This window comes from Oryx dammah, unplaced genomic scaffold, assembly GCF_014754425.2.
Source record: "Oryx dammah isolate SB20612 unplaced genomic scaffold, SCBI_Odam_1.1 HiC_scaffold_5, whole genome shotgun sequence".
NCBI classification, from domain to species: domain Eukaryota; kingdom Metazoa; phylum Chordata; class Mammalia; order Artiodactyla; family Bovidae; genus Oryx; species Oryx dammah.
This window is the reverse complement of record NW_024070189.1, coordinates 99,531,145-99,671,056: the sequence shown is the minus strand read 5'-3', so window position 1 is coordinate 99,671,056 and position 139,912 is coordinate 99,531,145. Positions and strand designations below refer to the sequence as shown.

Genomic DNA, 139,912 nt, shown 5'->3' with positions numbered 1-139,912 from the left:
GGGTCACAGGGAGTGATGTGTGTTGGAGTCCAGCTGGGGGCTCTGGGTCAAAGGCCAAGTTTTTGGAGGCTAAGGAGGCTTGGTAAGCATCCCTGGGGAAGACCAACTTGCAGGCACTGCCCCAGGCTGCTGGGCTCCCCTTTAGGTGCTGCTGGGTGAGCCACCAGGAGGCAGGAGATGCCTCCGAGTCACAGGCCTGGGAGCCATCAGCTAGGTCCACCTCAGAAGGGGCTCCCAAGGGAGCGACCCGCCTGGGGTCGGGGGTGGCTTGTTGGACTTGTGTGTATGTGGATTTCTGGCAGGCCTGGGCCAAGGCTGCCTGGGTCCCCCCAGCATTGGCTTGGATGAAGGTGGGTGTGCCATTCCACTTTCTGCAAGAACCACATGTCCATTGCCTGTTCTACCATTCTGCTGTGGTGTAGGCCAGTCCCAGGCTTCTCCCTACTGTGTGGGCCTTGCAAGTTGAGTCGTGTTGGGGAGGTTCCTGGGGGTCCAGCCTTAGACCTGAAGCAGCTGTCCAGGCAGACTGGCCTAGTCACATGGGGACAGCTGGGCACCAAGGCTGCCTGCTCTGTGGGGTTACTGACATCCCTCGTGTTTGACCCAGATCATACCATCGGACCTCCTGAAGAACTTTTAAAAAGGACATAAGTCCAGACCCCACATAGGCCCAAATGTATCTGTACTTCTTAAAGTTTCTTAATGAAGGCTGTTTTTCCTGACACACAGTGGTATCAAACAACCAGGATTGAGTTCATGGCTCCGTAGAGCCCTGTTTTACAGTGAGTGCAATGAACACAATGAGCTCAGCTGGTGAAGAATCCACCTGCAGTGCAGGAGAGCCCGGTTTGATTCCTGGGTTGGGAAGTTCCCCTGGAGAAGGAATTTATCCATTCTAGTATTCTTGCTTGGAGAATTCTCACGGACAGAGGAGCTCGGTGGGCTGTAGTCCATGGGGTTGCTGAGTCAGACACAATTGAGCCACTAAGCTCAGCACAGTGAGCAGAGGGCCCAAGGTGCCGGGGGCTGAGCTGTTGTGAGACCTCCCTGGCTGGGCTCAGGGCCTGTGACCTCCACACCAGACTGGCTGATAAGCTCCTTGTTCCTTCTCTTAGGTCACCTTCGTGAAGCCCCCTCCCCGCTTATGATACATTCCCCCCAGATGCCACAGTTCCAGAGCCTGACCCACCAGTCGCCACCCCAGCAAAATGTCCAGCCTAAGAAGCAGGTAAAGGGCAGGGCTGGGCATCAGCCCCCAGGGGTGGGGGCGGGTGGGGCCAGAGGTGGCTGTCTGCCTCACCGGCTCCCATGCCTGTGCTGTCCCAGGAGCTCCGAGCGGCCTCCGTGGTCCAGCCCCAGCCCCTGGTGGTGGTGAAGGAGGAGAAGATCCACTCACCTATCATCCGCAGTGAGCCCTTCAGCCCCTCACTGCGGCCGGAGCCCCCCAAGCACCCGGAGAGCATCAAGGCCCCTGTCCACTTGCCCCAGCGTGAGTGCCCTCTCCAACCCCGGCAGAGGTTGAGGGCCTCCGGCCTGCACTGGGTGTGAGCTTTGTGTGGGCTGGTCAGCCGTGCCCTGCTAAGGTGGGTAGGGCCCAGGCCCACGGGCTGTTTGTGTTCCAGGGCCTGAGATGAAGCCTGTGGATGTCGGGAGGCCTGTCATTCGGCCCCCTGAGCAGAATGCACCCCCACCAGGGGCCCCAGACAAGGACAAACAGAAACAGGAGCCGAAGACGCCAGTTGCACCCAAAAAGGTGGGAACAGTTGGAGCCGCGAACGCTCCTCACTCCCACCCTCCCAGGGCTCCCGGGGAGCTGCCTCAGTGGGCGCATCCTCAGACTGCTGCCCTCTCAAGGAGTCTAGGCACAGCAGAGTGTCTCACCAGCCCTGTGGTCTGTCTGTCTCACAGGACCTAAAAATCAAGAACATGGGCTCCTGGGCAAGCCTGGTGCAGAAGCATCCCACCACCCCATCCTCCACAGCAAAGTCCTCAAGCGACAGCTTCGAGCAGTTCCGCCGTGCAGCCCGGGAGAAGGAGGAGCGTGAGAAGGCCTTGAAGGCGCAGGCTGAGCACGCAGAGAAGGAGAAGGAGCGGCTGCGGCAGGAGCGCATGAGGTGGGCACGGGATCTGGATGGGGCGTGGGGCTTCCTGGGCTCAAACCCGTCCCCATGCGGACACTGACACGGAGCCCTGCCCTGCTCAGGAGCCGGGAGGATGAGGATGCACTGGAGCAGGCCCGGCGAGCCCATGAGGAGGCACGGCGGCGCCAGGAACAGCAGCAGCAGCAGCGCCAGGAACAGCAGCAGCAGCAGCAGCAACAGGCAGCTGCCGTAGCTGCCGCCGCCGCCCCTCAGGCCCGGAGCTCCCAGCCCCAGTCCATGCTGGACCAGCAGAGAGAGCTGGCCCGGAAGCAGGAGCAGGAGCGAAGGCGCCGGGAAGCGGTGAGCCGGCGGGGGGGCGCTCTGCTGGGCACCGCTGGGAAGAGATCCAACCCTGGGGGAGTTGAGAAAGGGGACCCCGAGGTCCAGGAGGTGGTGGGGTGCAAGCAGAGCCGTTGGGCAGGAACTCGGAGCCGAGCTCTCCTTGTTTGTGCTGTGCTGGCCCTCTGGGCCTCCACGGTGCTCAGGCCCTATTCGGGAAGTGCTGCAGTGTGGGCTTGTGGGGAGAGCCGTTGCTGGAGGGCAGGGCGGGGATTCTGGGAGCAAGGGCAGGGCACTGAATTTCACTTCCTCCCACCCTCCTCTCCCCTCCAGATGGCAGCTACCATTGACATGAATTTCCAGAGTGATCTGTTGTCAATATTTGAAGAAAATCTTTTCTGAGAGCACCTGGGTGACTTCTGACTTTGATTTCCTGGCAAAACGTTGACTCTCCATAGTGTTAGGGGCAGCAGTGGAGGCAGTAGCAGCGGCGAGGGGGTGTCTCCAGGCCTGGCTTTCCTGCATGCTGTGCCTGGGGCAGGCCTGGTGGGCAGCTGAGGATCGCAGAGCCTATCTGCCTTACAGCCAGCCGGATGTCCTGCCACCCCGACAGGACATCGGCACAGGGCACTCCTCGCCATGAGCAAGTGCCGGCTAGACCCAAGCCCCGAGTCCCCGCGTGTGGGGCAGAGGCCCTTCTCTCTGCCAAATGTCTACACAGTATACACAGGACATCGTTGCTGCCGCCACCGTGACTGGTTTACTGTCCCCAAGAGCGTGACGTTCGTGACGTCCTGCCCGCCGGGAGTCCTTTCCCACACCCCAGCTGCCGCTGCCCACACCCAGGAGACCAGGGCAGGCTTGCAAGAGCTGGAGGTGGCAAGGGCGCTGGCCCACCCCCTTGCTGGCACTGACTTTGCCTTGAACAGACCCCACCCCTCCCTTCCCCTCCCCCCACAAGCCTTTAATTGAGAGCCGCTCTCTGTAAGTGTTCGCTTGTGCAAAAGGGAATAGTGCCGTGGAGGTGTGTGTGTGTCCATGGCAATCTGGAGCGAGGTGACTGTCACACGCGTGTGTGTGGGCCGGCCTTGCCTGGCGAGTGAGGCCACCAACCAAAGTCAGTTCCTTCCCACCTGTGTTTCTGGTTTTGTTTTGTTTTGTTTTTTTCTATATATATATTTTTTGTTGGATTCTATTTTATTTTTAATTCTCTCTTCTCCTCCAGACACAATGGCACTGCTTATCTCTGAAATGGTGTGATCGTCTTCTCATTGAGCGGCGGCTGCCACCGCGCTGTGGGTAGTGTGTGACCGTGGCTGTACTGTGTAGTGAAACATAGTTGGCATATCTTTGTTTGAAGTTTGTTGGTGACTCCACCAAACTGGTGTAAAAAAAACTCAAAAAAAAAAAAAAAAACCCACACACACAAAAAATACAAAACATACAAAACACACAAAAAAAACCTGCCTATATTTTACTCAGTTTCAAACTTTTACTAGTCTATTTTTAATTATAAAACCAGAAAACTGCATTTTCTTATCCTTTTTTCCTTCCCCCATTTGTTGGCTTCTTTTTTATTTTTAACATAAAATCTGTTGGGGGTGTTTGTTTTTTTTTTTTTGAGTTTTTTTTTTTTTTAAACCAGGAGAGGAAGGGCCAGGGGATGAGGCGGGTGCAAGGGGCCATAGGCCACAGACTGAGGCAGAGACTCCCTGCCCGGTGCTTGGCCCTACCAACCGGCTGCCCCTTCCCAACTTTTTTTTTAATTTTATAATTGGAGCCCTTGGTGAGGTTACGCGTGCCATGAGAACCCACTCTACACCATGACGCTGGCGCCTCAGTGTTGGCCAAACTCTGGAGTCATTGACTGGTTTGACTTTCATACGGTGAATATGCATTTGGTCTGTACTGATCATGGAATAAACACATCTCTCTTTTTTAATGCTGGCGTCTCCCTGATATTTCTTTGTGAACCACCTGCTATTGCCTAGGCTAAGTCTCCCCCCCAACACACACACACACACACACACACACACACACCACCTCGGTATAAGAACTATCGCATGGGACCACCTGGCCTGTCTCTGGGCAGGAGCTGCCCCCTCTAGACTGAAGCTGTTAACTGGGAGCCCAGGTACCCCTTCTCCCTGTGGACTCAAAGTTGGTGACATGCTCCAGCAGAACCTGGCCAAACTCCAGACAGTATTCTTTCCCTTTGCCCTTCCTCCATCCTGATCTACTCACCCAAAGGACTTGAGCCACGTCTCCCACCTTGCCTGCCTCTGCCGAACTCCTTTCATTTAAGCTCAGGGTTAACAAGATACTTAGATAATGTACATCCCCCCCCAGATAGGATCCTCACCCCACTCCTCCCCCAAGCCTGCCGGGTGGACACCCTGCTGGGCCTGCCTGTGCACCCATCTGTACACACATGCCCCAGCCACAGGGCAAGGGCAGTACTCAAGAGCAGCCCCCAGGATGTAAGACGAAAGTTTATCACTTAACACGTATGCAAAGACACAGTGGTTTAAACATTTCCAGCACTGTTTATTAACCCACATTCTCCTTTTTTTCAAGCAGAAAGGCCCTGTATCTTGGGTTTGGGATCTGCCAAACGTCCCAACTGATGGTATATGTAGTTCAGGCATTCAGCCAGAGACCTGCCCCACTCCTCCCCCCTCCCCTCTCCCACAGCACTTCCTTATAAACAAACCACTGTGCTGGTTCAAGTGTGACTTATATTTTGGTTCCATGGGGTTTCTTCCTTCTCATCCCACTCTCATTTTTTGTTCCGTGTTTTGTTCAGAAACTTCCCCAGGCCAATTCTGTTTAGCTGGAGAAACGGTTTTGTCTGCACCTTCCTTCTAAAGATTTAACTCTGCCATGGCCCTCTCCACACCTCCTTGAAGGGTGTTTCTCTAACTGGGTTGTAATTAGAACTTGGATCTACTATTTAATTTCTCTGGCCACTTCCCAACCCCTCCCACAGTACTAGAAATCTTAGTTCTATACAAGAGTAAGAGGTGTGTACGAGCCCATACTGTACTGTATGCACGGATCGCTTGGCCAATAATTATGTCAGTGAATCTGAGACTTGTATTAAACACTTTAGACATTTGTAGAAGGGAATTCGTAGACTTTTCACTTATATACTAAAAGTTTTTTTTTTTTTTTTTGTGCAGTTCTCATTGCAAAAATAAACATTTGTACTGAATATAAAATTATCATCCTGTGACTACTGCTGTCTCTTTGTCTAAGGGTAGAGCTTGGGGATGGCTCTGGGTAGGGGGAATGTAGGAGTCAGTGTTCTGCAGAAAGGAGATCCACAAACACCCCCCAGCCATGGCTGGTGTGTGCAGCAGCCAGGTTAGAGGCCTCAGGAGGAGGGATTCCTGGATCAAGTGATTGGAAAATTGATTTGATGGAAAATGTAAGTGAAACCAAAGCCACGATACAGGCTAATTGTACAAGAAAAGGTAGGTGATAAATGCGAGGTGAACAAATGTTTGTATAGTATACACAATGTAATCAGATCTCTGTTGGGCTTTGAGATGAACTGTTTACTGAAGCTGCTGCTGCTAAGTCACTTTAGTTGTGTCCGACTCTGTGTGACCCCATAGATGACAGCCCACCAGGCTCCCCCGTCCCTGGGATTCTCCAGGCAAGAACACTAGAGTGGGTTGCCATTTCCTTCTCCAATGCATGAAAGTGAAAAGTGAAAGTGAAGTTGCTCAGTCCAACTCTTCAAGACCTCATGGACTGCAGCCTATCAGGCTCCTCCGCAGAACTGCCGAAACCATGATTTCCCTTAAATAGGCACCTATGTGGTAATATCACCAAGACAAGGAATGGACCTATCTGGACACTGATTGACCTTAAGTATAAAAGAAAAAAAACAGGTGTATAAATGTTTTACATGAGAAACCAGGAAACTACACTGGTTTGACACGTCCTCACAGCTCCGACATGCCTGTTCATGCCTACACCATCCCCAGCCCTCCTCTACTGGCTGCTGCTTTAAAGTTTGCCCTTCCTTCCCCAAATTTGGATTTTTATTACAGATCTAAAGGTCTCTCAGTTTTATACTGATTAAATCACTACTGCAGTATTTGATTAAAAAACAAATAGGGACCTATGAACTTAATATGGTCCCAGGACAAAGCAGCTTTGACAATACAAAGGCAAGGTTAACTGGTAGATGTAAGGGAAGATTTGATGATGATGTTCAGTAGCTAAGTCGTGTCCGACTCTTGTGACCCTGGGGACTGTAGCCCACCAGGCTACTCTGTCCATGGGATTTCCCAGGCAAGAACATTGGAGTGGGTTGCCATTTCCTTCTCCAGGGGATCTTCCCGACCCAGGGGTCAAACTTGCATCTCCTGCGTTGGCAGGCGGATTTTACCACTAAGTCACCACGAAAGCCCTTGTAAGGGAAGATGAGAGGTGACAAAAGGGTAAAGTTAAAGGGAACCAGTAGGAAAACTTTAACATGGATATGGCTCCTGCAGTGGTGGTGACAACGATAGTCACTGCCCCAGATTGGTAATCAAAAAAAACCACATAAACATATTTAGAGATAGCTATTAATAAATGCCGAAAATCATCCCAAAGGCTGCCTCTGGTTGGAGGAAGAGGTGGAGCCCAAGACTGCTATTTTTCTCAAGTCCTTGATTGCTGTTGAGTCAGCTGTTAGGCAAATGACTTAATACTCGAATTTCAGGCTCTTGGTTTATAATACAGGAGGGTGATAGTATCTACACTTAATAGGATTATTATCAGGGTTAAGTAACGAGTAACTTTGAAATGTTTAGGATCTTGGGAGGAAGATTGCAAAACTGGAGGAGGAAGAAGCTACCCTGCCGGGCTTCTCGTCCAACCCTGCTCTGTTTCCTCTTTTGACCAGAGCCCCAGTGATTCGACCAGTCTGGTTCTCCAGCGCCCGGGCCGGGCCTGCCCTCTAAGGAGTTAAGCTCCGGTCTTCACTGGCTGAGTCCCGGTCTCAACAACTGCGGATTGGCTCCGGGACTGTAGCCTGCACGTCAATAACCGCCGCTATCCAATCACAGGCGTGCAGGGGCGGGCCAACGGATCCGCTGGACCAACTGGAGCCGGCGCGGGGTCTGGGCCGCTGGACCACCGTTGGAACCAGAGCTTAGTGTAGGTGCTGCCAGGTCCCTCGGAGTCAGACTGAGGGGAGGGTCGCGCGCTCCAGGGAGGGGAGCTCCTGGGAGATGAGGGTAGCGGCAGAAGCTTCCGAGGCCTCCTTGGGCCGCGGCGACAGCCCGCGATTCCCTCCTAACCTTCGCCATGGCACTGCTTATTTCCCTTCTTCCGCTTCCGGGCCCGCCTGACCCGCCATATTAGGTTCCGACTGTCACCGAAACCATCCAGACCCTGCCTCGGGCCTTCTCCGCCCAACTTAGACCCCGCCTTCTTGGGCTCCATCCTCATTCCCAGCCTCCTAAGCCGCGCCCCTAGCCCATATTCTTAGGCCTAGTTGGGGCCCACCTTTCCAGCTAGTAGGCCGCACTTACCCTGCATTGCCCCGCCCCTTTGCCTCAGACCCCGCCCATTTCACCCACAGCGCCTCCTGTCTTCGGTTCATGCAGGACCCCAGTCTCCCTCTAGACTTTAGACCCCGATCACCCAGCCAACTCCGTCGACCTACTAGACCTCCGCCCCTTAAGACTCGCCTAAGCCTTTCTAGATATCTCCCACAGCCCGAGTCTTTAGCATCCCTTCTCCCCAAGGCTCCACCCCAACCACCTGAGTCTGGTCCTCGCAGCCTCCTCCCCCGCACCTCGAGCCTTGCTCCCTGCCACTGTCGCGCCCAGGTGTTTATCTAGCACTTGGTTGAGTTGTAAGCCATGGCAGTTTCGGTCTGAGCCGCCCGCCTCTTCTCTCGGTGCGTTCGGCAAACCCCGACGACACGGAGGGGCTCCAGACCAAAGGCGGCGGGCTCGCCAGCCCAGATCCCGCCTCGCTGCTGCAGCCCGCGCCCCTCGCCCATACCCCAGACCGCAACGCGGTAGTCCCGGGACGCGGAGAGATGCCCGAGCTGGTGGTGACGGCGCTACTGGCGCCCTCGCGCCTCACTCTGAAGCTGCTTCGTGCCTTTATGTGGAGCCTCGTGTTCTCGGCGGCGCTGGTGGCTGCAGCTGTCTATGGTTGCATCGCGCTCACGCACGTGATGTGTCGGCCGCGACGCGGCTTTTGCGGGCGCCCCCGGCACACCCCACCGGTCTGCTTGAGCGACCCCTCGCTGGGAGAGCACTGCTTCCTGATTCTCAGGGTGAGCATGATGGGGGGGTGGGGCGGGAGGAGGCGCCGTCACCGGGCTTTCGAGGGTCAAGGATCCTGGAAGGCCGGCCCGTGTTGGACCGGTGCGGAGTGGCAAATGGTTGAATCCAAGTCTGAGTACGCATGTGACCTGGGAGAAGGGAGGTGTTCAGGCCCGGGGCAGAGGGGTTTCCCAGGTCTCAGACTGTGCCCTCCCCCAGAGCTCGGGCCTGCGCCTGCACTATGTCTCCGCTGGACGCGGCCAAGGGCCCCTCATGCTGTTTCTGCATGGCTTCCCTGAGAACTGGTATGTCGGAGGCCCAGGGTCCTGGGACGCACAGGACCGGATGCGGGAGGGAGGGGTGGGGTGGGGAGGGACGGGGCGGGGCGGGGGGTTAGGGTGGGGCGGGAGGTGTGGAGCTTGGACCACTAGAGCACTGAGGAGGCGGAGACAAGGGCTGGGTATACTGGGAGCCGCTAAGGCAAAGCATATCGGGCCTAGACGGGGTGCTGGAGGACAGGGGTCCACACGGAGATAGATGGAGACAGGAGGCCCTGAAGGGATGGGACGAAGAAATATCCATGTTGAGGTTGCCCAGAATCCAGGGCGCAGCTGACCTGCTGTGGTTCCCCATCTTGCCTTCTGTGAAGTCCTGGGCAGGAAAGTGGGGGTCACCCCAGGGTCCCTGCTGGGTGTCATGCAGAGGTGCTGCCCTGGTACCCTGACTCAACCTCCCTCCCTGGCCCGCCTAACAGGTTCTCCTGGCGCTACCAGCTCCGGGAGTTTCAGAGCCGTTTCCACGTGGTGGCTGTGGACCTGCGGGGATACGGCTCCTCCGATGCGCCAAAGGATGTGGATTGTTACACCATGGACCTGCTGATGGCAGATATCCAGGATGTCATTCTGGGCCTGGGTAGGGAGGTGCCCCCATCCCAGCCCTGGCCCCCCTCACCCCTTCCTCACCTCTACCTGCCTCACCTCTACCTGACATCTCACTTAAACAGGTTCCTCTTACCTCCCTGCCAGGTTATTCCAAGTGTATCCTCGTGGCCCATGACTGGGGTGCACTCCTAGCCTGGAATTTCTCCATCTACTACCCATCCCTGGTGGAGCGAATGGTAGTGGTCAGTGCTGCCCCCATGTCAGTGTACCAAGGTGTGTCGGGGAGTCCTGGATGCTGGTGTGTACTTGTGTGAAGGGGTGTGTATGTCTGTGTCAGCACTGCTGTGTCTGTCCATCCTAGTCACCACTCTAGGGGCTGGGGGCACAGCGGTAAACCTGGGTCCCTTCCCCCATGGTGTTCTCAATCTATCATCCATGATGGTACACCTAGGAGTAATCCACATTTTTGTGAGCACTTACAGGTTACAATTGCTTTTTTTCCCCCCAAGATCTACTATTTATTTATTTTTGGCTGTGATGGGTCTTCGTTTCTGCACATGGGCTTTCTCTAGTTGCAGTGAGCAAGGACTACTCTTTGTTGTGGTGCACAGGCTTCCCGTTGTGGTGGCTTTTCTTGTTGCAGAGCATGGGTTCTAGGTGTGTGGGCTTCAGTTGTTGTGACATGTGGGCTCAATAGTTGTGGCTCCCAGGCTCTGGAGCACAGGCTCAGTAGCTGTGGTCCACAGGCTTTGTTATTCCACAGCATGTGAGATCTTCCCAGACCAGGAATTGAACCCATGTCCCCCTGCATTGCAGGGTGCATTCTTAACCACTAGACCACCAGGAAAGACCCTACAATTGCTTTGACAAGGAGCCTGCATAGAGTAACCTACACAAGCCTCCTGGGCTTCTGAAAATGTTATTATCCCATGGTCCAGTTAGGGAAACAGAAGCAACTACAAAATAACATTTAAGGTGTCATTTCTCTGGCCACCCAGTGTCCATCACATCACCTAATTTTAAATCCCAGAATGGTAGTCAGAGCTGTATTATCTCTCTTTCTTTTTTTGTTGTTTCTTATCTGTCTCCGTCTCCAGCTTCCTGAGGGCAAGAGAGTTTTGTCTGTTCCATTCACTGCTATATCTCCAGAGTCTAGAACAGGGTCAGTAGGTGGTCAATAAATGTTAGCTGAATGAGGCAGGAGAAACGCATTCAGACATGGCAGGGGGAGCACGCCAGTGGCTCAGGGAGCTCCTGGGGACTGTGGAGGAAAGTGCCCCCATTCTGTGGGTACAGCGGCCACTTAGGAGGGAGGCAGGCTGGGGCCCTGGCCGAGAGGACCACTGAGAGTCCCCACAGGCTCGGGCAGGCAGCTGTGGTGTTCCTGAGTCTTGGCATATCTGTGTGCATGGTCTGGGTCTGGGTCAAGTGCAGAGGTGTGGGGCCCGCAGAAACCCAGGCCTCACACCTGCCTCCCTCTCCCTACCCTAGACTACTCTTTGCACCACATCGGCCAGTTCTTCCGTTCCAACTACATGTTCCTATTCCAGCTTCCCTGGCTGCCTGAGAAGCTGCTATCCATGTCTGACTTCCAGGTGTAGTAGGGTGAAGGCCCAGGGCTGGGTGGAGGGTCGTGGGTTGGGACTGAAGCCAGCGTGCTGTTGTATGCCCAGATCCTGAAGACCACCCTCACCCACCGCAAGAGGGGCATCCCACAGTTGACCCCCAGCGAACTTGAAGCCTTCCTTTATGACTTCTCACAGCCTGGTGGCCTCACCGGGCCCCTCAACTACTATCGAAACATCTTCAGGTGAGGACCCAGGGCCTGACAGGCTCAGGAGAGTTGTGGGCATGGGGGTGAGGGTGGGGCAGCCATCCTTCTGCCTGTCTGTCTGTCTGTCTTGATCATAGGACCTTCCCCCTGGAGCCCCAGGAGCTGGCCACACCCACACTGCTGCTGTGGGGGGAGAAGGACCCCTATTTTGAGCAAGGGCTGGTAGAGGCCATCAGCAGCCGTTTTGTGCCAGGCCGGCTCGAAGCCCACATCCTGCCAGGCATGGGGCACTGGATCCCCCAGACCAACCCTGTGGAAATGCACCAGTATATGTGGGCCTTCTTGCAAGACCTGCTGGACTGATGGCCCTAGCTCACTGGCTTGCATGCACCCAGGAGTTCTCACACTGGCTTGCATGCTCCCAGGTTGTATATATACGGATGGACTCTTGATGCACACGGATGGAACTCCTAGACTGCACACAAGTGCTTCTGTGGATACCCTCAGGCACACCACCCTCATATGCTCACATACGGGCAGGCATATTATGCACGTGTGAGCAAGCACTTTGACCCCTGGGAACCAGGTATGCCTCTCTGTGGAGCTAGATACTGAGTGTCCTACTTCTCTCCTCCATGAGGCCCCACCCTTCTTGCCAAAGTCAAAGCCCAGAGCTGCGTTGACCATGAACTATGACCTTTCTGTCCCTGGCTTCCACCACCAGTCTGGAGTCCTCAGCTAAATGCTGCTCTGTCCAATACAGTACTTGTAGCCACGTCTGGCTACTTCCATTTAAATGCAAGTTAATTAAAATTAAATACTATGAAAAATTCAGTTCCTCACTCACACAGGCAGATGGAGGTCTGAACTCCTCTCCAGCCAGCCCTGGATAAACTCCCATGATCTCCCTCTCGGTCATGACTCCTGGCCTTGTGAGGTCAAATTCTACCACCCCAGCCTGGGAAAGATCCCTGGGATCTCTGTCTCAGATCTATGGGAAAACAGCTCTTGGCTCTGTTAGGATAAGTAAGATTGTGGACTCAGCACAGGAAGGGACCAGCTCCCTGAATAGCCATCTGGGGTGTCGGGCCTGCCTCCCCAGTTCCTGGACTCTTCTGTTCCAAATTAACCAGAGTTTCTGCTGATTCTTCATGAGGACTCCTGGCTCCAGCCTCCGAGTGAAGATCATACATGTCGAAGGTGAACCATCCAGCCCCAGGCTGGTCACAGCATTAACTTTTATCTCCCTAGCCTTGTCCTGGCCTCTGGGAACACTGTTATGACTTGCAGCAGTGTGATGAGTCAGTCTGAGGGTCTCAGAAATAATACCTTTCTCTTATCTCTGGGGGCTTCTCTGGTGGCTCAGATGGTAAAGAATCTGCCTGCAATGCAGGAGACCCGGATTTGATCCCTGGTTGGAGATGATCATCTGGAGAAGGGCATGGCAACCCACTCCAGTGTTTTTGCCTGGAGAATCCCCTGGACAGAGAGCCTGGTGGGTTACAGTCTATGGGGTCAGAAAGACTTGGACATGACTGAGCGACTAACACTTTTTACTTTTTCACTTTTATCTCCGGGATGGGCCTGCCTAGCCAAAGCCTGCCTGCTGGTTACCCCGCTCTGTCCTCCTTTGTCCCCTGCATAAAAATCCTTTCACTCATCCTATGTGTCAGGAGCTGTTCTAGGCCCAGAGGATACAGTGTATTCAAGGACACAGGCCCCCTTCTGGAGTTAACAGAGAAGAGGCAGAAAGAGCAACGTGGGTGTGTGACCGGTCCCAGGAAAGGTTTTCGTTTCAGGGAGTGGGAAGCAGTAACAGGAAGGTCAGAGGCTGGGATAAGCTTGGGCTACTGGAGTAGCAAACAGTGTGGAGATTAGTGCCTGCTAGGGTAGAGCGAGGGGGCAGGCGCGAGGAAGAGGCCACAGCCAGACCGCCAGGGGCTTCAAAGAGTTCGGATCTGATTCTCAAGGGGAGCCAGGGAGGGTTTTCAGCAGGGGAGGGACATGGTTTGCATTTTGAGAAGCTCCCTGTGGCGGCTGAACTTCTCACGCAAGAGTGAGAGCGAGGAGACAGGCCCAGAGCTGCGCACAGCCTCAGAACCAGATGGTCTGTTAGCCCCGATCTGAGCCAGGACCCCCAGATCCCACCCATCCCGCCTCCCCGCCTCTACTCTTCCTCGCCGCAGTCGAGGGGCCAGGAAGATGGACGAGAGGAAGAGGGCGCCCGGGACCTCAGCTAAGGTTTAGGACGAGGAAGCCTGGGTGCAAGATGAAGACGGTGTATCGCGGGGGCGGGGGGCGGGCAGGGATGGCGGTGGGTCTGGTGACCGTTGCTAGGGTGACGGGGAAAGGGCTGATGGTTAACCGGAACGGGTAGAGGTTGTCTGGGTGACCGGAGGGGCCCAGGAGAAGGCTGACGAGAGGCCTCGAACAGTTGCCAGGACGACGGGGGGGCGGGGGTGTCCGCTGACGGTTGTCAGGGTAACGAGAAGGCGCCGTCTTACGCCTCCGCGGCTGCTGGCCGGCGAAAGGCGGTTTGGTGGGGAGAGGGGAGAGGCGATCGCGTTGATTGAGCAGAGTCCTGGCAAGTGAGCCAATAGCAACTAGCGGCTCGGCCAAAACCCGCCTCTCTCAGCCTGAGCCAATCCAGGAGCGTCTTTCTTAGAGCTGAGGAGGAGCCGACACCCGGAGGTTTTGGACTCTGACTGAGGCCCCTCCCAGACACCGCGTCACCCTCTTCCTGCTCCGGGCTCCCGTCTCCAGATCACGTTCCATCGTTTACTCACTTATCACTGACTTATTCATTCGCTCACCCACTCATGTACGTGTCCTTGCTACCAACTGTAATCCGTGGCCCCGCACCAGTGGACGGACAAGGGAGATAAAGCTGCGCAGACTTTCCCAGCCCTATGTGGTCAGGCCCGAGTGGAATGAGGGACTAGGGGCGAGAGGATGGGATGGGCACCTACCTGGAGGAGGCGGCCTTAGAGCTGAATCCTGCTAGAATGTGCTCCAATCCACAGAAACCTCCCGTGCACAGGTCATTTAGCATTTCTGTGGGACTGGGAGGAAGGTTTGGGATGGGAAGAGGTGGGAATGCAAAATGCTTTTAACACGAGGCCAGGAGCCACATCTCCAGTATGACCGGGGCCGCAGGGAAGGGTCCCAGACAGATCTGCATGTCTGGAATATTACTTGGGAGCTAGTAAGGGGGCAGGACCAGAGGGGGAAGACTGAAAGTGGGGAGGCCTGGAAGAAGAATGGGTGTGGTCCAGGCAATAGAGGATGAAGTCCAGGCACTTGAAGGAGGAGTCGAATCCCAGGAAAGACCAGAAGCACGTTTGGGGCATATTCAACCTGAGGGAGCGGGACCCCTGGGGCAGGAACCTGGAAGCATCTAATAGGTTAAAGATAATCCAGCACGCATCTGTGTTTGGTGAGGCAAAAGGGCACTGAAGCTGGGAGAGAGAATGAAGCCTCCCCAGAACAGAGTGGAGAACAAACAAGACTTGGGAGTCCCCAGCATCTAAGAGACAGGCAAAGGAGGAGGGGTTAGGATTAGGCAGCAGAGGAAGTAGGCAAGGGTGATGCCCCAGAAATGGTGGGGGAGGAGGTCAAGGAAGAGAGGCATACATAGCCCATGGTATCAAAAGCTACTGAGAGATTTGGAGGATTGAGGCATGCAGACTGTGAGGGAGGAAACCTGAGAATTCAGGCTGAGGACAGTGGACTTGGATGTTCTGAATGCAGTTGAGTGGAGATGGGAGGGAAGAGGGGGGACCCCAGTTGGGAGCCCGGAGGGAACAACTAACATTCAACTGGGGCAGTCTGAGACAGGTTTGCTACAGAGACCATATACAGTGGGCAGGGTTTGGGGAAACCAACAGGGGTTAGTGCAGCAAACCCCAGTGAGCACCCCTGAAGAGCCATGACCACTTCCGGATCCCCCTGCCTGGGAAGGGGGAAGGAAGGATGTTAGCAGAGCCCAGAGAGAGGTGTTCAGTCACTAAGTCGTGTCTGACTATTTGTGACCCCATGGACTGCAGCACATCTGGCTCTCTGTCCTTCACTATCTCTGGTGTTTGCTCAGATTCGTGTCTGTTGAGTTGGTGATGCTATCTAACCATCTCACCCTCTGTTGCCCCCTTGTTTCCCAGGGGACAGGGTCTTTCCCAGCATCAGGGTCTTTTCCAATGAGTCAGCTTTTCACATCAGGTGGCCAAAGTACTGGAGATTCAGCTTCAGCATCAGTCCTTCCAATGAATATTCAGGATTGATTTCCTTTAGGACTGACTGGTTTGATCTCCTTGCTGTCTAAGTGACTCTCAAGAGTCTTCTCCACACCACAGTTCAAAAGCATCAATTCTTCGGCACTCCCTCTCACATCCATACGTGACTACTGGAAAAACCATAGCTTTGACTATATAGACTTTTGTTGACCAAATGATGTCTCTGCTCTTTAATACCCTGTGGATTGTATGGACAGGACCTTTGGTCAAGCGATACAGTCAGCTGAAGTGGTGACCCTACCAGGAAAGATACAGGCGAATTAATATCCTGTTTCCTCCTCCTCCCTCCCCCTATCCCCTGCCCCACCACTTCATCGTCTGCCAGTGCCTCCTATTGACCAAACCCACTTGGAAGCCAGAGGACAAGGATGTCCATTGATACAGTCTGTAGAGGTCAGCCTCTTGGGGCGTAGAGCAGAATGGAGAAGGGGAAGAATGGATTAAGCAGTGGGGAGAGATGCAGGGGAGAGAGACAAGAGCTCAGGGAAGGGGTGTGCCTGTGAAATGAGCGTTTGCTGCAGGTTTCAGTTTATCATAGAATCCCTGGTGGCTCAGATGGTTAAGAATCCGCCTTCAATGATGAGACTCGGGAGATGTGGGTTTGATCCCTGGGTCAAGAAGATCCCCTGGAGCAGAAAATGGCAACCTACTCTAGTATCCTTGCCTGGAGAATCCCATGGACAAAGGAGCCTGGCAGGCTACAGTCCATAGGGTCTCAAGGATTCGGGTATGACTGAGCAATTAACACTTCACTTTGTCACAGAAGAGACCTCAGCCTATGGCCAAGGAAAGAGGTAAAGTGAGGGGCAATGCTCCCCTTCTCTGAAGCAAGAGGAAAAGTTTGTGTGTGGGGGACAAGTGCCACACCTGCGGGAAAGAAGGAAGACAACTTTCAGGAACTTGGGCGGCAAGGAAGTAATAAAGGGTGTCAGAGTGTCTTGCAGGTGATGCTAGTGGTAAAGAACCTGCTTGTCAACGTAGGAGACGGAAGAGATACAGGTTTGATCCCTGGGTAGGGAAGATCCCCCGGAGGAGAGCATGGCAACCCATTCCAGTATTCTTTGCCTGGAGAATCCCATGGACAGAGGAGCCTGGCGGGCTACAATTCCTAGGGTCGCACAAAGTCTTACATGACTGAAGCAACTTAAAAAACGCACACACGCATGCATGCAGAGTTTCTTAGTTCAGAGGTGAGCTGGAAGAGATGAGGTCCTGGGTGAGGCCCTGGGCAAGGAAGGTTGGAGTGGTCTGACCACACAGCCCGTGAGGCCAAGACATCCATTGGGATGTCCTGTCAAGTGGAGGGTCTTAAGGCAGGAAAACCACTGCCTGCCCATCCCCCACCAAGGGTGGGAGTATCGCTTCCCTTCTTCCCCTGCCCAGAGCTGTTGAGCCAGTAGGTGCTTGATGGAAGTGAGTTCCTTTCTTTTCACTCCCCTTTCTTCCACTTTAAGCCCTCACACCCACTCCTCCTTCAGGAGGCCCCATCAGCCCCCATCCTTCTCTCTGACTGAGCCCTGGTCTAACTGAGGCCAGACATGTCCATGTCCAGATAGGGACTGGCTTCGAGCAGGTTCACGTCCCAGCACCTCGGTCCTGCTGTTCCTATGACACGTGCTGGGTATATTCATTCTTCAGCTGACCATTATTTCACCAACTGTGTGCCAGGCTCTATACTAGACATCGGGGATTCAGCAGTAAGCAAGACAAAGGCCCACAGAGCTCAGAATGCTGTGGGAGCCAGGTAGGATCACATGGAAGGGTCAGAGTGGAACTGAGAGAGGCCATGGGAGCCAGCAGAGTCCATGGGAAACTGCAGGGAAGGATCCCTGGGGGAAGAAATGGCAATGTTGGGACTTCCCTGGTGATCCAGTGCTTAAAGACTCCATGCTCCCAATGCAGGGGGCCTGGATTCAATCCCTGGTTGGGAAACTAGATCCGTCATGACGCAACTGAAGATCCCACATGCAGAAATGAAGATGCCACCTGACGCAACCAAGACCCAGAACAGCCAAATAAAAAATTTAAAAAAAAAAGAAAGAAATGGCAGTGTTATCGTTTCCAACCTTGATCAGGTCAGCTTCCCTCGGCCTAACCCCTCCAGTGGTGTCCACTGTGGTTTTCATTTAAACCCAGATCTTTGGCCCCTTGGAACTCAGCCCCCATCAGTTTCCCTGAGCGCCTACCCCTTGCTCACTCTGCACCCAGCACCCTGGCCTCCTTGCTCTTCCTCTTATCCAGCCACCCCTTTCTCCTCTGGGCCTTTGCACTTTTTTTTCCTTCCACCTGGAACATGCTACCAGACTGTTTGCCTCTCTGGCTTACAGCTCACAGTCTGAAAGGCTCTTCCTTTCAGATCACAGTTCTTTTAGCTCAAACCAGTCCATCCTAAAGGAAATCAACCCTGAATATTCATTGGAAGGACTAATGCTGAAGCTGAAGCTCCATTACTTAGGCCACCTGATGCAAAGAGCCAACTCATTGGAAAAGACCCTGATGCTGGGAAAGATTGAAAGCAGGAGAAGAGGGTGACAGAGGATGAGATGGTTGGATGGCATCACCGACTCAATGAGTTTGAGCAAACTCCAGGAGATGGTGAAAGACAGGGAAGCCTGGCGTGCTGCAGTCCATGGGGTTGCAGAGTCGGACACGACTGAGCAACTGCACATAACATAAATATATTTATTCATTTATTTTTTTGGCCTCACTGCAACACGTGGGATCTTAGTTCCCTGACCAGGGATGGAATCTGCACCCCCTGTAGAGGAAGCACAGTGTTTTTACCACTGGACCTCCAGGGAAGTACCTAAATATTTTTATTTATTTATTTATTTGGCTGGTCTTAGTTTTGGTACATAGGATCTTTGATCTTCATTGTGGCATGCAAACTCTTTAGCTGTGGCGTGTGGGATCTATTAATAGTTCCCTGATCAGGGATGGAATCCAGGCCCCCTGCATTGCGAGCTTGGGGTGTTAGCCACTGGACCACAAGAGAAGTCCCATGTCTTAGTTCTAATGTTCCCTTGTCAGCAATGCCCATCTCAATCCCCTACACTGAAATATCTTCATCTCTCATGTCCCATTCTAGGGTTCTTATTTGTTTGCCTCCTTGTTTCTTATCTGTCTCCCCTATCAGGGCAGGAACCTGCTCGGTCTTCATCACCTCTACCTGTAGTAGGGTCAGGCACGAAGTAGTTGCTCAGTGTGTGTTTGTCAAATGACTGAATGAAGGTGAGGAGAGCTGGAGGGCTAGAGTGAGCTGTCAGGTGAAAGGAGTCTCCCAAGTTGGAGGAAGGTGTTCCAGGCAGTGGGTACAGCCAATGTGAAAACTGGAAAGGCTGAGGGCTTCCCTGGTGGCTCCGCGGTAAAGAATCCACCAGCTAATGCAACAGAGATGGGTTCAATCCCTGGTCCCAAAAGATCTCATGTGCCACTGTGCACCACAACTGCAGAGCCTGTGCTCTAGAGCCCGGGAGCCACGACTGCTAAGCACATGGGCCACAACAGCTGAAGCCGAGTGCCCTAGAGCGCGTGCTCCGCAACAAGAGAGGCCACTGCAGTGAGAAGCCGGCGCGCTGCAGCTAGAGAAAAGCCTGCACGACAGCCGAGGCCCCAGCACACAGCCAGAGAAAGCTGGGATGGCTGGGAAATGGGGAAGGGAAACTGGTGAGGAAGATGTCGCTCTGGGCAACGGGAAGCCATGAAGGGTGTGAATGTGAGAGGGCTCCAGGGAGGCAGTGGTCAGGATTGCTGGCTGGGTCTGCAGCCCACAACCCCTGGCGTCCATCCCTTCCCCCCGTTGCCCAGGCCCCATAACCCAGCGGCCCTCACTCCTGCTGGCTCTTGTTGCGCCCCCATAGCCTGGGTGTAAGGGCCCAGCCCCAGTTTTCATGTGCAGAGGACAGGACTGTGGTCCCAAGAGGATAAGCGAAGGGCACATTCTCAGGTTCCCGGTCAGCGGGCCTGGGCCCAGCAGCTGTGTCTTGGCCTGGCCCCAGGTCCTGCATCCCTGGGGACTGAGCTCATTGAGGAGAAATGCAGTCCCTGGCCAAGGCAACCAGCAGGGGCAAGGGAGACGGCTCAAACCCACCCCTACCCCCACCATGTTGGGAACTGGGTGTCTGCCTGCTGCAAAGTCGTGGGAATAATTGCTCTGACTGTCCTAACCCCCAGGGATCTGGACACCTTGGGCTATTCCTGCCACTGTGACTGGAGGGCAGCAGAAAGCCAGAGCAGGGACCCTCACTTTCTGCCTTGCCGAGTTGGTGTCCTCAGAAGTTGGGGGCTTCAGAAAGGGACTGACAGGGCTCCTTGCAATGCAGGGGACGCTGGTTCGATCCATGGTCCGGAAAGATCCCACGTGCCGCGGGGCAGCTAAGCTTGTGCACCACGACGACTGAGCCTGAGCTCTAGAGTCCATGAGCCGCACTTACTGAGCCTGTGTGTTGAAACTACTGAAGCCCGCACACTGTAAAGCCCATGTCCACAGCGAGAGACGCGACCACAATGAGAAGCCTGAGCACCGCAACTAGAGAAAGCCTGCACGCAGCAATGAAGACCCAGCGCGGCCAAAAAGAAAGTAAATAAATAACTGGAGGGGATAAAAGAGACGGATGCACAGCAGGCGCTCTGTAAACCTATCTTCTTTTTGTCCTCACTCCCCTTGTGCTATACTCAGCCTGTGTTTTCATCATTACTGCTTCCTCTCTGTCTCTGTCTGCCACAGACCAGGGGCCATTGGGTCAACAGAGCAGGAGACTTTGGACTTCCTGCCTAGCAAAATGTGTGTCCAGGTTCTTGGTTGCTCCTTGTGATGGGGAGCTCAGCACCCATTAGGGCATCTATTGCAGCAGAAAATCCTTTTTCAGAGGGGTCAGGAGAGGCACTTAGCCCCACTCCTGAAGTCTCTACCTTTGTCCCCTGGGCCACTTGACCCTTTTCAGGACCCCCAGATCCCTAGAAGTTACTGAGGAGAGTAGTCTGGGCCCCCAGTGGTGGCTCCTTTGGACTGAGCATGCCAACTCCTTCAGCCAGTTCCCTCGCATGTTGCCCCCTCAGTGCCCACCTCATGCTGTGTGATGTCTGGCCACTAGTGAGCCCCCATTGTAGAAGAGGGGAGAAAGAGCAGGCTACAGACACCCCCAGCCCCTTGTGGACAAGGCCAAGTGGTAGGGTGAGAGGGTGCTAGGAGAGCCAGGGGTGGGGAGCAGAGAGGACTTCCTGGAGCTGAAATTTTGAAGAATAGGAATTTACCAGGTACAGGAATGGAGGTGGATAGGCACGCTAGGAGGGGCCAGCGCGCACAAAGCCATGGCATGTGCAGGAAATAGTACAGCATTCCCTATAGCTAGAAGGAAATGCATTTTAAAAATTTTATTTATTTATGTACTTTGGCTACACCGTGCAGCTCGTAGGATCTCAGTTTCCTAACCAGGGACTGAACCCAGGGCCGCAGAACTGAAAGCCTGGAATCCTTAGCCCTAGGCCACCAGGGAACTCCCCGGAAATACATTTATTTATCTTTATTTTTGGCTGTGCTGGGCTTCATCACTGTGCACTGGCTTCCTCTGGTTGCGGCAAGCAGGGACTACTCTTCATCATGATGCACAGACTTCTTGTGGTGGTGGCTGCTCTTGTTGCAGAGCACGGGCTCGAGAGCCAGCGGGCTTTGGTAGTTGCGGCACATGGGCTCAGTTGCCCTGTGGCATGTAGCATCTTCCGGGACCAGAGATCAAACCGGTGTACCCCGAATTGCAAGGCAGATTCTTAACCACTGGACCACCAGGGAAGCCCCAGGAAATGCATTTTTAAAAAGAACACATCTGCTATGAGTTCCTGCTTGGGGAGGAAGCAAAAGCGTCCTTCTAAGGATGTCCCAGGCAGAAAGAAGAACCTGAGCAAAGGCTGTGAGAGTGTAGAGCCTGCTGGGTGACTCAGTGTGACAATGAAGGGAACAGGAGGGGCTGGGGAGTGTCTGAAGTCTCTGAAAGCAGGGCTGAGGGGCTTGGATTTCCTCCTGGGGTGATGGGTATGAGAAAGACTTAAGCTGCGCCTTCCCCCATCCCCATAGGCCTGTTGACTCAGCACACTCACAGTGAGTCAGCTGTGCCCCTTCTGATTATGCAACTTTTGTCTTTTTCTCTGCCCAGTCCCCACCCCAACCCACACCCCACCCCTCCCTCTCATTCCATGTGGCCTGGAGTTACTGGGTTCAAATCTTAGCTCTTCCTCTAGAAAGCCTCCAGCAAATCATCATAAGATGGGCAGAGACCCACCCCTATGAGGGTTGACCCCGGAAGATGGGTTAATAGCTCCCTTCCCAGATGGAGGTTGCACTCATAAGTTGAGAGGCTGGGACACCCTCAGTTCCTGTCCCCTGGCACTTGCCTCTCTGCCACACTCAGCAGGGCTGGGGATCATCTCCTGTGTTGGACCCTAGTCAATTGTTCAACTTTCACCCTTGGCTTTTCACTCTTCTTTCTCTCTAATGGTACTGCCTCTACCACCTCTTCCTCTTCCAGTGTTTTAATGCCATCCAAGGGGACTTCCACGGTGGTACAGTGGATAGGAATCCACCTGCCAAGGCAGGGGACACACAGTCGATCCCTGGTCTGGGAAAATTCCACATGCCATGGAGCAACTAAGCCCAAGAGCTGCAACTACTGAGCCCACGTGCTGCAATTACTGAAGCTCATGCACCTAGACCCCATGCTCTGCAACAAGAGAAGCCACCACAAGGAGAAGCCCGCGCACCGCAGCGAAGAGTAGCCGCCACTCGCTGCAACTAGAGAAAGCCTTCACGCAGCAATGAAAACTCAATGCAACCAAAAATAAACAATTATAAAAATCATCCCAGGTAAACAGAGGAATGGATCAGTACAATGTGGTATAGCCATTCAATGGGATGTTGTGCCTGCATGCTAAGTTGCATCAGTCGTGTCCAACTCTTTGCAACCCTTTGGACCGTAGCCCACCAGGCTCCTCTGTCCATAGGACTCTCCAGGCAAGAATACTGGAGTGGGTTGCCATTCCCTTCTCCAGGGGATCTTCCCAACCCAGGGATGGAACCTGCATCTCTTATATCTCCAATGGGATGTTCAGTTCAGTTGCTCAGTCGTGTCTGACTCTTTGCAACTATTTGCGACCCCATGAATCGCAGCACACCAGGCCTCCCTGTCCATCACCAACTCCCGGAGTTCACTCAGACTCACGTCCATCGAGTCCGTGATGCCATCCAGCCATCTCATCCTCTGTCGTCCCCTTCTCCTCCTGCCCCCAATCCCTCCCAGCATCAATGAGTCAACTCTTTGCATGAGGTGGCCAAAGTACTGGAGTTTCAGCTTTAGCATCATTCCTTCCAAAGAAATCCCAGGGCTGATCTCCTTCAGAATGGACTGGTTGGATCTCCTTGCAGTCCAAGGGACTCTCAAGAGTCTTCTCCAACACCACAGTTCAAAAGCATCAATTCTTCGGCGCTCAGCCTTCTTCACAGTCCAACTCTCACATCCATACGTGACCACTGGAAAAACCATAGCCTTGACTAGATGGACCTTTGTTGGCAAAGTAATGTCTCTGCTTTTGAATATGCGATCTAGGTTGGTCATAACTTTCCTTCCAAGGAGTAAGCGTCTTTTAATTTCAATGGGATGTTACTCAGCCATAAAAAGGAATGAAGAACTGAGATATGCTACAAAATGGATGAACCTCCAAAGCATTATACCCAGTGAAAAAAGTCAGAAATGAAAGACCGCATGTTGTATGAGTCCATAGCTGTGAAACACTCAGAACAAGGTAAATCCATGGAGACAGAAACACATTAATGGCTGCCAGGGACAGATGAGGAGTGACTGCTGATGGGGATAACATTTTCTTTAGGGTTGATGAAAATGTGATGAGACTAGGTAGAGCTGGTGGTTGCACTAATGCCACTGGACTGTACACTTTATTTTTTTTTTTTTTTTTTTAATTTATTTATTTATTTTTAATTTTTACTTTACAATTCTGTATTGGTTTTGGCATAGATTGACATGAATCCACCACAGGTGTACATGCGTTCCCAAACATGAACCCCCCTCCCACCCCCCTCCCCACAACATCTCTCTGGGTCATCCCCGCGCATACACTTTAAAATGGTAAGTAATTTTATGTAAAGAAATTTTATCTCAATTAAAAAAATCATCAGAGGCAATCACCAATAAATGCCCCAAACAGTGGTAATAGTTTGACAGGCATCAGGATAGTCACACAGTCTCAATATATCTCCCCACATGATATTGATATTTACTCATTACAAGAGGGGATGGGAAGAGAATGGTACATTTACAGTAGAGAAACTGGACCAGCTTCATTCAAGTGATCAAAATCTAACAAGACCAGTGTTGGGGACTCATATCAGGTGCCTCCTGATACAACCCATGGAAGAGTACCAGCATCACTTCTTTGGCAGTTCTTGCCAAAGATACAGAGCCTGAACCTGGTCACGAGGAAACCGCAGCCCAGTTCACTAAGGGATGTTCTGTGAAACAAATGACCTTGCCTATCCAAAAATATCAACATCATGACAGACAAAGAAAGGCTAAGGAACTGATACAGATTAAAGGACATGAAGAAACATAACAATTAAATGCAACACATGGTCAGAGATTAGATCCTGGACCAGCAAAGAAACATGCTATAGGGGATATAACTGGGGAGACCAAAAACTGTCCGTATGGTGAAAACTGTCGTGTGTTTGTATAAGAGAATGCCCTCGATCTTAGGAAACATACAGTGATGATGTGGGGAGCAAAGGAACATCATAGCCACATCTTGCTTTCAAATATGTGTGCGTGCTAAGTCGCTTCAGTCGTGTCCGACTCTTTGTGACCCCATGGACTGTAGCCCACCAGGCTCCTCTGTCCATGGGATTCTCCAGGCAAGAATACTGGAGTGGGTTGTTATGCCCTTGTCCAGGGGATCTTCCTGACCCAGGGATGGAAACTGCCTCTCTTGTCTCCTGCACTGGCAGGTGGGTTTTTTACCACCCATCTGGGAAGCTCTACTCTCAAATACATATATTATATAATATATTACATATTATAGATGATTAAAAATTATATATAATTTCTTCAAAACTGTGGTTTTTCCAGTAGTCATGTACAGATGTGAGAGTTGGACCATAAAGAAGGCTGAGCACTGAAGAACTGATGCTTTCAAATTGGGGTGCTAGAGAGGATTCTTGAGAGTCTCTTGGACAGCAAGGAGATCAAACCAGTCAATCCTAAAGGAAATCAACCCTGAATATTCATTGGAAGGGGATGCTGGGATGCTGAAGCTCCAATACTTTGGCCACCTGATGGGAAGAGCCAACTCTTTTTCAATACTTTGGAAAAGACCCTGATGCTGGGAAAGACTGAAGTTTGCAAAAGGAGAAGTGAGTGACAGCGGATGAGATAGTTGGACGGCATCGCTGACTTAGTGGACATGAATTTGAGCAAATTCTGGGAGATAGTGAAGGACAGGGGAGCCTGTCATGCTGCAGTCCAGGGGGTCGCAAAGAGTCGGACATGACTTAGTGACTGAACAACAACAATAATTATAAAGTAAATTTGGCAAAGTGTAGACCGAGTCGGTGAAGCTGGATAAAGGGCCTATGGAAATTGCATTTTAAATTATTTCTAAATGAAGTTTTAAAATTGCTCAAAGATCTCTGGGGTGCCCAGGTGACTGTCTCTCACCCTGGTACCCCCGTGCTTAGCCCCAGTGCTCAGCTGCCTCATGGGTGAACCTCAGACTCCTGGGTTTCAGCACCTCACCCCCAACCGATTCCTCCTCACTACAGCCTCATCACCGTGCTAAACACCTACAGGTCGGCCTGGCCTCTTTCTTCTCCTCCTCAGGGCCAGGGTGACCCCTGACCTGCCCACTCTCCCCTCCTTCCCTACTTGACTCATCCCCTTCCTCTGTTTGCAAACCTGTCCCTCTCCTGAAATGTCTTTCTTTCAGTTCTGGGCTGAGCCCCCACTGAACCCTTCTCAGGGAAGCTCTCTCCTGGAGAGGGCAGGGGAGGTGTACTCCCAGCCGCTGAAACAATGCCAGACATAGAGTTTGAGCTTTATACCTACTTATTGAATAAATGAACGAACGAATAAGTGACCCCCTTCCCCCAAGCAGAGTTCTCGCCAGCTTCTCTTCTGTGTCCCTCCCTCTGGCCCAACCCTTAGTCCGCAGTGCTGGAGTCTGTTTTTTTCTTCCCCAGATTGGGGGCTTCTCTAGGCTGGTCTTGGGGCCTTTCCAGAGTCCCCGTTCTTGCCACAGGGACAGAGCTCACTGCATGGTGGTTGTTTTTCAGCATGAGTGATTCTGGAAAAGGCAGTTGGATGAAACTGAGCAAGACTGGCTGAGCAGCAAAGCTGTGTAGGCTATGGGGTGGGGTGGACCTTTGGATATTGAGGAGGAAGGGGTTACTTTCAGGGAGCGCTGGGAGTAAGACGGGATGTGGGTGTCTGGTAGCACACTTGAGACTCCTAGCCTGTGTCCGAGGTCCGAGGGTGCAAAAATCGCCCAAGGCTCTAGGTCTGAGAGGGCCTGAGTTTAGAGTTGTGAATATTTCAGATTTTAAGAGTCCCCCAGGAAGCTCTGCGCACGCCTCTGCATTTGTGCATCCTGGCTGTGTATTCAGGAGCCTTGTAGGACGTGCCTGGTTTCAGTTTCGGGGTGTCGGGGCGGGGGGGCGGCGGGTAGGGGAGTGTCTTGTTTGTGCCCGGCTCCGTGTGTGTCTCGGGCTCTGGATGTGTTTTGGGGAGCAGGGAGATGTTCAGGAAGTTGGGTGTGTCTGACACCGTGGGTTGGGCCCGCTGGCCAGAGTTTCCGAGAGGGTCTTCGGGTCCCAGGCTGTGTGGGTGGAGGGTGGGCAGGGACCCCAGGAGGCCGGACCGGGGGCGGGGGAGCTCTGGGCCGGCCCTGGGGCGGGGCGAGCCGCCCAGGGTTGGGGGCGGGGCGGCCCGGCCGTCTCACTTCAGCGAAGTTGGCTGCGCGGAGGCTGGCCCCGGACGCGCCCGGAGCCCAGGGAAGGAGGGAGAAGGGAGGAGAGAGGTGGGAGGAGGGAGGGTCGCGGCCGGCCACCATGGGGCCGGGGCCCCGGGGCCGCCGCCCCCGCCGCCGTCGCCCGATGTCGCCGCCGCCACCCCTGCCGTCCGTGCGGACGCTGCCCTTATTGCTGCTGCTAGCGGGGCCGGGGGCTGCAGGTGAGGGGCCGGGACCCCGAGGGCGGGATGGGGTGAGTGGGTGGGGGAAGGGGAAGGATGGAGTGCAAGGCCTCCCCGAGTATGGACTTGGTGAGGGGTGGGTGGGGGCGCGGTCCCTGGGGATCAGGGACCAGAGCGCAGGGGCAGGGAGCGCAGGAGCCGGGGGCAGGGACTCCGAATTGAGAGTGGGGGCGAGGCAGGACCCCAGAGACCGGAGGAACTGGGGCCCCGGGGGAGATGTGGGCTGGGAATGAAGGGACCGTGGAGCCCGGGACTGGGAGCTGGAGGTGAGCGGATCAAGATTAGCGGGGGAGTGGGGGGTGGCGAATAACCAAGAATCTGGGGCTCTCTCACCAACCATGCCTGTCTAGAGCCCTGGGAAGGTCACGATTGGAATCCAAGTATCCCCAGGTCGGGGACCCCTCGCATAAAGGCTCCCCCTCCCCATGCACACACCCGGGGCAGGTCTGGCAGGGCTGGGGGCCGGAGGGGGCGCGAAGTTCTCGGAGCTCTGAACTCGGAGAAAACTTCCCAGGCCGGAGCGCGGCAAGACCCGGAACCGGAGCCAGAGCTGGAGCCCTAGAGGCGCCAGCGCCCCTTCCCCCGCCCGCGGCCCCGCTCCCTCCCCTGGCTGCTTGGACCGGACGGCGTCCCGGGACCCTGTCCCCGCCTGGGGAAGGGAGGGGAGGGCAGGGGGCTCGAGCCCACGTGCTCCTCTCCCGCTCCAGCGCCCCCTCCCAGCAACCCGACCCCCTCCCCAGCGGGCCCGGGGAGCCCCCCGCCCCTCCCCCTCCCCTCTCTTCCCCTCCCCCGCCTGGGACAATGGCCGCGCCGTCTAGACACCCCCTCCCCCCCCGGCAGCCTCGCGCTTTCTTTGCCAGACAAAGCGGGGACTGCAGCGGGGCCGGACCGGGGCTGCTGGGGCGCACCCCCAGCCAAGGGAGGCCTGGCCGGCAGGGGAGGGACGCGAGCCCAGTGGCCCTGGCCCTGGGTCTCTGGACGCTGCTGTGGGGCTCAGCCCAGGGAGGGGTGGGGAGAAAACAGGCCTCCCCAGCCCAGCCCAGCCCTGGGCAGGCAGATGGGGCAGGAGTGGGCAGGAGCAGCCGCCCCAAGAGGCCAGCCGGCAGGCACACATGGCCTGTCACACACTCACAGGACACACAATCTTGGATCACACATGTGGAGATGCAGATGTGTATGTGCGTGCACACACACACATAGGGTACACCTGCACATGTGCACACCCAGCTCACACAAGACACAGACATTCATAGCTCACACGTGCTCATACAATCACACATGTTCATACATACCCTGCACCACCAGCCCAAGGCCTCACACTCACTGTCTGCACACACTCAGATGCATATAGACAGATGCAGGGACATGCCTACACCCAGCTGACACATGCAGGTATACGGGCACATCCAACCCATACCCAGACTCACCCATGCACACACGTCACACACAGACACACAGCTATACACCCAGATACATAGTTCACATACATGGACACACAACAAATTTCAGCCTACAAACATCTCTACATCCATGCAGGGCATGCAGACACACACATGGCCCACAGGGCCCACTGCTCAGCAAGGCCCATGCCTTGTGTCATGTGGCCCCCAGCGTGAGTTCACAAACACCCCTGGGCTCCTGTCTGGGTAATAGTGTCCTGGCTGCTCGTGCCTTGAAGGGGACAGGAGCCATGTTTAATGCATTCGCATGTCCAGTTTATCTCATTCTCTCTCTTTTTTAAACTCTGTCTCTGTCCTTCTTGATCTCGTCTCTGTGTCTGTCTGCTTCTAGTTTCCTTCTTTTATGTCTGTCTGTTTTTCTCATCTTCTTCCTCTCCCTTTCTTTCTCCCCTGCTTGTACACACAGGCACACATGCACAAGCGGCCCCACACCTGCTGGCTCACACAAGGCCCAACTAACTCACACCCCACCACACCCCTGACCCATCCGACAGGACAGTTAGACTGTGCCACACCGCAGAGAGACACAGTCCTTAGGGGTGAGGATGCTGAACAGGTCAGCTGTGCCAGCTGCCCCTCCTTCAACACAGATTCCGTCCCTGTAATGCCCAGTTGCTGGCTGCGCATGGCATTCATTCATGCCCTGGCATATCTCCCCAGAACTAGAAGCAGGCCTGCCCGATTGGAGTAGATGCCCAGCATCAACAGAAGGAAGACCCGGGGCCCCAGGACTCCCCACCCCTGCCCCCTCCACAACCCCGGGATCTGGGCACAAAGTCCCAGACCTCCCTTCAACCCTCGCAGCACCCCCACTTCCTGCCCCCCATTCTGGCAGCTTCTGAGCCCCCACATCTGGCACAAGTTGGCCCCTCCTCCTGCCTGCCCCTGCCTTGTGGTTCCCAGGGCCCGAGTTGGCAGTGACAGCTGCAGCCCCAACAGCTGGGGCCGGGGCGGGGGGCCGTGGGAACTGTGAATGGGGGGGCTCCCTGCACTCTCAGAGATGCCCCCAGCCTGGTGCAGCTGTTGCCCAAGGGAGCAAAGGACGGAGTCTCAATCTAGGCTGGGGTTCCTGGGTGCCTGCCTGACACCCCCACCTTCCTTCACCCCCACCCAGCCCCCCCTTGCCTGGACGGAAGCCCGTGTGCGAACGGAGGTCGCTGCACCCAGCTGCCCTCCCGGGAGGCTGCCTGCCTGTGAGTGCCTGGCTCTGAGCCATCAGTGGGCCCCGTGTGGGGAGGCGGTCTGTCTTCTCCCCCTGCCTCTGTGTTCACCATAGATGCTTCCACCACTTCCTTCAAGTGTGTGGCTTGGGCAACCTCTTGTTTCCCCTTTGAATGGAGGAGAGCTAAGAGTAGAGGCTCTGGAGTCTGCCTGGCTGGGGTTCAAATCCCATATCATGTTGCTGATGGTCTGACTTTTTAAGCCTCAGTGTCCTGGTCTGGAAAATGGGCCCACTAATGCCAACTGCACAGAATTCACTGCTGCCTGCGGTCTTGTGTAAATCCCCTGATGGACAGATAATTATTAAATCAACAGATTTTCGGGGACTAGTAACAGTGGTTTGGCAGTAGTGGGTATACCACCTACACCTTCCCACAGCTCAAGATTTAGTGGTGGGGCCACAGGAGCCCTGCTCTGCCACTTACTTTCTGTGTGACCTTGAGTGAGTCACTTCCCCTCTCTGAACTTCAGTGATCTGTAAAATATGGTCCTTCTGCCTGACTTGTGACCAAAGCCCCCCCAGAAGCAGTTGTTGGAAAGTACAAGGAAAGGCAGAGGGTTGGGAAAGCAGGGCAGGGCCTGGGAAATTGCTGAGCAGAGGCACACAGAGATCAATTAGAATTCTGGGCTCTGGGATAACCTTGAGCTAGTCCTTTGAGCTCTCTGAGCCTCATTTTTGCATCCGGAAAATGGAGCAATAACAGTTCTCTCCTTTATGGAGTTGATTGTAAAGATAAAGAGTGAAATCAGCATAGTGTCAGGCATACAGTAAGTGCTCAATAAATGGTATTTTAAAATTATTCTTAATGGTAGAGATGTGGAAAATAGGTGCCATAAGGAGAAACCTCTGAGGTTATGGGAAAATGCTTGGTTCCTTTTGTAATATCATTAATAATAGCAGGTCACCTAGTAGCCATTGGTCCAGTCATTAAATGCATCCATTTATTCAGCAACTTGTGTGTCCAGCCCAAGCTGGGTGGGTCTGGGGTGACTTCAGAGACCCTTTGAAGTTACACAGGCACTTTGACTCACCTGGATGAGGTGGGGGGAGTGTTTCAGCCTGGTAGAGCGGGTTCCTCGGGTTGGGATGGTGGGAATAGGGGGGAAAGTGTGATCTCACCTGGCGCTACTCACCTGAGAGGCGGAGTCGCGGGACCGGGCGCCTGCGCTCTGGGACCCTGCGCCTGGAAAGCTGCCGACAGGTGAATGCGCCCCCGGCTGCCCCGCCTCCCCCGACAGGTGAATCACCGGCCCGCGCGGCCGCCCGGAGCCCGGATCGCCCGGATCGGAGCGCCGGGCTTAGTCTCCAGAGCTGAGCCGTGGGAACCTCTCCCCACGCCCACCCCGCCTCCCCCATCCCCAGTCTATTTCAAAGTCCTTTCGTGGACCCCGCAGTCCGTCACCGCTCCATGGAGCCTCCAACTCTCATAGTCTCTCAAACCCTAGTCTATCTCCTAGTCATCACCTCTTCCCAGCCAGTCCCCCAAACCAAGTCCATGCTCCCCGCCACCCCCACTCTCCCGCCCCCAGCGGTCTCCGGTGAAGCCCAGGCGATTGGGCGGGGCACGGGCAGCGGAGAACCAGCCCGACCGGTCGGCAGGGGCGCGGGGCACAGAGCGTGGGAACCCGCCGGGGGCGCCGGGAGGGGGCCGAGCGGCCACGCCCTGCCTGCCGTGCGCGCGCGCGTGGTCGCGAAAGGAAGAACCCGCCGTGCTCGGCGCCCAGCGCAGCACGCCCCCTCCCGGCGCGCAGTCTTGGCGGCGGTCCTTGCCCTGCGGATTTTTGGGGAGGGGGTTTGGGAACTGGGTTCTCCCTCTGCACCCGCCCGTGCCCCAACTTGTTTCGCTGGGAGCTGGGGTGGGGGGAATCTTGTGGGTGACGCTAAGGACTGAGTCAGCTACTTAAGCTTAGCCCCAAGCGACCGGGACAGGCCAGGAGAGGGACGGGTAGCGTCGGGGGCCGGTCCAAGTCCCTCCCTCTGACCCCACTCTGGAGGTTTCTAGTCTTAAGACCAGCGCCCGTCTGTACCTTCACTCTCAAGGTGGCCTTGGTGGGTTTGGAGGGGGCTGGAGGCTGAAGGACCTTCTCCCAACAGGGGGCGCCAGCATTGGTGGCCACCTCCTCGCCGCAACGGAAGGAAGGAAGGGGTCTCTGTGCCCCCAGGAAAGGAACTGAGGCTTTGTGGAGGTCCTCCTGTCTGGCATGTGAGAGTTAGTCCGTATTGGTGAACGAGGCTGTGGGTTGGTGTCTGAGTATTTGCCAGCCCAGTGCGTCGTGTTAGTGTGTCCCTCTCGTCTGGTACATTTGGGGGTTCTGCCCGTCTGTGTGCGCCTGGGTGGTTGTCGTCTGGAACCTGAGACCTTTTGCATTTGCCGTTTCCTCTGCTCTTACCCCCACAGGCCCATGGCCCCCTCCCTCACTTTCTTTTCCCACACAGTCTTCTTTTTTTCCCTCACTTTGTCTGTGAAAACATAGTTGCCTTTCCCCCACCCCCATCCCTCTGTCCTCCTTATCCTGTGTTTTAGTTTCTTGTGGCCGTGGAACAAATGGCCACAAAATGGGTGGTTTAAAACAACAGAAATTTATTCTCGCAGTTTTGGAGGCCAGAAGTCTTCACCTTTCTCTTGTAAGGACAGTTGTCACTCAGTTTAGGGCCAACTTGGATAATCAGGATGGTCTCATCCAGACATCCGTCATTTAATTACGTCATTAATTACATTTCTTTTTCCAAATCAGGTCACAGTCACAGGTTCTTGGTCATGGACATAATTTTTCTGGGGCCACCACTCTACCCAACTGCATCCTTCATGGTCCCCATGGGCTGAACTACTCCCCACCCCCCCCGCCCCCGGCATGTTGCTTATTCACTCATTATTTGTATATCTTCTCTTTGCCAGACCTGGCTATGAACATCAAGAGGGTAGGGACCACTTTAATTGTGTTTGCTGCTGTATTCCTGGGCTTCTCAGGTAGCGCTAGTGGTAAAGAACCCACTTGCCAATACAGGAGACTTAAGAGATGTGCGGGTTCAATTTCTGGGTTGGGAAGATCCCCTGGAGGAGGGCATGGCGACCCGCTCCAGTATTCTTGCCTGGAGAATCCCATAGATGGAGGAGCCAGCCAGTCCATGGGGTTGCAAAGAGTTGGACATGATTGAAGTGACTTAGCACGCATGCTGTATTCCCATTGCTAAGAACATAGTAGGTATGCTCAGGGAAACTGTTGCATGGATGAATGTGTCTGTGTTTTTGTTTACCTGTGTGTTTCTGGTCTGTCTGGTGTGTATCTCTTATGTTCTGGGCTATTCTGCCCTGACTTTCCCCACCGAGTCGTCTCTGTCCACAGGTGCCCACCAGGCTGGGTGGGTGAACGGTGTCAGCTGGAAGACCCCTGCCATTCTGGCCCCTGTGCTGGCCGTGGTGTCTGCCAGAGCTCGGTGGTGGCGGGGACCGCCCGGTTCACCTGCCGCTGTCCCCGGGGCTTCCGAGGTAAAGGAGGGTCTGGAAGGGAGCTGAAGGCAGGCAAGGGTGTGGTTGGCCTGGGCTCACCGTTTCTGGTTCCTGGCAGGCCCCGACTGCTCCCTGCCAGACCCCTGCCTCAGCAGCCCCTGTGCCCATGGGGCCCGCTGCTCGGTGGGCTCCGATGGCCGCTACCTGTGCTCCTGCCCACCTGGCTACCAGGGCCGCAGCTGCCGGAGTGATGTAGATGAGTGCCGGATGGGTGGGCCCTGCCGCCATGGTGGCACCTGCCTCAACACGCCTGGCTCCTTCCGCTGCCAGTGCCCAGGTGGCTACACCGGGCCACTGTGTGAGAGCCCTGCGGCGCCCTGTGCTCCCTCCCCGTGCCGTAACGGGGGCACCTGTAGACAGAGCGGCGACCTCACCTATGACTGTGCCTGCCTTCCTGGTGAGGGAGCTGTACCCAGGGGGAGGCAGCGGAGGTGGGGGGACAGCCGGCCCACCTGGTAGTGACCATCCTTGTGCTCCACGCTAGGATTTGAGGGCCAGAACTGTGAAGTGAACGTGGATGACTGTCCAGGGCACCGGTGTCTAAATGGGGGGACGTGCGTGGATGGCGTCAACACCTACAACTGTCAGTGCCCTCCTGAGTGGACAGGTGAGCAGTGGGACCTGAGGGAAGCCCTTGGATGGGCGCATGCCAGGTAACTGGACTGATGCGTCTGTGTGCCATAGGCCAGTTCTGTACGGAGGACGTGGACGAGTGTCAGCTGCAGCCCAACGCGTGCCACAACGGGGGCACCTGCTTCAACACACTGGGTGGCCACAGTTGTGTGTGTGTCAATGGCTGGACGGGCGAGAGCTGCAGTCAGAATATTGATGACTGTGCCACAGCTGTGTGCTTCCACGGGGCCACTTGCCATGACCGTGTGGCCTCTTTTTACTGTGCCTGCCCCATGGGCAAAACTGGTGAGTGACTTTTTTCCCTGAAGGCAGCAGGGAGCCATTGATGGCTCTTGAGTGGGGCCAAGGATGGAGTCTGACTTGAATCAGACTTACGCTATGCTAGAAGCGTAATTAAACATATTGTTCTTAATTAATTAAGCATATGCTTAATGCTTATGCTAGAAGCTGGGTGTGGGGTGAAGGATAAGCCTGGCAGAGGCCTGGGAGGGCAGACAATCCAAGGAAGAAGTCACAGGAATGGAGAGCTAAACTGTGACTCAGAAGGAGAGGGGACTTTTGGGAGTGGCAAAGATCAGAGAAGATGTTTGGGAGGGAGACTTGGAGCAGAGGGCAGCGTATGTCAGGCAGAGGGTACTGCAGAGGCAAAGACTTAATGCTAGGACCTTCTTAGAATCATGAAAAGAGTCAATAGATTTTAAAAACAATATGTGGATGTTTCCAACTTATTTTCAAATGGTTCAGAAAAAATAAAGTTAACAATAGTTGAATCTAGGTGGTGGGTATATGAATAAACTTTTCTGTATGTTTAAATTTTAAATAAATGATTGGGGGGGGGGGAATAGCTACTAAATATGTGTGTGCATGCTAAGTTGCTTATGAACTGCAGCCCTGCCAGGCTCCTCTGTCCATGGGATTCTCCAGGAGAGAATACAGGAGTGGGTTGTCATGCCCTCCTCCAGGGGATCTTCCCAACCCAGGGATTGAACCTGCATCTCTTATGTCTCCTGCATTGGCAGGCAGATTCTTTACCACTAACGCCACTTGGGAAACCCTTTATATACACTGCTGGTTAATAAAAACAAACAAAAAAAACCAAAACACTACAGTGTTCAGGGATGTGGGACCTTTGGGCAGAGCCAGGGGATGGTCTTCCCTTGACCTCTACTTACTCTTTCCCAGGACTATTGTGTCATCTGGACGATGCTTGTGTCAGCAACCCCTGTCACGAGGATGCCATCTGTGACACTAACCCAGTGAATGGCCGGGCCATCTGCACCTGTCCACCGGGTTTCACAGGCGGAGCTTGTGACCAGGACGTGGATGAGTGTTCCATTGGTGAGGGGGCACAGTCTGAGGGTAGGGAAGGAGGGGAGAGGCTGCTCCTCAGCCACCCACACCCACACTGACTGTGACTCCACCTTGCAGGTGCCAATCCTTGTGAGCACCTGGGCCGGTGTGTGAACACACAGGGCTCATTCCTGTGCCAATGCGGCCGTGGCTACACTGGTCCGCGCTGTGAGACCGATGTCAATGAATGCCTCTCCGGTCCCTGCCGCAACCAGGCCACGTGTCTGGACCGCATAGGCCAGTTTACCTGCATCTGCATGGCAGGTGTGTGGTGGGTGTGGCTGGGGCGGGGCCTGAGGCTGGGAGGCGGGGCGAGAAAAGCCTTCAGGCAGAGGGGCCCAGAGCAGATAGAACTGGAAGGGTAAGAGACTAAAGTGGGGATGAGGTGGAGGTGGAGCCAGAGCAGAGTCTGGGGGAATGGTCGGGTGGAGTCAGTAGAACCTCAGATGGGCTGGGAGTGGAGTCTGGGCCTCAGGACAGCACTGTGGGATGGGAAAGACATGAGGGCAGGACCAGGGTCTGGAGTGGAGGTCAAAGTGGAGACTGCAGACAGAGATGCACTGATGCTGGGGTGGGATTGAGGTTGGGCCCAAGGCAATGGTGGGCCCTAGGCTGGCAGCTGGGGAAGAGGCACAGTTTGAAGAAGGAAGGAGGTGGTCTGAAGACAAGTCCACATGGAGTCTCTTAAGCCTGAACCAGTTGGGGCCACACTGAATGAAGATCCAGCCTGAGTTTGAAAACTGAATCTAGGGATGGGTTGGGGGGCAAGGCCAAGGCTCAAGGGAGGTGGGGTATGTCCCCCCTTGCTCTCCCTTCAGACCAGAAGCTAAACCCTCATTGCTGTAATCTCCCTCCCTCTATCCCTCCAGGTTTCACAGGCACGTATTGTGAGGTAGACATGGATGAGTGTCAGAGCAGCCCGTGTGTTAACGGTGGGGTCTGCAAGGACAGAGTCAATGGCTTCAGCTGCACGTGCCCCTCAGGTGAGAACTCTGGGCCAGGGAGCCTGAGAAAGACCTTCTGGGGCAAAGACTCCAGGATGGGAGCTTATAACATCGTGTTACTGGCTTCCTTTATAGCAGATACCACCTTCTGAAAAACACTGAAGTTAATTTAAAAGTAAATGGGCTTTCCACCCAAACCAGGCAGCACTGGTGAGGGGTGACTGCTCTGACCCTAACCAGGTCTCTGTTTATCTCACGTTCCCCGCTCCAGGCTTCAGTGGGGCCATGTGTCAGCTGGACGTGGATGAGTGCGCCAGCACACCCTGCCGGAACGGAGCCAAGTGCGTGGACCAGCCCGATGGCTACGAGTGCCGCTGTGCAGAGGGTGAGGGCGGGCCAATGACAAGACTGCAGGAATCTGGAGGCGGGGCTAGTGGGGGAAAAGGGGCAATAATACGCCTGGGGGAAAGTTGGGGGCAGAGCTGCTGCAAGGCAGGCCCGGAGCAGGAGCAATGAAAAAGCCAGGAGGAGGAGCCAATCCTGGACATAAGCAGAGGTAAGGCTAGGGGGTGGGCCCAAAGGATCTGGCAGGATAGATGTGCCCTGGATTGGAGGGACCCCGTCCAACCCCCTCTACCCCCAGGAACCTCCCGTACTGTCCTGCTGTGTCACTTGAGTTGTGTCCACTCTTTGCGAGCCAGTGGACTGTAGCCCACAAGGCTCCTCTGTCCATGCGATTCTACAGGCAAGAATACTGGAATGGGTTGCCGTGCTCTCCTCCAGGGGACCTTCCCCACCCAGGGATCGAACTCATCTCTCCTGCATTGCAGGCGGATTCTTTACCCACTGAACCACCTGGGAAGCCCAGGAACCTCCCATGTGTCCGCATCTCCAGGGGAGGGAGAAGCAAATTAGGGCTGACGGTGTAAGGATTGGAAGCAGGGTCTCGCTAGGGGTGTGATTTAACTGGTAGGGTCCTGGCCAGGGACAAGTCTTGGAGCCTGCCGCTGGATGGCTTCTGGAGGCCAGCCAGGGGCGGAGCCTGAACTGAGCCCACCTCCTATTGGATCAATGGGCCGGGCCTGAGGGAGAGCTGAGTTAAGATTGGGCAGAGGCCATGGCTGTGGGCAGGACCTTGGCCAGTGGGCGGAGCCTGACCCTCTGTCCCCCGCAGGCTTCGAGGGCACAGTGTGTGAGCGTAACGTGGATGACTGCTCGCCAGACCCTTGCCACCACGGGCGCTGTGTGGACGGCATTGCCAGTTTCTCGTGCGCCTGTGCCCCTGGCTATACCGGCATGCGCTGTGAAAGCCAGGTGGATGAATGCCGAAGCCAGCCCTGCCGACACGGGGGCAAATGCCTAGACCTGGTGGACAAATACCTCTGCCGCTGTCCTCCTGGCACCACAGGTGGGGCCAGGGGCTGGGCTGGGACAGGAATAGTACATCTGATGGGGCACAGAGGGTTCAGGAATGGTGTTTCTGGCAGGTCACGGTGGTGGCAATCCCAGACATGTTCCCCTTCCCCAGGTGTGAACTGCGAGGTGAACACTGATGATTGTGCTAGCAACCCCTGCACCTTTGGAGTCTGCCGGGATGGCATCAACCGCTATGACTGTGTCTGCCAGCCTGGATTCACAGGTGGGCAAGTGGCTGCCATGGAAACGGAGTCTTTATAGAGTGAGGGTGAAATCATCTATCTTTCCTGGCTGGGTTTTGCCCCTCTCTTTGCACGTGCTTGTACTTAGGGATTGTCCATGCTTTGCCCTGAGATTTTTGCTTTCTCTCATTGGCATGTATCCTCATGTTGGCTCAAGATTATCCTGGTATGTCCGTGAAAGTGTTCAGACTCAGAGATTGAGGTGTTTCTGAGTGGGGCCAAGGCAATCCTTGGCGGAAATGAAAGTGACTTCATATAAGTTTGGGGGCAAGGGTGATCTGGGGCCAGGTATCTCTGGGTTGTGGAGGTGGCTGTCCTAATTTGCACAAGAGCTGATGTGTTATGAAGTAAATGAAATGGTCCTTGCTCAAGGGTGTGACTGTGCTAAATGGGGCAAGGTTGCCCTTCCCTGGTTGGCTCCGCTATCCTTGTCCCGGGACGAGGTTGCCTGCCTGCTCCCCAGGGCCCCTCTGCAACGTGGAGATCAACGAGTGTGCGTCCAACCCCTGCGGCGAGGGAGCCTCCTGCGTGGATGGTGAAAATGGCTTCCGATGCCTCTGCCCACCTGGCTCCCTGCCCCCACTCTGCCTTCCCCCAAGCCATCCTTGTGCCCAGGAACCCTGCAGTCATGGCGTCTGCCACGATGCGCCTGGAGGGTGAGGTCTCTCCCCAGATCCCTGACCCCCACAGCTTCCCTACCCTCCTGCCAGCCCTGACTGCCTCCCTCTCCAGGTTCCGCTGTGTGTGTGAACCTGGCTGGAGTGGCCCTCAGTGCAGTCAGAGCCTCACTCAAGATGCCTGTGAATCCCATCCTTGCCGGGCAGGCGGCACCTGCACCAGTGATGGAATGGGCTTCCGCTGCACCTGTCCCCCTGGTATCCAGGGTATGTGTCTCCACCTTCCCTCCCCAGGGCCTCTTCCTTCCTTCTTCCTTCTTATTTCCTTTCTGCTTCATTCTCTCTTCCTTCTCTGCACTTGCCCCTTTTTTCTTTTCCTTCCCCACTCTTACACAGGAGCTTGGGAGGTGGGTATCAGGTGGGGACCTTGCGGGGAGATGGGAACAAGGAATCTCTCAAGACTGTCTCACTCTGCCTGCCCACTACAGGCCATCAGTGTGAGCTGCTGTCCCCCTGCACTCCGAATCCCTGTGAGCATGGGGGCTACTGTGAGTCTGCTCCTGGCCAGCTGGCTGTCTGCTCCTGCACCCCTGGTTGGCAAGGTACACCAGTTGCTTCTTCTCTCTGTCACCTCCTCTGCAACTTACTCCATACTGGGTGATGCTGGGGACCCAGAGAAGGAGTCCACCCCCCACTGGCTCTGCCTTAAAAAAAATTTTTTTTTTTTAGTAAATTGTTTATTATTTATTTGGCTGTACTGCGTCTTAGTTGCAGCATGTGGAATCTAGTTTCCTGACCAGGGATTGAACCCAGGCCTCCTGCATTGGAAGCAGAGTCTTAGCCACTGCACCAACAGGGAAGTCCCCTGGTTCTGCCTTTTAAGGGAGCTTCCTCTGGGAAGGAACAGAGCTAGACACAGACATTTGCAGCCTGTGTAATCAGTTCAGGAGAAGAGGAAGGGATATAGGCTGTGTTGTTCATTGTTTAGTTGCTAAGTCATGTCTGACTCTTTTGACCCCATGGAGGGCAGCATGCCAGGCTTCCCTGTCCTTCACCATCTCCCGGAGTTTGCTCAAATTCACATCAATTGAGTCAGTGATGCCATACAACTTCCCATCTCACCCTCTGTTGTCCCATTCTCCTCCTGCCCTCAATCTTTCCCAGCATCAGGGTCTTTTGCAGTGAGTTGGCTCTTAGCATCAGGTGGCCAAAGTATTGGAGGTTCGGCTTCAGCTTCAGTCCTTCCAATGAATATTCAGGGTTGATTTCCTTTACGAGTGACTGGTTTTGGTTTGATAAGGTCTGGAGAATCTAGAATTCAGGCTGAGAGTTTGGGGAGAGCCTGGAGGAGCAGACCTCAATCACAGAATCACATTCTTCATCCGCTGAAATAAGGAGAGGGGTGTTCAAGAACAGTATGCAAAACGCCCAGAGGCAAACTGTTCTTGCCTTCATCCATCTCAGTCTTAAGATTCCTCCTGAGCACCAGGTACTCCCGGACCCTACCCTGCATCTGCTAATCCTGGATGTTATTTTGCTCCCCACCTCCAGGCCCACGATGTCAGCAGGATGTGGATGAGTGTGCCAGCCCCTCACCCTGTGGTCCCCATGGTACCTGCACCAACCTGGCAGGGAGTTTCAGCTGTACCTGCCACGAGGGCTACAGTGGCCCTTCCTGTGATCAGGACATCGATGACTGTGACCCCAGTGAGTTCAAGGGAGCTCTTGGGGGGAGGGTTCTGACCTACGGAACATGTTCATCAAGTTGCTACAGTATGCCTAGCACTGTGCTTTCATTTAATCTTCACAGTTGTCTTACTTTCCGCATTTGTTCATGAAAACTGAGGCCCCACAGAGGTTAAGTGACTTGCCCAAGGTAATGCAGCGAGTAGAGAGATGAGCTAGGACAGGAGCACAGATCTGTTTGACTCTGAAGGCTATAAACTGCCTCTGGCAGCAAGCAAGTTAAAATTGTATGTAACAATACTGTAAAGTAGTTAACCTCCAATTAAAATAAATAAATTTTTAAAATAAATAAATAAATAAATAAAATTGTATGTAAACTATGAGATAATAGGCCCCTTAGTGAGTCACCAGGAGCACTGTTCAATAGAGAAATAATGCAAGTCACATATGAATTAAATTTTTTTAGTTGATTTTTAAAAAAAAAATCTTTTCTTGTTTATTTTTGAATTAATTTTAAAAAAGTTTATTTCATTGCACTGCATCTTAGTTGCAGCATGGGGGATCTTGTTCCCTTACCAGGGATCAAACCTAGGCCCCCTGCACTGGGAGCAGATAGTCTTAACCTCTGGACCACCAAGGAAGTCCTTGAATTAATTATTTTCTAATAGCCACATTAAAAAGCAAACCAAATGACAACAGGTGATATTACATTTAATAATATATTTTATTTAACCTAATACATAAAAACATTATCATTTCAACATGTAATCAATATAAAATGATTGAGGTATTTTCCATTATTTTTTTTCTTTTTTCATATGGAATCTTCACGATCTGCTCTCTGGTGTCTGTTTTATGCTGACAGTACATCTCAAATTGGACCAACCACATGTCCAGTGCTCAAGAGCCACGTGTGGTCAGTGGCCACCTTACTGGCTAGCCCAGGCCTGGAGGAGACCTCCTGTGCTGAGCTCAGGAATTAAGCAGATACAACTAGTACTTGGGGTTTCTCAGGTGGTGCTAGTGGTAAGAAACCCATCTGCCAATGCAGGAGACATAAGAATGAGGGTTCGATCCCTGGTAGGGGTGATCCTCTGAAGGAGGGCATGACAACCCACTCCAGTATTCTTGCCCAGAGAATCCCATGGACAGAGGAGGAGCCTGGCGGCCTATAGTCCATAGAGTCAAACAGATTTGGATATATCTGAAGCCACATAGCACACACGCAGGCAACTAGCAGTTGGCAGCTCAAAGGGACCTTTTGGGAGCTTCTCAAACCTTTCCTCCCTTCCACATAGATAAGGTCTCCACCAGATAAGGGAGGGAATGAGGCCACAGAGAGGACAGGGTTTGGTTCCCCTGGCTAAGTGTGCCCCTCCCAGTGAAGCTTGGTTTTCTCCCGATTTCCCTCTACGCAAGGCATGGCCAGGTCAGGGGGTGAGGTGCGTGACCAGACCTCCTCCCTTCTGACCGTAGACCCCTGCCTGAATGGTGGCTCATGTCAGGACGGAGTGGGCTCCTTTTCCTGCTCCTGCCTGCCTGGCTTTGCTGGCCCCCGCTGTGCCCGAGACGTGGACGAGTGTCTGAGCAGCCCCTGCGGCTCAGGCACCTGCACAGACCACGTGGCCTCCTTCACCTGCACCTGCCCGCCGGGTTATGGCGGCTTCCACTGCGAGCAGGACCTCCCCAACTGCAGTCCCAGGTGGGTGGGGCCTCTCCTGGGAGACAGGGACCCTGGCATCGGATGGGGCGTGGGACCCGAGGAGCTGGGGACAAGGAGTCCTCGGCTGGACACCCACTTCAGGACTCTGATGCCTGATGGGAACGTGTCCGGGAAGGGGCAGGACATCTGTTGGGAGGTCACCTTAGGTGTACCCTGGTCCCTGAGGGAGCAAGGCCAGGCCAAGGTGGGGCCTCCACATGGCTCCCACATAGCCCTGAAGCACCTGGTGTACTGGGGTTAAGGGACATGACAAGGCGGGGCCTTTGGGGGACCTCAGCTTCTCCTTGGGGTAGGGGTCTTGTCACTTCTGCCAGGAGGGGCCCAGGAGGGGGGCGGGGCCTCTGAAGGGCGGGGCCAGACGTGCCCCTCCTTTCCTTCCAGCTCCTGCTTCAATGGAGGGACCTGCGTGGATGGTATGAACTCATTCACCTGCCTGTGCCGCCCGGGCTACACTGGCACACACTGCCAACATGAGGCGGACCCTTGCCTCTCACGGCCCTGCATGCACGGGGGCGTCTGCACTGCCGCCCACCCCGGCTTCCACTGCGCCTGCCCAGACGGCTTCACCGGCGCTCAGTGCCAGGTGGGCGGGGTCACTGGAGCCTTGGGGGAGGAGTCTAGAGGGATGTTCTCGGGGAGGGGCCTTTTGGGTACCCTGGTTGGTTGAGAAGGCAGCCTGGATCCTGGGGAGGAGTTGGCAGAGGGATTGCGGTGAGGGGCCTGGCAGGGATCCTGAGGGAGAGATCTGGAGAGGCGTTCTGGAGTCTGCTCAGGACCCTGGAGGAGAAGCTGGGCGGGGTTCCTAGGGGTCCCCGAGTGTGAACACCCTGGCCTTCCTCGACAGACGCTGGTGGACTGGTGCAGCCGCTCGCCCTGTCAGAATGGGGGTCGCTGTGCCCGGACGGGGGCCTCTTTCTACTGCCTTTGCCCCCCCGGGTGGAGCGGCCGCCTGTGTGACATCCGGAGCCTGCCCTGCAGAGAGGCCGCAGCCCAAATCGGTGAGGGGGAGCGCGTGATTGGGCGTGTGTGCACATATTTCCTCCTAGTGTGAGTTGAATGAGAGTGCACCAGAGCTTATGGACGTGGTGGGTGTGTGCGCGCATGTGGATATGTGACTGATAGCTGGCCAGGACAAGGTGGTATGTGTGTCGGTCACTGTGAAACAGCTGGGATGTCTGCCGTGCTGTGTGTGACCTAGCTGATATGAGCTTTGAAAGTGCATGCATGTGTGTCAGTATCAGGGGGTGTGTGGCAACCCAGTGGAATGTGTGTGGCGCCTTGGTGACTGAGGCTGGTGGGGATGCTGGGTGTTCTGTGTATGACGGGCGCAGGGAGGAGGGAGTCTGCCTGAAGCCGCTCTCCTCTGCTCAGGAGTGCCCACGGAGCAGCTGTGTCAGGCGGGTGGGCAGTGTGTGGACAAGGACAGCTCCCACTACTGTGTGTGCCCTGAGGGCCACACTGGCAGCCACTGTGAGCAGGAGATGGACCCCTGCTTGGCTCAGCCCTGCCAGCACGGGGGCACCTGCCGAGGCTACGTGGGTGGCTACGTGTGTGAGGTAAGGAGCACCCAGGGGAGGAGATGGAGGGCTGGTCACCCTCAGTGTGTCTGGCTACACATTTCTGTGCGTCTAGAGCCTGGTGCAGTGTCCCTCTCTAGGCATGTCTGGGTTTTTGCCTTTGTGACTCTGGGTGTATCTTTGTGGGTGTCACTCTGGGTAGATCTCAGGGTGTCTCTGGCTCTGCCTCTGTCTTTCGTTATTTCTTGGACATGTGTGTCTCTCTGCATGGTGTCTCTGTGGGTATGAATGGCACACCTGTGCCAGTGTCTGAGTGTGCATCTCTGGCTGTGTGTGTCTTGGGTGTATCTGGGTACTTCTCCTGTGTACGTTTGCATGTATGTGTGTTTCTTTGCACCGAGTGTATCTGTAGCCCTCTGTGTCTGGGTGTTTCCATGCACTGGCTGTGTGTTTTTGCTCACTGAGCATGTCTCCGTGAGTGGGATGACTGTGGGTCCCTTTGCCCTGGGAGTCTCTGTGTCTTCATGGGGAGCATCCGAATCCCTCTGGGCTGAGGAGGTCCCTGTCTCGCCCCCACTGCAGTGTCCAGCTGGCTACACTGGTGACGACTGTGAGGATGATGTAGACGAGTGTGCCTCCCAGCCCTGCCAGCATGGGGGCGTCTGCATTGACCTCGCCGCCCACTATCTCTGCTCCTGTCCCCCAGGGACGCTGGGTAGGCCAGGACCAGGGTTTGGGGACAGGTGGGGAGGCTGGGTTTCTGAGCTCTCCTGATGTCCCCCATCCCCCACCCCGCTAGGTGTGCTCTGCGAGATTAATGAGGATGACTGTGGCCCAGGCCCAGCCCTGGACCTGGGCCCCCGGTGCCTGCACAATGGTACCTGCGTGGATCTGGTGGGTGGTTTCCGCTGCACCTGCCCCCCAGGATACACTGGCCTGCGCTGCGAGGGGGACATCAATGAATGTCGCCCAGGTGCCTGCCACGCGGCACATACCCGGGACTGCCTGCAGGACCCAGGTGGGGGCTTCCGCTGCCTGTGTCACCCTGGCTTCACAGGTGAGCATGGGAAGAGGGGGCTGGCCTGGGATCCTGCCTGCGTTCCCCACAGGCAGCTGATCCACGCCCTTCTGCTTGCCCAGGTCCCCGCTGTCAGACTGTTTTGTCTCCCTGTGAGTCTCAGCCTTGCCAGCATGGAGGCCAGTGCCGTCCCAGCCCGGGCCCTGGGGGTGTGCTGACCTTCTCTTGCCACTGCATCCCGGTAGGTGGTAGGTGGGGGTGGCCGGTGGTAACAGGGTCTCTGGAAGCGAGTGGGGGTGGGGGGTAGGGGGCGTGGCTTCATGGGAGGGTGAGGCTTTAGGGGACAAGAAGTGGAAGAGGATTTCTGGGAAATGTTGAAATTACCTGGAGGTTGTGTGGGTGTCTCTTCGGAATTTGGAGTTGCGGCCTCTTGGGAAAGCTTGGTCTTACCTGTAAGGTGGGACTGGCAGTGGGAGCCGGGAGAGGTTGGGCTAGACCTCGGGAGATCAGAGGAACTGATCCTCCATATTTCCTTCCCTCTCCTCCTTCTACCCTCAATCCGCTTCTCCACCTTTCCACTTCTCTTACCTTCCCTACTTTCTCCTCCCCTTCTCTCTTTCCCTCTATCCCCTGCCCCTGCGCTTTTTTTCCCCTCTCCCCCCACCCAACCCACAGCCGTTCTGGGGCCCGCGTTGCGAGCGGGTGGCACGCTCCTGCCGGGAGCTGCAGTGCCCAGTGGGTGTCCCGTGCCAGCAGACGGTCCGTGGACCGCGCTGCGCCTGCCCCCCGGGGCTGTCGGGTCCCGCCTGCCGGGGTTCCCGGGGGTCGTCCCCCGGGGCCGCCAATGCCAGCTGCGTGACCTCTCCCTGCCTCCACGGGGGCTCCTGCCGCCCGGAGCCGCTCGCGCCCTTCTTCCGCTGCGCTTGCGCGCCAGGCTGGACCGGGCCGCGCTGCGAGGTGCCTGCGACGATGCCCGAGGTATCCGTGCCCATGCCCGAGGTCCCGGAGGAGCCGGCGTGCCCGAGAGCCTCCTGCGAGGCCAAGAGCGGCGACAAGAACTGCGACCGCGAGTGCAACAGCCCGGGCTGCGGCTGGGACGGCGGCGACTGCTCGCTGAGCGTGAGCGACCCCTGGCGGCAGTGCGCGGCGCTGCAGTGCTGGCTCCTGTTCAACAACAGCCGCTGCGACCCCGCCTGCAGTTCGCCCGCCTGCCTCTACGACAACTTCGACTGCCGCGCCGGCGGCCGCGAGCGCACCTGCAAGTGAGTCCGTCCTCAGTCTGGGTCTCGTCTGTCCATGTGCCACATCTGACCACCCGTGGGCCCTGCTTCTCTGTCTGTCCATCCGTTTGCCTTGATCTGTCAGTCCGTCCTCAGTCTGTTTGTTGGGCTGTCTTTTCGTTTGCCCCATCTGTTTCTTGGTGTACCTTGTCTGCCCATCCGCGTGCAGTTTGTCTGTCTGTGGCCCTCACCTAGCCATCCACGTGCCATTTATGTCTGTCTGCCTGTCTTCCCATTCTTGTGCCCTGTCTGTACATCTTTGTTCCCTGCCTATCAGTGTGGCAGTCCGTTTGTCCGTCCATTAGCCCTTTCTGTTTTTCTGTCTGCCTCTGCACTCCATCTGTGGCTCCTTATACCCTGTTTGTTGGTTATTCTGTCCATCCATGAATTCGTTTTGTCCCTTTATGCACCCAGCTGTCTGTCTGCACCCCTGCTTGTCCACCCTCGGACCTCACCTGTCCATCTGTCTGTCTCTATGCCCCATCTGTCCATCTGCACACCTTTGTGCCCCACCTGTTCATTCACATGCCCCTTCTATCCTTATGTCCACCCATACGTGTTTTTGCCCCTCTATATGCCCATTCGTCTGTCCATGGCCCTGCTGGTCTTTCCCTGCCCCTCTTCTGACCTTCTTGGTCTGTTCATGAGGCCTGTCTATCTGTCTCATACATTCTATCTATCCGCCCATATTCTCTGCCCTGTCTGACCCTCTATGTGTCCCTCTGTCTCCCCCTGTCTCATTCTGCTCCAGCCATCCTGGCCTCTCTTCCAGTCTTTAAATTCCCCAGGCTTGGTCCCATCTCAGGGCCTTTGCACTGGCTGTTCGCTCTGCCAGGATGCTGTCCTTCAGCAAGTCACATGGCTCTTCCCTCATCTCCTTCAAGTTTTTGCTCAAACACAAGTCTGTCTGTGAACTCCTTCCTGGCCACCCATAGCACTTCCTCTGCTTAATTTTTTCCCTTGGCATTTAATTCGTGTGTGTGAACGTTTACATTTAGCCTTTATTGGTGTGAAATCAAAATACTGTATGTTCTGCTCATTCACCATTTTTAATATATGTCTCTGCCCATCGTAACGAGAGCTTCAAGTGAGTAAGGTTTTGTGTTGGCGCCGTATCCTTAGTGGACTTCCCTGGTAGCTCTTTCCTCTGTAGCTCAGTTGGTGAAGAATCTGCCTGCGATGCAGGAGACCTGGGTTTGATCCCTGGGTGGGAAAGATCCCCTGGAAAAGGGAAAGCTACTCACTTCCATATTCCTGCCTGGAGAATTCCATGGATAGAGGAGCCTGGCAGACCACCCTCCATGGGATCTCAAAGAGTCAGACAGGACTGAGTGACAAACGTTTTCACTTCACTCATATCCTTAGCGCCTATAGCTGCGCTCAGCACCTAGGACGCGGGTGTCGATAGTTATTGACATTAATAATTGCAAAGCAACTGGCTGGTTTTCCAGAAAGCCTGATACATTCCACAGGCATGTGGATACATTCCAGTTCTCTGCTCCCTGAGGAGTCTTGGATGCTTTGTGGTGTATTCGTGCAGCGGGGGGCAAGCTGGGGGAGTGTGGGGGTAGAGGGTGGGGGGTGGCTCCCTTGACCCCGCCCTCCTCTGACCCCAGCCCAGTGTATGAGAAGTACTGCGCGGACCACTTCGCTGACGGCCGCTGCGACCAGGGCTGCAACACAGAGGAGTGCGGCTGGGATGGGCTGGACTGTGCGGGTGAGGTGCCAGCCCTGCTGGCCCGCGGCGTCCTGGTGCTCACAGTGCTGCTGCCGCCTGAGGAGCTGCTGCGCTCCAGCGCCGACTTCCTGCAGCGGCTCAGCGGCATCCTGCGCACCTCGCTGCGCTTCCGTCTGGACGAGAACGGCCAGGCCATGGTCTTCCCTTACCACCGGCCCGGGCCTGGCGCTGAATCCCGGAACCGGCGGGAGCTGGCCCCCGAGGTGATTGGGTGAGTGACTCCACCCCCAGGGGAGCCGTGGGGGGCGCACGCAGATGCTAGGGAAGGGGCACCATTCATAAGGCCTTGTGCGTTTGCTGTGCTGCGTTTAGTCTCTCAATCATGTCCGACTCTTTGCGATCCCATGGACTGTAGCCTGCCAGGCTCCTCTGTCCATGGGGATTTTCCAGGCAAGAATACTGGAGTGGGTTGACATGCCCTCCTCCAGGGGATCTTCCCATCCCAGGGCTGGAACCCAGGTCTCCCACATTGCAGGCGGAGTCTTTACCAGCTGAGCTACCAGGGAAGCCCCTTGTGTGTTTTACTTCCCTTGACATCTAGGAACCACTATTCTAGCTATTTTTAAGTTCCCTTCAAACTCTAAAACTCTGTGACTGAACTTGGCTTTACTCCAGAAATATCTGATAAAGCACCTAATAGGTTTCAGGCACTGGGTTAGGTCTTTAGTCCACTTATGTTTTCATTGATTTCGCTGCTTAGGAAATGCCCAACATGTGGGAGTGCCTTCTTGGTAGTACATGCAGAGTCACATAATACATATAATACACACATCTCAGCCTCAGCACCATTGACATTTGGGGCCAGATCACTCTTTACTGTGAGGGGCTGTTCTATCTTGTACACTGTAGGATGTTTGGCATCTGCCCTGGCCTCTCCTCACTGGATGCAGGCAACAGATGCCCCCCTCCCAGATGTGACAACCAGAAATGCCTCCTGTCATGGGCAATGGTACTTTGGGGAGCAGAAGAAGAGCACCCCCTCCTGACCCCTTTCTGCACCCCAGCCCTTCACTGAACCCCCTGATCCTATGCTCAATGAGCTCCAATACGACCTCTGGCTCTAACTTGCCCACTTTTTTGTTTTAGTTTTTTATTTTTTAACTTATAAAATTTATAGTGAAGTAAAAGTCACTCACTTGTGTCCGATCTTTGCGACCCCATGGACTGTATGGAATTTTCCAGGCCAGAATACTGGAGTGGGTAGCCTTCCCTTTCTCCAGGGGATCTTCCCAACGCAGGGATTGAATCCAGGTCTCCTGCATTGCAGGCGGATTCTTTACCAGCTGAGCCACAAGGGAAGCATGTAGGAGAGTTGTAAAATAAAAAACAAAGTTACATGTAGTTCCATTATATATTATGGGCTTTCCAGGTGGTGCTAGTGGTAAAGAACCCTCTTGCCAACACAGGAGATGGAAGAGACATGGGTTCGATCCCTGGGTCAGGAAGATTCCCCTATAGAAGGGCATGTCAACCCATTCCAGTATCATTGCCTAGAGAATCCCATGGACAGAGGAGCCTGGCGGGCTACAGTTCACTGGGGTCACAAAGAGTCGGACACGAATGAAGCCGCTTAGCACGACTGTGTATATTATGGTCATTTTTAAGTAGATAAATTATGATTTTTAGTTGGAGTTTCAGTATCAAACTGTCAAAAATTAATATAAATGGAAAATATAAAACTCCTGCTGGTGACCTGGTGGAGGAGCCAGAAGGAGATGTGGCTTCTGAACAGGGTAGAACCCTGACGCAGAGAGGAGAGCTGGAAGTCAGAGATGAGGAGGAGGACCTCTGACTGGCATGAAGGAGATGGGTGGGTGGATGACGTGCCAGTCCTTGGCTGGGTGACTGAGTTGCTGGAAGTGTTCTCATTAAGGTGAAGACACAGGGCTTCCATGGCAGCTTAGTGGTAAAGAATCTACCTGCCAATGCAAAGACACATCAGTTCGATCCCTGTTTTGGGAAGCTTCCACCAGCGGTGGGGGACTAAGCTTGTGCATCACGGCTACTGAGCTTGTGCCCTAGAGCCCAGAAACCGCAGCTACTAAGCCCATGTTCCCTAGAGCCAACGCTCTGCGACAAGAGAAGTCTGCGCGGGGAGAAGCCCTCACACTGCAACTGGGTAGAGTGTAGCCCCTACTCGCCACAACTAGAGAAAAGTTCGTGGAGCAATGAAGGCTCAGCACAGCCAAACATAAATAAACAAGTAAAATTATTTTTAAACTCTCTTTTAAAAAAGATTAAGACACCAGTTGAAAATTAGGGGTCACTTTGTGACTTGTAGAGTCTGGAGGGAACTGGGGGTCTCGGGGAGACCCTCAGGAGGCGGCTAGGGCCTGAAAAGTGAAACCAACGAGCTTGGCCATCATTGTAGGCACAGAGGGACTTGAAGAAGTAGGGAGAGGTGTGGGGAACAGAAGTATGACATGGGGACACTGAGTCCTAAAGGCTGTTTGAAAGAAATTAGCTCAGAAAAGAGAAGCGGAAGGAGCAGAGGCAGAAGGAAACCCAGGGCTTGGTGTACTGGGTATCCTGAAGAAGGAAAAAGTTTGGAAGGTTGGGTTCCTGGAAGCAGAGCCTGAAAGTCAGATATATGCAATGTATTGAAAGGGTGCTCTGGGTAGATAGGGGATGAGGGAGGCAGGTTGGGACCAGGGGCAGGATCTGAGGCAGGAGGGAGCCTCAGCCAGGATCGGGCAGCAGCCTGATCCCTTGGAGAGATCTGGAGGGTAAAGTTGGTCCCGCCTTGAGACAGAAGGGCCAGCTTTTGTACACATCAGTCGATCCCTGGCCTAGGGCTTCCCTAAGTGGTGTCACCTCCCAAGTGAAGGGCTCCCCACTTTGCTGAGGCCACTTCTCTGGGTGAAGGAATAGCTGTCAACTGCTAGAAGCCAGTGCTCATAGCAGGCAGGAGATGGATGCACCAGCCTGAGAAAGGAGATGTTGATGGGAAAACAGTGGCCATTGGATTCATGACTTAGAGGACACTGGTGGCCACAGCAAGACTGGCTTGGGAATTGACAAAGAACTTTAAGCATATGCAAAAACAGATCAGGGTTATGCACATCTAAGTACCTAGGGCCAAGCATCAACAGTGAACTCATATGGCCATTCGTTATATCTATCTATCTGTCTGTCTTTGGCTTTGCTGGGTCTTAGCTGTGGCACACAGGAGCTTTGATCTTCTTTCTGGGGTCTTTAGTTGTGGCATGTGGGATCTAGTGCCCTGCCCAGGAACTGAACCCAGGCCCCACGCGCTTGGCGCCGGGAGTCTTAGCCATTGGATTATGAAGGAAGACCCCCATATGGCCATTCCTATTTCATATATAGTCTCTTCAATTTGTCCTAGTTCTCATGCTATGTCAAAATAATTCCTAGATAGTGCGTCATTTCATATGTAGACATTTCAACATACTTCTCTAAACACATAAGCTCTCTTCTTAAAAACACTGTAATACCATAATCACAGCTAAAAAAATAAACATCCTTAATATCACCAAATATATCATAAGTGGATTTAAAAAAGAAAAAGATAGTTTGAGGGGATATGGCAGGATTGGATGCCAGATGGGAGTTAGTGGTGACCTGGTGAGTAGACATACTCTTCTGAGCACAGTGCGGGGAGGTGGGCGGGGCCTGGGGCGGGGCTTCTGGCAGTGCCTGCTGAGCCTCCTGTCCCTCCCCTGTGTCTCTGCAGCTCTGTAGTGATGCTGGAAATTGACAACCGTCTGTGCCTGCAGTCACCGGAGAACGACCACTGCTTCCCTGACGCTCAGAGCGCGGCGGACTATTTGGGAGCGTTGTCGGCGGTCGAGCGCCTCGACTTCCCCTACCCACTGCGGGCGGCGCGGGGTGAGGCCCGGCCCGGGGTAGGGGGATGAGGGTGGGCTTGGGCCCCTGGTAAAGACCCCCTGCTTTCTGCCCGCAGGGGAGCCAGTGGAGCTGCCGGAACCAAGCGTGCCGCTGTTACCGCTGCTGGCGGCCAGTGGCATCTTCCTGTTGGTCCTCCTGGTCCTCGGCGTCATGGTGGCCCGCCGCAAGCGTGAGCACAGCACCCTCTGGTTCCCCGAGGGCTTCGCGCTGCACAAGGATGTGGCCGTGGGACACAAGGGCCGGCGGGAACCCGTGGGCCAAGACGCGCTGGGCATGAAGTGAGGACCCTACCCGATCCCTTACCCCGTCCCTGACTATGGCGGGGCCTGAGGAGCCCTTGAGCCCACCTTCACCTGACTCCGACCTCTGACCCCTACCGGACCCTAACTTCAGACTCCAGCTTGGACATCAGTGTTTGTCTCCTTGACCAATGACTCCATAATCCCTAAGGGATCACCCCTGATTTGTGACCCTTGATCTCCTTTCCTGTGGTCCAGTTCCCTGACTTAGATCCTATTGTGACAACCCCCTCCCCGCACCCCAGCCTCTCAGACTTCACCCTGATACTCAGAATGTGTTCCCACATGACTGTGGATCTCATGACCTCTGTCTGCACTCCAACCCCTCATTGGACCTATCCTTGTGAGCCCCAGTACCACCTCTGGCTCTAACCTACCTTGACTTTTTTTAATTTATGACAGTATGATAGCACGTTTACAGGAGACTTGGAAAATACAGAAGAAAGTTAAATATAGTTCCACAATAGTATATTTTTTAAGTAGATAAATTAAGATTTTTCATTGGAGTTTCAATATCAAACTCTCAAAAAATTAACAGAATGAATTAGACAGAAAAGCAGAGGGATATGGTAGACCCGAAAAGCAGTATGAGCCAATTCAACATAATTAAGATTATACAATTTTCACACAACAGCAGGGTACAAAATCTTCAAGTTCCCATAGACGTAAGCCAGGAGATACTGGCCCATACCCAGGGTCATAAAACAAGGTGCAAAAATGTCATGGTCTAAAGGTATAGAAATCATATAGAGTCTGTTCTTTTGTCACTGGAACCATGTTAGAAATCAGTATCAAAAGAAATTTGAAAATAACCCACATATTTGCAAGTGCACTGTGACATTTACCAAGAGAGATCTTTGACTTAGCCATTGAAAGCCTCAAGAATAACCTACCCTGACTCTTGACCTGACCTCTCACCCCCTTTCCACCCCAACTCAGTGCTCATTCCCCATGATCCTCAGTCCTGGCCTTGGCCATGGCCTCCACGTCCCTGACCAGCCCCTCAAAACTCCAGCCCCACCCTGTCCTAATCCTTGAATTTAACTCTCCTGTGACCCTGTGCCCTCTGCTCCCTCTCCACAACCTCTTCATTCCTGGCTACATCTCTCACCTGCTATGAGGATAACTCTGTCTTTCATGACCTACGATGTCATCTGCTGTAACCCATGCTGTATGCCTGTGACCCTCACCTGTTCCACAGACATCTGCTCTGACTTCTGACCCCACTCCTGTCCCTTCCCCAGTTCCACCTGACTGTCACCATCGCAGCCCCTGACAGTACCCCCTGCAACCCCGACCACATTCTGCATCCCATCCTTGGACCCTGTCTCTTGACCCTGTGTGCCCTGCCCCTGCTGACCCCATTGTCTTTTCTCCCCTCCCCCCTTCCCACTGTCCCCACAGGAACATGGCCAAGGGTGAGAGTCTGATGGGGGAGGTGGTCACCGACTGGATGGACACAGAGTGCCCGGAGGCCAAGCGACTGAAGGTTGTGTTCCCTCCTGTGACCCCTGCCCTCAGGGTCCTGGGTGGGGGCCCAGTGGTCAGTGGGAGAGCCAGGGGAATCCCTGCTGTCCCTGGTTCCCGGGAACAGTCACGGCAACTACCCCATCCTGCTCCTGGCGTCTTTCCAGAGGGGATCCCCTATCCCAGAGAGTGATTCTGCATTCTCTCTGATGTGGCCACCTTAGTCCAGTGTGCCCAGCCTGAGAACACCCCCAGCTAGTCTTTTCCTGTCCAGGGGCCACACCGATGGGCCCTGTCTTTGTCAGCGAGAGTTGCCATAATGAAATACTGCAGACCGAGGGGCTCAAACAACAGACATTTATCTTTCTCACACCTCTGGAGGCTGGGGCTTCCCAGGTGGCACTGATGGTATAAAGAACCTGCCTGCTAGTGCAGGAGAGGCAGGAGATGTGGGTCCAGTCCCTGGGTCAGGAAGATCCCCTGGAGGAGGGCATGGCAACCTACTCCAGTATTCTCTCCTGGAGAATCCCATGGACAGAGGAGCCTGGTGGGCTGCAGTCCATAGGGTTGCACAGAGTCGGACACGACTGAAGCGACTTAGCAGGCACAGATACACACTGGAGGCTGTAAGTCCAGGATCAGTGCGCTGGCAGGGTTGGCTCTTGGTGAGGGCTTCTTATCTTGTAGAATGTGTCTTCTCACTGTGGCCTTGCATGACCTTTCCTCTTTGTGTGCAGAGAATGAGGGAGAACTCTGGTGTCTCTTCCTCTTCCACTGGTCCTGTTGGATTAGGGCTCCACCCATATGATCTTATTTAACCTTAATTACTTCCTTAAAGGCTCTGTCTCTAAATATAGTCATGTTGGGGGATTAAGCCTTCATCACATGATTTTTGTTGTTGTTCAGTCGCTAAGTCCTGTCTGACTCTTGGCGACCCCATGGACTGTAGCACGCCAGGCTTCCCTGTCCTTCACCATCTCCCTGAGTTTGCTCAAACTCATGTCCATTGAGTTGGTGATGCCATCCTACCATCTCATCTTCTGTCATCCCCTTCTCCTCCTGCCTATGTTTTAATGTTTGTTAAATGGATACTTCTATTGCAAATGACAGCCAAAGAAATCTGCTTGCTCCAGGCTTTTTTTCTGCTTTCTTTCTCATCCAAAAGTGGGTGTTAAGTATATGGTGCAGAATGTTTATATGGGTGTTGTGAAATTATTGCATCATCTCTTTTTTTTTTTTTAAGGTTAATTAATTAATCCTTGGCTGTGCCGAGTCTTTGTTGCTTTGAGTGGGCTTTCTCTAGTTGTGGCAACTAGGGATGCTCTCTAGTTCTGGTGGGCAGGCTTCTCATCGAGGTGGTTTCTCTTATTGCAGAGCATGGGCTCTCAGGCGAGGGCTCAGTAGTTGTGGCGCCCAGGCTTAGTTACTCCGAGGCATAATGAATCTTCGTGGACCAGGGATCAAACCCATGTCCCTGCATTGGCAGGCGGACTCTTAACTGCTGGACCACCGGGGAAGTCCCTGACTGCATCATCTTCATTTTACCAATGAGAAGCTCAGAATTCTGGGGTTACAAGCCTACTAAGTGACAGTGTCAGACACTAAATCCACACTGAAGGGTGTCTCATCCTCCAGGACCTTTTCTGGCTAGCTGTCCATCACCTGGCTCTCCCCTTTTATGAAATGAAACTCCCCACCTGGGTCCTTGAGCTCAGATCTGATCTGATCGGGCTCTGGGTAGTCCTGTGTGTGCTCCGTCGCTCAGTCATGTCAGACTCTTTTCAGCCCCCATGGACTGTAGCCCGCTAGGTCCCTCTATCCATGGGATTTTCCAGGCAAGAACTGGAGTGGGTTGCCATTTCCCACCGAAACACCTGGGAAGCCCCTATCAAGCACCCGCCGTGTGTGCATCTCTGTGAGAGAAATCTGGGCGAATGCCCAGGTGGTTCCTCTGTGTCTCCCAATTCCTTGTGAGACCCTGGGTCCTTGTGCCTCCAGGTGGAGGAGCCTGGTGTGGGGACTGAGGACGCTGTGGATTGCCGCCAGTGGACCCAACACCACCTGGTTGCCGCCGACATCCGCGTGGCACCAGCCATGGCCTTGACACCACCGCAGGGTGACGCAGATGCGGATGGCATGGATGTCAACGTGCGCGGTCCAGGTCAGTGATGGCGCCCCTGCCTCTAGAATGCCCTTGATCCATCCTGCTCTTGAGAGGTTCCATCTGAGTCTGTGCTCTGGGAACAGCTGGGTGTGTCTGGCTGTCTGTCAGTGGGTTAATCAGTCCTGATAATCAGGACTCTTGGTTGTATGTGATAATAGCCCAACTCAAGCTAACTTAAGTAAAACAAGGGATTTACTGGCTCTTGTAAACAGAAGCTTCAGGCACATTTGGATCCTGGACTTGTCAGCTTTTGGTTCCAGTTCAGGCAGTCTTTCTCCTGCAGGTATTACACAACCTTTTTCTCATTTGTAACAGCAAAAGTCCCAGGATGAGGGTTTTTTTTTTTTAATGTAGCTGTTAGGTTTAAATTTAATGCACACATTCTTGTTGATGCTCAAACTATTGTATCTTTGGCCAATGAAAGCTATTTATTTATTAAAAAAATTTTTTTGGCTGCACTTGGTCTTTGTTGCAGTATGTGGGCTCTTTGTTGCTGCTCATGGGTCTTCTCTAGTTGTGGTGCAGGGGCTTCTCGTTGCCGCAGCTTCTCCTGTTGCAGAGCAAACCTCTAGGGTACCTGGGCTCAGTAGTTGTGGCACACGGGCTTAGTTGTTCCGCAGCATGTGGGATCTTCCCAGATTAGGGATCCAACTTGGGTCCCCTGCATTGGTCTGCAGATTCTTAATAACTGGGCCACCAGGGAAGTCTGGAACATGCAGATTGACAGGCCTGGGCTATATGCCTGTCCCTGCAGCGGGGGGTTGCCTTTACCTAGGGCTTGAGAATGGAGAACGGGGTGCTAGTGGCTTCCTAAGGGAAATAAGAGCAAATGCTTTTGCAGAGTAGAGCAGACCATAGTGTCTGAATCCTCTGGGGTCTGTCTTTGCCACATTTTATAATATGCCTCCTGCAGCTCTGATTTGCTTTGGCTCCAAATGACTTGCACCTGTGGCTGTCTTTTGACTCCCTTTAGGCCCCCATGTACTTGGTATTTTATGTCTCTCGGTGCAGCTCCTAAGCAGTGGATGCAGGTATATGAAAGGCTCAGCTCCTTTGTCTCAAGCTGGATTACAATTCTGGGTACAACTAAGCTTTCAGAGTCCCGCTTTGGGATCAGACTGAAATGTTGTTGTTCAGACTCTAAGTCGTGTCTGACTCTTCCCGACCCCATGGACTGCAGCACAGCAGTCTTCCCTGTCCTTCACTGTCTCTCGCAGTTTGCTCAAACTCATGTGCATTGAGTCGGTGTTGCCATCCAACCATCTCATTCTCCGTTGCCCCTGTCTCCTCCTGCCCTCAATCTCTCCCAACATGAGGGTCTTTTCCAGTGAATCAGCTCTTTGCATGAGGTGGCCAAAGTATTGGAGCTTCAGCTTCAGCAACAGTCCTTCCACTGAATATTCAGGGTTGATTTCCTTTAGGATGGACTGGTTTGATCTCCTTGCTCCATCACCATGATTCAAAAGCATCAATTATTGGGTGCTCAGCCTTCTTTATGGTCCAACTCTCCCATCTGTATGTGACTCCTGGAAAAACCATAGCTTTGACTAGACGGATCTTTGTTGACAAAGTGAAATAACTCAGGCTGAAATAACTCTCCAGGAATGTGGTCATCATCCACTTGCTTGACTTCCTTCCTCCCTCGTTCTGTGTACCCTACTGCTTAGGAGGCCTGCTGCCACGAACCAAATGCCTGTGAAGCCTCACCCTGGGTTGGCTTCGGAGTACCTGACACAAGTGTGTGTGCATGTGCGTGTGTTCGATGCGAGGATTGGCCCCTCGATCCTGTACTTCCACACATCCCACTTCCTCCTAATACAGTGTCGTATTCCCTGGGAAGGCCCTGTGTCTGTCTTCCTTCTGACACACTCCTGGTCCCTGCAGATGGCTTCACCCCTCTAATGCTGGCCTCCTTCTGCGGGGGAGCCCTGGAGCCAGTCCCAACCGAAGAGGACGAGGCGGAAGACACATCAGCCAGCATCATCTCAGACCTGATCTGCCAGGGGGCACAGCTTGGGGCTCGGACTGACCGCACTGGTGAGACGGCTCTGCACCTGGCTGCCCGCTATGCCCGGGCTGACGCGGCCAAGCGGCTGCTGGATGCTGGGGCAGACACCAATGCCCAGGACCACTCTGGCCGCACCCCCCTGCACACAGCTGTCACTGCTGATGCCCAGGGCGTCTTCCAGGTGAGATCGGCTTGCTTCTTGGGACTTCAGAGCTGGGACACACATCAGACAGACTTGGATTTGAGCCCTGGTTCTGCCTGTCAGAGCTCATCTTTCTCATTTGTGAAATGGGGATATATGAGTGTAGAGTTACTGTCAAGTAGCTGCTCCCTGAACTCATTGGTTCCATGGGAGGCATTGGTTGGGGTCCTCAGAAGGCTTGGGGGTGCTTCTTGTTCCCTTGTTCTTGCCATGACTCCCCCTGCTGCATCCCCATCTCCCCTAGATTCTTATCCGGAACCGCTCTACAGACCTGGATGCTCGCATGGCAGACGGCTCCACGGCACTGATCCTGGCAGCCCGCCTGGCAGTGGAGGGCATGGTGGAAGAGCTCATCGCCAGTCACGCTGATGTCAATGCTGTGGATGAGCTCGGTAGGCTTTGGGGGTAGTGGTGGGTGGGGGCTGAGACAGTGTCACCTGCACCCTGACTTGGTGTGAACTCACACCCACACTGAGACCCAGTCAGTGAAACCCATGCACTCATAACAGGGGTTCAACATGGACTTACACTCTCATACATTTATTTATTTTTTTTAATGGCATCCATTAGCCTATATTGTGCTGCAGTGATTTAGAAAAAGGTGCCTTTCCCCATGGGGGTTCCCAGGGGGCTCAGTGGTAAAGAATTTGCCTGACAATGCAGGAGACCCAGGAGACATGCGTTCGATCCCTGGGTCACGAAGATCCCCGGGTCAGGAAGATCTCCTGGAGGAGGAAATGGCAACCCACTCCAGTATTCTTGCCTGGAAAATTCCATGGACAGAGGAGCTTGGTGGGCTAGAGTCCGTGGTCTCACGGAGTCTGACACGACTGAAGGACTGAGCAGGCAAGCATGCCGTTCTCCAAGACACTTTCTCTCTGTCTGCTTTGTTGGAAGAGCGTACACTGGTGCCCCCTGCTGGACTACCGGTGTAAAACTTGCAGATCAGCCGGTCTGTAGGTGGGGATCACTTCTTGCTTGGAGGTGGCTTGTTTGCCCAACAGCAACCTGCCTTGTGTCTAGAGAACCTCACATAGCCACAGACACACTCGGACTCTCAGAAACATCTTTGGAGGCAGGTGTTCTCAATCTCAGCAGCACTGACATTTGGGGCTTGGGTCATCCTTTGCAGTGGGGGGCCACCCTGTGCAGTGTAGCGTTCTTGGTCTTGACCCACTAGATGCCAGTGGTACCCCACCTCCCAGGTATGACAATCGAAAATATCTCCAGACATTGCCAAATGCCCTTTAGAGGAAAATCACCCCTGGTTGAGAAATATGGTTCTAGAAGGGCACTGGCCAATAGAACTGTCTGTGATGATGAAGTACTGTTGGTCTGTGCTGTCTAATATGGTAGCTCCTGGCAACGCCTGGTGATTACTTTACAATAAATTTTAGAATGTGTTCATCACCTGAAAAAGAAGCCTTTGCCTCTTAGCCATTCACCCCTCCACACCCCCCATTTTCCGTGGCCCTTAGACAATTGCTAACGTACTTTCTCTCTATAAGGATTTGTGTATTCTACTTTATATAAATGGAATCACACAATATGTGGTCTTTCTTGGTCAGCTCCTTTCACTTAGCCTGATGTTTTCTAGGTTCATGAGCCTGCAAGTGGCAGGTATATACATGGTAGCATGTACCAGTATTACTTTTTGTTTGTTTTGTGGCCTTACTGTGAGGTTTGCGGGGTCCCAATTCTCTGACAGGGATTGATCCCAGCCATAGCAGTGAAAGCCTGGAATCCTAACCACGAGGTCACCAGGGAACTCCCTCTTTTTTTAAGAAAATTATTTATTTTTGGCTGTTCTAGGTCTTCGTTGCTGGCTTTCTCTAGTTGTGCTAAGTAGGGGCTACTCTCTCGTTACGGTGCTTGGGCTGCTCACTGCTGTGGCTTCTCTTGCTGGAGAGCACGGGCACAGGGCTTACAGCCTTCAGTGGCTGCAGCTCCCGGGCTCTAGAGCACAGGCTCAGTTGCTGTGGTGCACAGGCTCAGTTGCTCCACCATATGTAGGGTCCTCCCACACCAGAGACCGAACCATGTCCCCTGTGTTGCAGGGTTCTTAACCACCGGGTTCTTGACCACTAGAACACACAGAGAAACCCCCTTTTTTGTTTTTAATGACTAAATAATACTCTATTATATGGATGCACCACATTTTGCTTACACATTCACCCACTGATGGGCATTTGGGTTGTTTCTGCTTTATGAATAATGCTGCTATGGAATTCATGTATCAGTTTTTGTGTGGACATGGTTTTATTTCTCTGGGATGTATCCCTAGGAGCAGAATTGCTAGGTCACATGATAAACTCTTTTTAACTTTTTGAGGAACTGCCAGACTGTTTTCCGCAGTGGCTGCCCTAGTTTTCATTTCTACCCACAGTGTATAAAAAAGGTTCCGATATCGCCATATCCTGACTGACAACTTGTTTTTCTCTGTCTTTTTGTACTGTCTCCTTAGTGGATGTGATTTAGTATCTCAATGTGGTTTGATTTACATTTCCTTGATGGCTAATGATGTTGAGCATTTTCCCACATTTCTTAACCATTTGTATATCTTTGGAGAAATGTCTATTCAGATTCTTTGCCCATTTAAAAATTGGGTTGTCTTTTTATGATTGAGTTACAAAAGTTCTTCATATATTTTAGGTAGGTCTCTTATCAAACATACAGTAGGTTTATTATATTTATAGGTTTTCTTTCAGTGGGGACTGTACCCCACGGCATATGGGATCTTAGTTTCCCAACCAGGAATCAAATCCCCCACTCCGTGCAGTGGAAGCTTGGAGTCTTAACTATTGGACCATCAGGGAAGTTCTTGTAGGTTTTCTTTTTACTTTCTAGGTGATATCCTTGTGTGTGTTAGTCGCTCAGTCATGTCTGACTCCTTTCCACCTTCTGTCCACGGAATTCTCCAGGCAAACATACTGGAGTGGATTGCTATTCCCTTCTGCAGGGCATCTTCCCAACCCAGGGATGGAACCTGAGTCTCCTGTGTCTCCAGCATTGCAGGCAGATTCTTTACCCACTGAGCCACTGGGCAAGCCCTTAGTTCCTCTACCAGGAATCAAACCTCCACCCCCTACAGCGGAAGCTTGGAGTCTTAACCATTGGACTGCCAGGGAATTTCCCTATAGGTTTTCTTTTTTACTTTCTGGATTATGTCCTTACAAGCACAAAAGGTTTTTCATCTTGATTATGTCCAGTTTATCTATTTTTGTTGTTGTTATTGTTGCTTGTGTTTTGGGTGTCATATCTAAGAATCCTTTGCCTAATTCAAGGTCTTGTGAAAATTTACTCCTGTGTTTCTTTCTAAATGTTTTATAGTTTGAGCTCTTACATTTAGATATTGGGTTCACTTTGAATTATTTTTTGTATGTGGTGTGAGGTAGGGGTCCACCTTTGTTCTTTTGCATGTGGAGATCTGGTTGTACCAGTACCATTAAAAAAAATAATTTTATTTCTTTTTGGTTGTGCTGGGTCTGCGTTGCTGTGTGTGGGTTTTCGCTAGTTGCAGTGACCGGGGGCTACTCTCTAGTTGAAGTGTGTGGGCGCCCCACTGTGGTGGCGTCTCTTGTTGCAGAGCGCGGGCTCTGGGTTCAAGGACATCGGTAGTTGTGGCTCCTGGGCTCTAGACCACAGGCCCAATAGTTGGGGCACACAGGCCTGAGTTGCTCCAAGGCATGTGGGATCCTCCCAGATCAGGGACCAAATTTGTGTCCCCTGCATTGGCAAGCAGATTCTCCACCGCGGAGCCACCAGGGAGGCCCTCCAGCATGATCTGTTGAGAAAGTTATCCTTTCCCCATTAAACTGGCTTGACACCAATGTAATTAATTAATTTATTTTTTGCCATGCTGTGAAGGTTGTGGGATCTCAGTTCCCTGACCAGGGATTGGATCTGGGCCGTAGCAATGAAAGTTTGGAATCCTAACCACTAGGCTACCGGGGAACTCCTTTTTTTTTTTTTTTTTCAATTTATATAAACTAAAGAACCACATGTGACTGTGGCTGTTGCACTGGACAGCACAGCTCTACGTACAACTTAGTGAGGCCCACATAATATGCCCCAAATATGGGAAGTTACACCTATAGCTGTGCACACATGGACCCAAACACAGGTACTCAGCCTAGCCCCCCCCATTCCAGCCCATATTCTAGACACTTCCTGCCCCCCCACCCCCGAGGGGGAGGGGCAGCTAATGAGCCGGGTCCTGACCTCAACCTCCCCTCGCTTGCCCACAGGAAAATCGGCCTTACACTGGGCTGCCGCTGTCAACAACGTGGAGGCCACCTTGGCTCTGCTCAAGAACGGGGCCAACAAGGATATGCAAGATAGCAAGGTGAGCCCCAGCCTTTCACCTTCAGCCCTGGAACAGCCTCCGCAGGCAGCAGAGGGCAGGTTCGGGGAGGCTAGTGGGGACACTCGCCCTGCCTGTAGCCAGTGTGCACGTGAGGCAGGGCCCAAGAGGTTCCAGTAGTGGACCAGGGGAGGAAGTATATGGCAGTTGCTGGTGACCTTGGGCGAGTTACTTAACTCTTCTGAACTTCTGTTCACATTTTTGAAATGGAGAAGCAACAGTACCCACCTCATCGCCTCTTCCAAAGATTCAGTGAGCTAATGCTTTTGTAAAGCGCTTAGAGGATCCTCAACAAAAGATAGCTATTAGGACTGTTGTTTGAACAGTAACTTTACAAGGTGGTATTACTCTCATTTTACAAATGGAAAAATGAGGTTCAAAAGAATGCAGGGGTAGATTCCATCTTTATCTAAAATTTCCATGTTATATTTGTTATGTATATATTTTTTTGCATTAATCTTAACTTTAAAAACTGCATTAAATACCGTTTATTTTGATAGTAGAATTTTTCGCCACCCCCTTAAATTCTGTGCCTAAGGTGAGTGCCTCACTCTCCTCACTCTAGTCCTGGCTTTGGGGCCTGAAGCTTCTTAATAGGTGCTGGATGAATAGGGCTTTAAGGAAAGAACTTGCCCAGTTTTTCATCCAGGCAAAACTCAGATTCCAATCAAGGTCTGTCTGGCTGCAGAGTATGAACTCCTAGCTCTGTTTCCCCCAGAGACTAGAGGCCTCTGTGACGTTAGGCAGGACTTAACCTGACTCTTGACCCTGACGTCTTGTGGGTTCCCGGGCCCCCACAGGAAGAGACTCCACTGTTCCTGGCCGCCCGGGAGGGCAGCTTCGAGGCGGCCAAGCTGCTGCTAGACCACTTTGCCAACCGGGAGATCACAGACCACCTGGACAGGCTGCCCCGGGACGTGGCGCAGGAGAGGCTGCACCAGGACATCGTGCGCTTGCTGGACCAGCCCAGCGGGCCCCGGAGCCCCCCTGGCCCCCACGGCCTGGGGCCCTTGCTCTGTCCGCCCGGGGCCTTCCTCCCCGGCCTCAAGGTGGCGCAGTCCGGGGCCAAGAAGAGCCGGAGGCCCCCGGGGAAGGCGGGGCTGGGGCCGCAGGGCACCCGGGGGCGGGGCAAGAAGCTGACGCTGGCCTGCCCCGGGCCCTTGGCCGACAGCTCGGTCACGCTCTCGCCCGTGGACTCGCTGGACTCCCCGCGGCCCTTTGGCGGGCCCCCCGCGTCTCCTGGCGGCTTTCCCCTCGAGGGGCCCTACGCGGCCGCCACAGCCACGGCCGTGTCTCTGGCGCAGCTGGGTGGCGCGGGCCGGGCGGGTCTAGGGCGCCAGCCCCCCGGGGGCTGCGTGCTCAGCCTGGGCCTGTTGAACCCCGTGGCCGTACCCCTCGACTGGGCCCGGCTGCCCCCACCCGCCCCTCCGGGTCCCTCCTTCCTGCTGCCGCTGGCCCCGGGACCCCAGCTGCTGAACCCCGGGAATCCCGTGTCCCCCCAGGAGCGGCCCCCGCCCTACCTGGCCGCCCCAGGACACGGCGAGGAGTTCCCCGCGGTGGCTGGGGCCCACGGCAGCCCCCCCAAGGCCCGCTTCCTGCGGGTCCCCAGCGAGCACCCTTACTTGACCCCATCCCCCGAGTCCCCCGAGCACTGGGCCAGCCCCTCCCCGCCCTCACTCTCAGACTGGTCTGACTCCACGCCCAGCCCGGCCACTGCCGCTGGGGCCCCGGCCACAGCTCCTGGGTCCCTGTCGGCCCAGCCGCTCCCCTTGTCGGTCCCTGGCGCTCTTGCTCAGGCCCAGACCCAGCTGGGGCCCCAGCCTGAAGTCACCCCCAAGAGGCAAGTGTTGGCCTGAGGGCTCCCCAGTTCCTGGATTTGGGGAGGCTGAAGGGGCACCCCGTCATGATTTTCCTCTCTCTCTCCCCTTTTAGTCCATTTCATTCTGTTTCTCGTTTTCTCCTTCACACCGCCCTCCTTGCAGTGTGACCAATATAAGTCACCAGCCTAGGGCTTCAGTCTTCCTTTATTTATAAGGGGTGCAGGCTAACCCTCACCCCTGGGTCCTGTGGCGAGTCTAGGACATCCGCCTGCCTCTCCCCTCATCCTGTGGCCAACACCCCCCTACCTCCATTCCCTCTTTCCCCCTTTTCTTGCCTTTTCTGGCCCCCCTCTCTCACTCCTCCTGCTCTGACACAAGCGGATTATTATTATTTTTTTTACATTTTGTATAGAAACAAATTCATTTAAACAAACTTATTATTATTATTATTTTTTACAAAATATATATATGGAGATGCTCTCTGCCCCCCTGCGAACCCCCCCCAGTGCCCCCGTGGGGCTGAGTCTGTGGGCCCATTCGGCCAAGCTGGATTCTGTGTACCAAGTACACAGGCATGACCGGGCTCCTGTGTACCAAGTACACAACCCTGGTGTGTACCAAGTAGGCACCCTTGGGCGCACCCTCAGGGGCTAGGGGTCGGGTGAGACTTGGGAGCCTCCTCCCTGCTCCACCTCCCTCACTTCACTGCATTCCAGATGGAACTTATTCTAGAGCTTTGCCCTCTGGCCCAGAGAGCCTGCCCACAGTCCCTCCACCCCCATCCTAGGGTGTGGGCCTTCTCCCTTTGGGAGCTGGGAGGGTGGGGTGGCTGGTGGGAATATGAGGACCAGGGGAGATGTGTGCATTCTACTTTGTCTCCCTGTAAACAATGGGCCTGCAGGAAGAGAAGGAGCTGCTGCCTGGCACCTCTTCTTCTTGCTACTCCCCTGGCCCAGCCTCAGGGCAAAATAGAAGTATTTGTAGGCTATTTTTGTAATATAGCTTCTGGTCACAATCCCTGTGTAGCTAAGTCCCCAGGCCTTGCATTGTACAGCCCCCTGTTCCGTCACCACCTAATAAAGGAATAGTTAACACTCAGTGTCGTCGTTGTGTGTCTAGGTAAGGAGAGGTGGTGGTAGTGTGGGGTTTCAGTCTCTTCAGCATTAACTTTGAGACAAGCTGAGACACGGGACCTGGGACCCTTTCCTGCAGTGCTTGCACCTAGACAAACGTCTCCTGGAGCAACAAAATACAAAGAAACTATAAGGGACTAAAAATGCCTGCAGGCATTGTATACTGGGGGCAAATTACGGACAATAAGATACGAAAAGACCAGAAAACCCCAACTGCCACCTCTGAAGAGCTGGGAGCAAGAACAGGGTACTGTGCATGCCTGCTGCACACAATACCACCTGAGGGCTGGGTACCACCTAAGCCACCCCTCCAGCTCAACTTTGCCCTGGACCCCCCACCCCCACTTACCCCATTTAAGGAACCAGCTTGTCCCTCTCTGCTGTTGGGAACTGAGCAAGTAAAAGGACCTGTTGTTTGTTCTCACTCCCCACTGTTGCAACAGGGGTCCTAACAAAACCTTGCCTGAATTTCTTATCTGGCCTCTGATCAATTCTATTGATGAAGGTGTCCAAGAACCCTGGTTCGTAACTTGAGCTTTCATCTTGGGGCCAAACCATCTGGCTCACCTGCTGACCCACTTTTGCTTCCTCTTTTGATGGATGACTCCATTGATTGGACTAGGGGTGGCCACCTGACTAAAACTGAGCCAATCAGATTCTTGCTTGAGAATGTTTTTAAAATGAGGATGCCAAGAAAGCTATCATTTGGTGGAGCCACTAAGGCCAAGACAGATGAAGAAATATTGATAGACAATTTGGGGTGCTGGGTACTGATGAGAAAATGGCAGAAGACTGGAGCTAGGCAGTCTTCTTTGGTAGGATCAGATTCTATGGGAGAATCAGAGATGAGCACTCAAATGGTTCCAGGATGTTAAGTACTTCATTTCCAAATGGAAATTCCAGTTAATTGAACATATATTCCATTGACATCAATGTTTTTCGTTGTTCAGTTGCTAAGTCGTGTCTGACTGTTTGTGACCCCATGGACTGCAGCATGCCAGGCTTCCCTGTCCCAGGCTGTCTCCTGGAGTTTGCTCAAACTCATGTCTATCAAATTCGTGAGACCATCCAACCATCTCATCCTCTGTCACCCCTTTCTCCTCCAGCCCTCCATCTTTGCCAGCATCAGGGTCTTTTTCAATGAGTCAGCTCTTCGAATCAGGTGGTCAAAGAATTGGAGTTTCAACTTCAGCATCAGTCCTTCCAGTGAATATTCAGAGTTGATTTCCTTTAGGATTAACTTGTTTGATCTTGCTTTCTGAGGGATTCTTAAAAGTCTTCTCCAGCTCCACAATTTGAAAGCATCAATTCTTTGGCACTCAGCCTTCTTTATGGTCCAACTCGCACATCCATATATGACTCCAGCAAAAACTATAGCTTTGCCATCAGTGGGTATTTATTAATTGCCTTCTAAGTGCCTAAGGCTGGTTTTGCATGGATCTCAACTCTGCTTCATGCTTCCTTGGGGTTTGGAGAGACCGCTGCATCGTTTAATAAGTACTCCAGCTTGAACAGGTTTTTAGGTCTTGCAGATAATTGTGCACAAGACAAGGCTGTGTTTATACTGGGCTCCTCCAGGAAAGAGGAGGTTTAATGTTCATTCCTGTCAGCTGGTGCACTCTTGGTTGCAGGTAACGCAAAAGTCTACCCAGCTAGCTAAAACAAACAAAAACCAAGCAGTTCATATAACTGAAAAGGACCAGCTCCAGGGGAGATTTGGTCTAGTGGCTCAAATGAGGTCAACATTTGACCTCATTTGGACTGAGGTATTCATCTCTACAGATTTTTCCCTGGGTGTCAGTTTCACCCCCAGGCTCCACGTGATACTCAACCTGGCTTCTCTTCCCACCTCCACAGCTCTGATCGTCCCTCTCTGTGTTAACAAAATAGGTGTAAGGATCATAGACCATCTTGTACATTCCAGAGAGTTGAGAAGCTTTTAGTCTTTGTGTTTGATTTTGTATTAACTTCAATTGGGTCACATATTTATCCTCTAGCCTAGTGTTCCTCAATGTTGGTAATATTGGCATTTAGGGCCAAATCACTCTTTGCTGTAGAAGGCTGTCCTGTGCATTGTAGGATGTTTAACAGCATCCCTGACCTCTACCCACTAGATGCTAGCAGCATCCACTCCTCCATAGTGATAACCAAAAATGTTTCCAGATGTTGCCAATTGCCAAGCAATGAAAAATTGCTTTTGAGCACCACTGCGCTAGCCAATCACTACAGCAATGGGATATAGAATGTGCTGATTTCTCATCTACGTACAAGTTGGCGGAATGGTAGCCTTTGATGACCCAGCTAAGCCACTCCTGTCCCTAAACCCACAGGAGGATGCCAAATTTAAAAAGGAGGTGGCTCAGGTTTGCTTACCACCATCACTTTATGAAACCCAGATCCGAGTATATTTCTTCCAGTTTGGCACTGTTACAAAATTCAGACTGTCCAGGAATAAAAAAGGCTGGAAATAGCAAAGGCTATGGCTTTGTGGAGCTTGAGTCTGAAGATGTTGCCAAAATAGCTGCTGAAACAATGAACAGCTACCTTTTTGGTGAAAGACTCTTGAAGTGTCATTTTATACCACCTTTTCAGGTGGTACCTGAAAAGGTGTATTAAGAACTTTTTGAGAGTGGTATATGCTATTTAAAAGGCCATCATATCCAGCAGTGAAATGGTACAATCAGAACTGGTCGCTTCTTTAAAAGCTATGGGCGGAGGAGTAGTTTAAAAAGGAGGAAAAATTACTCAGGAAGAGACTGGCTAAAAAGAGAATTGATTATAGTTTCCCTTCATTGGTTAAGGTCTTACATAAAAATGAGGAGAATGCTTCAAACACTGGTCCTTGAAATTCCAGAAAGCACCAAGTTTTATGTAAGAAGAAGAAAGCAGCTTCAGTCACTCCTAACACTCCTGAGAAGGCTGAGGATCACCAGGGTCCCACACCAATTTGTACACCAACATTTCTGGAGAAACAAAAATCTCAAGTGGCTAAAATGAATGATGATGATAAAGATAATGAAATAATTTTCAAACAGCCCATATCTGGTAAAAAGAAGAAACACCAGAGACTCAACTACCTACAAGTTCAAGGAAAAAAAAAGATGAAGAAAAAGCAGTCAGTGATTTTGGATGTATTGTGTATAGTTCTTCTGAAAAGACTATTTTACTATGAAGACTGATTCTTTATATTTAACTAGATATAGTAGAATGCAACCAGTAACAAGATAGTTGGAGAAGAAACTGTCCATCCAAGTCAGTGAGGAAAGCAGTCAGTGACTTTGGCTTTCCTGCACTTGCTGAAATGCAGGGGTGTGTACCAGTTTACAGCAGTCAGGGTTTTGCTGCCTCTTCTCCTATCTCTGGTTTTCTTTGCAGTTTTCACAGCTGCTTTTAGTTCCTCTGCCTGAATAGAAGGTCACTATTAACTGGTGGTTTAAGTACTAAACTGTAGCCTCTGTTGTCACCATCAAATAAAGAAAATCTTGCTTGACAACATCTAAATAGTTCTCTGTTAGACCAAGCATATTTAACCCATAAGATGGCTGAAACTAGAACTTAAATTCTATGGGGAGTGAGAAGGAGGTGTCAGTACTAATAGAGACTTATTTATGTATATATGATCATTTTTAGCAATGTGAATTAGTTTGCAGTGGGCTACCATGGATAACTGGATGGAATTCCAGCTGAGCTATTTCAAATCCTGAAAGATGATGCAGTGAAAGTGCTGCACTCAATATGCCAGCAAATTTGGAAAACTCAGCAGTGGCCACAGGACTGGAAGAGGTCACTTTTCATTCCAATCCCAAAGAAAGTCAATGCCAAAGAATGTTCAAACTACCGCACAACTACACTCATCTCACACGCTAGCAAAGTAATGCTCAAAATTCTCCAAGCTAGGCTTCAACAGTATGTGAACCATGAACTTCCAGATGTTAAAGCTGGATTTAGAAAGGGCAGAGAAACCAGAGATCAAATTGCCAACATCCTCTGGATCATTGAAAAAGCAAGAGAGTTCCAGAAAAACATCTACTTCTGCTTTATTGACTACGCCAAAGCCTTTGACTGTTTGGATCACAATAAACTGTGGAAAATTCTGCAAGAGATGGGAATACCAGACCACCTTACCTGCCTCCTGAGAAATCTGTATGCAGGTCAAGAAGCAACAGTTAGAACTGTTCATGGAACAACAGACTGGTTCCAAATAGGGAAAGGAGTACGTCAAGACTGTGTATTGTCACCCTGCTTATTTAACTTATATGCAGAGTACATCATGTGAAATGCTGGGCTGGATGAAGCACAAGCTGGAGTCAAGATTGCTGGGAGAAATATCCATAACCTCAAATACATAGGTGACACCACCTTTATGGCGGAAAGTGAAGAAGATCTAAAGAGCCTCTTGATGAAAGTAAAGAGGAGAGTGAAAAAGTTGGCTTAAAATTCAACATTCAAAAACTAATATCATGGCATCCAGTCTCATCTCATCATGGCAATTAGATGGGAAAACAATGGAAACAGTGAGAGATTTTACTTTTTTGGGCTCCAAAATCACTGCAGATGGTGACTGCAGCCATGAAATTAAAAGACATTTGCTCCTTGGAAGAAAAGCTATGACCAACCTAGACAGCATATTATAAAACAGAGACATTACTTTGCCAACAAAGGTCTGTCTAGTCAAAGCTGAAAGGTTGTTGTTGAATCACGACGCCGGGATTCTCGGCCCCCCCGGAGGAGAAGAATTCAATCGGGGCCAGAGACGAGGCTTGATCGCTCACAGCTTTTGTGTAATAATGTTTTATTAAAGTATAAAGGAGATAGAGAAAGCTTCTGACAGAGGCATCAGAAGGGGGCAGAAAGAGTACCCCCCTGCTAGTCCTCAGCTGGATATACAGTCACTGAGTGAGTGAGTGAAGTCGCTCCATCATGTCCGACTCTTTGTGACCCTGTGGACTGTATGTAGCCTACCAGGCTCCTCTGTCCATGGCATTCTCCAGGCAAGGATACTGGAGTGGATTGCCATTTCCTTCTCCATACATAGTCACTAGCAGTCTGTTAATGAAAGAAAGGAATGTCTTAAAACTCAGAATGGCACCAGGCCCCTCACCCATAAGATGCATTTTGGGATAAATAATCTTGGCACCAAATGGTTTATCTTGGGCCATAAAATGATTAACTTGAATCTTGAAGAAGGGCAGATCACCATACAAATAGTGTTATTTACATAGATTAGAGGAACAATATCTGAGTATAACATACTGGTTTATCAAATAGGTTCTGAGCCAAAAGGCGGAAATGACTTGAAGACAGAGTTCGGGGTAAATGCATAGTACATTAGCATAGCTTAAGATAAACATTTCCGTAAGAAAAAGGCATTGGTTAATTTCAGGTGAAACCAAGTGTCACTATGGCAACACAGAATTTTAAGAGAAACCTCCTTTTAAATTTGTATCAGTTCAGTTCAGTCACTCAGTCATGTGAATCGTGTGAATCGCAGCATACCAGGCCTCCTTGTCCATCACCAACTCCCGGAATTCACTCAGATTTACATCCATTGAGTCAGTGATGCCATCCAACCATCTCATCCTCTGTCGTCCCCTTCTCCTCCTGGCGGAAAAACTATCGCTAGTTTGTTTCCTCCTGCCGCTTAAGAGAGATAAAAATGTCTGATCCTTGCAAGCTATTTCCTCTATTTGGAGACCCCTGGCCTTCCTGCCTGTTACCCTCTCAGAGCTATGGTTTTTCCAGTAGTCGTGTATGGATGTGAGAGTTGGACTATAAAGAAAGCTGAGCACCGAATAACTGATGCTTTTGAACTGTGGTGTTGGAGAAGACTCTTGAGAGTCCCCCGACTGCAAAGAGATCAAACCAGTCCATCCTAAAGGAAATCAGTCCTGAATATTCATTGAAAGGAGATGCTGAAGCTGAAACTCCAAAACTTTGGCCACCTGATGCAAAGAACTGACTCTTGAAAAGATCCTGGTGCTGGGAAAGATTGAAGGTGGGAGGAGAAGGGGACAACAGAGGATGAGATGGTTGGATGGCATCACCGACATGAGTTTGAATAAGGTCTGGGAGTTGGTAAAGGACAGGGAAACCTGGCATGCTGCAGTCCATGGGGTCTCGGGGTCACAAAGAGTCAGACGCGACTGAACTGAACTGAACTTGACGTGGATTAATTAATAACTACCATCTTTTATCAGTATAATCAATCTGGAATTTGGTTTCAAGATTCATGCAGTGACCACCAAATAAACTTTTTCTATGCTTTTTTGTATGTCAGGGCAACTTGCTATCTTGAAATAAAATTGTTGGGTTTTGCCTTTCAACAGTCTTTAAGTTTTTGATGCCTTTGATATGTGCATCAGCTAATTCAGCTTTACCACCAAAAAGAAAAAAAGAATGTGCTGATTTCTGAAAGCAATCAGTCTCTGCTCTGGAACTAGGGGGTGGGGTAAATTTAAGGGTTATCAGTTTTGTGGAAGCAGGAATTCTGTGGAAACAACTACTAAACAGTCACTCCACCTTCTCTGATTCATGTTTCAGTTGCTGTTCAGTTGCTAGGTTCCCTGTCTGACTCCCTGAGAACCCTATGGACTGCAGCACACCAGGCTTCCCTGTCCTTCACTGTCTCCTGGAGCTTGCTCAAACTCATGTCCATCGAGTCAGTGATGCCATCCAACCATCTCATCCTCTGTCGCCCCCTTCTCCTCCTGCCCTCAATCTTTCCAGCGTCAGGGTCTTTTCCAGTGAGTTTGCTCTTTGCATCAGGTGGCCAAGTATTGGAACCCTTCAGCTTCAACATCAGTTCTTCCAATGAATATTCAGGGTTGATTTCCTTTACACTTGACTGGTTTGATCTCCTTGCTGTCCAAGGGACTCTCAAGAGTTTTATCCAACACCACAGTTCAAAAGCATCAATTCTTCGGCACTCAGCTTTCTTCACAGTCCAACTCTCACATCCATACATGACTACTGGAAAAACCATAGCCTTGACTATAGGGACCTTTGTTGGCAAAGTGATGTCTCTGCTTTTTAATACCCTGTCTAGGTTGGTCAGAGCTTTCCTTCCGAGTTTCAGTAGTTTCTGTTTTTCGTTTCTGAGTAGTATTCCGCTATAAGGATATATCACAGATTGTTTAACCATTTACTTATTGAAGGACACCTGCATTGTGACCAGTTTCTGGCAGTTTTAAATATGGCTGTCATAAACATTTCATGGATAGGTTTCTGTGTGGATGTATGTTTTCATTTCCTAGAAAAATACGTAGAAGTAGAATTATTAGCCCATATGGTAAAGACGTTTAACTTTATAAGAAACTGCCACGTTGTTTTCAAGAGAGGCTATATGCAAAATTTGCATTTACAACAATGTCTGAAACTTCCAGTTCCACATCCTCACTGGCACTTGGTGTCGTCAAGTTTTGTTATTGTTGTTGTTTTATTTTTGCCATTTTATTAGATGCACAGATGTATCTCATTGAGGTTTTTATATGCATTTCCCTAATGGCTAATGATGTGACCGTATTTTCATGTATTCATTTGCCATCTGTATATCCTCTTTGGTGAAATGTTTGTCCTGTGCGTTTTGACCATCTTTTTAAAAAATTAATTTATTTTATTTTTGGCTGCACTGGGTCTTTCTTTGGCTGCATGTGGGCTTTCTCTAGTTGTAGTGAGCAAGGGCTACACCCTAGTTGTGGTGGGAGGCTTCTCACAATGGTGGTCCCTCTTGTGTGGAGCCCAGGCTCTAGGGCAGGCAGGCTTAGTTGCCTCATGGCGTGTGGGACTTTCCTGGATCAGAGATCAAACCAGTGTTCTCTGCACTATAACATGGATTCTTAACCACTGGACCACTAGGGAAGTCCCTGTTTTGTCCATTTTTAAGCTGGAATCAAGATTGCCGGGAGAAATATCAATAACCCCAGTCCATCCTAAAGGAGAGCAGTCCTGGGTGTTCATTGGAAGGACTGATGTTGAAGTTGAAACTCCAGTATTTTGGCTACCTGAGAAGAGTTGACTCATTTGACAAGACCCTGATGCTGGGAAAGATTGAGGGCAGGAGGAGAAGGGGACGACAGAGGATCAGATGGTTGGATGTCATCACCGACTCGATGGACATGGGTTTGGGTGGACTCTGGGAGTTGGTGATGGACAGGGAGTCCTGGCGTGCTGCGGTTCATGGGGTCACAAAGAGTCGGACACGACTGATCTACTGAACTGAACTGAACTGAAGAGTTGTTTTGTTTTCTTATTGCTGATTTTTGAAAGTTCTCTATATGTTCTAGATAACAATCTTTTGTCAGATATTTGCAAATATCTTTATTTCAAATGTCTTAACTTTTCACTCTTCTAACTGTATCTTTCACAACGCAGAAATTTCTAGTTTTAATAAAGCCCAGTCAAAATGCTTTTTCTTTTATGGGTTGTGCTTTTTTTCCTTTATGTTTTGCTAGGAATTCCTTGCGTTATTGTATGAGACCTGACCTCCACACAATATTGACTAGATGTGGTGAGAGGAGATATCCTGGTCTTGTTTTACATTTTAGAGGGAAAACATTAAATCTTTCACCATTAAGTAAAGTGTTAGCTGTAGGTTTTGGGTAGAAGTATATCAAGTGGTGGAAGTCTCTTATTACTAGTGTGCTAACAGTGATGGATTTTGTCTGTGTCAATATATAATTTTTTCTTTAGTTTGATAATATGGTAGAATACATTGATTGATTTTTTAAAATTGAGATATAATTCAAATACTATAAAATTCACAAATTTAAAGTGTACCATTCAGGGGATTGTAGTACATTCACAAGATTATGCCATCAGTACCACTATCTATTTTTAGTTTTCTCATTGCTTTTTTAGGGGCTTCCCTGGTGGCTCTAATTGTAAAGAATCTGCCTGAAATGCTGGTGATCTGGGTTTGATCCCTGGGTCAGGAAGATCCCCTGGAGGAGGGCATGGCAACCCACTCTAGTATTCTTGCCTGGAGAATTCCATGGACAGAGGAGCCTGGTGAGCTACAGTCCATGGGGTCGAGAAGAGTCAGACATGACTGACTCTTTAACACTCTTTAACACTTTCACTTTCATCGCTTTATGGAGGAGGGAATTTTTGAAGGCATCATTCTGACATTGATTGATTTTTAATTGTTGGATTTATGAGTTTGGAGTTCAGAGGGCATGGTTGCATTTCTTTTCCATGGGGATGGTCTTGATCCCTGTCTCCTGTACAATGTTATGAACCTCCGTCCATAGTTCATCAGGCACTCTAGCTATCAGAACTAGTCCCTTAAATCTATTTCTCACTTCCACTGTATAATCATAAGGGATTTGATTTAGGTCATACCTGAATATACTTTCTTCAATTTAAGTCTGAATTTGGCAATAAGGAGTTCATGATCTGAGCCACAGTCAGCTCCCGGTCTTGTTTTTGCTGACTGTATAGAGCTTCTCCATCTTTCACTGCAAAGAATATAATCAATCTGATTTCAGTGTTGACCATCTGGTGATGTCCATGTGTAGAGTCTTCTCCTGTGTTGTTGGAAAAGGGTGTTTGCTACGACCAGTGTGTTCTCTTGGGCAAAACTCTATTAGCCTTTGCCCTGCTTTATTCTGTACTCCAAGGCCAAATTTGCCTGTTACTCCAGGTGTTTCTTGACTTCCTACTTTTGCATTCCAGTACCCTATAATGAAAAGGACATCTTTTTGGGGTGTTAGTTCTAAAAGGTCTTGTAGGTCTTCATAGAACCGTTCAGCTTAAGCTTCTTCAGCATTACTGGTTGGGGCATAGACTTGGATTACTGTGATATTGAATGGTTTGCCTTGGAAACGAACAGAGATCATTCTGTTGTTTTTGAGATTGCATCCAAGTACTGCATTTTGGACAAGAAATGCAAAAAAGCAAAATGGCTGTCTGGGGAGGCCTTACAAATAGCTGTGAAAAGAAGAGAAGTGAAAAACAAAGGAGAAAAGGAAAGATATAAGCATCTGAATGCAGAGTTCCAAAGAACAGCAAGAAGAGATAAGAAAGCCTTCCTCAGTGATCAATGCAAAGAAATTGAGGAAAACAACAGAATGGGAAAGACTAGAGATCTCTTCAAGAAAATTAGAGATACCAAGGGAACATTTCATGCAAAGATGGGCTTGATCAAGGACAGAAATGGTATGGACCTAACAGAAGCAGAAGATATTAAGAAGAGGTGGCAAGAATACACGGAAGAACTGTACAAAAAAGATCTTCACGACCCAGATAATCATGATGGTGTGATCACTAATCTAGAGCCAGACATCCTGGAATGTGAAGTCAAGTGGGCCTTAGAAAGCATCACTACAAACAAAGCTAGTGGAGGTGATGGAATTCCAGCTGAGCTGTTTCAAATCCTGAAAGATGATGCTGTGAAAGTGTTGCACTCAATATGCCAGCAAATTTGGAAAACTCAGCAGTGGCCACAGGACTGGAAAAGGTCAGTTTTCATTACAATCCCAAAGAAAGGCAATGCCAAAGAATGCTCAAACTACCACACAACTGCACTCATTTCACATGCTAGTAAAGTAATGCTCAAAATTCTCCAAGCCAGGCTTCAGCAATACGTGAACTGTGAACTCCCAGATGTTCAAGCTTGTTTTAGAAATGGCAGAGGAACCAGAGATCAAATTGCCAACATCCACTGGATCATGGAAAAAGCAAGAGAGTTCCAGAAAACCATCTATTTCTGCTTTATTGACTATGCCAAAGCCTTTGACTGTGTGGATCACAATAAACTGTGGAAAATTCTGAAAGAGATGGGAATACCAGACCACCTGACTTGCCTCTTGAGAAACTTATATGCAGGTCAACAAGCAACAGTTTGAACTGGACATGGAACAACAGACTGGTTCCAAATAGGGAAAGGAGTACGTCAAGGCTGTATATTGTCACCCTGCTTGAACTGGACATGGAACAACAGACTGGTTCCAAATAGGGAAAGGAGTACGTCAAGGCTGTATATTGTCACCCTGCTTATTTAACTTATATGCAGAGTATATCATGAGAAACCCTGGGCTGGAAGAAGCACAAGCTGGAATAGAGATTGCCAGGAGAAATATCAATAACCTCAGATATGCAGATGACACCACCTTTATGGCAGAAAGTGAAGAGGAACTAAAAAGCCTTGCCGGGGTCCAGCCCCAGTGGATCCAGGGTAATTTGAAGCGGGGATGGAGTCAGCGTCCTAGGAATTAATTGCTTAATTAAAGATATAGAGGAAGATTAGAAAGAAATAGTGTAGTAGGAAAATTAGTGGAGAAAAAGAGGGTGAATAACTTGGTTTACGAGGGATACCAATAAAGCTTCGAGACAAGAAGCTTGCACCACCTACATAGGCCACCGGTGCCCACTTGAATATTGGAGGGTGCCCTGCATTGGGCTCCCTCTTGTGTGGAACTTAAATGCCAGGGCAAAATTAGCAGGCTTGGAGAGCACCCATGCTCCAGATGGGAATTCAGCCAGAAAAACGGAGAATAAGAAAGAACGACACGGGGGAATCAGTCTTTCCAGAAACTGATCCGATTTCTTTATTTTTAGGTTTGCTTATATACCTTTTGTTACACATAGAGACAAATGGAAATTTTAAAGTCACATGGGGGTCAGCAGTCCTAAACTTTATCAAAATCAGGTGCTTCATATAAATGTATAAAAAAAGGTCTTAGGGGTTTTACATCATCATCTGGCCATGAGGCCTGCTGACATTTTAAGACCCTTTCTTTCTGATAAGGGTCAGTTAACCAGAAAACTTATTTTTTCCAAGGGTGTTTTGTCTTAAACCAGGTGCCACCCTCTGAAGGTACCAGATAAAGTTGCATTCCTATAGGGTAAGGGTGTAGTGGATTACAACTAAGAAAGGAATTTATTTAACCTAAGGTTAACATGATTAATCTTAAAGGTTAATACTTATTTCTCTTATATGCTAGTTATATTCATTATAAGGGCAGGGAATACAGAGATTTAGCAGCAAACATCAGCCCAACAAATGAAAACCCTTCACCAACCTTCCCCTTAAGATCTATTTAGTCTTAAGATAGTGATAAAGTTACATTTTTATATAGCAAGGACATAGTGATTTATAACAAAGTACAGTGATCTATAACAAAAGAGAAAATTCATTAACTCAAAAAGTCTAGTATTGCTAACATCAAAAACTACTATATTTCCTTTTCTATATTCCAAATACATTAATATATTCCCAGGTGCCTAAGGATATGGAGGCCTGACGGCAATCATTGACTCAACAATGAGAAAGCCCTATGCTAATTAAGATTTTCAAAATACTCCAAACTCTCTGTGCTGTTTATGGTTGAGAGGTAGTAAGGCCTTCAGTTCAGTTCAGTTCAGTCGTGTCTGACTCTTTGCGACCCCATGAATCGCAGCACGCCAGGCCTCCCTGTCCATCACCAACTCCCGGAGTTCACTCGGACTCACGTCCATCGAGTCAGTGATGCCATCCAGCCATCTCATCCTCGGTCGTCCCCTTCTTCTCCTGCCCCCAATCCCTCCCAGCATCAGAGTCTTTTCCAATGAGTCAACTCTTCGCATCAGGTGGTCAAAGTACTGGAGTTTCAGCTTTAGCATCTTTCCTTCCAAAGAAATCCCAGGGCTGATCTCCTTCAGAATGGACTGGTTGGATCTCCTTGCAGTCCAAGGGACTCTCAAGAGTCTTCTCCAACACCACAGTTCAAACGCATCAATTCTTTGGCGCTCAGCTTTCTTCACAGTCCAACTCTCATATCCACACATGACCAAAGGAAAAACCATAGCCTTGACTAGATGGACTTTTGTCGGCAAAGTAATGTCTCTGCTTTTGAATATACCATCTAGGTTGCTCATAACCTTTCTTCCAAGGAGTAAGAGTCTTTTAATTTCATGGCTGCAATCACCATCTGCAGTGATTTTGGAGCCCCCAAAAATAAAGTCTGACACTGTTTCCACTGTTTTCCCATCTATTTGCCATGAAGTGATGGGACTGGATGTCATGATCTTCGTTTTCTGAATGTTGAGCTTTAAGCCAACTTTTTCACTTCTCCTCTTTCACTTTCCTCAAGAGGCTTTTTAGTTCCTCTTCACTTTCTGCCATAATGGTGGTGTCATCTGCATATCTGAGGTTATTGATATTTCTCCCAGCATTCTTGATTCCAGCTTGTGTTTCTTCCAGTCTAGCGTTTCTCATGATGTACTCTGCATATAAGTTAAATAAGCAGGGTGATAATATACAGCCTTGACATACAGGGAGGCCTGGCATGCTGCAATTCATGGGGTTGCAGAGTCGGATACGACTGAGCGACTGAACTGAACTAACTGGGCATGGTTAATCTGGGATATAGATTTGAGGAACATTGATACAAGAGTGGTATTTAACACCATATAATTGCACTAATCACCTAGGGAATGAGAGGAGAGTCAAGACTAAGGTCCTGGACTCCAGTTCTAGTATTAAAATTGGAGAGGAGAGAAAGAGATTGAGAAGTGGTCAGAGATGAAGGGGAAAAACCAGCGTAGCCGATGCTGGCAGCCTTCCGTCTGCATCTCCTTGATGTGACCACTTCAGTCTCAATTCCAACAGCCAGTGCTTGGGTCTACTTGCCTGTGGGCTTTCTCTGGCCACAGAGGCTTACTTTATTCACCTGTGGAGCACTGGGGAGTTAATGCCCCCAGGCTCAGCCCTGAGCAATGACTGACTGAAGAGGGTGTGTGTGTACCTCAGAGTCCTCTCCTCTCTGAGATGAGCGCTCTCTACTGCCCTCAGTGGTTTCCAGTGGGAATGAACCCAAGTTGACACAGATACAACTTAATTGATAACACATGCGTTATGAGCTTCCTTTTCTTTCCTTTCTCCACTCTGCTACTTGTGTTTTCTGAGAGGACCTCCGAAATAAGCTTAGCTACACTCAAATCCTTGTCTCAGCGTCCGCTTCTGGGGGAACTTCAACTATGACAGCGGTTGTCGGTGTACAGCGGGTGGGTATGAAAAATCATGAGACTGTACTCATGTACAGTTGAGCAATTTAACTCGTGAGGTTAAATTGCTCAGCTCAGACTCCCATGTTCATTGCAGCAGTGTTTATAATAGCCAAGTCGTGGAAACAGCCTAAGTGTCTGGCATTGGATGAAAATAGACAAAGAAGAAATACATATAATGTTATATATATGTATCTATATTGTATATAATATGGTATATATGCCTACTGGAATATTATTCAGTTATGAGAAAGAAGGAAACCTTGCCATTTGTAACAACAGAAATGGACCTTGAGGTCATTTATGCCAAGTGAAATAAATCAGACACCAAAAGCCAAATGCTGCATGATCTCACTTATGCGGGGAATCTAAGAAAGCTGAACTCATAAACAGAGTAGAGTGGTGGTTACCAGGAAATGACAGAGGGGAAAATAATGTGAGAGATATTGGCCAAAGGTTTTCCAGGTGGCTCAGCAGTATAGGGACTTCCCCGGTGGCTCAGAGGTAAAGCGTCTGCCTACAATTCGGGAGACCCCGGGTTCAATCCCTGGGTTGGGAAGATCTCTTGGAGAAGGAAATGGCAACCCACGCCAGTAGTCTTGCCTGGAAAATCCCATGAACGGAGGAGCCTGGTAGACTACAGTCCATGGGGTCGCAAAGAGTCGGACACGATTGAGCGACTTCACTACTTCACAGCAGTACAGAATCCGCCTGCCAATGTAGCAGATGCGGGTTTGATTACTGGGTCGGGAAGATCCCCTGGAGAAGGAAATAGAAACCCACTTCAGTATTCTTGCCTGGGAAATCCCATGGACAGAGGGATCCTGGATGGCTACAGTCCACGGGGTCTCAAAAGTGTTGGGCACGGCTTAGTGGCTAAAACAACAAAACATTTGTACAGCAACATCACTGATTCCTAAAATGTCGATGTTCACTCTTGCCATCTCGTTTGATCACTTCCAATTTACCTTGATTCATGGACCTACTATTCCAGGTTCCTATGCAATACTGTTCATTACAGCTTTGAACTTATTTTCACCACCAGACACATTCATAACTGGGCGTTGTTTCCACTTTGGATCAGCCTCTTCATTCCTTCTGGAGCTATCTCTCCACTTTTCTCCTTTACTTCGGTGACAAGAGTCTGAATCGTCACAGCTATAGTTTTTCCAGTAGTCATGTACAGATGTGAGAGCTGGACAATAAAAAATGCAGAGAGCCTAAGAATTGATACCTTCAAACTGTGGTACTGGAGAAGACTCTTGAGAGTCTTCTATTTGATCAAGGAGATCAAACCAGTCAATCTTAAAGGAAATCAACCCTGAATATTCATTGGAAGGACTGATGCTGAAGCTGAAGCTCCAGTATTTTGGCCACCTGATGTGGAGAACTGACTCATTGGAAAGGACCCTGATGCTGGGAAAGATTGAAGACAGGAGGAGAAGGGGACGCTGAGGATGAGAAGATTGGATGGCATCACTGACTTGATGGACATGAGTTTGAGCAAACTCTGGGAGTTGGTGACGGACAGAGAAGCCTGGTGTGCTGCAGTCTGTGGGGTCGCAAAGAGTCAGACACAACTGAGCAACTGGATAACATCAAAATAATGCACTTCTTCCTTCCCCCTTCGAGAGCGGGGTATAGAGGGCCCACCTTCCTCGGGGTAGCAGCCTTGTCCAGAGCCTGCTGGGCCCTGAGGGTCACTGGGGAGAACGGATAGAGTGAGGTGTGCATTTGGGACCACCATCCAAACAAAGAGATTGTCGTTAGTCCTTTCCCACTTGTTTTTGCCATCAGATCCTGTGGGCTGGGGAAGCAGACCCTGGGGTCTCCAGTTTCCCGGAGGGAAAAACCCTGTGGGGTGTTTCCAGCCTGAGCCCCGGGGGGCTTGTTAGTGTCTGGGGACCCCCTGGGACAGCAGCTCCAGGGACCCCCTGTATAACAGGACCCTGGCCCTCAGCCCCTCCTCTCTCAGGCAGTAAGCAGTGATGTTGGCAGGCACCGTGGGAGCCTCCCTCGGCCATGGTAAGTGTGGATTCAGGGCCCCCGCCTGGCTGGAGAAGCTACACCACAGCCCTGACGGGCACGCACGGGCATGTGAGCAGACAGCAGAAGGAGGGCGGGGCTCACGCATGCATTAGGGTGCAAAATGCACGCACATGTGCCCTGCAGGTGGCAGGCATGCACACGCACACACACGAATCCAGAAGCTTCGTGGGCACAGATGCACGCAAACACACGAAGGGTCAGTTAGTGGTGAGGGCTCAGTGGTGACGGGGTAGCAGTTCCAGTATCGAGGAGGCTTCCTGGTAGAAAAGGAGAGAGTCCAGGTCCCAGTCCTGTGTGTTCCTCGGCTCTCACCCCCACCATGGGGCTGGCATGGGCATGCCCCTGAGCTCAGGACTTTGCTGTTGTTGTGGTTTAGTCACTAAGTCGTGTCTGGCTCTTCTTGACCCCATAGACTGTAGCCTTCCAGGCTCCTCTGTCCATGGGATCCTCCAGGCAAGAATACTGGAGTGGGTTGCCATTTCCTTCTCCACGGGATCTTCCCGACCCATGGATCGAACCCTCATCTCCTGCATTGGCAGGTGGATCCTTTACCATCTGAGCCTCTTGGGGAGTCCTAAGCTCAGAACTTTCTGGGTCCCAACTCTCCCGTGAAACAAGCAACTTGCCTGGAGATCTGTCCATGGGTGCAACTGTCACGGGTTCCAGTTATGCAAATAAGACAATGTCTAGCCCTGTAACCTGATGTCTTTTTGGCCAGGCACTCTCACCTGTCATAATTGGAAAACATACTTTGGACATGTTGAGGCAAATTCAAAGTCACAGCTTCTCAGCTGCTGCAGGGTTAAATTGAAGCTACATTCAGGGCTTCTGTCTTTTTTTTTTTTTTTTAATGTTTTTTATTTTTAGCTCTGCTAGGTCTTTGATGTGTTACACAGGCTCTCTCTCTTATTGGGGCAAGTGGGGGGCTACTCTTTGTTGTGGTGCTTGGGCTTCTCACTGTTGTGGAGCACAGGCTCTAATTGCACGGGCTTCGGTAGTTGCAACACTCAGACTCAGTAGTTGCGGCTCCTGGGCTTAGTTGATCCACAGCATATGGGATCTTCCAGGAACAGGGATTGAACCCGTGTTCCCTGCACTGGCAGGCAGATTCTTATCCTGTATGCCATCAGGGAAATCCCAGGTCTTCCAGGAAGAAGTAAGAGTAGACCAGGGTGGCTTGTTTCAGCTTGGCGAAGATCCCAAATCCACCCTTGAAAGAAACTAGGAAATCAGTCAAGAAAATGCATGGGGTAGAGGCAACATCCCATACAAAGGCCCTGGGGCTGCACTGTGCTTAGAACAGTAACTGCAAGGAGAAACGGAGTTAGAGGGAGTGACTGAGAGGGAGGAAGGAGGTGAGGGCAAGGAGGTAATTGAGCATGTCTTGTGAGTCACAGTGAGGACCCTGACTTTTATACCAAGTACTGTGGGAGCCACGGGGAATTTTGAACAGAGGAGGGAGATGACCTGACTGAGGGGTTCCCAGGTGCCCTCTGGCCGCTGTGGGAGACCAGAATGTGGGGGACAAGGGTGACAGCCAGGAGATCCAGGACAAGGGGGCTGAGCTGGACTGGGTGACTGATGGTGAGTGTGGGCGATGGAGGTGGTAAGAGGTAGCCAGCTCTGGACAGATGTGCAGGTGGAGCCTGCAGAATTTCCTGGCAGGTTAGATGAGGGTGTGGGAGAAAGAGGAGGGTGGAGGAGCTGGCAAAGCTGTATCAGGAGGGCAGGGAGGGAGCAGTCCAGCCAGGAACAGAGGGGACTCTGATTATCTCAGGGAATGCTAGGGTGGACATGGGCTGAGCAGGGCGAGGTCACGCGGACAGCTGGCAGGCACCTCTCCATCCTCACTATGGAGGTGGCATCTGCCCAGTTCAGAGGGAAGCAAGAGCAGACTGGGGTCCTTGCCAAGCTGGGACAAGCCTCTCTGGCCCATCCCCAGCCCTCAAGGTGAGATCTGAAAACAAAGAGGGGAAATACATTCCAGAGCAACTGAGCATTGAACGTCAACAAGTTCTTTTCTTTCATCTTCTTTTTAATAGTTTCTTTACAATGTTGAGTTAGTTCCTTGTGTACAGCAATGGGAACCAGCCATAGGTATACATATATCTCCCCCGCTTTTTTTAAGATTTCCTTCCCATTTAGGTCACCACAGAGCACTGAGTAGAGGTCTCTGTGCTATAGAGTAGGCTCTCATTTTTTACCTATTTTATACATGCGTGCCAGGTCACTTTAGTCATGTCTGACTCTTTGCGACCCCATGGACTGTAGCCCGCCAGGCTCCTCTGTCCATGGGATTCTCCAGGCAAGAATACTGGAGTGGGTTGCCATGCCCTCCTCCAGGGGCTCTTCCCCACCCAGGGATCAATCCTGCATCTCTTAACGCGTTTCTCCTGCACTGGCAGGTGGGTTCTTTACCGCTAGTGCCAACTGGGAAGCCCATTTTATACATAGTAGTGTTTATATGTCAGTACCAATCTCCCAACTCACCCATCTCTCCTTCCCTACCCAGTGTCCATATACTTGTTCTCCTCATCTGTGTCTCCATTTCTGCTTTGCAAATAGGTTCATCTATACCAGTTTTCTAGATTCCACGTATGTGTTAATATACAATGTTTTTCTTTCTGACGTTTCACTCTGTGTGACAGTCTGTAGGTCCATCCACGCGTCTGCAGATGGCACAATTCCTTTCCTTTTTTCACGACCAAGAAATATTCCATTGTCTATATGTGCCACACCTTCCCTATCCATTCCTCTGTGGACGAACATCCAGGCTGCCTCCATGCAGCAGTGAAGACTGAGGGGCATGTATCTTTGGGGATTATCGTTTTCTCTGGGTATATGCCCAGAAGTGGGGTTTGCTGGGTCATAAGCGCTTCCCTGGTAGCTCAGTAAAGAATCTGCCTGCAATGCAGGAGACCTGGGTTGGATCCCCGGGTTAGGAAGATCTCCCGGAGAGGCCCATGGCAACCCACTCCAGTATTCTTTTGTGGAGAATCCCCATGGACAGAGCAACCTGGTGGGCTACAGTCCGTGGGGTTGAAAAGAGTCAGATACGACTGAGTGACTATGAGCAACTAAGCATAGCACAGCACACGGGCTTCCAAGGCAGCTCAGACAGTAAAGAATCTGCCTGCAATGTAGCAGACCCAGGTTAGATCCCTGGGTTGGAAAGATCCCCTGGAGGAGAGAATAGATATCTACTCCCGTATTCTTGCCTGGAGAAATCTGTGGACAGAGAAGCCTGGTAGCTACAGTCCATGGGGTCACAAAGAGTTGGACACGACCGAGCAACTAACACTTTCATTTTCACTTTCATGGTAGTTCTATCAACAAGTCTTTTTCTAACTATCTTATGTAAAATTGCAGCCCGCTCAGACCTCCCAATTACCCCCTAAGTTCTCTGCTTTCTCTTTTTCTGTAGCACTAACTTCCAATATAGAATCTCACTTATTTAGTTATCAAGTTTGTTGCTTATTTCCTGATTCACTTCCCTAGAGCCTTTTGCTCCTCCCAAGCTGGGATCTCCGTCTAGTTCCCTGCTATGTCCTCCATGGTGAGAGCAATGCCTGGCAGAGAACTGATGCTCCATGAATGTGTACAGCATGGAAGGTTAGCCTGCAAAGCTCACAGCAGCCCTTAAAGCACAGCCTCCAGAGACAGACTCCTGGCTTCAAATCTTTACCGTCACCGTGAGAATGTGAACAGTGATCCCCTCTATGCTCTGCTTTCCCAGCAGTGCAAAACCAAGAATAGTAATCCCAGCTATCCTTGCCAGGAGCCTGAGACCAAAGGATTCTTAACATTGTTCAGAGAATCTTAATATTATCTGTGATCTCAGAAGATCAGTTTTCACTTTGACAGATGATGCTCAGAGGGAGAAAGCCGGCTACCCAGGCTCACACTGCTCCCAGTTAGCGAAGGTGCCAGCATTCAAATACAGTCTTGTCTGATTCCAGAGCTCAATCTTGTTGTCTCAGCACATCACTGTCTGGAGCACAAGATTTCTGCTTTAGGTAATGGGAATTTTGGTCAGGTAGTGACCTCCCCATCACTGGAGGCATGCAAGTAGAGGCTGGCTAATTTAGCTAGAGGAGACTTCTACACTGGGTGTGTATTGAGGGATGTTTCCTTCTCAATCGCCCTCTTTATAAGGCCCAAGAAAAGGTGACATTCCTGGAGAAAGCTTGTGCTAATACCATGAAGGACCTCTTCCTATAGGACAATTACAGCTGGGAGTCCATCAACCTGGTCTTAACTTCTCCCTCTAAAAAGCATCACCTCACTCTGGAACATTTCTCTAATGCCTTTAGATGCCCACACATACTTCCTGTGATCTTCCAAAAAGGTCCGCCTCATGGCTTGCCCAGGATAGAGAATCTGCCTGCCAATGCAGGAGACACAAGAGACTCAGGTTTGATGCAACAGACAAGGGTTCGATCCCTGGGTTGGGAAGATCCCCTGGAGGAGGAAATGGCAACCCACTCCAGTATTCTTGCCTGGAACATTCCATGGACAGAGGAGCTTGGTGGGCTCCAGTCCACAGGGTCACAAAAAGTGTAACATGACTGAGAGACCGAGTATACAGGGTTTGCTAGGGAGCCAAGTCACCTACTTATTTGCAGTTTTCACTAGACATTTTCTCCTTAGATCGTATATTGAAAACATTCATCACAAATGGTGTTGGCATATATTGTGTTCCAAAGGGAACCTCTTTATCTCTACCGTTGTGTGTTAGTTGCTTGATCGTGTCCAGCTCTTTGTGACCCCATAGACTGTATCTCCCCATGCTCCTCTGTCCATGGAATTCTTCAGGCAAGAGTACTGGAGTGGGTTGCCATTCCCTTCTCCAGGGGATCTTCCCGACCTAGGGACAGAACCCGGGCTTCCTGCATTCGGGCAGATTCCTTACCAGCTTTGTGTTTCAAAGGGAACCTCCTTATCTCTACCCTTAGCTCTTTTTTTTTCTGAACCAGATTGATTAAACTTCTTTAAGAACAATAAAACATACTTATTCAGGGGAAAAAGAATCCCTCTAAAAAATTTTATTTCCTCTGTTTACAAAAATCCCCACTTGATGCAGAAAAATTGGGACATACAAAAAAGAATGGAAAACACATGCATTTGTAGTAAGTCAACTGGGATCCAACTATTTTGTTTCCCATTTCTCAGCAAACACATACATGAAGATTCTTCTGTAGCCATCAGTTATTCTCAACGACGTGACTTTAATGATAGTCCATCTTCTTGTCTATTAAAAGTTTTAGTTTTTTCCCCCCTTAATGATCTGTAAGGGCATTTTATTGAACACTTAGGTTGTTCTTTCTCTTTTTTAAAAAAACTTTAAATAATGCTACTATGGACATCCTTGTACCTGGAAGTCAGAGAATTTCTTTTTAAAAAAAAAAATTCATTTGTTTGGCTGTGCTGGGTCTTAGTTGCAGCACGCGGGATCTTTGATCTCTGTTGTGAAATGTGGAATCCTTAGCTGAGGCATGCGGGATCTAGTTGTCTGACCAGGAATAGAACCTGGGCCCTCTGCATTGGAAGCAAGGAGTTTTACCCACTGGACCACCAGGGAAGTCCCAGATAATGTTTTCTTTTATTTAAATTATATGTTTGTTGATTTATTTTTGGGCTCTGCTGGGTCTTCATTGCTGTGCACAGGCTTTTCTCTAGTTGTGGCAAGTGGGGGCTACTCTCTAGGTGCAGAGTGCAGCCCCTAGGACGCCTGGGCTCCAGGAGTTGTGCTAAGTGGGCTTAGCTGCTCTGTGACACGTGGGATCTTCCTGGACCAAGGATGGAACCCAAGTCCACGGTACTGGCAGGCGATTCTTAACCCCTGGACCACCAGGGAAATTCCCCAGGTAATTTTTTTTCGAGAAAATATTTAGAAGGAGAATTATAGAACCAAAATAAGATTTCAGATATATAAACAAATTGTATTCTCCTGCAACCAACAATGCAAAGAGGTAGAGTAGTTTTACTCACACACATTAGCACCCACCTCTCATTTTCTTCTTCCATCTTTGCCAATTTGATAATTAAAAAAAAATGCTATTTAGGTCTTCTGCTCATTTTTGGAGTGGGTTGTTTGTTTTTCTTGATATTGAGCTGTATGAGCTATTTGTATCTTTTGGAAATAAAGCTCTTGTCAGTTTCATCATTTGCAAATATTTTCTCCCATTCTATAGGTTGTCTTTTTGTTTATGATTTCCTTTGCTGTGCAAAAGAGGAACTGAAGATTTTTTAGAGTCACAACCTTTTCTAGTTTGTTATTTGCCTATATATTTGTTTCAATTTAACAATGTTTTGTGATATTCAGAAATTACACTTTTTTAGTGGTCATAATCCAATTACTTTTTTCATCCGTGAAGTCTTCCAGGTAATTGAATTTCTATAAGTCTCACTATGTAAGGGCCCTAATGTTCTTTCTGGTTTAGTTTAATTTGCAATAAAGGAGCCTTTTTCAGACATATGCTCTGGGTATCTCTGTCCAGTGTACCTTTCCTTAGATCTAGATTCTCCCTGATCCCCCATCCCTGCCCAGCACAACATGTGGGATTTTATTCCCCAGATCAAGGGATTGAACCAGAGCCCCTGGATTGGCAAAGGCTAGACTGCCAGGGAAGTCCCCTAGATCTAGATTTCTTAAGTGGAGTCTGAGATTCTTAAGTTGGAATTTCATTTTGCTTTAGTTTTTGAAGATTTCAAGTCAGGCTTTGCTTTTATTTTTTTCATAGTGTGAATTCCTCAGAGGACCTCATTGGAATTTTCCTAAGTTGAATATTGTTTTAGTTTTATTTGTGCTGGATCAGGAGTTGGCAAACTATAATGTGCAATGTGTCCTTGAGTGCTCAGTCATGTCTGACTCTGCAACCCTGTGGACTGTAGCCCACCCGGCTCCTCTCTCCAAGGAATTTTCCAGGGAAGAATACTGGAGCAGGTTGCCATTTCCTACTCCAGGGGATCTTCCTGACCCAGGGATTGAACCCCTATCTGCTGTGTCTCCTGCAGGTGGATTCTTTACCACTGAGCCACCTGGGACACCCAGCAAACTATAGTCAGAGGGCCAAATCTGGCCCCCTGCCTGTTTTTGTAAATAAAGTTTTATTGAAACATTCAGGGACACTCGTGTATACATTGTCCATGGCTGCTTTTACACTAGATGGGCAGAGTTGAGCAGTCATGACAGAGACTGTACAACCCAAATGACCTAAAATACTCACTCTCTGGTCCTTTACAGAAAACGTTTGCACCTCTGTGCTTGATCAACATAACTGCCTGCTTCCTGGCTTTCCTTTCTTCATGAAAAATGGGCCCCCATTTCTGTCTTTTGCACCTGTTAAGTTCTTCGATGGTCCTGACTAGTCTTTTCTTTATGAACAGAATGTCTTTGGACGCGATCAAGAACATTTTTGTTGCTTTTCTCTACTTATATATCTTTAGAACTAAAATTTAAAATGCATTTTTCACAAATTAAAATTTCAACAAACTTCTAAAACGTTTAAAGAATCATTCTCAATTTCTCTTGACCAGTTGCTGCAGATGAGTAATTTCAGTGGCGCAGCTATTTTTTCTCTTCTAAGAGTCACTGAAATGGCAACCCACTCCAGTATTCTTGCCTGGAGAATTCCATGGACAGAGGAGCCTGGCGGGTGAAAAGTCCGTGTCGCAGAGTCGGACACGACTGAGCAACTTTCACTTCACTTCACTTCGAAGGTCACTGGCTTGCAGATTACCCCAAATGCCACTAGATGGCGCATAAATCAGCCCTCATCTCTCCAGTACCCCCAGTCATGGGAGTCTCTTGAGTTGGTGTTTTGAAATCTGCTTCCCTCCAAACGAATTAACTCTTGATAAGCAGGGAAAGATTACATTAGGACCATTTTCCAAATGAGTGTAAAATACTCAGAAACATTCCAATATAGATTATATGCATTTTCTGGGCTTGCAAGTTAATTGATTATAAAATAATAAAACTATCACCAATCCAGTATTTAAATTTTTTTCTATTTATTTATGGCAGTGCTGAGTTTTCATTGCTGCACTTGGGCTTTCCCTAGTTGCAGCGAGCAGGGGCTACTCTCCAGCTGCAGCGCGTGGGCTTCCCTTGGTGGTGGCTTCTCTTGTTTCAGAGCACAGGCTCTAGGGCATGCAGGCTTTAGCAGTTGTGGTACACAGGTTCAGTTGCCTCATGGCATGTGGAATCCTTCCAGACTAGGGAGAAGGCAGTGACACCCCACTCCAGTACTCTTGCCTCGAAAATCCCGTGGACGGAGGAGCCTGGTGGGCTGCAGTCCCTGGGGTCGTGGAGAGTTGGACACGACTGAGCGGCTTCACTTTCACTTTTCACTTTCATGCATTGGAGAAGGAAATGGCAACCCACTCCAGTGTTCTTGCCTGGAGAATCCCAGGGACGGGGGAGCCTGGTGGGCTGCCATCTATGGGGTCACACAGAGTCGGACACGACTGAAGTGACTTAGCAGCAGCAGCAGGGCACAGGCTTTGTTGCCTCATGGCATGTGGAATCCTTCCAGACTAGGGATCGAACCTGTGCTCCCTGCATTGGCAGGCAAATTCTTAACCACTGGACCACTAGGGAAATCCCAGGAGTTTTACTAATGCTTCATTATTTGAATTAAAATGGTTAAAAAATTTACAGGAATTCCCTGGTGATTTAGTGGTTAGGACTCTGTGCTTCCATTACAGGGGACATGGGTTTGATTCCTGGTCCAGGAACTAAGATCCTGAATGCTGTGAAGCACAGCAAAAAAAAGAGAAAAAAGTCAATAATTTCAGAATTATTTTCCATTTAATTAACACAGAAGTATTTATCAGCACAAGGTCTGGATCCAAAACACTGTTAGGTGGCCCATGAAATTGTGTAAATTTCTAAGATCAGAAGAAATAAATAAGTTCTTAGGGTGAGAATTATATTCATCTTTACATTAATACAGTCCTAAAAATGTAAAAATTTTGAATTTGTATAAAATTTAAATAAATTAAAATGTTGGTTTTATTTCATTGGATAAATGAAATTTTATTTAAATAAAAATTAGAAATAAAATTTACTTAAAAATAAAAAACAATTTTTTTCTTTGGCTATGTCTCATGGCTTGCAGAATCTTAGTTCTTCAACTGGGGATTGAAGTTGGGTCTCCTGCGATGGAATCAAGGAGTCCTAGCCATTGGGCAGCCAGGGAATTCCTTCCCTTTTTAAAAATAATTTTCAGGAATTCCCTGGTAGTCCAGTGGTTAGAACTTGGTGCTTTAACTGCTGAGGGCCCTGGCTTCAATCCCTGGTTGAGGAACTAGGATCCCACAAGCCTTGAGGCTTGGCCAACACCTCCCCCATAAAAAAAAAAAAAAAAAAAACAACAACAACCCCAAAAGCAATTTTTATGGAGGAAGGCAAAAGTGCCTAGGAACTGTGGAAGACATATAGCCTTGGGTATCAAATTTTCTAAAAGTATTACTTTGTTCATTTCAGATATCAATGTTACAGGCTTTGCCTCTCTTGGGTATCCTTTTCACACAGATAGTAGAGGCTTGTGTAAATTCTTAGCCCACATCCCCTTGGCCGCAATTTCCTGTCTTACCTGTCAGACTGAATTCCCTGTACATGTGGCAGGTGTGGAAGTCCTGGGAGATTAATGCCTCCTGGTGGAAATTCTTGAGCAAGATGATTGGGGATTGGTGGATAAACAGCCCCCCTCACTACCCCTCAAGGACCTCCAGGTGGGATTGAATTGTAGTAATGCTCCTGAAGAAAGTCACTGGCCACCAGGCTCTACAAGGATTGAGTCACAGACCACTGCAGTCACTGACCTTCAACACACCCTGAAAGGAGTTCAGGGTGGGGATCAGGAATGAAATTCTTCGTGTTCTGGGAAAACTGGCAGAACAGCCCTTCAGATAATTAGATTTTCAGGAGAGATTTTTATGAGCCCAATTTCTTGCATCACTGACTCAATGGACATGAACTTGAACAAACTCTGGGAGATAGTGAGGGATAGGGGAGCTTGGTGTGCTGCAGTCCATGGGGTCGCAGAGTCGTATACAACTCAGTGACTGAACAACATTTTCTTGCATCTTCCAAAGTTAGAAAAGCACTAAAATCAAAAACATATCTGCTCCTTGTGACTAGCAGCAACCTTCTACTGAGGTGCATGCTTGATTGCACTTCCCCTTTCTCCAAAATCTGACTCCCCTGCACCCCCGCCCCGCCGCCCCACTTCCAAGCAGTTGCTCAGAGCTCTCTGAGGGGCTGTCTCCCAAGCTTTGAAGTGTTAGTCACTCAGTCACACGTCTGACTCTTTGTGATTCCATGGACTATAAGCCTGCCAGGCTTTTCTGTTCATGGAATTCTCCAGGCAAGAACACTGGAGTGGGTAGCCGTTCCCTTTTGCAGGAGATCTTACCCACTCAGGGATCGAACCTGGGTCTCCCACATTGCAGGCGGATTCTTTACTGTCTGAGCCACCAGGGCAGCCCTCTCTCAAGCTTTAGTGCTCAGTAAGTCCCCAACTTAAACTGAAACTGACAGCTCTCATGTTGTGTGTTTTTATTTCAGTCAACATCTTGATAACACACCTTTTATGGTCTGTCTCCCTTCACCACTCCTGTCTTTGGAGATGACGTTCCAGATAAATTGCTTGCTTTGGAATCCTTGCCTCAGGATCTGTTTCTAGGGGAACTCAGAATAATGCCCTGAAGTTCTTACCCCCTCTCCCTGCCCCAAATATTGTAATTTACTCCTTATAAGGTTCTTGTGATTTTATTAAAAAATTTTTTTAAATCAAGAACATTTTTTAATTTTATTTAAAATAAAATAGTTTTTCGCCATGTGTGGCATGCGGGATCTAATTCTTTGATGAGGGATCAAATCCGTGCTTCAGTATAAGCATGATGTCTTCATCACTGGACAGGCAGGGATGTCCCTCTTTTCTTTTGTTTTTTTTCAATTGAAATATGTTTGACTGTGTAACTTTAAGGTATATCCTATACTGATATATTGTAAATATAATTACCATTGAAGCCAGGCTTCCTAGGTGGCGCTAGTGGTAAAGAACCTGTCTGCCAGCGCAGGAGATGTAAGAGATGTGGGTTCGACCTTGAGGTTGGGAAGACCCCCTGGAGATGGTAAACCTCTCCAGTATTCTTGCCTGAGGAATCCCATGGACTGAGTAGCCTGCAGGGCTGCAGTCCACAGGGTTGCAAAGTGTCGGACGTTACTGAAGTGACTTGGCACGGACGCACCATTGTAACCATAGCAGCCTCTCTTATCATGTCACATAATTATCATTTCTTTTTTATGGTGGGAATAATTAAGATCTGAGATTCCCTGCCAATGCAGGAGACCTGGGTTCAATCCAGGTTGGGAAGTTTCCCTGGAGAAGGAAATGACAACCCACTGCAGTATTCTTGCCTGGGAAATCCCATGTACAGAGGAACCTGGAGGGCTACAGTCCAAAGGGTTACAAAAGAGTGAGACACAACTTCGCAACTAAACAATAATTAAGATCTAGTCTCTTAGCAACTTTGACGTTTTTAATATAAAATGGTCTATATTCACTATGCCATGCATTAGATCTCTAGGGCTTATTTCCTGATAGTTGCAAGTTTGTATACTTAAACATCATCTCTCCAATTCCCCACCCACCTCCCAGCCCCTGGTAATGACCATTTTACTATTTATCCCTAACTCCCACCATATATATATATATATATATATATATATATATATAAAGTTTGACTTTTATGTTCTACAAATAAGTGAGGTCATACAGTGTTTTTCTTTCTCTATCTGATATTTCACTTAGCATTATGTCCTCAAAGTCCATTCATATTGTCAAATGGCAATATTTCCTTCTTTCTCATCTCTGAATCATATTCCGATGTGATATGTACCAATCTTCCTTTTTCATTCATCTTTTAATGGGCACCCAAGTTATTTCCATACCTATGATTTTCTTGTCTATTGTAGAGCTGCTAGCTGTGTGATATTAGGAAAACCATGACCTCATTTCTTGTGTATTTATTTTTGCTATTTATTTATTTGACTGCATTGGATCTTAGTTGCAGCATGCGGGATCTTCGTTGCTGTGGGGGGGGGGCTCTGTAGTTGTGTCACTGGGACTCCAGAGTTCTGGGGCTCAGAAGTTGCCTTGTACCACCTCGTGGGCTTCGCTGCTGCTCAGCATGTGGGATCTTATTTTCCCAACCAGCGATGACAACTGCGTCCCCTACATTACAAGGCGGATTCTTAACTACTGGACTACCAGGGAAGTCCCACAATGGCCTCATTTCTGTACCCCCCCCTTTTTTTTTGTAAAACAGGGATGATTATCCTTTCTCACTGGCACATGATTTTAGCAGAGCGTTACTGAGTTGTCCTATCCCATCTCCTCTGCCTTCTCCTCTCAGGTTGCTGAGAAGCAGCAGGAAAATGTCACCTGGCTGGTGACAGAGTTTTTGCTGGTGGGTTTCTCCAACCTCCCAGACCTGAGGACCACCCTTTTTGCACTGTTCTTCCTCACATACCTGGTTACCCTCAGCGGCAACGTCACCATCATCACCGTCATCCATGCGGACCGGACCCTGCACACACCCATGTACCGCTTCCTGGCGGCGCTGTCCCTCTCTGAGACCTGCTACACTCTGGTCACCATCCCCAACATGCTGGCTCGTCTTTGGATGGAGAACCAGGTCATCTCCATTTCTGGCTGTCGGGCTCAGATGTTCTTCTTCCTGGGTCTGGGATGCAGTCACTGCTTCCTCCTCACTCTGATGGGTTACGACCGCTACGTGGCCATCTGCCACCCTCTGCGCTATTCGCTGATCATGAGACCCACGGTTTGCCTCTGCCTGGGAGCCCTGGTTTTCTGCTCCGGCTTCTCGGTGGCCTCCATCGAGACGAGCCTGATCTTCTCCTCGCGCTTCTGCCGCAGCAACCGGGTGGAGCACTTCTTCTGCGACATCGCCCCCGTCCTGAAGCTCAGTTGTGCTGAAAGTGCCAGCAAAGCGCTGGCCATCTTCTTCCTGAGTATCCTTGTGGTACTAATCTCCTTTCTCCTTATCCTCCTCTCCTACGCCTTCATCGTGGCCGCCCTCCTGAGGATCCCCTCGGCCGCTGGCCGGAGCAAAGCCTTCTCTACCTGCGCTGCCCACCTCACCGTGGTCATCGTGCATTTTGGCTGCGCCTCCATCATCTACCTGAGGCCCGAGTCCGGAGGGAACCCCGACCAGGACCGCCTGGTGGCTGTGTTCTACACGGTGGGGACACCGCTGCTGAACCCGGTGGTGTACACTTTGCGCAATAAGGAGGTGAGGGTGGCTCTGAGGAGGATCCTGGCCCGAAGCCATGTAATTTTAAAATAAACACTCCTTGGGACTTTTCTGGTGATCAAGTGGCTAAGTCGCAGCACTCCCAATTCAGAGGGCCCGAGTTCCACCCCTGGTCACCAAACTAGATCCCACATGTCAGCAACTAAGAGTTCATTTGGAGCTGTGGTGCTGGAGAAGACTTTTGAGAGTCCCTTGGACAGCAGGAAGATCAAACCAGTCAGTCCTAAAGGAAATCAACCCTGGATATTCATTGGAAGGACTGATACTGAAGCTTCAGCTTCAGTACTTTGACCACTTGATACAAATAGATGACTCATTGGAAAAGACCCTGATACTAGGAAAGATTGAAGGCAGGAGGAGAAGGGGACAACAGAGGGTGAGGTGGTTGGATGGCATCACCAACTCAAGGGACATGAGTTTCAGCAAGCTCTGGGAGATGGTGGAGGACAGGGAAGCTTGGTGTGCTGCAGTCCATGGCATCACTAAGAGTGACTGAACAACAGCAACAACAATAAGCAAAAAAAAAAAAAAAAAGAAAAAATCCTGCATGCTGCAACTAAAGACCTGGTACCACCAAAAAAATAAAAAAAATAAGAAAAAAAACCCCCCCACAAAACACTCTCTCTACGTTTCCCCTCTAGCTTTTTCATGAACACGTGCCCTGCCAGATACTCAGTTTCTCTGCCACTCAACTCCCCAAACTGGAAAACAGGTTACTCCCATAACCTTAAATGAAATAGTCTAGGTGAGGCAATTCACAAACAGTGCCTGGGACCCAGCAGAAACTCCATAAAAGCTGCCTTTTCCCTTCATCTTCAATTACAATTTACAAAGTTGTGATTTGAGAGGCAGGCAGTATTAGCAAGAGGAGGGTTTCTCTGACTTGTAAAAATCTTGGTGCTGAAAGATCTGAAGGCATTTTCGTAGCCAGGCAGAACCGGAAGGACTAGTGCGGCTGCTCAGTGTCATACACCAAGCACACACTCCTCAAATGCAGAGCATCCTCTCTGAGGTAATAGCTTGATGAGTCATCTGTTCACAGCATCCGGTCCGAACTGTCCTTTGAACTCCGGACAGGTTTCTTGTGGCTGGTGACTCACAGACTTGAAAAAAAAAAGACAAAAACTTCCAATCTACATGCAAAATAAATGTTAAAGACACAGTGAGCCCAAAACCTCAGTGGAAACACACAGAAGTCACTGAATTTAGCAATTCAAATATTTAGTTAAGCAGGACTTGTGAAGACTCCTGCACTGCTGTGAGTAACGTCTTTGTCCCTGGCCCTTGGCTCAGTTCTCTGGGAGGTTCCTTGCAGCCCTCTGTTCCCCATCGCTACTTCTGAAGCTTTCTCCTTCCATTTCCTACTGGGATGGTTTTAAGGGCCTCATGGCATAACCCTGGGGCATTGTTTTCTCTTTTTGGCCTCACCTTGAGGCTTTCAGGCTCTTAGTTCCTGGGGCCCACAGTGAAAACCCCGAGTCCTAGGACTGCCAGGAAACTCCCCAGGGAGTGTACCAGAGAGTCATGATCCTTTGAAGGCCAAGTTCATAATTTCTCTCAAAAATGTAGTAGGTGTCTGGTCTTTTTATCTCCAGGCAGCTCCACGTGCAAGTAATGACAAAGATTTCCCCTGACACAGCTCTTTTGTTTCTCCTTTTCATTTCTTAGACTGTGGCAAAAATACTTACAACATAAAACTGACTATCTTAACTACCTTTGTTTATTTATTTAAAAATTGTTTATTTGCCTGCGTTAGGTCTTAGTCCTGGCATGTGAGATTAAAAAAAAAAAAAGTTTACTTATTTGACTGTGCCAGGTCTTAGTCACAGCATGTGGGAACTAGTCTCCTGACCAGGGATTGAACCCAGGCCCCTCTGCATTGGCAGCTCTGAGTCTTAGCCACTGGACCACCAGGGAAGTCCCCACATGTGAGATCTTTAGTTGCAGCATGCATGATCTTTTTTTTAACTGCAGCAGGTGGGAACTTCCCAGGTGGTGTAGCTGGTAAAGAATCTACCTGCCAATGCAGGAGACACTAGTTTGATCTCTGGGTAGGGAAGATCCCAGCCCAGGGATCAAACCTATATCTCTTACATCTCTTGCATTGGCAGGTGGGTTCTTTATCACTAGTGCTACCTGGGTAGCTCAGTGGTATTAGATCCGTTTAGAATGTCTTGCCACCATCCCCACCATCCATCTCCAGAGAAACTCCGAAATATCAATAGTAGGACCACTGAGAGAGGAGGCTGGGTCCTGCCCAGATAAAAGACCAAACGTTTCTTCCTTAAAATAAAAACCGAATTTATTTATTTGTTTGGCCACACTGGGGATTAGTTGTGGCACGTGGGACCTTCCCCTGTCTTCACTGTGGCATGTGGGATCTAGTCCCCTGACTGGGAATCAAACCTGGGCACCCTGTATTGGGAGCACGAAGTCTTAGCTACTGGACCACCAGAGATGTCCCAAGACCACATATTTCTCACTCTTGAAGTCAAGGAGAACTTCTTGACTAGAAAACTTCTTGGTGGTCAAAAGTCTACCCGTAGGCCTCTTTGCTGGAATTTATCTCGGCTAAGAAATGCTTGTGTGCACATGTGATGACCTGAGATACATCAGATACGGACTCAGAACCAGGCAAATCAGTGAAAGAAATGCCCCATAAAAGTGATTCAAACCCCCTGACTCTCTTTCTGAGTCCGCCCATGTGTCTACTCACACGTACTGTATTCTTTTTCTTCCTAATAAACACTTCACTTGTTTCACTACTTTCTATCTTTGTGGGAAGACAGAAAGTCTTTCTGCCTTTTGTGCAAAGTCAAAGGGCCAGGGCCTGTGTCACTGACAACTGGTCTAGAGGCTGAGTCAGCGCTCTCACTGTTGCAGCCCAAACTTAATCTATGGCTGGGAACTGAAACCCTGCTTCAAGCTGCTGCTGGCTTAAGGTCAGTCACCTGAGATCAGTTAGACCTTGGCATTCTCTCAAGGATGTGGAGAAATGGTCAGTTTCTTGCTATAACTGCCTCTTCAGGGCCCTTTGTATCGCTGCTTCTCTGTGAGCCCCCAAGTCACCAGAATCAGCCAATTTAAACTGTAGTCTGCATGGAGAGAGAATACCTTCATGTTATTAGAGCCCCTTCTACCTCTGTATGCCTCAGAACGTGCATGCATGCTCAGTTGCTCAGTTGTGTCTGACTCTTTGTGACCCCATGGACTGTAGCCCTCCAGGTTCCTCTGTCTATGGGATTCTCCAGGCAAGAATACTGGAGAAGCTTGCCATTTCCTCTTCCAGGGGATCGTTCCAACCCAGGGATCAAACCCTCATCCCCTGCATTGCCGGTGAATTCTTTACCATCTTCAGTTCAGTTCAGTCACTTAGTTGTGTCTGACTCTTTGCAACCCCATGGACTGAAGCACACCAGGACTCCCTGCCCATCACCAACTCCTTGAGTTTACTCAAACTCATGTCCACTGAGTCAGTGATGCCATCCAACCACCTCATCCTTTGTCATCCCCTTCTCCCCCTGCCTTCAATCTTTCCCAACATCAGGGTCTTTTCAAATGAGTCAGTTCTTCTCATCAGGTGGCCAAAGTATTGGAGTTTCAGCTTCAACATCAGTCTTGCCAATGAACACTCAGGACTGATCTCCTTTAGGATGGACTTTACCGTCTTAGCCACTGGGAAAGTCCACCTCTCTCTTTAATGATAGTGGGAAGAAGCAACAACTATAACAAACAGCCTGGCTTTCCCTAACCACCTCCCAGAGAGCTACAGACTCGACAAACACAGTCAGCTATTCATGACTCACAGTTGTGCTTGCACTTGGTGAGGGTGACTGCCAGCCCAGGTGGTGCTGTCTTTGTTTCAAGGAGATGGGAGCAGAGACTGGGGCCTTGCGTCACAGTTTAGAAGGAGCTTGATGACTTGGGTTCCTTTTTGTTCTTTTTTAAAGATAAGTTTATTTGCTTTTGGCTGTTCTGAGTCTTCTTTGCTGTGTGCAGGCTTCTCTCTAGTTGCAGTGAGCAGGCCTTCTCATTGCAGTGGCTTCTCTTGCTGCAGACCTTGGGCTCTAGAGTGTCTGGGCTTTAGGAGTTGCAGTGAGTGAGCTCTAGAGTAGAGGCTCAGTAGTTGGGGCACCCGGGCTTAGTTGCCCCTTGGCATGTGAGATCCTCTGGGACCAGGGCTAACCTGTGTCCTCTGCATTGGCAGGTGGATCTTTAACCACCACATGCCATGCGGTGAGGCCAAAAAAAAAAAAAGAAAATTCCTTTCTGGTTTTGCAACTCACTTAGGATGAAATTCAACATAAGCACAGGGGGATCTTGGTGGGTCCCTAACACTACACCCTGGGATAGGCATGAAGGAGCTATATGGTTGAAGCACGGTGCCCATTTTTGAGGTGCTCCCAGTCTGGAGTCTCAGGCAGCGCTGCTTGAATTCACATTCTGCCTCTATCACTTACAAGCTGTGCAACCTTGGGTAACTTCCTTTGTTGTAGCCAGGTGTTCTGGGAAATAAACTCACTCAGAAGGACAATGCAGATGGTGGAGTGCAGTTTATTACACCGGCGGGCCCAAGGCAGAGTCTCCTCTTAGCCAAAGACCAAGACCAGTTTTTGTGAAAACCTTATATACCCTAAGTGTATGTGCTCAAACCCACCTTCCCAAATTCTCTGAAACTAGTCTGAACAAAGGAAAAGAAAGATACAATCAAAGTTAACCCGTATGCCTTAAGCCTAGGTAGTTAACAGTGGACAATTATCAATAGGCCTGTGGTCATATCCCAATATAATTTATGATTCTTTTCGTCTACACAGATAATTAGGGTATTCTTTTAGGTGATGGAGAGTCTAGGTACGAGCCCGGGGGCTCTTCCATCCAGGGGGTCTGGTTTTCCAGTTGGTACCTCATTTCCATAGATACTGGGCGTATAGCTCAAAGTCCACAGTCCGGCCCGAGATGGAGTCCTGCTTTCAAGATGGAGCCTGTTCTGTCCGTTTCCTCCATTCCTCGCCTTGATGCTCTTATCTCATAGTATGGGCATCACTCATAGGGATATACTGCACCCTGGCTCTCTGACCGCCAGTTTGGGAGAATGACACCAACCTTTGGGTTACAAAGTTCATAATACATTGTAAAATGCAGGGTCCACAAAGCAGAACTATCAAGGCAACTAAAACAATGGTAAACATAGTTAGTTTTCCACCAATCGCCCTTCACCCAAGATAGGACTGAAGTCCAGAAAGGAATGTTTTCATTTGACATTGCTTTTACCTGGTTTTTCATGTCATCTAAAGCAGCTGATACATTGCCAGATAAACCAGGAATATATACATAACATTCAACCTTAATTATAGCACAGGTCCCTCCTTGAGCAGCTGTGAGCATGTCCAAAGCCATTCTATTTTGAATTACTGCTTTTCTCATTTGGATTTGTTATTCATTTAAGGCTTGGATGGCTTTAGCACTATCTAGGAGGGCCTGTTTTGTAAAATTAGTCAAGGCTTCTACTTTAATCATAGTATCTGTTGTCCCTATAAAAGGTGCGAATAAGGCAGCAATATACTCATACCACTGAAATGCAGACCTCATCCACCTAGCACATAAACAAGGTAGATATACTGGGGCTTGTTGTAGGTTAGGCTTTATGCTGCCATGGGCAAAAGCGAATCCCAGTGTGCAGCAGCCTACCCAGCCGATTAGTCACCAAGGCCAAAGGTTAGGCCCACAAAGCCATTGGGTTCCGTTGGGTGCCACCCAGTGGATTCCAGGGTTATATTTCCAATCAGAGCCTGGTCAATGGATGGACTCGTTGGGGTGGTATGTGACCTTGAATGTTCATTTACATTGTTTGGGGGATAGATACCCCATGTATTTTAGTTCTTTTGGGTCTAATGGACAGTCACCAAACCCTACCCTTTGTTCTTTTTGTTCCCAGCATATAGTGGTGGGAGTAATTAATTGACCCTTTTCTGGGGTCATCCAGAAATATCCATCCCAGACTTGGTAGAATTGTTCAACATACCTAGAGGCCTGATCTCCCTCGCTGGTCAGGGAGCTTTTCTCCTTTTTGCTCCTTAAATATAAAGGATAGGCTTTTGTTACTTCTATGAAACTGGTGTTTACATCAAATGTAACCCCATGACCTGAGTCTATTGACTGTAGGTCTGGCTTACACCAAGAGAGCAGGGAGAGATTATGACTGATAATAGAAAGGAAAGTCTCTTTTTGTTGTCCCAGAAAAGAGCAGAGTGGTTTAAAATCTCCTTGGTGGAGTGGTGACACCCACCAAGGAAGTCCATCCATCACAGACAGAGGCATAGCCCCACATACCCAGCAGTTGGAGGTATTGCGGAAGTCCGTGTAGGAATGTGCCCATGAGATGAAAACATTGTCCTGAGTTGAAACGGAAGTTAAACTCAAAATCACGTTGATGAGGCCAAGAGGCAGGAGTTGATTATGTGGCTTCATCCTGAAGGGGCTCGTCCTGAATCTTCTTTTCCTTCTTCTTCTTAAGGATGATCTTAGTCTCTTGAGGGTCAGTGGGGTCCCTCTGGGCAGTCCACTCAGCGTTTTCTGGGTCTGGTGGTATGTGCTCTTCATCCTCATGTGGTGGATCCAGGGAGTGACACCTGCAACTTTAACTGCTGTAGGGGTGATTAGAACAACAGTATATGGACCCTCCCAATGTGGGGCCAAGGAGCCATGATTCCAGTCCTTGACCCACACCTGATCCCCGGGCACAAATTCGTGAATCTGTTTCCCAAGGGGGAATGGCACCCTTTCCTGTACAAACTTAGCTACCTGATTTATTACCTTACCCAGTTGTTCCACCTGTTGTGAAATATCATCTCCCCTTACCCGAGGCAAATTTGTTGACACCAGTTTTATTATGGGAGGGGCCTCCCATGCACATTTTCGTACAGAGAATAGCCAAAGGACTGTGCGGTCATCCTGAATCTGAGCAGAGCCATCGGAAACAAGTCCATCGAGGAGCAGTCAGCCTCTATGATCCACTTGGAGAGTGTCTCTTTAAGAGTCTGGTTGGTTCCTTCCACCATCCCAGAACTCTGGGGCCTATATGCTGTATGTAATTTCCACTAAAAGTGTTGCTTACTTGTTGTACTAAATCAGCCACAAAAGCCGGGTCATTGTCTGATACGATGCTGGTAGGAAATAAAAATCTAGGTACTATCTCCCTAAGCAGGCACCGGGCTACTTCTGATGCTCTTTCAGTCCGGGTAGGAAAAGCTTCTACCCATCCTGAGAACGTACATACCGTGACCAGCAGGTAACAGTAGGGTCTGTGAGGTTTCATTTCAGTGAAGTTCACTTCCAGGTGTTTAAAGGGCAGCATGCCTTTTAGCTGAAATCCTGGAGGTTTTTGTCTGTGCCGAGAAGCAGCATTGACCTGTGAGCAGGCAGTGCAGTTCTGAGATTCTGTCCTACATAGGGAAGAGAGGTGGGGAACCAAGAAATATTTTTGAATTAGCTCTTCCAGTTTATTATGGCCTAGATGGGTCGCTTGGTGTTTGGCTTACCAGAGTGGGTGCCAGCTCCTCCAGTACCAATAATTTGCCACTTGGCAATTTCCATCGTCCCTTTTCAGTCTTGATGGTCCCGTCTGCTTTGGCTAGTTGGTTTTGGGCTTCAGTGTATTTTGGAGAGTCCAGCGTTAGCTCAGGCAGCTCCGCCAATATGAGAGCTTTAATAGGGGCCTCACTTGTCACCCCCAAACCCTCAGCTGCTTGTTTAGTGGTCTTATCTGCCAGTCTGTTTCCCCAAGCCAAGGGGGTATCCTCTTATTGACGTCCTCAGCAGTGTATGACTGCAACCCTTTCTGGTTCCCAGACAGCATCTAATAGGGTCAGAATTTCTTCCTTATTTTTAATATCTTTTTCACTAACTGTCAAAAGGAAGCTCTCCTTATACTGATCTCTGTGTACATGTAGTGCGGCAAAAGCATACCTGGAGTCAGTGTAAATATTTGTCTTCTTACCTTTTGACAGCTGAGGGTCTGGATTAGAGCATATAGTTTGGCCCGTTGAGCAGACCAGTGTGATGGCAGAGACCTAGCCTCAGTGATGGTTCCTTCCATGACTCCTGCATATCCCGACAGTTGTTGTCCTTGTTTCACCAGGCTGGTGCCGTTGGTGTACAGGACCAAATCTGGGTCCGGGATTAGCTCGTCTCTCAAGTCAGGTCTGCTGGCATATTTCCTTGCAATCAAGTGAGGGTCCACCTTCTCCCACAGGAAGGAGAGTGGCCGGATTCAGGGCCTGATGAGGCTCAATAGTAACATGGAGGTTTTCACATAACAGTCCCTGGTATTGAATAATCTGGGATGCCAAGAGCCATTTAGGGGGGTCCCCTCGCAGGAGAGTGTTGACCTCATGCGGGACTTTTGCGATCAAATCTTGGTCCAAAGTCAGCTTGGTTGCCTCCTGGACCAGTAAGGCAACTGCAGCAACTGCCCCTTCCTGTAAGCATCCCAGCCACCCAGTGGCAACGTTGTCCAGCCGTTTCGGGAGATAAGCCATGGGTCTGTCCCATGTCCCCATAGTCTGGGACAACACTCTCATAGCCACCTTGTCCTTTTCAGTCATGTGAAGAGCAAACGGCTTCGCAAGGTCGGCAGGCCCAAGGTGGATGCTGGCGTAATTGTACCAGGTTTGAGTTCTATTACCAGTGGGACTTGTTTTGCAAGCCTGGGGGTGTTATCTTCCACTCAGACCTCAGGGAATTGTTGCGTTAACTCTCCCTCTCCACTGTTTAGCCCATCCGGGTTCCCTTCCGGGATATCGTGCAACCTCCATTCATCTTGAGGGGTTACTGAGAGGAAGAGTAAATAGGTGGTTGAGCCCACTTGCAGAGTGGGTCTTTCATGAGGGGAAAGGTCACTTGTGTCCCCAATTTAGACAGCAAAGTCTCTTCCCAACTAAGGTACTGGGCATTCAGGGATGTATAAAAATTCATGAGTCACTTGGTGTTCCCCCATCTGACATTTTCGGGGTATGCTTAAGACACAAAGGCTGCATTTATCACCATCTGAGACCCAGCAGCCTCTGGATCTATTGGCATATAAAGTATATAGGCTTTGCACAGTCTTTCATAGAACTCAGAGGGTGATTCATTTTCCCTTTGAATCACTTTGGAGGGTTTTGTCATACTCATAGGTTTTCGGGCCCCCTTCTTGAGACCTTGTAAAATAGCCACCCAATATCTCTCCAGGTGGCCCCTCCCTTCCTCTGTGTTACAGTCCCAACTGGGTCTCTTATCGGGGATGGCTAGTTCTGCCCACCGCTGCGGGTTTGCAATACCCTCAGGTGCCATTTCTCTTAACCATTTTCTGGCCTCAGTTAGGATCCTGTGTCTTTCCTCAGTGCTGAAAAGGGAGACTAGTACTTGCATTATGTCATCCCATGTAGGGTGGTAGGTTTGAAAAATAGTCTCCATTAGCCTAATCATGGCTTGTGGCTCCTCCAGGTACAATGGAGTGTATGTCTGCCGGTTTAATATATCCGTAGAGGAAAATGGCTGGTAATAATAGGCTACAGGGGGCGGATGGTAGTGCCCCATGTGTCCTGAACCGGAGGCTGTTGTAGCTCTCTGACGGGCATCTATAGTGGGGTTCTTTCCCTCTGTTCCTTGGTGGAGTGCAGCCTCTGTCTAATTCCTGTGTTTTCTTCCCCCTTCCCATCAGTACTCACCGGGAGAGGTGGATACAATCTTAGGAGGTCTGGCTGAGGTGGAATCCTGGGAGCGTTGACCAGAGCTCACCATCGCTGGGACTGGAGCCTGCCAAAATGGCGGCTCTACTATCTCCAGGAGAGTTGACAGAGGAGCAGCGGCTGCTGCAGGAACTTCACCTGGCCCTAGATCGGGCATTAAGGTGGCCTCCGGTCCTGGTGGAGCATTGGGTGGTGGGCGTGTCATCATCCAGTACAGAGGAGGGGGCAGGTCATCCCCATCCAAATCCTGTAGAATTTCTTTCTTTTATCATCAGTCAATTTTTGTGCCATTAATATTTTTCCCTTTCCCTTCTAGATACAGAACCTTGTCCAAGTAGGAGGGTCTTGAGCTAACCCTAGCCGTGAGTCAATATATGGGTATTGATCCAGGCGTCCTGGCTTTCCTTTGACTACTGTATAGACTGCTTCCACTATTTTTAAGTTCATGATGTCTGCTGGTGGCCATCCTACTCCAATAGGGGGCCATTCAACCTCACAGAATATGTGGAGGTGGTTAGGTGTCATCTTCACCCCATAGTTTCCTCCAAATCCCTTCTTTAAATTTTTATCATGCACTCCAGCACAGTTGCCTTAGATTCACTTCCCCCCATCTTGCTTACCTTCTCAGACCTTCTTCTACTTTTTCTTTTCGTTCTGAAGTTCTCCGTACCCTATGTACTTCTGATGTTTCCACTCAACGAGACACTTAAATTTGCCATTCCGCCTCCTTCCTAAATGGGGTGAGGAGAGCCAGATCCCAGAGGGAGAAGGGGGGTCAGTGTGTCTTCACCTGCTGGTCAGCACGGCTGAACCAGAACGCCACGTAGTCCAAGACTGTTTCTCCCTTAACTTTAAAAGTCTATTCTGGCTTGGTGGGCTTGATTGGGTGCAGATGAAAACACAGAGGGGTTAAATATCCCATGTCCCAGGCCGTTTTGGCTTTTCCTGAGAAAAGCCAATTCATACTCAATTATGTATCCTCCTCCTTCTAGCCTGACAATTCCGAGGGAGTCAAGAATTTCATAACAAATGGGACACCTCCTTGGCTAGGGCAGAATATGAGTGCACAAAGACCAAGTTTCTTCTCCTAACAATCACCTGGTGATTTCTTGGTAATAATTTTCCCCAACACGGTGTGGATGCCACCTCCTAAATAACACTCACAAATTTCCTTCCTAAGCCCCAACACGCTCGTCAACCTGTGCACCAAGCAATCGCTGCCACCTGCCTAGTCCAGGCTCCTGTGGATCCATGCCCTTTCTAGTCCCCCCAGGGGGGTGACCAGGCCCCCTCTTCCACCCTGCCTGGTGGGTTCCTCCTCACCTGAGCGCTCAGTTCCCCTGCTGCCATTCACTACCTGCTAACGTGAAAGGTCCGGGTGTTGAGAAGCAGAATCCTTCCAGAAGGGAGAGGCACCTTCCCCCCTCTAGAAGATTCAAGCCTCAAGGCCTCAGAGTAGTCCCAAATGGGACTTGTCTCCTCAAAGTGAGGAGTTTCCTGGACAATGCACCAAATGTTGTAGCCACGCGTTCTGGAAAACAAACTCACTCAGAAGGACAATGCAGATAGTGGAGTGCAAGTAACTTTGTTACACCTGAGGGCCCAAGGCAGAGTCTCCTCTTAGCCAAGGACCCCACCAGTTTTTGAGAAAACCTTATATGCCCTAAGTGTACATGCTCAAACCCAGCTCCCCAAATTTTCTGAAACTAGTCTGAACAAAAGAAAAGAAAGATACAACCAATGTTAACCCGTGATTCGTATGCCTTAAACCTGTGATTCGTATGCCTTCAGCCTAGGTAGTTAATAGTGGATAATTATCAATAGGCCTGTGGTCATACCCCAATAAGCATAATAGAATTTATCATTCTATTCGGTTACACAGATAATTAGTGTTAGGTAGTTAGAATACGGAAAAGGAGTCCAGAATGGCAGTAGCTAGAAGACAAAAAGGAGTCCAGAATGGCGGTAGCTAGAAGACACAGGGAAAAGCCTGTGAAAATAGAACAAAGGAAGGTCCGAAGACTGAAGACCAGAGTGAGGACCTTAGGTAGAACAAACAACACTCCTGGCTAGCCCAGTTTACATAGGGCAGGCCCAGGGGGCAGGAAAAACATATAAAAAGAGGAGCCAAAGGGCCAGGAGTCTCTCTTTTCCCTGCAACGTGTGTGCTCATTCTCTCTCTTTTCTCTTTGTGTCTTTGGGTAGGCATGCCCTCATGCTTCAAGACGTATTTTTCTGTTATTTTCTAAATAAAACTCAGCTGTAATGCAGAGCTGTAATACTGATCTGTCCAAGAGCTATAACAGTCTATTTGAGACCTAAGATCTATAACAGGGCCTGTCTGAGAGCCGTGACACGCCAAGGGCTTTAACGTCCGTCACTTCAAATTTTTGTTGCGATGAGACAGAACCGAGGAGATCACACTCCCCTGACATCTATGGTGCTGTGACTTGGGTTTAACCTGGCTGAAACAACCTTGGCACAGCTCCTGCAAATAGGAGGCCAAGCACAGCAGGAGCCCAACTTGGCAAAAGCTCCAATGGTAGAATCAGAATGTGAAGAAAACCCAGCGCAAAATGACAAGAGGCCCATCACGCCAGAAACTGGGACAGTGAAAAAACGAACTCAGCAGAAAGCTCACATGACTCAGTCTCAGATTCCAGAAGACCTCCAGTTAAGGTAGGAGGTCCTTGCTCCTATGGCTGGAGGGACATATGCCAAACAAAATCATAATTCTTTACAATCTGTCATTTCTTGTTTCCTCAAACCCCTGTGAACAGGTGGGTGGCAGTGGGCCCAATTGAGGGACTCTGGAGAGGTTACTCCTCAGTTCAGTTCAGTCCCTCAGTCGTGTCCGACTCTTTGTGACCCCATGAATCGCAGCACGCCAGGCCTCCCTGTTCATCACCATCTCCCTGAGTTCACTCAGACTCACGTCCATCGAGTCAGTGATGCCATCCAGCCATCTCATCCTTGGTCATCCCCTTCTCCTCCTGCCCCCAATCCCTCCCAGCATCACAGTCTTTTCCAATGAGTCAACTCTTCGCATCAGGTGGCCAAACTACTGGAGCTTCAGCTTTAGCATCATTCCTTCCAAAGAAATCCCAGGACTGATCTCCTTCAGAATGGACTGGTTGGATCTCTTTGCAGTCCAAGGGACTCTCAAGAGTCTTCTCCAACACCACAGTTCAAAAGCATCAATTCTTCGGCGCTCAGCCTTCTTCACAGTCCAACTCTCACATCCATAACATGACTACTGGAAAAACCATAGCCTTGACTAGACGGACCTTAGTCGGCAAAGTAATGTCTCTGCTTTTGAATATACTATCTAGGTTGGTCATAACTTTTCTTCCAAGGAGTAAGCGTCTTTTAATTTCATGGTTTCAATCACCATCTGCAGTGATTTTGGAGCCCCCAAAAATAAAATCAGCCACTGTTTCCACTGTTTATCCATCTATTTCCCATGAAGTGATGGGACCGGATGTCATGATCTTCGTTTTCTGAATGTTGAGCTTTAAGCCAACTTTTTCACTCTCCTCTTTCACTTTCATCAAGAGGCTTTTTAGTTCCTCTTCACTTTCTGCCATAAGGGTGGTGTCATCTACATATCTGAGGTTATTGCTATTTCTCCTGGCAATCTTGATTTCAGCTTGTGCTTCTTCCAGCCCAGGGTTTCTCATGATGTTCTCTGCATAGAAGTTTTTTAAATAAGCAGGGTGACAATATACAGCCTTGACGTACTCCTTTCCCTATTTGGAACCAGTCTGTTGTTCCATGTCCAGTTCTAACTGTTGCTTCCTGACCTGCATACAGATTTCTCAAGAGGCAGGTTAGGTTACTCCTCAGTATGTCCCAAAGGCACTATCTGCTGAGCCCCAGTAACTGTTACCCAAGCCAGTGGAGGTTCTTCTGTTCTTAATCTTCTTTGTGCCAAGGATCAGACCAATGAAAATTGTGAGCACAGGTAAGATATTTAGCAGATTTTTTGGCAGGCTATGAAGGGGATTCCTTGGCACGTTTTTCCCACTGTTTTTTCCTTCTGTCCTTCAGCTCTCTCTCCTGGGACTCCAGCATGGCCAAAACCCAGGATGCCTGGCTTCAGGACCCAGTGAAGCTCAGGCTCTGATGTCTCATTGCAAAAATTCAGTGAGAGACAAAGTGATAGATAAGAGGTGGATTTGTTAGGATTCAGAGAGAAGCATACGCCTCAGGGTGTGGGCTATTGCAGAGGGCTCCGGCCATGGAATGGGGCTTGGGTAGGTTTTGGAAGCGGGGTGAATTCATATGCTAATGAGTGGAAGGATCATCCCAACCACTGGGGAACCACCAACTCCTCTGTCTTTTGACAGAGACTTGGAGCTGTCCTGCCACCTCTGGGTGTGTTGTTTAGCTTACATATTGGGGACTAAGGTTTACCTGAATTTGACTTGTCATCTTGGACCCAATTGATTTTAATCGGTTTACGTTATGCCCTTGAGCTGTGAAAAGAAGAGAAGCAAAAAGCAAAGGAGAAAAGGAAAGATATAAGCATCTGAATGCAGAGTTCCAAAGAATAGCAAGAAGAGATAAGAAAGCCTTCTTCAGCAATCAATGCAAAGAAATAGAGGAAAACAACAGAATGGGAAAGACTAGAGATCTCTTCAAGAAAATTAGAGATACCAAGGGAACGTTTCATGCAGAGATGGGCTTGATAAAGGACAGAAATGGTATGGACCTAACAGAAGCAGAAGATATTAAGAAGAGGTGGCAAGAATACACAGAAGAACTGTACAAAAAAGAGCTTCACGACCAAGATAATCACGATGATGTGATCACTCATCTAGAGCCAGACATCCTGGAATGTGAAGTCAAGTGGGCCTTAGAAAGCATCACTACGAACAAAGCTAGTGGAGGTGATGGAATTCCAGTGGAGCTATTTCAAATCCTGAAAGATGATGCTGTGAAAGTGTTGCACTCAATATGCCAGCAAATTTGGAAAACTCAGCAGTGGCCACAGGCCTGGAAAAGGTCAGTTTTCCTTCCAATCCCAAAGAAAGGCAATGCCAAAGAATGCTCAAACTACTGCACAACTGCAGTCATCTCACACGCTAGTAAAGTAATGCTCAAAATTCTCCAAGCCAGGCTTCAGCAATACATAAACCGTGAACTCCCAAATGTTCAAGCTTGTTTTAGAAATGGCAGAGGAACCAGAGATCAAATTGCCAACATCCACTGGATCATGGAAAAAGCAAGAGAGTTCCAGAAAACCGCCTATTTCTGCTTTATTGACTATGCCAAAGCCTTTGACTGTATGGATCACAATAAACTGGAAAATTCTGAGAGAAATGGGAATACCAGAGCACCTGACCTGCCTCTTGAGAAATCTGTATGCAGGTCAGGAAGCAACAGTTAGAACTGGACATGGAACAACAGATTGGTTCCAAATAGGGAAAGGAGTACGTCAAGGCTGTATATTGTCATCCTGCTTATTTAACTTCTGTGCAGAGAACATCATGAGAAACCCTGGGCTGGAAGAAGCACAAGCTGAAATCAAGATTGCCAGGAGAAATAGCAATAACCTCATATATGCAGATGACACCACCCTTATGGCAGAAAGTGAAGAGGAACTAAAAAGCCTCTTGATGAAAGTGAAAGAGGAGAGTGAAAAAGTTGGCTTAAAGCTCAACATTCATTCAGAAAACGAAGATCATGGCATCTGGTCCCATCACTTCATGGCAAATGGATGGGGAAACAGTGGAAACAGTGGCTGACTTTATTTTTGGGGGCTCCAAAATCACTGCAGATGGTGATTGAAACCATGAAATTAAAAGACGCTTACTCCTTGGAAGAAAAGTTATGACCAACCTAGATAGTATATTCAAAAGCAGAGACATTACTTTGCCGACTAAGGTCCGTCTAGTCAAGGCTATGGTTTTTCCAGTAGTCATGTTATGGATGTGAGAGTTGGACTGTGAAGAAGGCTGAGCGCCGAAGAATTGATGCTTTTGAACTGTGGTGTTGGAGAAGACTCTTGAGAGTCCCTTGGACTGCAAGAAGATCCAACCAGTCCATTCTGAAGGAGATCAGTCCTGGGTGTTCTTTGGAAGGAATGATGCTAAAGCTGAAACTCCAATACTTGGCCACCTGATGCAAAGAGTTGACTCATTGGAAAAGACTGTGATGCTGGGAGGGATTAGGGGCAGGAGGAGAAGGGGATGACCGAGGATGAGATGGCTGGATGGCATCACTGACTCGATGGATGTAAGTCTGAGTGAACTCCGGGAGTTGGTGATGGACAGGGAGGCCTGGCGTGCTGCGATTCATGGGGTCACAAAGAGTTGGACACGACTGAGCGACTGAACTGAGCTGAACTGTGCTATGCCATTTTTTCAAAGGCTGTGCTCTCCCCACTTCCCTCCTGTTTCATGCTCTTTTCCTGAGCCGCGTCCTGGCCCATGATGTTCGCTCTACAGTCTTCTGGAGGGACAACTAGAAAATAGCTAGCCCTTCGGAGGGAAATACCGTATAATATCCAACCCTTCTAGATATTCAGGCCTTTATCTTTCATGTTTCCTACAACATGTGCAACAATAGCATCTCTCAGTGAACCTGGTAGGGTGGGCGACAGGCACATAATGCCTGCTAGAAGTCCATCCGTTGGAATCCCTTCAAAGGCAATTGGGCTTCCAGGGATAATGTTTACCACTTTGGAAGTTAGCCCTGCAGGATGTTTGGACCCACACCCTTACCACCCTTCTCCTGAAGTTACAAACATACCCCCGGATCAAATCTCCACTTCACTTTTATGGAACATCTGGTCTGTTGCCTCTTAACAAATTTGTTCTTAAGCCAAATACTAACTCCTACAATCAGGACCCTGCCCCCTTGCTCCATCCAGTCTATTATTAAAACACATTAATGCCCCTGCTGCTGCTGCCGCCAAGTCACTTTAGTCGCGTCTGACTCTGTGTGGCCCCATAGATGGCAGCCTAGCAGGCTCTCTCGTCCCTCGGATTCTCCAGGCAAGAACACTGGAGTGGGTTGCCATTTCCTTCTCTAATGCATGAAAGTGAAAAGTGAAAGTGAAGCCACTCAGTCGTGTCCGACTCTTAGCGACCCCATGGACTGCAGCCCACCAGGCTCCTCTGTCCATGGAATTTTCCAGGCAAGAGTACTGGAGTGGGGTGCCATTGCCTTCTCCACATAATAGGGCCAGATAACCCACTCTTTTGTCATTACTTCTGTTATTACCTAAAGTGGGTCTATGACAGCAATGCTTACCAGGGGAGATACCCTAACCTGTTCTAATGGAGGACTAGGGGAAGAAATCAATGACTTAAATCCCTCAGAGCAGTAAGAGTATAAGGCTTATGACTGTTTCACTGATTCACAGTCTCAGGGCACAGGCTTGGATTGCTTTACCTCATAATATCTATTTCCATCTGTGGTGAACAAACTGGCGATGAGTTAAAATTACAACCCCTTAATCCTACCCAGCACTGGACATGCTGGAGACCCTGGGGACACCCAACTCCAGTCTGGGGGTTCCAGGAGCTCAACCTGCCTTGACCTGCCTAGAGATCTTGTTCTCAAAAGGTTGTCACGCCTCAACCTGCTTGGGGATCCGCCAGTCCGGGGTTCCCAGGAGGTCGTCATGCCTTTATCTGCCCAGGGACCCAATTCTCAGAAGGCCGACCTGCCTTGACCTGCCCAGGGATTCAATCTCCAGCAGGCTGTCACGCCTCAGCCTGCCTCGGGATCTGCACCCTGACCCGGGGACGCCTGGCTCTCAGGCTGCAACAGTACTGGGTAAGATAAGCCTCAGAAAGACTTTCCTAAGGGAGTTCACCCATGGAAATAGAAGGAAGCCTATTACCTGTGGTGCCGTACCCAGTCTCAGCAATAACTCAGGAGCCCAATGAAACCCCATTGCCTTTCTGGAAAGACTAAAAGAGACCCTCCAAAAGTTTACCAATCTGGACTTAGACTCTTACGAGGGACAGGTGATTTTAAAGGACAAATTCCTGTCCCAATGTGCATCAGATTTCAGAATAAAGCTACAACAGCTACAGCAACAGGACCCTGCTTCCTCTTTAGATGAGATGGTCAAGACAGCCACCAATACGTTTTATAACAGAGAACAGGAGAAGGAGGCCAAGGCCCAGGAGAGGGAGAAAAGGAAAGGCATGCTTAGATGCTGGCTGCCCTCCAGGGAAGCCCTATGGCAAACCCTGAGTCCTTCGAGGACAAGGCACGAGACAAATGCCTGATCTGTAGATAAGCGGGGCATTGGGCCAAAGAGTGTCCAAACCACGGCAAGTCTCCTAGAACGGCTAGCCACAAATGCCATCAACTGGGAGACTGGGCAGCAGTCCTTGGGACCCAAGAGCCTCAGGGTCAAGTGCCAAGCCTTCCCTCAGGATGGTTCAACAGGACTGAAGCGGCCCGCTCCAGCCAGCCTGCCTGTCCCAGATAAGCATCATGGGGCTGGAGCCAAGGGTGCAACTGGATGTGGCAGGTAGGCCTGAGATTTCTTGGTTGACACAGGGTTACCTGCTTTGTCCTGACTTCCTACTCCGGAGGCTTCTCCTCCCAAACCTGTACCATTTTGGGTGTTACAGGAAAAACAACTACTAAAAGGTTCACCCGAGCACTTCTTTGTTGCTGGGATGGACAAATATTTTCCCACCAGTTTCTGGTGGTCCCTGAGTGCCCTACTCCCTTACTGGGAAGAGATATACTCACTAAACTCGGGACCACTCTTGTGATGGGAAGCTTTTCAGCCCCTAGAGCTCTACAGCTCCTGGGTACTACTGAAAAACCCATTACACCTTCAACAGAGAGGGACCAAAAACTATGGGAAAACAAAATTAATCCCCAGGTGTGTGACCAGGGCATTCCTGGACGAGCCCACCAAGCTGAACCGGTCATCATTGTCCTCCGAGATCCTACTCAGTTTCCCAACTGGAAACAATATCCCCTCAGAAGAGAGGCTTGGGAGGGACTACAGCCTTTAATTAATAAATTCCTGGCTTGTGGGCTCTTGGTCCCCACCAATTCGCCCTGTAACACCCTTCTTTACCTCTCAGTAAAGAAGAAGGATGGAACCTGGTACATGGTTCAAGATCCCCAGATCACAAATGAAGCTGTAGCCCCCCTCCATCCCACAGTGCCCTCCCTATGTAATCTTGGGAGAAATCCCACCCAGTGCCAAGTGCTTTACAGTCTTGGATCTCAAAGATGCATTTTTTTTGCATACCACTGGCTAAAGAATCCCAATATCTTTTTGCCTTCGAGTGGGAGGCCCCAGGAGAAAAACGCCAACAGATGACTTGGACAGTATTTCCTCAGGGGTTCAGAGATAGCCCCCACCTCTGGACATGCCCTTAGCCGGGATCTCCTAGATCTGGACCTGGGACCTAATGGGAAAATATTACAATATGTAGATGACCTACTAATCTGCTCTCCAGATGAGAAAAGTGCCCAACAGCATGCAATTCAGGTTCTAAACTTTTTGGCAGAGAGGCGATATAAAGTCTCCAGTGCTAAGGCACAGATGGTCGAGACAAAGGTCACTTACCTGGGAGTTCAGATTACACACGGGTCCAGGAGGCTGTCCTCTGGTCGGGTACAAAGAATCATCCAGTCGTCCTCCCCCATGACTCAAAAACAATTGCGAGCTTTCCTGGGGCTAACTGGGTATTGTAGAATCTGGATACCCAACTATGGTCTAAATGCCCAGCTTAAAGGGATGGGATGATTCAGTCCCACTGATGTGGGGAACTCCTCAAAAGAAGGCAGAGGCTACACTAAAACAAAGCTTAACTCAGGCACCTGCCTTGAGGCTGCCAGACCCGGAGAAAGCATTCCAACTTTACGTCCATGAAAGAGAGGGAATAGCCTTGGGAGTGTTAACTCAAAGGTTGGGATCTGAGCCCCAGCTTGTAGCTTATTTATCCAAGAGGCTCTACCCAACCCCCCGAGGCTGGCCCCCCTGCCTTCGAAATCTTGCAGCTATTGCAATCCTGATAGAAGATTCTTTAAAACTCTCGTTTTGGGGCAAACTAACTGTTTACCAGCCACCAAGTGAAACAACTCCTAAATGGGAGAGGCCATTATGGATGTCTGATCAAAGAATCCTCAGATATCAAGCTGTGCTGATGGAAAATCCAGGCCTCATTATATCCCCTTGTGAGGTTCTTAACCCAGCCGTCCTCCTGCCTACTCCCGAGGGCTCTCTCCCCTTTCACTCTTGCCTAGAAACCTTGGCTCACTGGACAAAACCCTGAGAGGGATTGTCAGAAGATCCTTTGAGTAATCCTGAGGAAATCGGGTACACTGATGGAAGCAGCTTTGTCTTGGGTGGAAAAAGAAGAGCCGGGTATGCGGTAGTCTCCAGTTTTGAGACCATAGAGGCTAAGCCTCTGCCACCAGGTACTTCAGCCCAATTAACTGAGCTCATAGCCTTGACTCGAGCTTTTGAGCTGGGAAAAGGAAAAAGAGGAGCCATTTACACTGACTCCAAGTATGCCTTTCTGGTGCTACCTGCACAGGCTGCTATTTGGAAAGAAAGGGGACGCTTGACCACCCGAGTGTCCCCAGTCAAATATGGTGATCAAATGCTTAGACTCTTGGAGGCAGTCCATCTGCCCACCGAGGTTTCAGTCTCCCACTGTAAAGGACACCAGAAAGGGAGCACAGAAGTGGCACGAGGGAACCAAGCAGCCGATCAGGCAGCTAAGAGAGCAGCATTTCAGAACCATGACCTAATGGGGGTTGCCACCTTAGTTCCACAGACTAATTTGTCAGAAACTCCTTCATATACTGAAGGAGAGACTCTTAAAGCTAAAAGTGAGGGCTTTCAAGAAGATCATATGGGTGGTTCCAAAAAGGGGGACTCCTTTTTCTGCCTGGGAACCTCCAGTGGAAGTTGGTTAACTCCTTACATGCCACCACTCATTTAGGGGAAAAGGCCCTCCAAAGATTACTAGAAAGGTCCTTCAGAGGAACAGGCCTCCAAATGACTATAAGGCAAGTGGTCTCCTCTTGTCCCACTTGCCAGTTAAACAACCCCCAAGGAGGTCGAAGACCGCAGCTGGCCCAGCCCGTCCAAAGACATGGAGCCTACTCAGGAGAGGACTGGTAGGTGGACTTCACCCAGAGGGCCAGCTTCTCAAGGGTATAAATACCTATTAGTCATGATAGATACATTCACAGGATGGATTGAAGGCTTTCCCACCTGGACTGAGAGGGCTGAGGAGGTGGTAAAAAAGCTGCTCCATGAAATCATTCTGAGATTTGGTCTGCCCAGGTCATTACAAAGTGACAATGGGACATCGTTTATTTTTAAGGTCACCCAAGGGGTCTCTAAAGCATTGGGCATTAACCTATTATCTTCATTGTGCTTGGAGGCCTCAGTCTTCAGGAAAAGTAGAAAGAGCCAACCAATTCTTAAAATCAGTGATAAAAAAGATAACCCAGGAGATATCCATGGGATGGAAGGAGGCTTTACCAATAGCTCTCCCCCACACTGGTATTGCACCTAAGGAACAGGTTGGTCTTAGTCCTTATGAGATGCTATATGGGAGACCTTTTGTTTATGTCAATGACCTCTTCCTAGATCCAGAGGCTTAGACCCTCTAGTCTTATACCATGGCCATTGGGCAATTCCAACAGTATATACACTTGTGGGGTGTGAACCAGGACCCAAAAGATTCTAAGGAGTCACCACTATATGCTCCAGGGACTCAAGTCCTAATTAAAGTCTGGAAGGATGGGTCCGCAAAGGCTCAACTCCAGCCCACATGGAAGGGCCCTTACCCTGTAATATTTTATATCCCTACAGCAGTCAAGGTACCAGGACATGACCCCTAGATTCACTACTTATGAGTCAAGCCGTGAAAGAAAACAAGAGGACATTCAATATACCTGCGAGCCCCTGGGAGATCTCAGATACTTATTCAGAACTACAAATGAGTGTCATTCTAATGAACACCCTCAAAATCTAGTTTCTGGGGATAAGATTTTTCAGGACAGCTCTAAAGAGCCAACACAGCTTGGCAGGGGTTATACTCCAAAACAGAAAGGCGATAGATCTTCTGATCCCTGGACAAGGAAGGACTTGAGCCATCCTGGCGATGGAAATTTGGAGTTGGCTAATGCCTCTACTAGTCCTTGTTATGCCATATTGATGCTGCTTATGATTGTTCCATGTATTATCAATCATCCAACCTGTTTTGTCTCTGCCCAGGTCAACAAGCTACAACATGCAGTGCCAGTTCAACAAGGATATATAAAACTACAGCCGACCATGGAAAATGCCACTCGCCCTTAGATGGACACAGCTATAAGGACTCTGAGGCCTGAGACTAGCAAGAGGAAGAGGCCCAATACCCCTCGCCGTCCCAGTTCAGCAGGAAGTAGCCGGAGAGGCCTCGACACCCCATTCCCGAAGAATTCCCAACATCCCATCTCTTGAGGGGGAGAATGTTAGGTAGTTAGAATAGGGAAAAGGAGTCCAGAATGGCATCCGAAGACCAGAGTGAGGACTTCAGGTGGAACAAACAACACTCCTGGCTAGCCCAATTTACCTAGGGCAGGCCCATGGGGGAGGAAAAAACATAAAAAGAGGAGCCAAAGGGCCAGGGGTCTCTCTCTCCCCACCGCACACACTCGTTCTCTCTCTCTTTGAGTCAGCATGCCCTCATGCCTCGAGGATGTATTTTCCTGTTATTTTCTAAATAAAACTGAGCTGTAACACAGAGCTGTAACACTGATCTGTCCAAGAGCTATAACACGGTCTGTCTGAGAGCTGTGACATGCCGAGGGCTTTAACGTCCATTGCTTCAAATTTTTGAGACCACACAGAACTGAGGATATTACACTCCCCTGACAATTAGGGTATTCTTTTAGGTGATGGAGAGTCTAGGTATGAGCTCTGGGGCTCTTCCATCCGATGGGTCTGGTTTTCCAGTTGGTATGTCATTTCTATAGATACTGGGCATATAGCTCAAAGTCCACCGTCCAGCCCAAGATGGAGCCTGTTCTGTCTGTTTCCTCCTTCACCTTAACCTTTCTGTGCTTCAGTTGCAGCATCTATAAAATGGAGATATTGCTAACACATTTCCCTTCCAGGGCTGTTGTGAGGAATAAATGAGTTAATATGTCAAAAGGGCAGGAAACAACCTGACAAAGTCGAATATTAATAATAGTAAAAGAAACGCATTTTAAAAATAAAATACATGGAATCACACAGTTAAAAAAGGACATGGAACAGTCCCTTGCATGTGGTAAGTGCTTGACATAAGGTAATCACTGTTTCATTATTGGCTCTGGAAGTTTAATTGGGCCTAGAAGGCCCTTTAGGGAGTTTGCATTTTGTCCTGTTAATTCCCTGGTGGCTCAGCTGGTAAAGAATCCACCTGCAGTGCAGGAGACCCCGGTTCAATCCGTGGGTTGGGAAGATCCCCTGGAGAAGGGAACGGCTACCCACTCCAGTATTCTGGCCAGGAGAATTCCATGGACGGTATAGTCCACAGTGTCAAAAAGAGTCAGACACAACTGAGCGACTTTCACTTTCATCCTCAAGAAGAGTCAGGCTGAGCTGGTAGGTGAGAGACAGTGGGGAGGGACTGGTTTGGAGACTTGGAATAACACTGAACAGCTCTCATAGAGTGGCAGGTAAGAGCCTGTTTAGAGTAGGTTCCAGAGGGAATAGAAGGGATTTCCTGCTAGTCCAGTGGTTAAGAATCCACCTGCCAATGCAGGGGACACAGGCTCAATCCCTGGGTCCAGGAAGATACCACATGCTTCGGGGCAACTAAGCCTGTGTGCACTGCAAAAAGAGAAGCCACTGCAATGAGAAGGGTAACAAGCAGGAAGGCCAGGGGTCTCCAAATGGAGGAAATAGGCTGCAAGCGTCGGACATTTTCTCTCTCTCTCTTAAGCAGCAGGAGGAAACAAACTAGTGTCATTTTTTTTCCCCTTCTCTATACAAATTTAAAAAGAGGTTTCTCTTAAAATTCTGTGTTGCCATCATGACACCTGGTTCCACCTGAACTTAACTGTTCTCAAACCTTGAGCTAACCAATGCATTTTTCTTATGGAAATGTTTGTCTTAAGCTATGTCAATGTACTATGTCTTTACCCTAGAATCTATCTTCAAGTCGGTTTCACCCAAAGGCTTAGATTTAGGCTCAGAACCAACTTGACAAACAGTATGTTATACTCATACAGTTCAGTTCAGTTCAGTCGCCCAGTCGTGTCCGACTCTTTGCGACCCCATGAATCGCAGCACGCCAGGCCTCCCTGTCCATCACCAACTCCCGGAGTTCACTCAGATTCACGTCCATCGAGTCCGTGATGCCATCCAGCCATCTCATTCTCTGTCATCCCCTTCTCCTCCTGCCCCCAATCCCTCCCAGCATCAGAGTCTTTTCTAATGAGTCAACTCTTTGCATCAGATGGCCAAACTACTGGAGCTTCAGCTTTAGCATCATTCCTTCCAAAGAAATCCCAGCGTTGATCTTCAGAATGGACTGGTTGGATCTCCTTGCAGTCCAAGGGACTCTCAAGAGTCTTCTCCAACACCACAGTTCAAAAGCATCAATTCTTCGGCGCTCAGCCTTCTTCACAGTCCAACTCTCACATCCATACATGACCACAGGAAAAACCATAGCCTTGACTAGACGGACCTTAGTTGGCAAAGTAATGTCTCTGCTTTTGAATATGCTATCTAGGTTGGTCATAACTTTTCTTCCAAGGAGTAAGCGTCTTTTAATCTCATGGCTGCAGTCACCATCTGCAGTGATTTTGGAGCCTCCAAAAATAAAGTCAGTCACTGTTTCCACTGTTTCCCCATCTATTTGCCATGAAGTGATGGGACCGGATGCCATGATCTTCGTTTTCTGAATGTTGAGCTTTAGGCCAACTTTTTCACTCTCCTCTTTCACTTTCATCAAGAGGCTTTTTAGTTCCTCTTCACTTTCTGCCATAAGGGTGGTGTCATCTACATATCTGAGGTTATTGCTATTTCTCCTGGCAATCTTGATTTCAGCTTGTGCTTCTTCCAGCCCAGGGTTTCTCATGATGTACTCTGCACAGAAGTTAAATAAGCAGGGTGACAATATACAGCCTTGACGTACTCCTTTCCCTATTTGGAACCAGTCTGTTGTTCCATGTCCAGTTCTAACTGTTGCTTCCTGACCTGCATACAGATTTCTCAAGAGGAAGGTCAGGTGGTCTGGTATTCCCATCTCTCTCAGAATTTTCCACAGTTTATTGTGATCCACAGTCAAAGGATTTGGCATAGTCAATAAACAGAAATAGATGGTTTTCTGGAACTCTCTTGCTTTTCCATGATCCAGCAGAAGTTGGCAATTTGATCTCTGGTTCCTCTGCCATTTCTAAAACAAGCTTGAACATTTGGGAGTTCATGGTTTACGTATTGCTGAAGCCTGGCTTGGAGAATTTTGAGCATTACTTTACTAGCATGTGAGGTGAGTGCAATTGTGTGGTAGTTTGAGAATTCTTTGGCATTGCCTTTCTTTGGGATTGGAATGAAAACTGACCTTTTCCAGGCCTGTGGCCACTGCTGAGTTTTCCAAATTTGCTGGCATATTGAGTGCAGCACTTTCACAGCATCATCTTTCAGGATTTGAAACAGCTCCACTGGAATTCCATCACCTCCACTAGCTTTGTTTGTAGTGATGCTTTCCAAGGCCCACTTGACTTCACATTCCAGGATGTCTGGCTCTAGATTAGTGATCACACCATCATGATTATCTGGGTCGTGAAGATCTTTTTTGTACAGTTCTTCCGTGTATTCTTGCCACCTCTTCTTAATATCTTCTGCTTCTGTTAGGTCCATACCATTTCTGTCCTTTATCGAGCCCATCGTTGCATGAAATGTTCCCTTGGTATCTCTAATTTTCTTGGAAGAGATCTCTAGTCTTTCCCATTCTGTTTTTTTCCTCTATTTCTTTGCATTGATTGCTGAAGAAGGCTTTCTTATCTCTTCTTGCTATTCTCTGGAACTCTGCATTCAAATGCCTATATCTTTCCTTTTCTCTTTTGCTTTTCACCTCTCTTCTTTTCACAGCTATTTGTAAGGCCTCCCCAGACAGCCATTTTGCTTTTTTGCATTTCTTTTCCATGGGGATGGTCTTGATCCCTGTCTCCTGTACAATGTCACGAACCTCATTCCATTGTTCATCAGGCACTCTATCTATCAGATCTAGGCCCTTAAATCTATTTCTCACTTCCACTGTATAATCATAAGGGATTTAAGTCATACCTGAATGGTCTAGTGGTTTTCCCTACTTTCTTCAATTTGAGTCTGAATTTGGTAATAAGGAGTTCATGATCTGAGCCACAGTCAGCTCCCGGTCTTGTTTTTGTTGACTATATAGAGCTTCTCCATCTTTGGCTGCAAAGAATATAATCAGTCTGATTTTGGTGTTGACCATCTGGTGATGTCCATGTGTAGAATCTTCCCTTGTGTTGTTGGAAGAGGGTGTTTGCTATGACCAGTGCATTTTCTTGGCAAAACTCTATTAGTCTTTGCCCTGCCTCATTCCGCATTCCAAGGCCAAATTTGCCTGTTACTCCAGGTGTTTCTTGACTTCCTACTTTTGCATTCCAGTCCCGTATAATGAAAAGGACATCTTTTTTGGGTGTTAGTTCTAAAGGTTCTTGTAGGTCTTCATAAAACCGTTCAAATTCAGCTTCTTCAGCATTACTGGTTGGGGCATAGACTTGGATAACTGTTATAGTGAATGGTTTGCCTTGGAGACGAACAGAGATCATTCTGTCATTTTTGAGATTGCATCCAAGTACTGCATTTCGGACTCTTTTGTTGACCATGATGGCTACTCCATTTCTTCTGAGGGATTCCTGCCCGCAGTAGTAGATGTAATGGTCATCTGAGTTAAATTCAGCCATTCCAGTCCATTTTAGTTCACTGATTCCTAGAATGTTGACATTCACTCTTGCCATCTCCTGTTTGACCACTTCCAATTTGCCTTGATTCATGGACCTGACATTCCAGGTTCCTATGCAATATTGCTCTTTACAGCATCGGACCTTGCCTCTATCACCAGTCACATCCACAGCTGGGTATTGTTTTTGCTTTGGCTTCATCCTTTCATTCTTTCTGGAGTTATTTCTCCACTAATCTCCAGTAGCATATTGGGCACCTACTGACCTGGGGAGTTTCAGTATCCTGTCATTTTGCCTTTTCGTACTGTTCATGGGGTTCTCAAGGCAAGAATACTGAAGTGGTTTGCCATTCCCTTCTCAGGTGGACCATATTCTGTCATACACTATTCTCCTAATCTATGTTAATGAAACATTGTATGGTAATCTGCCTTTCTTCAAGATTCAAGTCAATTGGCTTATGGCCTGGGATGACTCACCTGGTGCCACTCTCTAGTTTTGAGACATTTCCTATCTTTAATTAGCAGACTGCTAGTAGCTGTATAACATCCAGCTAAAGACTAGCAGGGGGCACTCTTTCTGCCCCCTTCTGATGTCTCTGTCGGAAGCTTTCTCTATCTCTTTTATACTTTAATAAAACTTTATTATACAGAAGCACTGAACTATCAAGCCTTGTCTCTGGCCCCAGGTTGAGTTCTTCTCCTCCGGAGGCCAAGAATCCCGGTGTCTTTGATTCTTCAGCAACAACCTTTCACCTATAGCTAGAGAAAACCCCTGTGCAGCAAGGAAGACCCAGTGCAGCCAAGAATAAATAAATAAATAAAAATTCAAAAAGAATATACCTATCAATAATTACTAAAAATCAAAGCTTCTCTGTTCATGGGATTCTCCAGGCAAGAATACAAGTGGGTTGCCATTTCCTTCTCCAGGGGATTATTCAATGTATGTTCTTATAAAACAAAGGGAATAGAAGAACTCACGGAGACAGCAAGCATAGGCGGATTTTGCTAAAAAGAGAAGCAAATGGACAGTAACACATGGAGAATGTGGGGCCGATGTAAGTTTTGTTTTAATGGGTGCAATTGAAAGTTAAAAATTTACATACCCTCCTGCTCCTTCTCCCTTTGTAACTCAGCTTGCTCCTTGCAAAATCTGGATCACATAGGTCTCAGAAAGTGGGGACTCACAATACTAGGATCTGAAGCTTATCTCACCCTTGTCCTGCTCTTTGCAATCACCCAACCCCAGCAAACCTGCTTAATCATGCCCGTTTGTGTATAAAAACTCCATAACCCCTTTGTTCAGGGCTCAGAGTTTGGAGTGTTAACTCCTCTGGGCCCGCTGGCGTAATAAACCTGAGTTCTCCAACTCTTCGAGTGTAGTGCCTGGTTTCTTGAGTACTGGTTTCAGCAACAGAATGATTCTACAGAATATGAACGATGGGGTAGAATTCTCAGAGGGCAATCCCAGAAGTTGACTCGGGATGGGAGCCAGTGTAAAAACGGCAGGGTTTGTCTTGGAGAGAAGCAGAGCGTTGGGGACCATAATTACTCCCCCTTTACTGATGGGGAGACCCTTTTCCAGAAGGCTGAAATGCGGCGAATCGCGGGCTGGAACGGGGACCACTGTAGTTAGTGTTCCCTCTCCTTCCCCGGAAGCAGAAAAACCCCAAGCCTGCAGGAAGTGGGCAGGGCCTACGAGGGTAAGGGAAACAGCGGAGGCGGGCCTAGGGGAGAGAGGGCAGGCCTCTGCCTTCGCAGAACTGCGGTGGGGTGGGAGGCCGAGTCTGGAGCCAGAGGGGCAGGGTTTGTTTGGGGTGAGATCACGGATGGCGACACTGGGCGAGGGGTCTGCGATCGTCCGCTGGGCCAACGTGAAGGGGCGTACAGCACGCCTGCTGTGGAAAGCAGTTTGGGCTCGGAATGCCGGGAATCTGCAGGCCAGCAACTCGGAGCCAAGGGGAGACCCGAGGAGGGAGGATCCGCGAGATTTCTGGCCGCTGAAAGTCGTAGAGGGGCGTGGCTTCTTGTTAAAAAAAAAAAAGGGTGTGCCTGTGTGAGGCTTGCAGCACAAGCCAATGAAAAGCGAGGGAGGGCGGAGCCTGTGCAAGAGGCGGCCAGTAAAGACAGAGCTCTTAGAGGAGGGGCCTGTGTCCCGGTGAGTGGCTAGGGCTCCGCGCATGCGCGGAGAGGCGCCCTGGATCCAAGGGGCCAAAAGGGGCAAGGACACAGGTACTTGGCCCAACCCTTTCAAGTCGTGCGCCTGATCACGTGACACGCAGGGCGCCGAATTCCTCTGGAGCCAGCGCCATTTCCTATGGGTGAAGGTTAAAGTTCCACGGGGGTAGGAGGAGCATCCTGATACGAGCTGACCTTGACTCACGGCCTGGATTCGGGAGTCAGATTGGAGTCCATGCGCTCGCTGGAGGGGAGGGGTCCGGCTTCAGGAGAGGGTCACGCACGCTGACTTGGAGGTGTAGTCATGGGGTGGGCTCACCACTAGGACGAAGATTCGGGTCCTTGATATCAAAGAGAGGCGGGGCTTCCCGCCGACCCATTGAGAAGCAGGTAAGTGGGAAATAATTGGAGGCGTTGTCGCCGTGTTGACTTGTGGTGGCCTAATTTAGTTGGTCGTGGTAATATAAGGGGCGGGGGGTTGGGCTAGCGTTGCAAGGGGCGTGGCCTGGTTAGGAGCCTGGAGGTGTAAGGGGCGTGATCGTTTAGGTGCCAGAGACAAGGGGCGTGGCCGGGATCTGGGCCGGGAGAGAGGGTGTGCCTTCTGAGTAATTTAATTGTCGCCTCTAAGTCCTAGCACTGCTCTTTCTTCCTTAGGTGTCAGCTCATGGAGACCGCGGCGACAGCCGCCCCAGCTTGGGGCTTCTCCTCTTTCCTGCTCCTGGCCTTCGGGACCCTAGTGGCCGCCTTGCTGGGCGCCGCTCACCGCCTGGGGCTCTTCTATCAGTTGATGCACAAGGTTCGGGGGCATACAGGGGTGGCGGGCCGGGGGCAGTCAAAGGAGTGGACTTCCGTTAGCACCGTTTCCAGCTAACCCATTTCACAGGCGGGGAGAGTGAGGTTCCGATTGATGCAGAGAGACTGACTGGTCGGGAAATTCTAGGATCCAGTTGCTATTATGGAACTGCTTCCGGGACCCTGGACTTTGCCTCTAGGAAGAAGCCACAGGGAAACTACAGCTGCCCGGCACTCCACACCCCACCTACCCCCTTCCTTAAAGGTTCTCAGTCCTTTCCACAGAGCGGTGCTCCCTAACACGGTGGAGTCAGAGTGCTGAGGGCAGGCCCCAGAGGATGTGGCTGGCTGTGACAGTTTTGTGAGGGTAGCTGTCTGTTCTGCTCAACGCTTTAGAGCGATTTTCCAAGTACCCATCAGTTTGTCTTCATTTTCCACAAGCAGAAACCGAGGCTCAGAGAGGGTGTGTGATGACTTGCCTTAGGTGACCTGTTTAGGGAAGAAGTGACCCCACAGACCTGGCTCTGAACTACTTGGCTCCTCGCAGAAATTCACCCTTTCCCAGTCTTTTTTTTTTTTTTTTTTTAAGTCTTTACTGAATTTGTTACAGTGTTGCTTCTGTTTTATGTTTTGGATTTTTGGCTACCAGGAATGTGGGATGTTAGCTCCCTGCCCAGGGATCGAACCTGCACCCTCTGCATTGGAAGGCGAAGTCTTAACCACCAGACCACCAGGGAAGTCTCCCTCCTAACCTGGAGCAGTGCCACTAGCCTTGTGGATCTGTAAAGATTTAAGACAAAGGCCGGGCTACCCAGGTGGTGCAGTGGTAAGGAACCTGCCTGCCAATGCAGGAGATGTGGATTTGATCCTTAGGTTGGGAAGATTCCCTGGAGAAGGAAGTGGCCACCCACTCCAGTATTCTTGCCTGGGAGGTCCCGTGGACGAGGACCCTGGCAGGCTGCAGCCCGTAGGGCTGCAAAAGAGTCGGACGTGACCGACTGAACAACCACAACAGTGACAAAGGCCTCTGGTGTACGGGGCTGTGTGGAAGCTGGGGCTGGGAAGCCCCAGCATTGTCTTTGCCACAGGCTGCTCCTGGGCTAGGCAGCTTGGTTGTTGGCAGCCTGTGAGTGGGGCCTGGTCCAGTGGGTGGGAGGGGACCTGGGAGATGAGTCAGCAGTCTCCTGTTGTGGGGACCTGTTACTGGAGGGCAGGCTGTTCTGGAGTCCCAGCTGGTGGCTTCTGGCCAAGCTCCCTTGGGCTCTGTGGATCCACCTTTCCTAATCTCTCTGTTTGTGCCACAGGTGCCTTGAGAGCACTGATTCTATGGGACTTTGAATCTTGCTCAGGAGTCTTGGTCTTTGTAGCTGTAAAAGGATATATTGTCGGGAGGCTCTGATAAGATGCCTGGTGTGGCTCAGTGGTAAAGAATCTGCCTGCCAATGCGGGAGACGTGGGTTCAATCCCTGGGTTGGGAAGATCCCCTGGAGAAGGAAGGTAACCCATTCCAGTGTTTACTGCCTGGGAAATTCCATAGAGAGAGGAACCTGGCGGGCTACAATCCATGCGGGTCGCAAAAGAGTCAGACACGACTTAGCGACTAAACAAGAGCAAAGCAACACCAAGCTTCCCCTGCCTTCCCACCTTGCCCCTCCCCTCCTTCCTGGGGGAGGGGTGTAATTCCTCTGCCCACCTGCCCTGGTGTCTGCACCTTGGTCCTTGGCAATCTCACTCCTCCCCTCTCCCGGCCCAGGTGGACACGGCAAGCATCCGGCATGGTGGGGAGAATGTGGCAGCCGTGCTGAAGGCCCACGGTGTGCGCTTCCTTTTCACGCTGGTCGGCGGGCACATTTCGCCACTGCTGGTGGCCTGTGAGAAGTTGGGCATCCGTGTGGTGGACACCCGCCACGAAGTCACAGCTGTCTTTGCCGCTGATGCTGTAGCCCGCCTGACCGGTGAGGGCAGAATGGGGAGGGCTGGGGGCTGGTGAGACTGCGATGTCTTTGAGGGGGCAGGGATTTTATTTTGGGGGGAGAGGAACGTGGCTGGGAGGGTGGACCCAGCTGAGACAGGGTTTGTGTTCCAGGGACGGTGGGTGTGGCAGCAGTGACGGCAGGCCCTGGCCTCACCAACACAGTGACTGCGGTGAAGAATGCCCAGATAGCTCAGTCCCCGGTCCTGCTCCTGGGTGGGGCTGCCAGCACCCTGCTGCAGGTGCCCTGCCCTGGTGGGGGTGGGGGGCAGGTGGCAGGGACCCCAGGGAGCCTGGAAGTGCTCATGTGTTGACTTCCTGGATTTTTTTCTGCCTCTACTAGAATCGGGGTGCACTCCAGGCAGTTGATCAGATGTCCCTGTTCCGGCCGCTCTGCAAATTTTGTGCTTCTGTGCGAAGAGTGCGGGATATCATCCCCACTCTGAGGGCTGCGATGGCCGCTGCACAGTCGGGCACCCCCGGTAGGTAGTGGGGTGGGGGCTGGGCAGAGCTCCTGCCTTGGGACCTGGGAGGCACAGCAGACTGAGCGTTCTCCTTGTCTCCATGCAGGCCCGGTGTTTGTGGAACTGCCTCTGGACGTGCTGTACCCCTACTTCATGGTTCAGAAGGAGATGGTGCCAGCTAAGCCACCCAAGGGCCTCATGAGTCGAGCGGTCCACTGGTAAGTAGCCCAGCTCCTACCACTCCCCCCCATATTCCCTGGCTTCTCTCACAGATCCCTGCCAGCACCCATCCTTTCTTTGACTCATTCACTGATTTGCACATTAGTTTGAGAGGAGCCAGCCGCGGGGAGAGTTTCCTAGGTAGAGGAGACAGCATATGCAAAGGTCCTGAGGCAGCAATGAAGTTTGTGGGTTGGGAAAACAAAGTGGCCCGTGTGGTGGCAGCAGGTGAGCAAAGGGGAGAAGGGTAGAGGCTGAGCTGAGAGCAGTCAGCAGGAGTGCCTGGGCAGACCTGGGGCTTTGTGTTTTTAAATAAATGGCTGTGATTTTTTAAATAAAAGGTCTTGAACATGTTATGGTGTTGCTTCTGCTTTGTGTTTTTTTGGTCTCGAGCCATGTGGGATCTGAACCCCCAGACCAGGGGTTGAACCTGTACCCCTGCATTGAAAGGCAAAGTCTTAACCACTGGACTGCCAGGAAAGTCCCTGGGGCTTTGTTTTTAATTAGAGAGCCATTGAGAAGCATTTCAGGACCTTAAGCCCTGGCACGGGATACCCTGGTTTGGTTTGTATTTTTACTGTTAATTTGGCTGTGCTGGGTCTTCATTGCTATGCCGGCTTTTCTCCAGTTGTGGTGAGTCAGGGCTCCTCTCTCTAGTTGCAGTTTGTGGGTGTCTCATTGTAGCAGCTTCCTTGTTTTGGAGCACAGGCTCCAGAGCATGTGGGCCTCAGTAGTTGCAGTTCCTGGGCTGTAGAGTACAAGCGCAGTGGTTGTGGCACCTGAGCTTAGTTGTCCTAAAGCATGTGGGTCTTCCCAGGCCAGGGATTGAGGCCATGTCTTCTGTTTTGGCAGGTGGATCCTTTACCACTGAGCCATCATGGAAGCCCTGGTTTGGGTTTTTATTAACGATCCCTGTGGCTCTTGCCAGAGAGTGGACTTTGGGGTCAGGTGGAAGCTGGGAAGCCAGGGAGGAGGTGTGGCAGTCCCTGGGATGAGAGTTGATGGTGGCCTGGAATCTAGGTGGTAGCTGTGGAATGCAGAGCTGTGGTTGGATCTCATATGAGTGTCTGGACCTGCAGCAGGATAGGATAAGGGGACGGTGGGTCCCTATAGGCCCACCACATGGGCACAGTTCACTCTGGGGCCTCCTATGGGACTTTGGAATGGTGAGTAGCCTGGATGTTGGAGAGACCAGGCCTGGTGTGGGGTAAGCTTGAAGGTTTTCCTGGAAGAGCTGTAAGTTTCACGGAGGAACATCTTTCCATTGAGAGGCTAAAAAAGTTGTAAGTAGGGGCATAGCCTGAGCAGAGGTATGTGAGAGGGATCATTTCTGGTCACCACTGAGGTGGACCTGGCTGAAACAGGACACAGAAAGGAGAATCAATTCTCCTCTTCCCGCTCTGTCCTTTCCATCTGCCTGTCCTCGCCCCTCTGCCTTCTACTCCCCCTCCAAATATTTAGTGACTGCCACTATGTGCTAGGTGCCAGGATGGGCATGAATAGGACAGACAGGTCCCTGCTCCCTGGGCATATGAGGAGCACCTGGAAGCCCAGCTCATGGTGTAGCAGGTTAACTCACATGTCTTTTATAATAACCCTTAGAGTTAAGACTCAGGTATTATTCAGCCCATTTCACAGATTACGTAACTGAGACCCAAGGCAGCTGAATGACTTGCATACAGTTGTCCAGTTTGTTAATGGTGCACTAGGGTTCAGCCTCAAGGAACCTTCAATGCTTAATCCACACAGCTATGTTCCATCTGTAACATGGCTGGAGTGAAATGAAAGTCCAGAGAGATGGGTTCAAATCCCAGAACTGCCACTAGCTAGCTGTGAACAAATGATTAAACTTCTCTCTTTTTTTTTTTCCTTCCAGTTTTATTGAGATCTAATTGACATAAACAGCACAGTGTAGGTTTAAGGCTTTAAGCATAATGATTTGACTTGTGTATATTGTGATTAAACCTTGCTTGATGTCAGCTTCCTCATCTGTAAGGTGGACAAACATTGCTTTTTCTCTCTAGACTAAGATTTTGTGAAAAATAAAGTGAGATTATTTTGATAGTGCAAAGCATATGCTGAAGTAGAAAAGAATTAATCATTATTACCTTAAATAAGAATAGGGCTGAGTCCCTAAAAAAGAATGAAATAATGCCATTTGCAGCAGCATGGATGGATCTAGAGATTGTTGGGCTGAGTGAAGTCAGTGAGATAGAGATGGAGAAATATCATATGACATCCCTTATATGGGGACTCTAAAAAGAAATGATACAAATGAACTTACTTATGAAATAGAAAGGGACTCACAGACTTAGAGAACAAACTTTGGTTGCCAGTGGGGAAGGATGGGTGGAAGGGATAGTTAGGGAGTTTGGGATAGATATGTACACACTGGACTTCTCAGGTAGTGCTAGTGGTAAAGAACCTGCTTGCCAGTGCAGGAGATATAAGAGACTTGGGTTAGATCCCAAGGTCGGGAAGATCCCCTGGAGAAGGGCATGGCAACCCACTCCAGTATTCTTGTCTGGAAAATAACATGGACAGAGGAGCCTGGCGGGCTACAGTCCATGGGTTTGCAAAGGCATTGGGCACACGTGACTTAGTGCCTAGACAACAGTACAGTGTTTTACAACGTGCTTTATATCCTGAGTGGATATATCACGGGACCTTGGGAGAGATGGTCCCTTTTCCATCTTACAGAGGAGAAAGCTCAGAAAAGTTAAGTCACTCAACCAGAGTCACAGAGGAAGCAGCAGAGCCAGAACCTAAGCCCACATGTGTCCGACCCAGCGGGTCTGGCCCCTGATTCTGGTGCTCCAGCCTGTGGCCCTTGTTTCTCAAGGTCTGTGTCAGGTTGGGGTGGTCACCAGAAGCTTCCAAGGGGAAACAGGCCACTGGGCACTTGGCCGCCGGGGTCTGTGTCCCCGGACCATTGTTCATCCACCTCTGTTCCTGCCCTGCCTTTCCAGTCCCTTTCTGGGCCCTTCTCCTTCAGCTTCTGAAACCCTGGTAATTACTCCTAGTAATGGCCTCTTCCTCTTCTCTTCGCAGGTACTTAGCTAATACCCTGGCCAACATCTTTTCAGGAGCTTGGGAGCCTCAGCCTGAGGGGCCTCTGCCCCTGGACATTCCCCAGGCCTCCCCCCAGCAGGTGACTTACCTCTGTTCCCTGGTCAGGGACCCCCCTCCGCCCCCAACCACCCAACCACCACCACATGCTGAGTGGCTTCTCTCTGAATCAGTATCGGGGCTGTCATCTTGGGGGGCCTCTTGGTGACCCGAGGTCGGCTCTTTGAGCCCCCACCTCTTGCCCCAGGTTCAGCGATGTGTGGAGATCTTGAGTCGGGCCAAAAGGCCCCTCATGCTAATTGGGAGCCAGGCCCTGCTGCCTCCGACATCTGCAGATAAGCTTCGGTGAGAAGCCTCCGGCCTGCCCTTATTGTCACATGCCTGGTCCCCTGGTGCCCTGGGAGGAGGGGCAGGCCCTGGGCCACACTCACTTCTGTTCTGCTTGGATCCCCAGGGTTGCCGTGGAGACCCTGGGCATCCCTTGCTTCCTGGCGGGGATGGCACGGGGACTGCTGGGCCGCAACCACCCCCTCCACTTCCGGCAGAACCGCAGGGCCGCCCTGAAGAAGGCAGACGTGGTTGTCCTGGCAGGTGGGCCTGGTCTTCCTACCCTCCCTCCCTTTCCCCTCCCTCCCTTTCCCCTCCCTCTGCCCGTGTGACCTTGCCCCCCTAGCTGGGTACTGGCTGGCACCTAGTCTCATAATCACCCACCCTCCTACCTCTCACCCCTAATTTCTCACCAGGTGGCAGTCGTGTCTGGGACCCAGCTTTACATAGAAGGGCATGCACAGAGAGTGGGCACCTGTGGGGCTGTGGATACAGCACTTGCATATATATGCATTATATAGCATTGACACAGCCCGTACACATATTTTCTTACATGAAGTGCTCTGAATCCTGCTAGGCACATAATAGTTTTATCAGCCACTGTTATATAATAACCACCCTAAACACAGTGGCTTACAACGCGCTTATTATTTCTCAAGACCCACCTGTGAGTTAGTTGACAGTTTTTTTCTCATTTTGGCAGGGCTTGTCCCTGAGTCTGCAGTCAGGGAGGCAGGAAGGCCGTGGTTGGGCTGGCTCCTGTACGTGGGGCCTGACTGGCTGCAGGACTGGGCTAGCATGGCCTCGGTTGGGGTAACTGAGTCCTCTCTCTGCCCCTACCTCCTCCTCCATGTTTCTCATCAGCCAGCCAGGTAGCCTGGCCTTGTTCACTTGGTGGTGATAAGAAACATGCAGGGCTGGGGGAACAAGGTTATATCAGAGAGAAGGGCGGAAGCCGCAAGGCTGCTGGAGGTCTGGCTTCAGGAACACACGCCATGACTTCTCTCACCTTCTTACAGGCCAGAGCACCATAGGTCTGGGGGCCAGTCTAGGTTCCAGGAGTGGGGACCTGCAAAGTCTTATTGCAGGTGGCCCTGGCACAGGGAGAGGTGAAGGATGGGGACCTTCCCACATTCAGGGAACCACAGTAGGTCGAGTAAGGTGGTGGGCACCCCCCAGAAAGCTGGCCCTCGGTCTGCTGAGACCCGCCCCCCTTCCCAGGCACAGTGTGTGACTTCCGCCTGTCCTATGGGCGTGTCCTCAGCCGCAGCAGCACAATCATTGTTGTCAACCGTGACCGGAGGGAGATGCTGATCAACTCAGATATTTTCTGGAAGCCCCGAGAGGCTGTGCAGGGTGAGCCTCTCCTTTTGTACGTGTCGCTTTTCTTCTGGCCTCTGCTGACAGCTGGCTTGAGCTGGGTGCTGGTGATCAAGGCCTGGATCCTGCCCCAGGGGGCACCCAGCTGGCTGGAGATACATATTTGTCCCTTCGACTGGTAGGTGCTTCTGGATGAACTAAGGGTAGGGTTTTTTTCAGAAATTTTTATTGTGCATAAAATGGTCATTTCCCCTTTGTAGGTCAGTTGTTACCACCTCTAAAATTGTTTACTGTGAACCAGAGCTTCCCGGATGGCGCTAGTGATAAAGAATCCTCTTGCCAATGCAGGAGATGCAAGAGATGCGGGTTCGATCCCTAGGTTGGGAAGATCCCCTGGAGAAAGAAATGGCACCCCACTCCAGTATTTGTGCCTGGGAGATCCCATGCACAGAGGGAGCCTCTCGGGCTATAGTCCATGAGGTCACAAAGGCTCAGACCTGACTGAGCACATAGGCACACACGCACGTGCACACACAGCACGTGTACTGGGGAAGGCCCGGGAATGTGCATGTGATAACGTGTCCTGACTGTACTCTCCCATGTTGCCCACTGCCTTTAGGGCCTGGCGCTGGGAGCAGTGTCTTTACACGCAGCCATGAGCACTGCCCAGGCAAATTGAGGGGCCGCTGCTGGTTTCTTGCTCCAGGCCCTGGCCGCCGCCACCATGCTGGCTTCAGGGCTGGGCACGGATGAAGACTGTGTTGCTGGAGCCTGGGTGGCCACGGTCATTGGCCTGCCCCTTTTGGCATTCGATTTCCACTGGGTGAATGGGGACTGCTCCTCTGCCAACCTGCTTCTGGGAGGAGGCATGGTGCTGGCAGTGGCTGGTGACCACCTTGGTGCTGAGGGCTGCTCTGTGGCTGGTCAGGCAGTGGTGCTGGTGGTCGCAGTGACCAGACTCATTGTGGCCGTTTTCACAACCGTTATGGAATGTGGGGGGGTGTGATGCTGGGTGCTGCAGGTTTTCTGAGCCAGCTGGAGGAGGACAGATTGCTGCCGCCGAAGGAGGACATGTGTTGCTGGGCCCTGGCAGGGGGCAGCTGGGCCTACCACCGGGCCCTGCACACACAGCGCCTACAGTGGGAGTGATGGCTGGAGACCGCGAGGCGAAGCTTCTGCCCAGCTACCACCTTCCCACTAGTGACAGACTCTCCTCCCTAAAGCCAGCTTTCTGCAGATTGACTATCTCCCTCTCTGGCTCAGTGTGAGGACTTGCCCAAAACCAAAATGAGGGGGACTGGGTCCCGGGCACGTTCTCAGGCTTGATTTTGGGCAGGCCATGGTTGTGGATCCAGAGAGAGGCCTGGTCTCCAACAAACCTGAGGGATTTAGCAGGAAAAAAACCAAAAAAGAGAGAGACCTGGGGTCTCTTAGTTTTTCTGTCGTGGCTCTTCTACCCCTGTTCAGTCCTCTTCCACAGCCTTTCCGTGTCCTGCTTTGCCCATCGTTCCAAGGACGTTGACTCTACCCTGCAGTGTACGTGAGAGGGAACTTGTGTCAGGCAAAGAAATGGCACCATGTATATTCACATTTGGGAAGACCCACTGGAGCAGCTGATGGGCAGCAAGTTGGAGAGGACCACGTAGGGGCAAGTGGGCTGTTAAGGCCAGGACAGCAACCATGAGGCCTGGAGTCGGGATGGGCAGGGAGGAGAAACTCGGCTTCGCTGAGCCCCTGTGTGATCATTTCTGAGATGGAGCTGATGAAAGGTACATCGTCATTGGCTAATTTGGTCGCTCTCCAACACTCTGTGTGCCTGGGTTGTCGAGGTGTGCTTGGACGATAGAGGTGTTTTTAGAGACATGTTTCAGGGGCAGAATTGACAGGTCTGTGTGACCCAGGGTGTGAAGGGGGAGGTAGGAGACAGAGGCAGATGTGAGTTTCTCACTCACTTTGTAATTTTTAAATTTTTGGCTGCACTGGGTCTTCACTGCTGCATGGCCTTTCTCTAGTTGTGGCCAGTAGGGGCCACTCTTTAGTTTCAGCGTGCAGGCTTCTCATTGCGGTGGCTTCTCTTGATGTGGAGTACAGGCTCTAGGGTTCCGCTCCTGGGCTCTAGAGCACAGGCTCAATAGTTGTGGTGCCTGAGCTTGGTTGCTTGGTGGCATGTGAGATCTTCCTGGACCAGGGATCGAACCTGTGTCTTCTGCATTGGTGGACGGATTCTTTACCATTGAGGCCGCAGGGAAGCCCCACTGACTCACTTTGGCCTTGCTCTTCCTCTCACCCCTGTTGCCCTAACTCTGGTTCTGGCAGGCTCTGGGGTGTTTTACCCATTTTGCCTTAGGCCACCTCTGCCCCCACTTCCCCCGCTGCCTGCTTCCTTGCTTCAGATGGCTGTTGGCTTCCTGCTGCCTTTGGGCCTCTGGTGCTCCAAGGGTAGGAGGTGGCCTTCTGCCCGCAGCTGTGCCCCTTTCCTTCCCCAGGAGACGTGGGCTCCTTCGTGGTGAAGCTGGTGGAGGGCCTCCGGGGTCAGACGTGGGCCTCAGACTGGGCAGAGGAGCTTCGGCAAGCCGACCAACAGAAGGAGCAGGCCTTTCGGTGGGGGCTGGGTAGAGTGGACTTGGTGGGTCATGGGTTCCTGGTGGGCCAGGCTGCTGGCTCTGCTGACCTGCCTTGCCCCGTCACAGGGAGAAGGCACTGATGCCCGTAGCCCAGCATCTTAACCCGGTGCGGGTCCTGCAGCTGGTGGAGGACACTCTGCCTGACAACTCCATCTTGGTGGTCGATGGCGGGGACTTTGTGGGCACAGCTGCCTACCTGGTGAAGCCTCGTGGGCCCTTGCGTTGGCTTGATCCTGGTAAGGGGAGACCTACACCTGGGGCAGCTTGCACTCCTCTGGGCCTCTTTGCACCTGCTCTTGTTTCTCCTAGGGGCCTTCGGGACTCTGGGGGTTGGTGCTGGATTTGCACTTGGGGCCAAACTGTGTCGGCCGGATGCTGAGGTGAGTCAGAGCGTGCTGGGTGCAGGAGGCTTGCTGCTTTCTGGTCCGTAAGCCAGCCCAACCATCCTTGGTACCCACCTCAGGTCTGGTGCCTGTTTGGGGATGGAGCGTTTGGCTATAGCCTCATCGAATTTGACACCTTCGTCAGACACAAGGTGACTGGGCGGGCTGACCCAAGGGAAGCTCAGAGCCTGGGGTTCTGGGAACTATCCTCAGGGGTGGGCTGGGGAGGGAGCTCCTTCTCTGGCAGAGGTCCTGTCCTTGCCTTTCACCTGCTGCTGGCCAAGCCTTGAGACTGAAGGCCTTGGCCTGGCCTCCTCCTCTCCCTCCCTGCAGATCCCAGTGATGGCCTTGATAGGAAATGATGCTGGCTGGACCCAGATTTCCAGGGAGCAGGTGCCCTCTTTGGGCAGCAACGTGGCCTGTGGCCTGGCTTACACTGGTGAGAGGGGCCTGGATGGGCAGGGAGGGGGCACACCATTTCAGGGTCAGCTGAATGTGTATTCTCCTGGGCTACCTGCACGGGGGGCTGGGTTTCTGCCACCATTTTGACTTGCCCTTCCGTTTTAGATTATCACAAGGCAGCCCAGGGACTGGGGGCCCAGGGCTTGCTGCTCTCACGCGAGAATGAGGATCAGGTGGTCAAGGTGCTGCGTGACGCCCAGCAGCAGTGCCAAGATGGCCACCCGGTTGTGGTCAACATCCTCATCGGGAGGACAGACTTCCGGGATGGCTCCATTGCCATGTAGGGCCTCATGGGTCAGTGCTTTTGGCTCTCCTCCCACCCCTGGACTGTGCCTAGCTGGCTTGGAGTTTTATCCTTGCCTGCCCTGGGCCTAAGCCATGAAGCCCAGTGACCCTGCAATCTTCCGAGGACAGGGAGGGGCTGGACGGAGTCAGAGCTAAGAGGGGCTCTGACAGCCCTGGGGAGTCCTTGGGCCTATTTGTGAACTCAACTGTGTCCTTTCTCTCCTCCTCACTTGTTGTTCAGTAGCTAAGTCATGTCCATCTCTTCACGACTCCATGGACTGCAGCATGCCAGGCTCCTCCATCCCTCCACTATCTCCCAGAGTTTGCTCAAATTCATGTCCATTAAGTCGGTAATGCTATCTAACCATCTCATCCTCTGCTGCCTCCTTCTCCTTTTGCCTTTGGTCTTTCCCAGCATCAGGGTCTTTTCCAGTGAATTGGCTCTTTTGCATCAGGTGGCCAAAGTATTGCAGCTTCCTGTCTCACACACTGAATAAACCACGTCTGGTCCATGGGGGCCCAAGTACTCATCCCAGAACCTGTGCATATTGATTTATTGTCCACAAAGATGGAAGTGAGGGAAAGAGGGGGGAGACAGGAGGGGACCCTACTCTCCCACTGGAACTCAGGGGCTCACTGAGGCACCATTACTGGATTTCAGGGTGCCTGGGCACTGCAAACTCTTCCCCCGACCCCCTCTGTGGTCCCTGAAAAAGCCCCACATACCCACTCTAGACACGTCCATACACATTACTCCTCACACACAGGCACACACGCAGGGAGGCAATAAATATGTTCCGTACCAAAGTGCCCCCAGCCTGACACTTCAGGTGGGGCCCCTCCAAAAGGGAGGTCTTACAAGTGCTTAATTTCTTCAGGAATGGGGAGGAAGAATTGGGGAGGGGAAGGGCCAGACTCTTGCTATCTACTTTTGCTGGTTTGAGGCTATTATGTTTTCCCTGGAAAAGAGGGTGGCGAAACCAGTTGTTTTCCTATAAGCCCCAGCTGCTGCTATCTATCCAGAGCCCAGGAGAGGGGCTCCCTCTACACCCTGGCTCAAACACTTTCTTCATAGTCCTTGGGCCCACTGAGGGAGAAGCAGAGTGCAGTGCTCAAAGCTAATACTGATTTGGTTGGCAGCAGCAAGGACTGACTGGGAGGGTGTCTCACCATCTCAGGGTGATGCTCACAGTAACTGGTATTTCCCTGGCTAAGGGGAAGCAAAAGATGCCGGCCCTGCAAGCAGAACTGCCTTGTGGCAGCCAGGAGAGAAGCCCTTGGTACTCAAGAAAAGATGGTCACAATAGTTGGTCCCTAAAGTCTCCCATCTCTGGCCGTCGCAACCAGTGTCTGAGTACTGGAAATGGGGAGTGATTCTCAGCAAAGCATTGGCTGGTCGCTAGGCAATTCCCCAGTAACCAGGAGTTAGGCCTGAGCTACAGGTCTGGTCCTCCCTAGGTCGTTAGGGCACCGCCTTAGCAACCAGGAGCCTGGCCTTAGTAGTTGGGGTCCAGCCCCGCCCGGCTCAGAGACACACGTTGATCTGCTTGGAGAGCTCTCTCTCCAGGTCCAGGATGAGGGCATCAAAGTCTTTGAGGTTCAGGTGCGGGTTGAAGGGCGCCTCGAAGTCGTCTTCGAAATCGGTGGCGCCAGTCGTCTCGACACCCTCTTCGTCCTCATCTTCACTGTCGCTGCCTGTCACGTGGTCGTAGTCTGGCCCAGAGAGGAAGTCCCGCCCACAGGGCAGGAAGTCCCGCCCGCAAACGCTCCAGTCACCCGCGTAGCGGTTGCTCGGGGGGCTTTCGGGACCGCCCCGGCCGCGGGGCCGAGTCACCACTTCGGGGCTCGCTAGCGGCAAGTGCAGCGACGGCTGTCGTTTGGGCCGCAGGTACGGGACGAGCTCCGGAGGCTCTGGGGGCCTGCGCGGATCTGCAGTGGGAGAGGGAGGGCTTGGGTGATGTCACGCATAGCGGCGGCACTTAGGCCTCTGATTGGCTGTTTAGGTAGTCACGCCCCTGATTGGCCTGTAGAAAGGCAAGGCCTTCGACCGGATCGGGATTTCACTGGCTGAGCTAGTACTGGTTGCTCAGGCAACTAGGTACTGGTTTTCACTCTGACGAGGGGGCGTGTCTCGCCTGAAGCTGGAGACTCTGGCCGCCAGAGAAAGCATCGTCTGGGATACCAGGCTCCTTTCCGCGGCGCGGGGTCGGGGGCCAGCTCACCTGGCCAGGCTTGCAGCAGGTAGTGCAGCACCTCGATATGGCGCTTGAAGTCCACCGCGTTCGAGAGACCCGGGCCAGAGCTGCGGATGCGGGGCCTGGCGGGTGCCTGGCGCGCTGGCAGCAGCACGGGACCGAAGCAAACGGCCAGGTTCTGCGGAGTCATGCGGTTGTGGGCATGGAAGGAGGAGACAAGGCGCAGGTGGTCCAGGAGAAGAGTCAGTGTAGCCTGAGAGAAGAGGGTTGGGAGAGTACGCGGTGGGCAAAGTCAGTCCCCTGTCGCACTCGAGGGAGACTAAGGCGGTTCAGAATGGGGAAACTGAGATTCAGAGTCTCATAGCCGGGAGACGATCCTGCTAGAACTTAGCTATTAGTATTATGCTCCCATTTTGCTGGAGGGAAGACTGAGGCCAAAGGTAACAACTTTGAAATGGCAGAACTTGGGCTTGAACCTTCTCCTCTGTGTGTTAGGCAGGGCTGGTAGTAATCCCATTTTACAGATGAGGATATTGAGGCACAGAGGCAGGATCCCACAGCCAGGAATCTCCCTTATGGTAGGTTGACAGACCTCTGTTCAGAGTCTGTTAATTTCGGTACATCCTGCCTGTGAAACCTGAGGCAACTCACTCAACTGCCCTGGGCCTTGGCTTCCATTATCTATAAAGTGGGGATACTAATAGCACTAGGGGTGTGATGGTGCCACACATTCATGGCCATCACCAGCCCAGGCATGGGAGGAACATTCTGCTGGTGTCAGTTCACTCCCTGTCCTGCCCACTCTCCCCACCCCCCAGGCCCAACTCACCCTCTCCACATCTGGCAGGCAGCTGAGGAGCTCACGGGTGCCTTCAGTGCTGGATGGAGCCCTGCTTGGGGGCCCTCGGGCCATGGCCTCCAGCACCACCTGATAGAGGGGCTGGGTGATGAGCGGGGTAGGCAGCTCCCGAAGATAATCCTTGAGGATGCCTGTGGATATAGGGCCCATGATGGTTAGGGCACCCCTGGGTTCTGAGGCTGGAACTTCATCGGGGGCTGGGAGGGGTGAAAGAGGAGGAAGGTAAAATCAAGGCCAACAGAAGGGATGAAGTCCCAGGAACTTCATCCACAGGGACTGCCTTGAGTTGAGGGTTGACTGGGGAGCAGGCAGGAGAGCAAAGGGGCAAGCTGACCAGTGATGACATTGATATCAGGGTACAGGTCCTCAGAGAGGCAGACAGCTGCACTGTCTCGCTCAAAGGCATCGCGAAGCTCTTTCTTCACGGCTGCTGAGCCACAAAGACGGTATAGTCCCACTACCTGGGGGTAGGAGCAGAGAGGTGTCTTTTTTGTCAGAGTACAGACTGATGTGGGCCCTATGGGGTGAGGGCGGGAGACCTGGATCCAGGTGGCAATGGGCTGAGAGTTTGGGGGCTGGCAGAAACTTCACTGGCTGCCTTTCTGTTCTTCTGACACCTGTCATGGGGTACCCCATCTGGCTGCTTGGACAACCCAGCCCTGTAAACCCTCAAAGTTACTTGTCCTGGTACCTACCTCCTTTGACTCAGGAAACCTTGACTCCTTTTCAGCTTACTTGTCACCTCCTCTGGAAAGCCTTCCCTGACTACCCCAACCAGCATGTCCTGTCCTGCTTTAAACTGTCCCAGCTTCTTCACTCTTATCCCAGCCAGTTTCATATATGTGATTTATTACTCATGTCTGTCACCCCACCAGACTCTGAGCTCCAAAAGGGCTGGGATCCTACATTATCGAATGACCCTTGAGTTCTGGGCTAGATGCTAGGATCTGGGGGTGTGTAGAGAGCGCCTGCCCTTGTCTAGGCTGGGATTGGAGCTAAGAGTTCCCCAGGTGGGGTAGGGGGAAGCCTGGCCTCCATACCCTGGGTGTTCTGGGGAGTGGTTCTGAGGTCTGGGGGCTAGCTAGGGTGGGGTGAGGGACTTACCCGCAGCCCTCGGCGCTCGATCTGCCCAACACACTTTTGAATAATGAGAGGCACCTGGCCAGGGGACTGCTCACGCTCCACTAGCAGGGGCAAGGGCAGCCCGAAGACACGGGGCTCAGCTATGCCAGGTGATTCTTGTTGCTCCGACAAGGTCAGCTTGGCATACAGCAGCCCTTGGGGCTCCAGACGCACAGCCAGCTGCTGGGCTTGGCACCCTAAAGACACAAGGGGGACTTCCTGAGTGGAGTCTGCCCCCATCACCTCCTGTGCCCTATCCCCTAGGCCAAGCTACGTCCCCACCCTGGGCACTCTAGAGGAAGGAGGGCGCTGGGAGCCGAGTCCTGTGCCCTCCTCGCCCCCTCCGAGACCATGCACCCTACCTCGGAAAACCGTGGGCAGCAGCACAGTGCCCTGGGCGCAGGGCCGGTGCCGCCGGACACCGGGGTCCCAGGCCAGCACCAGGGCCCGCAGCAGCCGGGCTGCCTCGAGTTCCAGGTGAAAGGTGTGGTCCAGCCGCAGGAAGTCTGGCCCCCCACGCAGCGGCCCGGTTCGGGCCCGGGCCACCCCATCCACCTGCAGCAGGCAGCAGAGATCTCGCGGAGTGGCCCCAGGCGCCGGCCGCAGCCCCCCCAGCCCGTACAGGTGCAGGCTGAGGCGGCCCCAGAGCGCAGCCGGGGGCGGCCGGGCGGAGGGGCCCACCTCATAGGGGCGGAAGGCAGTGGGCGACGGGGGCCCCGTGGGGCGCTCGGGAGAGTCACCGTCACTGAGGTAACCCGCCCTTGGGCCGCGTGCGCCCTCAGCTACTGCTGTCCGCCCTGGGGTCCCCACGCTGCTGTCCAGGTGGTAACGACTGATGACCGAGCCCTCGGGGGCGGCCCGCTCGCGCTCTCGGCTCGTCCGGGTGCTCCGCAGACTCAGTCGGCGCCGCAGCTCAGGCAGTTTCTTCATCTTCATTGAGAGGCGCCTGGCCGGGCCGGGGGACTTGGTGCGGGAGGCTTTGGTCGGGGGGCTGGCAGGGGCTGCGCCTGAGGGGACAGCAGACCTCAGGGTCCAGAATTCTGGGCT

At 50.7% G+C, this 139,912-nt stretch overlaps 6 protein-coding genes and 1 pseudogene across 7 annotated transcripts in view; 6 read left to right on the top strand and 1 right to left on the bottom strand.

Moving 5' to 3' along the window:
* The window catches only part of BRD4 (bromodomain containing 4), an 86,303-nt gene extending 81,939 nt beyond the window's left edge, over positions 1–4,364 (top strand). The window contains 6 exon segments of the mRNA XM_040240990.1: positions 1,116–1,228; positions 1,327–1,489; positions 1,623–1,753; positions 1,909–2,114; positions 2,204–2,441; positions 2,754–4,364. Coding sequence (XP_040096924.1) covers positions 1,116–1,228; positions 1,327–1,489; positions 1,623–1,753; positions 1,909–2,114; positions 2,204–2,441; positions 2,754–2,822 — 920 coding nt within the window. The 3' untranslated portion in view covers positions 2,823–4,364.
* A 2,629-nt stretch (positions 4,365–6,993) lies between these two features.
* EPHX3 (epoxide hydrolase 3) lies at positions 6,994–13,017 on the top strand. Of its 2 annotated transcripts, XM_040240989.1 has the most exons (8): positions 7,136–7,577; positions 8,438–8,712; positions 8,921–9,006; positions 9,456–9,613; positions 9,727–9,855; positions 11,074–11,177; positions 11,256–11,392; positions 11,494–13,017. In XM_040240989.1, the coding sequence occupies exons 2-8, from the start codon at positions 8,470–8,472 to the stop codon at positions 11,717–11,719; spliced, it is 1,083 nt and encodes a 360-aa protein (XP_040096923.1). In that variant the 5' UTR covers positions 7,136–7,577; positions 8,438–8,469; the 3' UTR covers positions 11,720–13,017. The 2 variants fall into 2 exon arrangements, with proteins under 2 accessions (XP_040096922.1, XP_040096923.1); XM_040240988.1 differs by having other exon boundaries at positions 6,994–8,712.
* A 13,717-nt stretch (positions 13,018–26,734) lies between these two features.
* On the top strand, positions 26,735–64,536 carry NOTCH3 (notch receptor 3). Its single transcript, XM_040240987.1, has 33 exons — positions 26,735–26,870; positions 29,466–29,544; positions 32,918–33,060; positions 33,140–33,478; positions 33,566–33,688; positions 33,766–33,999; positions 34,897–35,052; positions 35,143–35,328; positions 35,934–36,047; positions 36,280–36,393; positions 37,183–37,416; positions 37,537–37,647; positions 38,130–38,322; positions 38,399–38,550; positions 38,772–38,885; positions 39,835–39,990; positions 41,446–41,671; positions 42,074–42,275; positions 42,537–42,690; positions 43,064–43,248; positions 43,792–43,924; positions 44,009–44,266; positions 44,350–44,468; positions 44,903–45,489; positions 47,124–47,456; positions 50,940–51,094; positions 51,171–51,393; positions 52,819–52,903; positions 54,880–55,042; positions 56,930–57,234; positions 57,500–57,647; positions 61,503–61,600; positions 62,419–64,536. The coding sequence occupies exons 1-33, from the start codon at positions 26,750–26,752 to the stop codon at positions 63,472–63,474; spliced, it is 6,999 nt and encodes a 2,332-aa protein (XP_040096921.1). The 5' UTR covers positions 26,735–26,749; the 3' UTR covers positions 63,475–64,536.
* A 2,314-nt stretch (positions 64,537–66,850) lies between these two features.
* LOC120864645 lies at positions 66,851–67,743 on the top strand (annotated as a pseudogene).
* Positions 67,744–80,576: 12,833 nt separating this feature from the next.
* Positions 80,577–102,786, top strand: LOC120864644 (olfactory receptor 10T2-like). The gene is made up of 5 exons (XM_040241667.1): positions 80,577–80,651; positions 82,118–82,187; positions 82,546–82,553; positions 93,033–93,971; positions 102,727–102,786. Exons 1-5 carry the CDS (start codon positions 80,577–80,579, stop codon positions 102,784–102,786), a joined length of 1,152 nt encoding a protein of 383 aa, XP_040097601.1.
* Positions 102,787–122,834: 20,048 nt separating this feature from the next.
* ILVBL (ilvB acetolactate synthase like) lies at positions 122,835–135,217 on the top strand. The gene is made up of 16 exons (XM_040240985.1): positions 122,835–123,162; positions 123,427–123,568; positions 125,318–125,519; positions 125,651–125,778; positions 125,880–126,018; positions 126,107–126,218; positions 129,271–129,370; positions 129,536–129,633; positions 129,743–129,879; positions 130,837–130,971; positions 133,422–133,536; positions 133,626–133,795; positions 133,869–133,939; positions 134,023–134,094; positions 134,276–134,381; positions 134,510–135,217. Exons 2-16 carry the CDS (start codon positions 123,437–123,439, stop codon positions 134,686–134,688), a joined length of 1,896 nt encoding a protein of 631 aa, XP_040096919.1. The 5' UTR covers positions 122,835–123,162; positions 123,427–123,436; the 3' UTR covers positions 134,689–135,217.
* A 10-nt stretch (positions 135,218–135,227) lies between these two features.
* The window catches only part of SYDE1 (synapse defective Rho GTPase homolog 1), a 6,740-nt gene continuing 2,055 nt past the window's right edge, over positions 135,228–139,912 (bottom strand). Inside the window, exons 3-8 of the mRNA XM_040240984.1 lie at positions 139,228–139,872; positions 138,848–139,062; positions 138,078–138,204; positions 137,714–137,874; positions 136,912–137,137; positions 135,228–136,618 (exon numbers count right to left, since the gene is read on the bottom strand). Coding sequence (XP_040096918.1) covers positions 136,215–136,618; positions 136,912–137,137; positions 137,714–137,874; positions 138,078–138,204; positions 138,848–139,062; positions 139,228–139,872 — 1,778 coding nt within the window. The 3' untranslated portion in view covers positions 135,228–136,214. The remainder of the gene's footprint in view (positions 136,619–136,911; positions 137,138–137,713; positions 137,875–138,077; positions 138,205–138,847; positions 139,063–139,227; positions 139,873–139,912) is intronic.

Coding starts and splice junctions, on each gene's coding strand:
- ILVBL (XM_040240985.1), top strand. CDS start 123,437: ATGGAGACCGCGGCGACAGCCGCCCCAGCTTGGGGCTTCTCCTCTTTC. Junction 126,219..129,270: donor ATGAGTCGAGCGGTCCACTG/GTAAGTAGCCCA, acceptor TTCTCTTCGCAG/GTACTTAGCTAATACCCTGG. Junction 133,796..133,868: donor CTTGCGTTGGCTTGATCCTG/GTAAGGGGAGAC, acceptor TGTTTCTCCTAG/GGGCCTTCGGGACTCTGGGG.
- EPHX3 (XM_040240988.1), top strand. CDS start 8,470: ATGCCCGAGCTGGTGGTGACGGCGCTACTGGCGCCCTCGCGCCTCACT. Junction 9,007..9,455: donor CATGGCTTCCCTGAGAACTG/GTATGTCGGAGG, acceptor CCCGCCTAACAG/GTTCTCCTGGCGCTACCAGC. Junction 9,614..9,726: donor GGATGTCATTCTGGGCCTGG/GTAGGGAGGTGC, acceptor CCTCCCTGCCAG/GTTATTCCAAGTGTATCCTC.
- NOTCH3 (XM_040240987.1), top strand. CDS start 26,750: ATGGGGCCGGGGCCCCGGGGCCGCCGCCCCCGCCGCCGTCGCCCGATG. Junction 47,457..50,939: donor CTGGCCCCCGAGGTGATTGG/GTGAGTGACTCC, acceptor GTGTCTCTGCAG/CTCTGTAGTGATGCTGGAAA. Junction 51,095..51,170: donor CCCACTGCGGGCGGCGCGGG/GTGAGGCCCGGC, acceptor TTCTGCCCGCAG/GGGAGCCAGTGGAGCTGCCG.
- LOC120864644 (XM_040241667.1), top strand. CDS start 80,577: ATGGTAAGTGTGGATTCAGGGCCCCCGCCTGGCTGGAGAAGCTACACC. Junction 80,652..82,117: donor TGACGGGCACGCACGGGCAT/GTGAGCAGACAG, acceptor GTGGGAGACCAG/AATGTGGGGGACAAGGGTGA. Junction 93,972..102,726: donor GGATCCTGGCCCGAAGCCAT/GTAATTTTAAAA, acceptor TCCACTGTTTAG/CCCATCCGGGTTCCCTTCCG.